Genomic DNA, 144,179 nt, shown 5'->3' on the forward strand with positions numbered 1-144,179 from the left:
CTCTTTCTCTGTTTTATTCATGAAAGCATTTGGAGATATAATATTTCCCCTAATAACTGCTTTGGCTGTATCCCATAAGTTTTGGTATGTTATTTCATTTTGACATTTCTTAGAAAAAAATCATTAATTCTTTCTATTATTTTTTGTTTGATCTACTCATTCTTTAAGATGAAGTTATGTAGTTTCCAGATAGTTTTACATCTATCTGTACATGATTTTTATTGCATTGTGGTCTGAAAAGGATATGTTTACTATTTCTGCCTTTTTGCATTTGATTATGAGGTTTTTATGCCCTAATACATGGTCAGTTTTTGTGTAGGTGCCATGCACTGCAGAAAAAAAGTATATTTCTTTCTCTCCCCATTTAATTTTCTACAAATGTCTTTCACGTCTAAGTTTTCTAACATTCTATTTACTTCCTTAACTTCCTTTTTTATTTTGTGGTTAGATTTATTTAATTCTGAGAGAGGGAAGTTGAGGTTTCCCATGAGGAGAGCTTTGCTGTCTATTCATTCCGCTGCTTCTCTAAGCATTTGGATGCTATACTGCTTGATGCATACATTTTTAGTATAGGAATTACTTCATTGTCTATGGTACCTTTTAGGGGAATGTAATTTCTTTCCTTATCTCTTTTAATGCTATCTTCCCTCCATTTATATTTTTCTACTTTTTTCACCTTATCCCTATTCCCCAATATTTTGCTTCTGAATACCACCTCCTTCAGTGTTTTTAATTCCTTCTATCTAATTCCCCTCCCCTTTCTTTCCCCATTGCCTTTATCCCTTCTTACTTCCCTTCCATCTGTTGTTTCCATCCCCTTTCCTCCTTCCCACCCCGTTTCCACTTTTAATACTTGAAAGGTAAGATAAATTTCTAAACTCAATTGAGTGTGTGTGTTAATCCCTCTTTGGCCCAAATCTGATGAGAGTAAGATTCAGGAAGTTCTCACCCCCCTTTCCCCTCTATTGCAAATGATCATTTACACCTCTTCATGTGATACAATTTACCCCATTCAATCTCCCCCTTCCTCCTGTCTCTTTACTATTCCCCCTTTTTAAGGAGATATTATTTTTAAACCATTCCTTCAGAGTCATGGACAAGTCATGAGTGTCCATAAGTTCTGGCTAAGTATGTTCTCTTTTATGGAATCATAATTCTCAAAAGTTATGAGAATCTTCCTGCCAAGTGGGCATAAAGTCAGTTTCATCTTACTGGATAACAGTTTTTTTTTCTTATCACATTTTCACTTTTCATGTACCTCTTGAGTCTTCTGTCTGAAGATCAAATTTTCTGTTTAGCTCTGTTCTATTCATCAGGAAAAATTGAAAGTCTCCTATTTCATTATTTGTCCATCTTTTCCCCTGGAAGAGAGAGCTCAGTTTTGCTGGATAGTGAATTCTTGACTGCAATCCAAGCTCCCTTGCTTTCTGGAATATCATATTCCAGGTCCTTTGAACCCTTAATGTTGATGCATCCAAGTCCTGCATAATCTTGTCTAATCCTGACTGTGGCTTCTTGTTAAGTTGATTCTTTCTGGTTACTTGTAGGATTTGCTCCTTGATCTGATAGTATAGAGTTTGGCCACAATATTCCTTGGCATCTTCATTTTGGGATCCCTTTCAGGTGGGGATAGATGTATTCTTTCAATGACTATTTTGCCCTCTATTTATTAGGGTAGTTCTCCCTCACTATATCCTGAAGTATGCAGTCCAGGCTCTTTTTTTCTTCAAGGTTTTCAGGAAGTCCTCTGATTCTATTGTCTATTGTCTGTCCTGGATCTATTTTCTAGGTCAGTTGTTTTGCTGATGAGGTATTTTACATTTTCTTCTAATTTCATTTTTAAAATTTTTGTTTAAGAGATTCTTGGTGTCTCATGAAGTCATTAGCTTCCACAGATTCTAAACTTTTTTTTAAAAGAGTTTTATTCATTTACCTTTTGTGTCTACTTTTCCAATTGGTCAATTCTATTTTTTTTTTAGGTTTTTGCAAGGCAAATAGGGTTAAGTGGCTTGCCCAACACTACACAGCTAGGTAATTATTAAGTGTCTGAGGTTGGGTTTGAACTCAGGTACTCCTGACTCCAGGGCTGATGCTCTATCCACTGCCTAGCCACCCCTGGTCAATGCCATTTTTGAAGGAGTTTTTACTCTTTTTTCCATTTTCCTACTTGTGTTTTCAAAGGATTTGTTTTCTTGTAAGATGTTAATTTTCTCTTGCTTAGTCTTCATTTACTTTTATTTTTTCCTCCATTTTTTTCCATTGGTTTTTAAACTCCTTTCTGATCTCTTCTAAGAAGTCTTTCTGAGTTGGAGACCAATTTATATACTCCACTGGTAACCTTATCTTCAAATTCACATTCAGTGGACCATGCTTTGAACTTACTTTTCTTCATTTTTGGGCCCTTCCCTAGGGTCTTATGTTGGGGAAGGGGTTGGTACACAGACCTTTGGTGTTAAGATCCCTAGAGGTCTTGTTTACTAGGGTTACTCAGAGAGCAAACCAGTAGGGAATGCTAGAAGCTTTCTCTGGATTGTCTGTTTTGCTGGTTAGTGGCCTACTCCCTAAATCTGGGGCAGGATCTGTATTGACCTTCTACAATCTGGGTTGGGCCCTCAGGCTAGAAAGTTAATCACCTCAATCAGCAATCAGCTTGAGGAGATCTGTCTCCCACACCCAGATCTTAAGGTGAAGTAGGAACAGCTGGCCTGTTTCTGTGTTTGTTCTGGAGAAAGGCTCTCCTGGGGAGGAGGGTGCAGGGGCTCAGCTGGAAACACTGGAAGGGGGTCTCATCCCCTCACCCAGCCCAGCTGATCAGACAGGTATCTGACTACCTTGCTCTCTCACTCACCACACCCATAGCAAATACTTCCTCCTCTGTTCTCAGATCTATCCATCACCCTCACCCTGCCACTCCTGAGCTTGGTCTGTCCCTGACATTGACAGACTTTGCTGTGAGATATTCCCTCAATTCTTCTCTGAGTTCTGTGGATTCAAAATCTGTTGAGAGACTTGGTTCATGTTAGCTCTGAGGGAATAGAGGAGAACTTAAAACCATGGCTGCTTCTGTCATCCATCTTGGCCAGAAGTCCCATGTAGAAGACTATTTATGGATGAAAGGCATTGGAGAATCTCAACTACTCTGTAGTGATGGTGACCCACTGACACATAATCCTAGAGAGATGGACTGAACACTTCTGTAATTTTTTTTTGCAAGGCAATGGGGTTAAGTGACTTGCCCAAGGTCACACAGCTAGGTAATTATTAAGTAACTGAGGCTGGATTTGAACTCAGGTTGTCCTGACTCCAGGGCTAGTTCTCTATCTACTGCATCATCTAGCCACCCCTTTCTGTAATGTTTTTAACAGACCATCATCAATAAATGCAGAAGGCATTGACCATTTACCTCAAGTTGAAGTCAATTAATTCTGAGTTGAAATTCCAACTTAGGAAGAGGTTTTGAATGCCATTAGACTCCTTTCAAGTGGCAAAGCACCTAGTGATGATTCTATTCCAGCAGAGATTTACAAGGTAGGTGATCCATTAGTCATCTAAAACCTGACTCAAATTTTCCAGGTTATATGGCATGAAAAGGTTATCCCTCTGGAATTCAAGGATGCCTCTTTGTTTCCATAAAGGTAATGGAAACAGGTTTTCCTGTGATAGTCACAGGATTCTTTTTCTTTTAGTCATTGCTGGTAAGATTGTTGTCAGAGTCCTCTTTAATCGGCTGAATCTTTACCAGGAAGGTGGTCATTTGCCTGAGAATCAGTGTAGCTTCAGAAAGGATTGAGGAATAGTCAATATGGTGTTTGCTGCTCAACAACTCCAAGGGAAAGGCCATGAGAAAAACAAAGGTTCTATAGACAATGTTTGTAGATCTGACCAAGGTCTTTGATACTATCAGTCATGAGGACTTGTGCAAAATTCTGTCAAAATTTGGTTGTTTGGAGAAGTTCATCAGTACTGTGCTCTCAAGATTTCCCAGTCACCAATGGAGTGAAACAAGATTGTATCCTTGCTCCCAGGCTTTTTAGCATGATATTTTCAGCTTCACTGAGGATGAACACAGTATCAAGATCAGCTCCCACACTGATGGTAAATTCTTCAACTTGAAAAGGCTACCAGTCAAGACCCAAGTGGAGGGAGTATTGGTACATGATCTTCTGTTTGATGACTGTACAATCAACACAGCCTCTGAAGTGAGATGCAACAAAGTATGGATTGATTCTCTGCTGCTTGTGCTAATTTTGGCCTAACAACACCAAAAAAATACAAGTGCCCCATCATCTCTTTCCTTGTGTAGAATCACTGATTAACAGCAAATGGAGAGGTTTTGATTACTGTGGACAAATTCACTAACCTTGGCAGCATCCTTTCCAGGAAGGTATACATTGATAGTGAAGTTGACATACACATTACCTGAAATAACTCAGTATTTGGGAGACTCCAAGTGTGGGAAAAAAGAGGTATTAGACTGATTACTAAACTGAAGGTCTACAGAGATGTTGTGCTGACTTCATTGTTATATGCCTGTGAAACATGTACAGTCTACTAGTGCTGGGAAATTGAATTGATACCGTTTAAATTGTCTTAGGAGGATTCTGAGATCACCTACCAAGAGAACATGGCAGGCACTGAGGTCCTTTCTCTAGCTAAATTGCCAAACATTCAAACATTACTACAGATAAATAAGTCACCTTGCTAGACTTGCCAAAAAGACTTCTATGAAGACCTCACACAGAGCAAGCACTCACAGGGAGGATTGGAAGAAATGATATAGGGACACCCTGAAGGTCTCTCTTAATAACTTAAGAATTGATTGTGCAGTATGAGAGATATTGGCACAAGACCACCCAGCCCTCATCAGAGAGGGTGCTATGCTCTTTGACCAAGACAATTGAAGCTGTTCAAAGGAAACATGATAACTAAGTTTAGTGTAGACAACACGGTGTTCATATGAACCATTTGTGTCCAAACAGTGGTTAGGCATTCTCAACTTGTATTGGTCTGATCAGCCTCAGTTGAACAACCTGTAATTTGCTTCTAACATAAGGATATCATTTTGGTCTTCTTCAATAAGAAAGGACAAAAATCAACCAAACAACACAGAATATTCATATACACTACTGCAAAGTGACAAATACACATACAACTACAAACATGTTCACAAATATACGTGTGTATAACAGCTCTACAATACATACAATATATATGAATATTCACTTACACATGATACAGATATAAGCAGACATTCAAATGTACACACACACACATTCATGATTTTGTTTCCACAGGTGTAACTTTATATAGAGACAGCTCTGGCGTATTGGATGGAGAACTGACTTCAGAGTCAGAACAAGGCAAGTTTTAGGCCTGTCTCACATCCCTAGTGGCTGTGTAATTCTGGCCAAGTCACTTGACCTCTCAGTGACTTTGAGGAGATGTGAAGTTTTAGAGGAAAAGTTGATCTGGCACTAAATAAATAATTATTCACTTCCCCTTCCCAGCCCAACTCCCTATTTTAAAGAGGCATGTGTTTTTGGACAAGATATCTGTGATTTCATTGGTGTAGAGAACATCTGGCTAGGAAAGTTTCTTCAGCAAAACAGATCAGCTTCTCATTTGATCCTCACAATCCTGGTAGGTGGGTGCTTTTATTACCCCCTTTTTACAGTTGAAGAAACTGAGACATTTGGAGATTAAGTGACTGATCCAGGATCACACAGCTAATGTCTGAGGTCAGTTTTGACCTTAGTTCTTCCCATATCCAAGCTCATCTCTCTATTGTTACATTTTCCTATATTAGCACAGATATTGTTATTGGCTAGAGATTCCAGGAAAAACTGAGTTTAAATCTCAGCTCTTCTCCTTAGTAAGAATGTGATTTGCACTTGTTATGTCATCTCTTTGGATATCAGTTTTTTCATCTGTAAAATGTAGAGAACTAAAGTCCCTTTTCTTCTCTAAACTCATAAAATCTATAGCAAGACTGGAACAGGATCCTAGGTCTTCCGCCTTTAAATAGGTCCTATATTCTTCTACCACTCAACCCCCACCTCCACCCCTGCTCCTCACCCTCAACTCTATCATTTGGTATATATACGTTGCCTCTCAGTCAGTACTGTGCTCTTTACCCATGTCTTCATCTTTAGATCATGGCAATGAAGGATTGTACCTAATTGTACTGACTTTATAGGAGAATGTCCATTAGCAAAAGCTATATTTGCCTATGTTTATTTTTGCTTTATATAAAGATGATGCATGAAGTTATTTCCTTGTACTGTTAGGCATATTTGCAAAAAATAAAATGAAAAATTAAATTAAATGAAAAGTGAAATAACTTGCCTAAGGCAGTGAAGTCAGTGGCAGATCTCAAGAGATAACTCTGGTCTCTTGACTCCCAGTCTATTTTCCATAATCACTTAACAGGTCTGAAAAGTCTTGTGTATGTCTGCATGTGAGAAGGGTAGATGTTTTGGGGGAGGGGGCATGTGCCAAGATCAAAATGAAGAAGAATAGACCTCTTTCCCAAGCTGTTAACACCTGGAAATGTGGTGTTTCTGCTCAAATTATGGAGATGCATTCATTTCTAGGGCTTTAGTTTTGTTTTTTTCAGAGTTAAATACAAGTAGGCACTTGAGTTCATCTCTTTGCCTTCTATTTTCTGCAGGTGGCAAGTGTTTGCTTAATTATTCATGCCACTTAAAAATGCAAATAACTCTCCATCAAGAGAGCAACACTGATCCTTCAAGAAGTGCCCCTCCATTCACTTCTGCATGCCCCATTTTCAGGAGATTATTCTCTTTATTAGGAGGAAGAGCATGAATCAGTAAATGTCACTTTATTATGAATAGATCTACTGGCATTGTGTGACCAATGTGAATGGACAGCCTGTTAAAGTGAGAAATTTTGCAATTACTTAGAGTTCTATTGACATATACTTTTTTTTTTTTTTTGCAAAGTCAGAGCTTTACATAGGGAAGGCAATGTGGAGCAGTGGAAAGAGCATTGGATTTAGAGTCAGAGTTTAAATCCTAACTTTGCCTTGGCAAGTTACTTAACATTCTTGAGTATCAGCTCTAAATCTATGATTTCATACTTTGTTTTGCTTAATTTGATCTTATTTTAAAGCTATCATATTGGTAAAGTTAAAAATTGGAATAGGACTCATAAAAGAAGATTCTCTTTATACACATGGTAAAAAAATTAACACTGCAGAATTGATCAGTGTCTTACAAAGCCCTCCTCACTTTTGGTTGTTTCATTGGAAGGTCATAGTGGTTGGTGGTCACAACCCAACTTTCACATATTCTCTGTGAAAAGAAGTGATATGGAAGCTGATCAGTAAGATCTACATTTCTTCCTTTTGGAAGAAAACTTGCTCTCCATATTTTGATGATTTGCTAACTTCATTAATTGTGGATGGCAAATAGCAAGTTGTCCAAACTATGAAAGGAGTGAGCTTTTCAGACATAGAATTAAAGAAGAAAAGCACTCAAATAAATGAATTAGCACTCTAGTATGGCATCATTTTGGATAGAGAATGAGTTTTGGAGTCAGAAAAGCTTGGGTTCAAGTTCTGCCTTTGATGCATTTTAGCTATGAAGGATGAGTGATATCATCTTTTATTATTTCAGGCAATTTTCTTAGACTGTAAGTTATACATGAGTTGCTAATTTGCCTTAGAAAAAATCTATGCCCAGAATTCCCTGACCAGTGAAATCACTAATCAAGAATAATACTTTTCTTTTCTTTTTTTTTTAATAAAGGTCAAATTTTTACCATAACTGTAGTTGGGGGCTTTTTTCTCTCTCTTTCCCCTCCACCAATTTAGAAGAATGGTGTAGTAACTTGAGGGCCTAAATGAATCATTAAATATTATTTAATTTAAATTTAAATGTATTTTAATATCAAATTTTAAGTTAATTTATTAAAATATCAGTTAAATATTATTTTAATTAATTTAAATTTTAATATTGGAAGGAATCACAGAGTTCATCCAATTCACTTTATGTCTGATCAAGAATCCATACTACAATCTACTTTTGTTTACATGAACTGGATAGCTATGCTGTAGAAACGATGAGAGCAAGGAGGAATGACAAGAAAATGGAGGGAGGGACTAAAAATCCATTGGCCTCCTTTGATGGGCAGAGGCAAGCCAAGAGAGGACTTGAGAAGAGCAGACATCGGAGAAGTCCTCAAAATCAGATCTTTAGCTCAGGGAATTATAGATAAATTATATATAAACCTTGGAAGCAATGGTTACTTATTAAGAGCATCTTTTTCATATTCCTCTTTCTTTGAATATCACATTGGTCTTTAATGTTGTGACCTGGGTGCCTAACAGAGGCAAATTGATCTCATTGTACTAGAGGGAACCAAAGAATTCCCCTCATTTCTGAGTCAGGAATAAATAAGTCTAGAGAAGTGATAAAATTCTCCAAAGTGTACCTGGACCTTTCAGCCCATGAAAATATCTTGTGCAAAGATCATATAAGGTACAGATGGAAACCAGATCATTTATTATAGTTGAATTTTGCTATCTGAATTCAGAATGAGGGAGAGATTATGTGTGTGTGTGTGTGTGTGTGTGTGTGTGTGTGTGTGTGTGTGTGTGTGTGGGGAGAGAGAGAGAGAGAGAGAGAGAAGAAATGACTTTGTAAAACAGATCATCTATCTAAAACAGAATCATAGAATGTTAAAGCTGAAAGGGACTTTTGAGATCATCTAGGGTAAGGATTCTTAATCTTGAGACTACATACCTTTAAGGGCTCTACATTTCAGGGAGTTTGTGAACTTGATTGGGGAAATGAAATTTTACTGTTAATTGTATTAACCTTTGGTTTCTTTTGTAGATTTTTATGTTTTATGCATATATATATATATATATATATATATATATAATTTCTTATTTTAATCCCCCCAGCTCTATGCAAAAACAAGTTTCAACATTTTTTTCTAAAACCTTGAGTTCCAAATTCTCTCCCTTTCTCCCACCCTATTCCTTCTCAGTGAGAAAGCAAGTTACTTGGTATAGGTTAAAAATGTGCAGCCATGAAAAACATTACTAAATAGTAATGTTCTAAAAGTAAACATTACATTGCTGCCCCCAAAAAGAGAAATCTCAAGAAAAAGAAAGTAGAAGAAAAGTATGCTTCAGTCTGGATTCTGACACCATTGGCTCTGTTTTTGGGAATGGATAGCATTCTTTATCATAAGTACTCTAGAATTCTCTTGGAACACAGTATTGCTGAGAAAAGGTAAGTTATTCACAGATCATCATCCTGGAACATTGCATCTTCTCATGTAAGTTTTTTTTTTAATTAACTGAGAGCTTCCTGTTCATTCTTCTCCCAAAACATTTCATCTAAATTACATATCACAATTTGTTCAACCATTCCCCAACCACTGGGCATCCCCTAAATCTCAAGCTCCACACCTCCAGAAGAGAACTGCTGTAAATACCCCTATACAAATAGATTCTTTTCTTCCCATATTTCATCTCTTCTGGAATATAGACCCAGCAGTGATTCTGCTAGACCAAATGGTAGATGCAATTTTATGGTTCTTTAGTCATAGTTCCAAATTGCTCTACAGAATTGTTGAATCTTTTCATGACTCCTTCAACAGTGCATCAATGTCATCAATGTCTTAAGTTTCCCAATATCCATTTCAACATTTGTTATTTTCTCCTTCTGTTCTATTAGCCAACCCAATAGATATGATAGTATCTCAGATTTGTTCCAACTCACTTTTCTCCTATCAATAGTGAGGTAGGACATTTAAAAAATATATAGATTGCATTGATAACCTCATCTGAAAGTTGTTCATATCTCTTGATCATTTATCAATTGGGGAATGACTCTTATTTTTTATAAATTTGATTCAGTTCGCTATGTTTGAGGTCTTTATCAGAGAAACTTGTTTCAATATCTCCCCCCCCAACAATTGCTATTGCTAGTTGTATTTCCCTCCATCCTATTCCTCCCCACCTTCATTTACTCTATACTCTCCTTTCTCTCTGTTCTTCCTCAAAAGTGTGCTGCATCTGACTACCCTCTCCCAAGATCTTCTGTTCTTTCTATAACCTACACCCCCTTCCCTCCCCTATCCCCTTTTCTATTTTCCTCTAGGGTAAGAGAGATTTCTATTTTCAATTGAATGTCTTTGTTGTTCTCTCTCTGAGCCAATTTCAATGATAGTGAGATTCACTCACTCCCCCTCACCTTCCTCCTCTTCCACTCCAATAATCTTGCCTCTTTCATGTGAAATAACTTACTCTAGGCTACCTCTCCTTTCCCTTTCTCCCAGTTCCTTCCTTTCTCCCCCATTAACTCTATCTTTTTAATTTATCATCTAGTCATATTCAACTTCCACCTGTATATTGTCTATATATCCTCCTTCTAATTGCTCCAATGAATGAGAAGGTTCATATGAGGTATTGGTATCATCTTCCCATACAGGAATATAAGCAGTTCAACATCATTAAGTCCTTCATAATTTACCCTTCTTGTCCACCCTCTCTATACTTCATCTAAGTCTAGTACTTGAAGATCAAGCTTTCTGTTCAGTTCTGACCTTTTCATCAGGAAAGTTAGAAGTCCCGTATTTCATTGAAAATTCATATTTTCTCCTGAAAAAGTATGTTCAGTTTTGCTGGGTAGTTGATCTTTGGGTAGCAGAATCTTTGAGTTTGTTATCTTTTGAGTGTGTATTTTCATCCTCCATGGAACCAAAGTAATTGTCTATGGTTGGATTCTTTTCTTTTGTTGTTTGCTCATTTCCCCAGTCTGTGACTTGATTTTAACTCCTTATTAAGATGGAGCTCTGCTTCTAGGGTAGAGGACACACACCCAAGCTTTTGAGGGTTTTTGTGGCTATTTTCATGTATCTCCCCAGGGACCTGCAAGTTCTCAGTTCCTCTAAGATCTTCTGAGAGGCTCTGCTGATCTCCTGGCCTGTGCTCTGGTTTGTGGATGACCACAAGAGTCCTTTCAGCCTGGAACTGTGAGAGGGGTCCCTTCTCTGCTGCAGGCAGTAAGCTCTGCTGTGGTTTTTGCTCCTTTTTTGAGCCTGGGACCCCAGACTGCATCTGGGATCTGAGTATGTGAAGCAACAGAGTCCTGCATCAGGGACAGCAAAGTCTGCAGTCTCCACCCATTGCCTTACTCTACATGGGCTGAGCTCTCTAGAAGTAGCAGCAGGGTGACTCCCTGCTCGGTGGTTCCTCAGACCTGCTCCTGGTTCCCAAGGCTGGGTCTGTGCTGGACTGCTTTCCATTCTCATCTTGGTGTGGCACAGTTTTCCTGCTGACCTTCCCAATTGTCCTTGGCAATTCCTGGACTGAGAGGTCTGTAAACCACCACTGCTGCCACGAAATATATATTTCAAATGAATTATTACATTTTCTAGCATTATTCTGAGTTGAGGACTATTTGGCTTTACCAGATTGCCAAAGAAGCCATGATACAAAAGAGGCTAAGAATCCCTGATGCAGTCCAACTCTGTTTTCCAGAAGAGCAAGATGAAACCTAGAAATGTAGAGAGACTTGCTCAGGAGAGGAGAGCTATTAAATGGAGAGGTTGGTACTTGAACTCTGCACTTCTGACTCTAATCCTTCTCAAAATAAGATTTTCTATGATGGGAAATTACCTGGAGAGAAGCAAAATACCTTGGAAGTTTATATATAACTCCACAGCCTCAGGTGGGCACAGTAGACAAAGGGGTCCTGTAAAATAGGCTCAAGGTGACTGTATTTGAGCTCTGTATATGTTTGTGCACGTGCTCTTAAGTTATAAAATAAAAGATCCAGTTTGTACTTCTTACCCTCAATAGATATGGGAACATACCCCTGGTATGGAGAAAAAAAGTTTTTGTCACAGGTTTGGAAGGAAAAACAAGGAATTCAATTTCATTCTACTTACCCTTACCTATTGCTCCATTACCCTACAGTCTGATCTTTTATTTTTAAATATCCTTTAGTTGTGAGTTGTAAAGCTATGATTTCCCAAAATTCTTAGTGAAATTTTTAGATATTAAAACAAAATAGATATCAACTTTTGGGACATACTGCCCTTTAACATGTCTCATAAGCCTGCAGGAGCAGGACAGGTTGTCTAAAGGGGAGAGTAGGTTCAACACTTCTCTTGCTCCAGATTAGCCATCCTGCTCTCTGACTAAGAAAATATCTATACCAGAGGGGCCTGTCTGACATTATTAAAACCACCTCATATATTTAAAAAGAAAGATTACTCCGTTCTGGTACACCCACGGTGTCATCTTTTTGGACCTTAATAACTCCTCCCTTCCTATGCATCACAATGTATAGTTCAGGAAGCAGGAATTCCATCCAAGGGACCTCTCTACTTGGTTTTGTTGGAAATTTGCACAGAAACAAAAGTCACCCATTACGTATAACCTAGAGAAAGTGCTTTGAGACCTCATCTATGATTCTCCCCTCACTCTGTTCCCCTCCCCCCCATTTTTTAATGGTTTGTCTGGAAGCTGACAGAGCATAAAAGCTACCAGAAGTGAACAATCTTTGCTGCTTAATGCAGCTCTCGGAGAGAACTTTATTTCAGTTTACTGCGTGGATAACAGCTCTTTTCTGTTGCTGCTGCATTTACTGCCTGTGATTCCTCAGGTTTAATGAACCTGCCAGTTTTCATTCTTCAGGAAGGGGAAAAATAATGCAAAAAGGAAAAATAAAAAGTGTTCAATGTTTAGATAGCAAAACATTTTTCTCCTATTCAACATTTAGATATATTGGAGTTTCACTCCCACAAAATGTATATGTTTATTTCAGATTTTGAGAAAGAGACTTGTTCAGCTTACCACAGGGAAGGTAAACATCTAGGGAACTGGAAACTAAAAAAAATCAAAATCTATTCACATGAATCTTCCATAGACTACTGAAAACTGGTAAGTATGTAATACTGAATAAAGTGGTTCTGGGACAATACCTGGTGATATTACAATTCTTCAACTCCTTTCCCTACTCATAGTTTAGTCTTAAACCTGGAAAATCTCATTCAGATATGCCAAAGATGAGATAAAGCAATTATATTTGCATATTAAAAAGTAAAAAAATACATAAATGACATATAAAATAGTATGCAAAATGCAAATATAAATATATATTTATATAGGTTTATATATTTAAATGCAAATATATGTAACATTGACAGTATTTCATATTCTTATGCTAAAATAATAATATTTTGACAAACTGAGTGATGGAGTGCCGAGGGAGCTGGCCTCTGAGTCAGGGAGATAGGTGCTCAGGTTCTAAATCCGGCACTATGTGACTTGGGCAACTAACTCTCTCTCTGTGCCCCAGACAATTCTCTAAGGCTGCAAGTTGGAGATCTGGTGCTGATCTGCATTGGACTAAGTAGTTTTCTCACCTGAAGTTCCCTATGTGGATGAAATCACAGGTAGATTCAATCCAAAATAATATCAGCAAGGGGGTATATATGTGGATTAGGAAAAATATAATGGACGTATATATGCATATAGCTATGCATATACATATAATCTATGTATACATATGCACAGACATACATGTGGGTAATATTTATAAATGTTAATATATTAGTAAAATGTATAGGCACATATTAAAAATATAGGCATATAAATGATATAGTATACATCTGCATCTGCATATCTATCTGTATATGCACATATACATGGAATTTCACTCATCTCACTCATCTCTGGAATCACACAACTATTTGGTTTTAATGTGGTGGCTCATATTCCTTTTGCATTTTCTCTAATTCATTTTCTACCAACAGGCCAGATAAGAATCAGAAATAAAATGATATATTTAATTGGGATTAGGTAAAAAAGGAAGCAAGAAAATATTAAACAGCAGAATTATTCCCAGTCCTATTCCCCTCTTTCTCTCTCCCACTATAAACAAATATTCTATACTCTTGACCATTAAGAGACAGATTTGCAAATACCGTGTTATTGTCATTTTTTGTCAGAAAATCATATTTTGGAATTTTTCCCAGTGTTACTAGAATGCCATGGTGCCTCATTGATATGGAAGGGTCCCATTTTATAAGGCCAAGGACTCCCATAGTCATTACCAGAAGTCCTGTTTCCTATTAAATCAGTTCATGGAGTGATAATGATTCTGATAAAGGTATTGAGAAGAATGTCTTTGTATAACATCCCTCTCTCTAAAAACAACATAATGTGGGTGTAATTCCATCATTCATTTGATGTCATGGTCTTCTTCTGTTACCAAGGTCAACAACAACAATTGTACACAAATGACTGCCATCTCCCATAGACTCACATACTGATGGGGATAAAGGAATAACTTTTTGTGAGCTCAGACTCTCACATGGACAATGGTTTTGGCCTTAGGGTAATTTACCTTACAATGCAGCTTGCACACCTTTTCAGTTCTATATCTTTGCTTTCTGCACCTTGATTGGAATTCTACCATGTTGGTATGCTTTGATTTTGCCCTGTATCTGCTCTTGTCAAGGATGAGAGTTTCTCCATTTAACTACTCTCTTGTCATTGCTATCTTCTTCTCACTGGGGAAATGTTATTGCTCTTTTAGAGTTGAACTAGTCAGCACATCTTCAATTCTGTCAATAATTCACAGTCCTACCCACAGACTGACCAGGAGAGCTAGCATGTGTGAACTCCATTAACCACTTCCCAGCCTTTATTAAGGTTCAGGCAGGTTGTCCCTTTCTGAGGGCAAGGATAAACACTCCTAGCCTTTTCTTATGTTCATCCAACTACTAATATATTTTCCACTTTAGGTGAGTGGACTGACTGATCCAGTGCTCAGGCTGAAATTACAAGGTGCTGGACATGACCATGTGAGAGAGACTTTCAAACCTAGAGAGGGTTTTTTTAACATTATATAGGATTGGGTGGAAACCAGGAATACTGAGATCTTTCTGGGTGCTTTTATGTAGTTCTATTATTCAGCTTAACCAATCCAGAATATCATTTTTTTTTGCTCTATAAGGTGTATGATAAGCATACTGATATCAAATGTGATAGGAGATAGGTAGAGTAATAGTATAAAATATTGAACTGAACCACTCATGTTTCCTTTAAATTTCATTTATTTTCTCATTGGAGGAAGAAGTGTATACAAAGACAATGCCAGCTACAATAGAAACATCACGTGTTGTGATGGTGGTTCAGGGTCTGAGAAGTTCCTATTCCAAGGTGATTATCCCTGATAATGACTCCATAGTAGTTATTTGTCCAGAACTTGTAATAGTTAGCTCATGTCCTTTGTTATTGAAGAAGACTAAAATGACATCACTATGTTTGAGATAAATTATGGTGTGTACCACTGTGGCTGATCAGACCAATATGAGCATGGAATGTTCTACCTCAGGCTGGGTCCATGTGCACACCTAGGGTGGGTACTCTAAACTTACTGAACCTAGAATAATGCATCTCTCTAAGCTTCATTTATACTTTACTTTTGATGGAATTAAATCCTGCCTTCTTAGAAATAGATGGAATATCCTGCTGGTAAACCCTGTGAAGTTCTTGTTTTTCATTTAGCAGCTTCTGTATTTCCACATCATTTTCATCAAACCAGTCTTGGTATTTGTGAGTGTTCTGGCCCAGATAAGCAAATACAGTGCTGTACATCAAATTTCTGATAGCTGCCCATTCTTTTTCTATTCCACTGTTGCCAACTGTGTGTTGGCTCAGTTTTTCCTCCAAGTTAGGAACAAATTGTTCCTACTCAGATATACCGATCTCTTGACATTAATTCTTCTAGTATTCATTGTACCTTGGGGCTACTCCTTTGATTGAATGTGACTATTTAGCTTAGAAAGGATGAGTGAGATCAATCTAGCACATTGCCTTTGTCACTCTCCCATCCTGTCTGTCTGTCTTCCTTTCAATCACATAGTCTAATAGATGCCAATGTTTGCTATGAGGGTACATCCGGGAAGTTTTATTGTGTTTAGGTAAACAGGAGACAGTGTTTGTGATCGGTTCAGGAGATGTGGGAGTCTTCAGTAGTACGTGATCAATGCTGTTGCTATTTTCAACTTCATTCCTCCCAAGGACTCCCTACCATGTCTGATAATCTGAGCCTACTCTAGCATTAAAGTCACACTGAATTATAAGCTTGTATTCTTTTGGAACATTGATAAAAGTCTCTAGCATAAAATTTTTCTTTAACTTCATCATTGCTTATCATGGTGGGAGCATTGGCACTGATGATGGTGACTTGGTGTTTTTTTTGGAAGTAGCAATCTCATTGTCATGAACTTGTCTTTTATTCCTGCTGGTAGACATTCAAAAATGTTGACTAGATTAGTTTTGATCTCAAAACCGATCCCAGCTTCACAGCATTCCTTCACTGTGGCCTCTACAGTGAACCTAGCTCCAACTTCAGTAAGTTGGCCTTCATTTGCCAACCTTGTTTCATTCAGGGCTGCTATTTCAGTATGATATCTTCTGAGTTCTCTTGAAACAAGAGCTATTCTTCTTTCAGGTCTATTGAAGCTTGCATTATAGATTATTTTGTGTGTGTCTTAATCACACTGTGGGCTCCCCACCTGCTGCAGTAATCAGATCAGGGTTGGGTAAGCAGACAATTTTTAGGGCACCTTTTCTAGACCCTTCCTCACATCAGGGAGTGAGCAGTGTGCTCTTTAAAAGGTCTGTTCAGTCACCCAGGGTCCTGCTTAATCTCACTGCTACTTTCAGTGGGAAAACCACTCTATAGCTAGGGTCACCCGTGCAAGGTTGTTACTACAGCTCCCAGTATATCTATATCTGCTGCTTTGTCATTTGCCTATTACCACAGGACTTTGAAGAATGATGATGAGTGATGTCTTTTGTTGCTTGAGTATTTTGGATTTACATGAGGTAGAATTATATGATGTCATCCATCTCACTCTCATCCAAAGTCATCATGATCCAGCATAGCAAGACAGAGTCAAAACAACTGATGATGACTCTAGAAGCAGTGGATAACCTTAGCATCTTTGATGATAACTAAATTCTAAGCGCTCCACAGTACCTGCTTCAGTTGGCTTCATGGCCATTGGAACCAATTGTTCTCTTTCACCCATTCCACCAGTGGAAGACTTCACATACTCAGGGTAGTTAACCCTCCACTACACACCGATGAACTTGAGGCTCCCTCATTCACCCTCAACCTCGTTTAGCCCACTTGCTGAAATGGTTTACAAGGGATGTAGCTGCTGGGCATGATACAGCTTCATGGAGCCACAGGTGAGAGTTGGGTGGCATTTAAGGCAGGACATCAAAGGTAGAAAACAGCCCTCACATAAGGTATTAGTCTTCTTTGAACACCTCTACATTCCAGCACTTGTAATAATCCTTAGAGCAATAAGGAGAGGTGGGTTACTTTCCCAACTTATTCTTGATAGCAGAAGTGTATATAAATTGACAAATATTTCTATTACTAATTGACAGGATGAAGGCTCTATTCAAGAAAGTAGAAATCATTTATATCACACCATCTATCATCCCAAAAAGAATTGAGCTGGACATGAGTGCCAACAAATTTATTGTCGGACTGTGTACATGATATATCTTTCTTGAGGTAGCCTGTACCAAAAAGAAAATTCAGGGTGAAAGCAGGAGCTAGGGCAAGTTAAGTAGGGGTTTTATCTTTATGGAGGGAGGGAAGGGAATGCAAGCTAGTTTATGAAAAGGTGGAAATAAAGCAAAACTGAAAGCAATAGTATGTGATTATTTTGTGGGTTCCCAGAGCAATTAATCATAACCTTTATTCTCTATTGCCCAAGGAATAAGTGATTGGTCTTGTAAATGACCCTGAAGTATTACTTAGGCTCCATTAAGCAATGGCATCTTTTTTCCAGACATTTTTGATGCTAAGAGCAAGATTTCTCTTCTTTTTCCCCTTTCCTCTTCTCATTTGTGAATGAGAGTGCTTGTATTATCATTCTTATTATGAAAGTGTTAAGAGATCAAATTAAGAAAGTTTGTCTTGGCATGTATTACTATGGGAAAAATGAGATAATGGGATAAAGGTCATCAGCCTTTCAGAACCCTCTAACTAGTTTAACCTTGCTAATTTGCTTAGTGGAAATGTGGTTCTGGAATTTTTTTTTCCCCTTAATTTTTTTCCCATAATTTTTCTCAATCCCCTTTTTTATTGTTAAAGTAGAGCTTGGGAGATTGACTTCAGTGGGAGGGTATAATAAGACCTCAGAATTATGTCTACAGTAGGTTTCTGGTTATCAACTAGGTGACAGTTGAATTGAGAAACCCAGTTCATTGGTTCAGAGAAGCAGTTAACAGAAGAGTTCTAAGAAGAATCCAAAGGGTAGATCTCTCCTCACCTTGGCCTCTATGCCCACCCAAGGAAAATAAAAGTTTCTTAGTTATGAACTGAGAGATGACTGGGGAAACTGGAGGTATTCATAATTGTTGGTGGAGAAATTTGACAGAGAACTGAAGCAAGATTCATAGCAATTGGTGGAAAGAATTGATTAAATAAAATATTAAAAAAAACTTTGCATCTTTTAGTTGGCACTTCTGAGAGTTGGATCCAAGTTTCATGGCAATCAGCTAATGATGCTGAAGATAGCTTTGTTTTCTTTACAGGGCAAAGGATAGCCCCTGAGCAAAGAACTTCGTGGGCTATTGAAGAAAGGAAACTGATGTTTAAACTGATGTCAAATGATTTGTCAAAGAACTTATGGCCAGAAGGTGGAAGGACTCAAATTGAGGTTTCTAGGATCAGTATTTTTGCCATTGCAAATTTTTCCTGGACATCATCTTTCTCCAGTGGATTTATTTTCCTACCAAGTTCATGTTTTTACCTGTAGAAGGAATTAAAATTTGTCATTTAAGAAAACTGGGGAAAAAGTGATTTGCCTAGGTAATTTGGGGATAGCTTGAAATGAGTTCATATGTTGCCAATCTGTAAACTGTAGAGTAGGAACTCTGAATTCATTAGAGCAGACTTTGTATAAAGTTATGATCTCTTACAATACATTACTTTTTGGTGTCTTCCACTGAATATTTAAAAATCTCATCATTTAAGCTGGTACTGAGATGACAATTATTGAATCATAGCAGCAAGACCATGATTTTCTCATAGAATATCTTCCTTCCCATGCAAGAATTCAAGGGACTAATATATTCCTGTCCATAATATTTAATTATTAAGATCTGCCCAAGTACTACAAATAATGTAATACTGAGGAAAAACAGACTACAGGTGCTGCATAATCTTTCTTCTTCATATACCAGGAAGCAAAATTCAAGGTGCAGACTGTCTATTTTCCTTTGCTCTTGAATTGTGGTCTTTAACACAAATGTTTTTATTCATATTATTGTAAGACATGCAAAAGATGTCCTTTTTTTTCAGATCTATTTCAATGGCATCACTATCACTTCTCTGAACTTAAGATTCCTCATCTATTAAATGTAGTGTGTGCATGTATGTATAGTGTGTGTGTGTGTGTGTGTGTGTGTGTGTGTGTGTGTGTGTGCATATCTTGGACAAGTCCTTTCTTCATCCTAGGTGGAAATTGTTTCCTCACTCTGTAAAATGAGGGGTTTGGATGAGATGATTTCCCCAAGAACCCTTTCCAGATGATCTCCAAAGCTCCTCCTATTTTCCATTCTGTTTTTATGTTGTATGACTAGTTGCCACAGAGTGGCAATGCCTTAACCATTTATGTAGTCACTAGGACCACTTCCATCCTTATCAAGAGGAGTGCTAACTTCTCCTTTCATATATTACAATTGTGGGTATAGGAGGGGAAGAGAATACGAATTTCAATTATTTACTAAGCAACAATTCTAGACATAATGCTATTTTACTATTTCCTTATTTCATCTTCGAAATAACCCTGGGATCTAGGTGTTGTTATGACCCCCATTTTACAATGTAAGAAGATAAGTGACAGATAAGTGACTTGTCCAGGGTCAGACAGTTAATAAAGTCAAATTAGAACTCAGCTCTTCCTTACTATAGGCTATTCACACTCTATCACCTGAATCACCTCATAGTCAAGAAATCATGGAGGAACATTTTGAAAAAGATACAATTAAAAAAAAAAGAAAAAGATACAATTATACACATGTGAAACACAATACAAACACACATGTGTATACATACACATTCACACATAGAAATACATCTGTACATACATGTATATATGTACAAATTATATATATATATATGTATATAAAACTTGCCTTTGTACCCCCCCATTGTCTAACAGAATACCTCAAACATAGGAGTTTTTGAATTGGATTATAATAGTAGTTCACATTTGAATTTTGGTGCATGTGATTTTGAAATTAAGGAATATTTTTCTAATTTATTCACTGACAGAGAATCTTGGTCAATCCATCCTTTCCATTCTTCATTCCCCTATCAGTAATGTGAAGGGGTAGGCACAGCAGATATCTTGCTACTCACTATATCTTTTGTGAGATGAATGAGAATTTATTCAAGGAAGAAATAGATGACATGGTAGAAGCATACAGTTGAATTGGAGGACTTGTCCATCTATTTTTAACTCTGTTAGAAAAGGGAAGAAAAAGGTTTTCAGTTTAATTACCAATGAAGAGTCAAGGGAGAAACCACTGATGTAGTAGTGCCCATTTACTCTCCATGATTTCATTCATGGTTTTAGGTTTGTGCCACCTCCCCTATTTCTGCTTTTAAATTCACTGATGATTAATACATCATGTATACATCTACATCAGTCTGTGATTCTGGCTGAATCATTTTGTGTCTGTGCACATTCACATGCACTCAACACACATTTATATCATACACATGAACAGACCTATACACATCTACATACATACATACATACATACATACATACACACACACATACATACCTTTGATGAAAAGAAACCCAGGCAGTCTGGAGAGCAAGTTCATCTTTGATTCCAATATACTCTTAACAACTTATTATTTGCTATTATAATAAAAAGTGTTATTTTTCAACTGTGAATTTTTAGTGTGACTTTCAGTTTGTTTTTCCTTTTACTTAGCCAGAGTTCTAAAGCCTGAAGATCTTTGTTTAAAGGCTGTTTGAGAGGTAACAACAGTGCAGATCCTGTGGGTATTGTGACTCTGCCCTCTCCATACTGCCAGTGTCTTAGGACATACTCAAATGAGAATTTCAGTAACTGTGAGTAGTTGCCTCTGACTTATTTCTAATCCCCTATCTTTTTGTCCAGTGCTCTTGTGCCTAATTAACCAAAGGTGATGGACTTCTTTGAGCTTCACTTCTGGAGTCAGATTCATGCACTCCATCCTTTTTTCACACAACTTGCAAAAAAAGAGCCTCAGGATCAACTCTTGCATAATGTTTAAAGTACAAGAGAAAATTACGGTCTCAGAAGGAAGGGCCCATGTGGTCTTGCTATATAAAATTAATATATATGTAATATATATCTATATATTGTTTCTATATATACACACATAAATAATTTCATTCTCTCCCATGTGAGATTTTAATGATCCAGTACCAGCTGACTTTTTTTTTTTTAGATTTTTCAAGGCGATGGGGTTAAGTGGCTTGCCCAAGGCCACATGGCTAGGTAATTATTAAGTGTCTGAGACCAGATTTGAACCCAGGTACTCCTGACTCCAAGGCTGGTGCTCTATCCACTGTGCAACCTAGCCACCCCAGCTGACATCTTTCTTAATATATTCTATTATGAATTTATTCCCTTCTTTTAAAAATATTAATTTGTACCATCTACATTATCTGCATTTCCTATTATATCCCTCAATACCTTTCTAGGGAATCATCCCTTATAATTTAAAAAAAAGGAAAAAAGAAAAAGAAAAAAAGGAGAAAAGAGAGAATAACCGTTTTGCAAAACTCAGCACACATGAAAAATGCCTGATGGTATAAGCTGTGAACCATTTCCATGCTTCTCTACCTTTGAAAAGAATTGGGGAAAATTGTCTTCTCATATATTGTTTTGTTTGAGAGGAGCAGGCTTGATCAATAGAATGCATTGTTTTGATTATTTTGTTATTTTTCCTTCAATTTATAATGCTTTAATCATTGTCCATGTTGATATATTGGTATTTCATTTTACATCAGTTCTTGTAAGTCTTTCATTGCTTCTCTAAATTTGTAGTATTTATTACTACTTGTATCATAATGATTTTCTATTACATTCATGTATTGCAGTTTGTTTATAGAGCAGGGAATGGCAAACTACTCTAGTATTTTTGCAAAGAAAACCTTAATTGAGTCATAAAGAGTTGGACATGACTGAAAAAAGACTGAACAACAAAATCACAATTTATTTACCTATCCCTAAGTCAATGGCATCCCCTTTATTTCCAGTTTTTTACTATATGGATTAATTTTCTAACTAGTTTCAACTTACAGTTTATTATAGTGGTCATGTCTTCATTACTTTCTAGGTTTTATTTTGCCTCATCCCTGCAATTTTTTTCCCTTTGGACTGCATGATATAGCCTTTGGTTTTTATTCTTAGTGTTAAGAACAAAATACACTTAAGTTTAATTGAAAGAGAGTCCACTATAATTCTACCATCTGTCTGTATTACTTGGTCACTAGCCATAGCAAAAAGAGGTACTAAATCTTGATCTAAAATAGCAACCAAGCATTGCTTATATGTTATCCCAACTGCAAAACTAGTCTGGCAAAATCTGTATGTATCTGAAGATCTGTACAATTTTTGCAGATTTCATAGCTGAACTAACTAAAAGTATAACTTAAGAGGACAGTTCCCATCTGTTAATTATGAAAGTTGCTTATACCTGCACTCTTCACTAGTCATTATTACTGCTACTAATTAAAATAATAACATTGAGTTGCAAGGAACCTTAGAAACTATCTAATTAACCCCCCCATTTTACAGAAAAGGAAATTCAGTACTAGAGAAGTCATTTTTTTGAGGAGTGGTATATGACCTTATTTTTATTTTATTTTTTCAATTACATTTAAAAATAATTTTCAACATTCATCCTTTTGCAAGTTTTTGAGTGCTGCCTTTTTCTACCACCCCTCTCTTCCCTCCCATCTCTCCCCATATTTACACCAGATCTAAGTTATATATGCATAATTGTGTTTTACATATTTCCATATTAGTTATGTTGTGAGAGGAGAATTAAAATTAAGGAGGAAAAACATGATAAAGAAAAAAACAAAGGAGTTTTTTTTTAAAGCAAACATCATGTACTTTCCTCTGCATGCAGACTCCATGTTTTTTTTTTTCCCTTATGGATGTGGGTTACATTTTCCACTACAGATATCTCAGGATTCTTCTTGATCACTGAACTGCTGAGATAAGCTAGGTCCATTATCTCCCAATGTTGCTTTTAATGTATACAATATTCTTCTGGTTCTGTGCACTTCACTGAGCATCAGTTCAGAAAAGTCTTTGCAGAATTTTCTAAAGTCCAACCATTTATGTTTTCTTATAAAACAAAAGTACTCTATAACATTCATATAATATAACTTGTTCAGTCATTTCCCAGTTATTGGGCATCCCCTCAATTTTAGGGAAGTCAATTTAATTAAATTCAATAAGCATCTATTAAGCACTTATTATGGGTTCTATACTATCTCATTTTGTGACCTCATTAGCTCACATGAGTTCAATTATTTCTCTATGCACAACAGCCCCAATTTCTCTCTAGATCTTACTTTACATCTCATTCTTGGACATTTTAAACTCGATGTTCTGTAGACATCTTAAATAAAACATATCCAAAGCATAACTATTCTAACTATCCTACCTTACCTCCCAATATTTCTGTTTTATGAATTTCTTGGTTGAGAGCACCACCATTCTCCCAGTTACCCATATTTGCAGTCTTAATGTCATCCTTAATTATTCACTTCACTTAATATTCACCCATGTCTCTAATCTATTGCTTTCTACCACTCCTCTACATCTTCCCACACATGACATAAAATTTTTTGACTTTATATAGTTTTATTGACTGTCCTCCATGCCTTTAATGCTCCTCACTTCTGCCTCTTGGCTTCCCTTGCTTCCTTTAAAACTCAACTCAAATCCCATCTTTTCATGTTGGGTAATGTCCAACATGGAGATACCCTATTTGTCTATGTTCCCCTATCATGTGGGTGGGAGCAACAAACATTAAAAGCATAGCTAGAAAAGGCACCATCTTCAAAAATGTCAGACTGAAAGTCTCCCTTTTTTTCTAAACATTGTGTGCAAATTATAATTCACTTCCAACTTTCTTTCCCATTCTCACTTTGGCTCTGAGAAATGGACTTGGGCTTTCAATTTTTGCTATTTCACGTGTCCCTCTTAATTTCAGGAAATAATATCCACCAGATCTGGAGCCATGCTATACTGAATATGGAGCCAGAGTTCAGGTGGGATATTATAGTCAATCAGTCCAGCCAGAAGGTGTGAGAAATTAAGATACTTGGGATTGGAGTCTGAGGGCATTTGGGAATTTAGGGTAATGTTCTAAAGGAACTAAGGTAAACTATGAATATTATTCTCTTCTCCTCCTTTTCCTCAGACTGAGGTAGTATAATGGGAAAAAATTGTTCCTCTTATATATTGTGAAATGCGTTGTTATATTCATTATTACACCTTTTGGGTAAATAATCCTTTGTGATAGCTAAACTGACCATTACTGGAAAAATGGAACTGGATACAAAGAACCCTCTCCTCCCCTTCCACATATACTTGAGGGAACATCATCATTGGAGATCTAAGCTATTAGCAGAAAGCCTAGACTAAGCTCAAGCACTCTTAAGAGGACCAGATAATTCTTGAAGAGGGGTAAAATGTAACATTTCTGGCCTTCAGGCAGTGGGGACAGGGTACTCAGTATTACATGTGTGCAATGATTTTTTTCCTATTCTATCTTCTATTAGAAAGAGCTCCCTTTTTTTAACCTTTCCTTGCATCCCCAAATGTCTGATACCTACTTGTTATTGTTTGCCTTTTATTTTTTAAGAGGATCAATGACATCCTGGCTAAAATCTCGATTTGCATGTAAATTGGATTCTAGTGAGCTAGAATTCCATAAAGTCTGCCTCTCTCCCTGATTCCAGTGGCAAAAGTCAGAACAACTGGCAGTGGAAGTCCTTGGCATCTTCTATAGTCAGTGAAATTCTTAAGCATTCCACAGACATCATGGTAGTTGGAGCAAATTGCTCTCATTTGCTCATTCTGTTGGAGAAAGAATTCACAAGCTTGAGTTAGACATCCCTCTAACTCACCAATGGATTCATAACCCTTTGGGTCACCCTCAATCTGGTTTCTAAGATGTATTGGGGTGAGAATGCTAAGAACTCAACAGTTTCTTAGGGTCACAGGTAAGATTTGGGTGAACTGGGTGGACACAAAGGGAAGTAACCCTGAAAAGGAACCAAAGTGCTAGTCCTCCTGAATACCAGACACCTTACTAGCATCTATCTAGTAAATGCTTAATGAACTGACTGTGTTAATCTCTTTTCTAGGCCCTGGGAATACAAAGATAAAAATTAAATAGTCCTTGCCTTGATGGCCAGTAGTTTACATTCTATAGGATTAGATGATTGTACCCTTAGTTATAAGGGAAGGATGAAAGGAAAAAGAAAAAAGAGTGAACTTTGTTAATGGTTTTGCCAAAGATATGTGAAAAGTTATGATTATACTAGCTAATTATGAGGACAATGAAACATTTCATAGAATGGTGTCAGAGACTGGCAGTAATGCCAGAAGAATAAATCATATTGAGTTTCTGTGACACTCATGAGTCACATGACTATAGTGGTTATTTTATTTGCAAAGGTACATTCTCTTACAGGCAGACCTGCTTTTATCAATGAGTATTATAGACTCTGTATGATTTGAACTAAGGAACAACCAAAGATTGATCAAAATTAACTCCTCCATTGATCCTGCATAGATTTGTTGCATTAGTAGCTCTTTTGGATTAAGGCACTGAAGGCTATTAAATATGAAATATCAGGATGGAGGATGTAACTTACTCTTGCATCTCCCTCCCTCCCTCCTTTCTTTCTCTTTCTTTATCTCCTCTTCCCTCTCTCCTCCTTCCCTTCTCTCTCTCTCTCTCTCTCTCTCTCTCTCTCTCTCTCTCTCTCTCTCTCTCCTCCTTTCCTCCTTTCCTAGAAACCAATAGAGAGTCAATATCTACAGAGAGAGTCAATCTCAGGATCATAAATAATGAATATAAGAACTACCTCTGTTACATACTGGACCTGTGACCATGGATAATTCATTTAACCTCTTGGTATTCTAGACAACTCTTTAAGTTGTATGTTGTAGGAAAGAATCTGACATACCAGGATAAAGGTAGTTAGTTCCCTCATACAGGAGTTTCCTATATCAATGGATTTTTAGATCCAGTTCCTATCCTTTCTTCCTTATAAAAGAGCTAAATTGAATTTTATACTTTTTGTTTTGCATCACTGTAATTTGCTTTTTTATTGATCCTTACCCCTAATCTTTGGAATTAAATACTCCATTAAAACAAAGAAAAGTAGTTAGCAAAAACAACTGTTCAAAAGGTCCATTGGCAATGTGTAATTGTTCTGCCACTGTAGCATTATCCTTTACACAGAAGGAGAGAAACACTAAGCAATTATCAAATTCTTTGTTTGTAGGTACCTACTCTATTTCAACATCTACTCTCCAGGTTAAGATTGGCTTTTAGAATCATTTAGAGCTCACTTTAATTGTACTCTTCTTTTTATATCTATTAATGTCATATATTAGTTCATTTTCAATCAAGCAGTTCACAAGTGTTTCTTCATTACTGCATATGTAGTGAGCTCTGTGCTAAGTGCTGAACAGGATACAATGACCTTGAAAAGCACTGAAGAGATGATGTTTCATAGACCTTGAGTAGCTTTCCTATTTTTATTCTTCTGCCCTCCTCATAACCCACAATTTCTCTCTGTTCTTCTTATATTTATTACAACACTTTAAGTCCCTATTATCATTAAGCTGGGACAGGACTCAACTTCAATTGTTGAAATGAACCTCCAACATTTTTGAGACTCATTCCAGGACCTAAGCCTCAAATACTAGTCTTTATGTCACCATTTCACTTACTGTGTGACCCTGGGTAAGTCACTTAGCCCTGTTTGCCTTAGTTTCCTCATCTGTAAAATGAGAAAGAGAAGGAAATGGTAAACCATTCCAATATCTTTGCATAGACAATCTCAAATAGGATCACAAAGAGTTGGACAGACTGAAACAATAGAACAACAATGGAGGAATATGCAAAAACCTTGCATTTACAGCACACACACACACACACAGGCACACACAGGCATACCATGTAGCATAAGAGGAAGAGGCAGAAAAGACTTCCTGTGGAAGATGGAATTTTCTACTCTTTTATTTTTTCTCAAGAATAAAAAGACCCTCTTTTCTTTCAGCAAAGTGTATTCTATACTTAGAACAGGAAGCTTTCAGATGAAGAAATATAAGCTATAAATTTTGTCATTCAGTTGTTTTCAGTCTTGTCGAACTCTTTGTGACCTCATTTGGTGTTTTCTTGGAAAAGATGTTGGAGTGGTTTGCCATTTCCTTTTCTAGCTTATTTTACAGATGAGGGAACTCAAGCAAATAGAGTTAAGGACCTTGTCTGGGTCACATATTTAGCATTTGTCTGAGGTCAGATTTGGACTCTGGTCCTGACACTTTATTGATTGTGGCAACTAGTGGCTCCAATCTATCAGTACTACTATAAAGGATCAAAAATATCTAAATAATAGAGAAATGAAGACTAAAACAATTCTAAAGTCCCATATTCTATCTATCAGGTTATAAAGTTGACAAAAAGAATGACAAATGCTGGAGGGTCTGTGAGAAAGCAAATATATTAACAAAATGCTGATAAAATTATGGACTGATTCCAGTCACTGGACATCATTTGGTACTTAGATCCAAAAAGTTAATCAATTGTGTATATCCTTTGACTCAACAAAACCAATACAAGGTCGATATCCCCAAAAAGACCAAAGAAAGGGGGAAATTATTTATATAAAAATACTCATAGTAGCTTTTATTTGTGGTAGCAAAGAATAGGGAACTGAGGGAATGCCTATCAACTGAAGAATGACTGGACAAATTAAAGCATGTGAGTATGATGGAATACTGTTGTGTTGTAAGAAATGATGAAAAAACTGGTTTCAGAGAAACATGAGAACTCTTGTATAAACTGATGAAGAGTAAAGTGAGAAGAACCAGAACAATTTATACAATAACAATAATATTGTAAAGTTAAAACAATATGAACAGCTTGGGAACTCTGATCAATACAATGAACAATGACAATTCCAGAGGATTCATGATGAAAAATGTTCATCTCTTGGCAGAGAAGTGATAGCCTGATTGCAGAATAGACAAAAATATTTTTGTGTAATATGTGGAATTTAGGAAGTTGTTTTGTTTGACTGAACATTTTTGTAACAGATTTTGTTTTTCTTGTTTTCTTGAGAAAGTAAGAATATGGGGAATATTTGGGATAATTTAATAGTGAATTTAGTTTTAGATATGTTTTCTTTAAGATACCTATAGGACATAGAGTTGGAAATGATAAATATAAAATTGGGATTGGAATTCACAAAAAAAGAAAACCAACAAGGGCTAAATATTTAGATTTGGAAGCAACCTCCAGAGAGTTGATAGGGATCTGGTAATAGCACCACAATAGAAAAAGGTCCAGGACAGAACCTTAGGGTATATCATACATAGGAATGGAAAAGAGAGGGGAAGAAGAGGAAATGCAATTTCATTAAGAAAGAAAATAGAGGGCATTCATTGTTAACTATCTCTCATCTGGTGTTTCAAAGTCACTTGACATCAGTCATCCTTTCTTCCTCTATTGACTCTGTCTCTAATGAAATGTAATATATTTCCTAAGAGAGGAAGCTTATAATATTAGAAACCTTCCTGCCCTCACTGAATTTGAATTAGTCACCTAGTAGCTGTGAGACATTGTTCAAATCATAACCCTTCTGAGACTTAACTTTCTCATTGATAAAACTCCTTGCAACCCTATATCATCATTTCCAACTTCTCTACTTGCACCATTGATCCCATCCTCTATGATGTCCTTTGAGAACTTGCCTATCAATCATTTTCTCCTTTCTTCCTAATTTTCAGTCTCTCTACTAGCTCTTTCACTGCTACCTACACACATACCCGTGTTCCCTATGCTTAAAAATCCTTCACTTGACCCTACCATCTGCTCAACTTATCTTCCTTTAACTCTCTTCCTCTGCATAGCCAAAATCCTAGAAAAAGCTGCCTACGCTCCTTGCTTCCACCCCTCTCACTTCCCAACCCCTTGCAATCTGGTTTCTAATCTCATCAAATTTAAACTGCAGTCTCCAAGGCTACCAAAAACTGATGGCTTTTTTTTAATACTCATTTTTATTTACCTCTCTGTATGTAGTACTTAACACCACTGAACACCTCCTTATTCTCAATAATTCTCTCTTCCCTGGGTTCTTATGACAGCCTTCGTGTCCTGGCTCTCTTCTATTCAACTTGGCAGTCTCCTCTGCTGGATCATCATTCATGTCCTACCCTCATGGGTGATATACCCTAAGACTCTGTGTGTTTTCCTCAACTAGAGATATCATTAGATCCTTATCCTCTTAAGGTAGACAACTTCCAGATCTATACATTGTCTTAATTTTTCTCTTGAATTACATTCTCATCTCTCATTTGATCACAACATGTCCAAATTAAATTCACTACATATACATTTTTTCCCCAAATATTTCCCCTTAACGTCTTTATTTTAGTTAATATCATCAACCTCATTTTAGGTGCTCAGGTTTACCACCTAGGAGACTTCTGTGATGCTTTATTCTCCTTTACTCCAGCTCTCCTACTAGTTGCCAGATCTCAATTTTTCAATTTCTAACATCATTTATTTTTTTTAAACCACTTATTTGACCCAGCTTGGGTCATTATCACTTCTTGCTTGGTTTGATTTAATAAATATCCTCAATCATCTTCTGTCTCTATTCTCTCCTATCTCTAATCTCTCCCCTGCAAAAGTTGCCAATTCACATTCACGAAGTATATTTCTGATCATGTTACTCATCTGTTCAAGAAGTTTGAATAGATCTCAAATGGACAGAATTCACTGACTGGCATTTAAAGCTTTTTCATAATTTGACTCCAACCTACTTTTCCAAGATTATTTAATACAATTTTCCTTTATGCCTTTTCTGTTTCATCCAAACTGGTCTGTTTGCTGTTTCCTATATAGGACATTCCAATTTGTTACTGTATTTCTGCTCCTTTGCACTTCCAATTCCTCCTCCCATGACTAGAACATATTCCCTTTTCAGCTTTCCCTCATAGAATCTCTTTAAGATTCAGTTAGAATGCTACTTTCTTTGGGAGGCTTTTCCTAATCCTTTCAGTTTCTGGTATCATTCTTGGTAATTAGTTGGTATTTTCTCTTAAGTATTTTGTATTTGCTTATCTATGTTTCCTGTTGTTTCCACTCCAGTGGAATGTAAGGAGGGACTGTTTCATTTTTGACTTTGTATCTCTAGCACCCAGCATAGCACTTATTACACTATAGGATAGGAAGGAAGGAAATAAGCATTTATTAATAATATTAATAAGCATCTAATATGTGAAAAACACTGTGCTAAGCATGTTATAAAATATCTTTCTTGATTCTCACAAACTACCCTGGAAGTATATTATTAGTATTATCCCTCTTTTGCAGTCAAGGAAACTGAATTTCACTGAGGTTGGTGACTTGCCTAGGGTCACACAGTAAGTATTGGAACCAGACTGGACTCAGGTCTTCCTGACTCCAGACCCAATGCTCCCTGTGTCACCTACCTACCTATTGTATGCACTTAAATAATGTTGAATGAATAGTTGCAAGAAATGTACAGTCTGGTCATCCTGCTATATTGAATAAAGCAAAAAATATAGAGAAGTTAAGTGCTGCAGTTCAGAGTTTAAAGTGACCAAGTGATGGAACAAAGAAAGCAAGAAACTTAAGAGTCAAAGGAGATGGATTCAAAAGCTAATTCTGCTAATAACTACTTCCATAATTCATAGTTCCTTCACTGGAAAAATGACATTGGGTAGATAATTTCTAAGGTCTCTACTAACTCCAGATCTTCCAATACTTTAGGAATCACTGATATGTAGAATCATTGCAAGGTAGGATCAATCAATCTGTCAACAAGCATCTTTTAAGTGTCTATTATGCGCCTACACAGAGAATACAAAGACAAAATACCTAAAACATACCCTGCCTTCAAGGAGCTTAAGTATCATTGAAAAGATAATGTTAATCTTAAAATTTAATATCTAAAGCATCTTCAAGATTATTTTGTTATTCATGCATGTAAATTGGTCTGCAAGAGACTTTTGTTAATTCTTTTTGTGGACAAAAGAAGTTTATAAGAAGACTCCAAATTCTTTTTGTATTTTCTGAAAGTAGCTTGTTCTAGTTGTTGTATCTGTTCATTTGTCTTCAAATATATTATTTGTCATCAAAAGAACACTTTAACTAATGACTCACTATTAAACAAAATGCTTACAATTCTTTGAAAATTTATTTATCATCAGTTTGTATCTTTATATTGTTGTTATAAAATATATTTTTGAGAAATGCAAAATGAACATAAATAAGTATATATATATGTATAGGTATATGTATATACATATTTATCATATGTAACTATAATACTTTAAACTTTATCTCATTTTATCCTTATAACTATCCTGCATTATAAATGTTGTAATTTTCCCCATTTTACAGATGAGGAGACTGAGCCTGAAAAAATTGTGATTTTTCCATTTCCATTTCCAAACTAGTATATATTTGGGGCTGAACTTGAACTCAGATCTTCCCAAACTACATGGTTTTACACACACACACACACACACACACACACACACACACACACACACACACATTGCATTTTGATTTTGGCTGGGAAAAAAAAGCAGTCATCTCACAAAATGGGAGAGAAAACAGGAAAGTTTTTGTTTGTATGTTTTCAATCTGGGAAGGTTTGGGAGATGGCAGTGAGGCTCAGTGGACTGATTGCCCAATCTGTGACAAGGAGACAGGGTCACATCATTTTCCTCAAAGGAATGTGAAGAGGACAGTTAGCATTCAATAAAATCTGATAAAACTGAAGTCTCAGGTTATAATATGATTTAGGCCCAATTAAAGCAATGTGATTAGCTTCCACTGTAATTAATCTATTCCATGGATGGTCACTCTCTGAATATTTTGAGACTAAAGTCTGTTGCTATGTTTATGTTTCAATCCTATGTGAAAATGTGTTCATTAGGAAGCTTAGAAATAATGAAATTGAAAGAGGCTTGTTGTGATTACCTAAGTTGCTTAAGTCTCAGCTGAAATAATCAATCAGTATACTACTTAGCTCATGTTATAGCAGTGAAGGGCACTGGATTTGAGGTTAGAAAGTCAACTTCAAGGGTCATGTTCAATCTTCCCAGATGTTAGTACCTCCCTTCCCTTGTCACCTTGTCTCTACTTTATTTTTACATACATGTTTCTATGTTATATACATATAAATATTTGGTTTGCCTGGAGAAGTTCATCAGAATTGTACATCAGTTCCATGATGGCATGCTTGTCTGGGTTCTGGATAGGGGATGATGCTCTCGAGATTTCCCAGTCACCCAGGCTCCTATGCTTTTTAGCATGTTGTTTTCAACCATATTATAAGGCACCTTCACTGAGGATGAACATGACATCAAGGACAGCTACTGTATTGATGGCAAATTTTACAACTTGGAAAGGCTATAAGCCAAGACCAAAGAGGAGGAAGTGTTGTTGCATGAACGTCTGTTTGTAGAGCATGCACTTGATATAGTCTCTGAAGCTGAGATACAACAAATTATGGATCTATTTTCTGTTAGCTTGTGCTAATTTTGGCCTAACAATACCAAGAAAACACAGGTACTCCATCAGCCAGCATCATACCATCCACATGTGAAACTATCAATTATAGGAAATGGAGAAGTTTTGAATACTGTAGATAAGTTTACTTACCTTGGCAGTGTCCTTTTCAGAGAGACACACATTGACAATGATGTTATATTTAGGAGACTCCAAAAGAAAGTGTGGGAGAGTATTAGACTGATTACCAAACTGAAGGTCTACAGAGGCATTGTGTTGACCTTATTGCTGCATATCTTTGAAACCCGGACAGTCTACCTATGCCATGCCAGGAATTGCTTCCATTTAAATTGTCTTAGGAAGATTCTGAAGATCAACTGGCTGGAGAAGATACCAGTCACTGGGGTTGTTTCTTGAGCTAAGCTGCCAAGAATTCCAAGATTTCACAGAGGTGGCAACTATAATTGGCTGTTCATGTTGTTAGAATGCCAAAAGAAGAAAACTGGGGGGGGGGGCAGAGCCAAGATGGCGAGATGAAGGGATCCAGTCTTAGGAGCACTCTGATAAAAACTCATAAACTAAGGACTCTAACTAAACTTTCAAGAGACAGAACTCACAAAGGGACCCAGTGAGGCAGTTCTCCTACTCAAGATAACCTGGAAAAGAGCAGAAAGGCTCTGCTTCCCAGGGTCGGAGGGGTGGCCCGCCAGAGGGGTGGCCCACCAGAGCAAAAGAACTTCAGCCTCCTGGAGGCAGCCCCAGGGTGCTGGGAGCCGTGGCTCACAGCAGCGGGGGAGTCTCCTGAGCTGCACCCCGGGGAGCACCGGGAAAATAGTGGGGGAACAGCGGGGGACCTCTGCCAGAGGGAGCTTGTGGAGCCCAGCCCCCAGGGCACACAGTGAGCAGCTTGGTCTTTCAGCAGCCTAGACCTGGAAACAGAAGCAGGCGGAGCTGGTAAGCAGGAGCCCCCAGGGCATGAGCCCATTGAGCTGAGGGAGGGGCGTGAAGAGAGAGAGACTGCTGAGCTCTGTCCTCTGCCCCTGGAACAGGACTCTGGGGCTCTGACCACATTCAGATCCTGATCCTAATCTAGGCCCCCCCATAGAACAACAGGGCCTCCCCCCCACCTCGGCCCCGTGGCAGAGGGGGGTACTTAAGGTTATTCACAGACCAGGAGGGAGGACAGAACCTCACACACTGAGACCCTTGTGGGAGTGTCCCAAAAGCTCAGGAAGCACCCCCAAAACAGGCTTAGGCTGGGAAAATGAACAAGCAAAGAAACAAGAGGAAGACCATTGAGAAATATTTTGCAAATGAGTCCAAGAAGGATCAAAATACTCAGTCTAAAGATGAGAAAGCACAAGCTCCTGCATCTAAAGACTCCAAGAAAAACAAAAATTGGGCTCAGGCTGTTATAGAGCTCAAAAAAGACTTTGAAAATCAAATGAGGGAGTTGGAAGAAAAACTGGGAAAAGAAAGGAAAGAGATGCAGGAAAAACATGAAAAATGAAGTCAGCAGCTTAGTCAAGGAAATCCAAAAAAAATGCTGAAGAAAATAGCATGCTAAAAACCAGCTTAGGTCAAATGGATAAAACAGTTCAAAAAGTTATTGAGGAGAAGAATGCTTTAAAAAGCAAAATTGGCCAGATGGAAAAAGAGATAAGAAAACTCTGAGGAGAACAAATCCTTCAGACAAAGAATAGAATTCAGGGAGATTGATGAATTTACCAGAAATCAGGAATCAATACTTCAAAACCAAAAAAATGAAAAATTAGAAGAAAATGTGAAATATCTCATTGAAAAAACAACTGATATGGAAAACAGACTTAGGAAAGATAATTTGAAAATTATTGGAATACCTGAAAGTCATGATCAGGAAAAGAGCCTTGACATCATTTTCAAAGAATTACTACAGGAAAATTGCCCTGATATTCTAGAAGCAATTCTAGAGGGCAAAATAGAGATGGAGAGAATCCACTGATCCCCCCCGAGAAAGAGATCCCAAAAAACCAACCCCCAGGAATATTATAGCCAAGTTCCAGAACTCCCAAGTCAAAGAGAAAATATTACAAGCAGCCAAAAGGACACAGTTCAAATATCGTGGAGCTGCAGTCAGGATCACACAGGACTTAGCAGCAACTACATTGGAAGCTCATAGGACTTGGAATACAATATACAGGAAGGCAAAAGAGCTTAGAATGCAGCCAAGAATGAACTACCCAGCAAGGCTGAATGTCCTCTTCCAGGGAAAAAGATGGACTTTCAATGAACCAGGGGAATTTCAAAGGTTCCTTTTGGAAAGGCCAGAGCTGAACAGAAGGTTTGATCTTCAGATACAGGACTCAGGGGAAACACGGAGATTGGAGGAGAGGGGGCAAATATGAAGGACTTAATGAGGATGAACTGCATGTATAGAAAAATGATACTGATAATATTCATATGAACCATCTCAGTTAATAGAGCAGGTAGAGGGAGCTTTTATAGTTGAAGCACAGGAGAAAGCTGAATTTGAAGATAAAATATGGTGTAAAAATGGAGTCAATAGGGAAAAAAGGGATATAGAATGGGAGAAAGAAAAAGGAGAGGGGGAATAGTCCAAGATATTTCACATAATAAGATTTTTTTTTTATTACAATGAGCTATTGCAATGATATGGAAGGGGGGAGGCAAGGGGGAATGAGGGAAACTTTGGTCTCATCAGAGATGGCTAGGAGAGGAAACAGCAAATATACTCAATGGGCTATAGGCATCTGGAGTAAGAAGGAGCGGGGAGCAGAGGGGAAGGGGTGGGTATATGAATAAAGGAGGAGAGGATGGACCATGGGGGGACAGTGGTCAGATATAACACATTTTCTTTTTTACTTCTTGCAAGGGGCTGGGATTGGATGGCCTGCCCAGGACCATAGGGCCAGGTGGATTCTGGGCCTAAGGGGTGGTATGGGGGCTCAGGGCTTCTTGGCCCCAGGACCAGGGATCTGTCTGCTGCGCCACTCAGCGACCCTACAGCAGAGTCAGAGTGAAAGGAGAGAGAAAATAGAGTACATAGTAGTGGAGAAATAAGAAAAGAGGGAATTGCGATCAGCAATGGCAACGTTGGAAAAATATGGAAGTAACTTTAGTGATGGACTTATCATAAAGAATGTGATCTACCCACGACAGAGTTGATGGTGTTGGAACAAAGACTGAAGCACATTTTTTGTTATTATTATTTGGAGGAGGGTGCAGGTCAAGTGAGGTTGGGTGGCCTGCCTGGGGCAGGGTGATCTTTGGGTGTCTGGGGCCAGATTCAGAACCAGGTGCTCCTGGCTCAAAGGCCAATGCTCTGGCTGCCACCCAGCCACCCCTACTATTATTACTATTTTATTTTATTTTGGGTCTTTTTTTTTCTTCTTTTTGGTTTTTGCAGGGCAGTGGGGATCGGGTGGCTTGCATGTCACATGGCTGGGTGATTATTGGGTTTACGAGGCTGGATATGGACTCGGGTGCTTGTGGCTTCAGGGCTGGTGCTTCGTCCATTGAACCACCTGGCCATACCTACAATTATTACTATTATTTTTTTAATTTTAATTTTTTTTCTCTCCCCTTTACTTTTTTTGCCCAAGCAAGTCTATCTATATTCATGGGGGGGGGTTATTTTGTTTACTTGTAAACAAATATATTTTATTAATATAAAAAAATGTTTGTACAAAATGAGAATAAAAAAATAAATTTAAAAAAAAGAATGTCAAAAGAAGTCACACAGGACAAAACACTTAGAAGGGGATCAGAAGAAACAATACTGAATGCCTTGAAGGTCTCTCTTAAGAACTTTAGAATTCACTGTGCTAAGCAATACCATTGCAACCAAAATTAAAAGGAATGTGATAAGTTGGAAAACAATTTTTACAACTAGTGTTTCTGACAAAGGACTCATTTCTAAAATTATATAGAGACCTGAGTCAAATTTATTAAAAAGAATCATTTCCCAATTGATAAATAGTTAAAGGAAATGCAATTCTCAGAGGAATAAATCAAAGTTATCTATAATCATATGAAAAATTGCTTTAAATTACTATTGATTAGAAAACTCAAATTCCTCTAAGGTACCATCTCACACTTATCAGACCAATATAACTAGAAAGGAAAATGATCAATGTTGAAGGGGATGTGGGAAAACTGGGACACTAATGCATTGTTGGTGAAGTTGTGAACTGATCCAGCCTTTCTGGAGAGAAATTTGGAACTAAGCTCAAAGTAAAAAAAAACTGTGCATACCTTTGATCCAACAATACCAGTACTGGTTTTATGTTTTGAAAAGATCATGAAAAAGAATAAAAATTCCACTTGTACAAAAATATTCATAGTAGTTCTTTTTGTAGAGGCAAAGAATTTGAATTTGAATTGAATTTTGAATTGAATGTGATGGGACTCTATTGTCCTGTAAGAAATCATGAATGATGAGATTTCAGAAAAGCCTGGAAAGATTTGCATGAATTGATATGGAGTGAAATGAGCAGATCCAGAAGAACATTATACATACTAACAACAACATGGGATAATGATATACTATGATGGACTTGTTCATTTCAGCAGTATAATAAAGACAATTTTTAGAAGACTTGTGATAGAAAATACCATCCACTTCCAGAGAAAGAACTGTGTAGTTTAGATAAAGAAGAAAGCTTATTATCTTCGATTTTTAAAAGCTGCATATTTTAAGTCACTTCCCTCCTTCCATTTGTATTTGATTCTTTTCTCACAACACGATCAATATAGATCTATGTTTAGCATAGCTATAAATGTAGAAAGTATATCAGATTGCTTTCTGTTGAGGGAGAATAATGTAAAACTCAAAACCTTGCAAAAAAAAGATTGGTAAAAGCTACTATTGCAACGTAGTTGGAAAAGCAAATTAAATATTAAAAAGGAAAAAAGAATTGATTGTACAGCATGTGTTCAGTATCACCAAGCATGGGATGCCCTCATCAGAGAGGGTGCTATGCTCTCTGGGTAAGGCAGAATTAAAATAGCTGAAAGGAAACATGAGATAAATGTTTAGAGTAAGCACTGTAGGTGTTCACATAAACTATTTGTGCCTGACTGTTGTAGAGCATTCTGAACTCCTATTGGTCTGATAAGCCACAGACAAATGTAATTTGTCTCAAACATAATAATATCATTTTGGTCTTCTTTGATAATGAAGGGCAAGAACCACACATAAATGTATAAAACATATAGAAACATGTAAGCATCAATACATGCATACATATACACATATACATCCCCACTCACATGTTTCCCCAATAGAATGGAATGGATGCTTCTTGAGATCAGAGACTATTTAATTTTTGTCTTCCTATCTTCAACACCTGACAGATAGTAGCTTAATGAAACTTTGCTGATTGATTGGCTTGGTGGAAAGAACAATCAATTGATCAATCAATTAACTAATCAATCAATAAACATTGACTTTGGACTAAAAGGTTCTAAGTTCAAGTACTGGCTCAGTCTATATGAACTTGAGCAAATTTCTTAACCTCTCTGGGTCTTATTTCCTTCATCAAAGAATGAAGGAGTAGGTGTCTTCTGAGATCTCTTCCAGTTTCAATGTTTCTATGAGCTGTTTAGGTTTCAGTATCTTTGTCAAATAAGGAACTTTGGACTTAATAGACTCTAGAAGCTCCATTTTGGAACTAAATTGATCCTCCTATAATTTATTTCTGGATTGCTATACTGTAAGGAGGGTGAGCCTGAGTCAACAAAAGTCAGTGATTATTTCTGGTCACCAGGGGGAGATAAGAATGAATGAATAAATGATGAATAATGAAAAAAATGAATAATGAAAAAATAACATTTATTAAGTGATACTATGTGCAAAGTACTGAGAAAAAAAATAGAAAAGTAAGGCAATCCTTACTCTATAGAAGTTCACGTTCTAATGGGAAAGATAACATATTTTGAAAGTTTCAGCTACAAGTCATATGAAAATGTTTCATAGTCCATATGGTCCAGCTGCAAGGTAGACAATAATGTCTCTTCTTTAATGTCATTTTTTGAGATAAAAATCATAGCAGTTTCTCATACTAATTAATTTGACTGTGCCAAGGATTTTTGTTGGCAAGAACTTTCTTTTCTGGGTCTTCAATAGCTGTGGCTATAATAGCTAGCCTGTAACTACACAAGATGCATCATTCTTGCTGGGATAATGCCTGAAGACAGTAAATTCAAAGCTCATAATTCCCAAGATTTTTGCTTCAGGGTCTTGTGCTATCCCTATCAGGGTCTGAGAGGAGATGATGGTCAAGGTGGTAATGGTGGTTTGGCCAGCCTCACACCTACTTCGTTTTCTGTTGCAGCTTCAGTTAGGATGGCCTGTCTGTCCTATGTGTAGCAGGTTGTAGGAGTGGTTGGCCCCCTTTCCACTGGAATTTTTTTCCTCAGATGATGTTGATGAAGGCTGAACTAGAAGCAGGACTAGTGGTATACAGTGTTTGCCTATCTTGGACTCCTATATCTATTTGCCTTTTGGTAGATGTAATTGGTGCTGACAAAGATGGGGGCCACCCCCTCCAAAACAATTTCTCCCTTCAATGAAAGGAGGACTAGGCTATAAGAAGTTCTACTGTTTTGGGAGCCCTGTTGTCCATAAAATTCTCAGATTCAGTCCTAGGCTGTACCTATTTGGGTCTGAAGAGAGCTGCTGATCAAGGTCATGATAGTGATTTGACTTGAGTGGGACCATGCAAACTTCTGTCTCCTGCATAAGGTACCATAAGGTACCTTGTTGCTGAGAAGAATATGTCTTTAAGATTTATATTATAAAATTTTTGTCCCTTTGTAATTAGAGATAATTGATAGTGATGGTAGGAGGAGGGAGGGGCACTGGGGAGTTTTTAAACTCCCATGCTTAGACAATGTCTTATTCAGCAAATAAAATCCAAAGGCAAAGATGTAGTTCCCGATTTGTCATGAACAAAGTTTCTGGTAAATAACCTTTTATCCTGGTCACAGGTAATTTTCCAGTTGCCTTGTTACTAACTGGTACACCCAGCATAGATGCAAGGGCCATTAAATGAGTCACCCATGAAATGCATCATTAATTTGTCTTTTTTTTTTTCTTAAAGAGGTCATTAATTGAGATGCCTGCATTTCTCTGTGCCTGTGCTTGGGAACTATGGGCTTGTTATCATTCTTCTCTTAAAGGAGAAGAGCAAGAAGGATTTTAGATTTTAAGCCAGAGACATAGGTTTCTTTCTTCCCCCTGTCACTTCCACTTAAATATATAGTGTTAGTCAAGTCATCTCCACTCTGGGACTAGACTTCCTCATTTATAAAATGAAGGGGTTGGAAAAGTTGCCCATGATGTTCCTTCTAGCTCTGGTGGTGATCTTTTTATTTGTAAAAGAAGATTGGGCAACAGTTGTTAGACTTTTGGTCTAACACAGAGGGGAACTTTCAGGCTGAAGATTGTATTAGGCCTGCGAAATCATTAGGTCTGGAGTTGGCAAGGCAACAGCAGGAAGGACTCAAAATTCAGTAAATCTAGGAGCTTTTAAAGGGTGAATTAATGAAATGTTTGACCAGGGAGAGACGAGAAGGTTAATTTTTAGTTTTGGCAGAAAAAAAAAAGATTCCTTGCCCCTGTCCTAAGGCAATTTATTTTTGTTGTTTAGCTGTTTCAATCCTGTCTTTGATCCCCGTCCTGCCCCACCACTTTTTTTTTTTGGCAAAGATACTGGATTGATTTGCCTTTTCCTTCTCCAGCTCATTTTACAGATGAAGCAAGTGTGACTAAAAGGATCAAGAGACTTGACCTCACAATTAGGAGGTGTCTGAGGCCATATTTAAACTCAAGAAAATGAGTCTTCTTGACCACAGGCTCAGCACTCTTACCAACTAGTTGCTTGGTACAATTAAGTCTTATGTGGTTGTTGAGAGCAGTGGTGTCTGTTCAGATAGAAACAGAGACCACTAAATAATGCATAAGAATTTCTGTGACTATATATTACAAAACTACATATTAAAATTATTTATGACCTATTGTATTTTTGTTTATTTTGTTAAGTATTTGCCAATTACATTTTAATCTAATCCAGTCTCCACTGGGACTATTTTAGGCTTTCAGAGTGATACTTCTGTCCTTTCTCACACTAGATCCATGAACTCTTTTTTTTTTTTGTTTCACAGACAGATATAAAATGTGAGTATTAAGTATGTGGCACTGCCCCAGAAAGTCACTAGGAGAATCTAGATAATGAATGTCAAGTGCTTAGAAAAATACTGATTAAACATGAAATAAGTGTGAAGCATTATTGTTGTTATTTATTCTTGCCTCTATGGTACTCTCTCATTCCTGAGGGCTAGGCCTTCCCTTAATACAGCTGCAGAAATGTATTTTGTAATTACGAAAATTAATCAAGCTTGAAAATGGATTATGGGGATGGCAGACATCCTTAATTACAGGCATGGAAAGGGAAGGTCAATGTTGCTTTGAATCCAGTCTCGGTCAGCACAGAGAGAAAACCATTAGCAGATGAGCATCTGTTCAGTGGTCTGGACAGAATGAATGACTGGTCTCAGCCCAGTTCCTCAGTAAACAGGTGCCCTACATCCAAACTAACCATCACAATTAGCACCAACTGACCTCTTACCTGGTAGCCTTTACAGGAATGTGTAGCCAGAAGCACCCTCTTTATTCCCTAAAAGGAAGTTAGTGTAGTAATGATATGATCAAGAATGATTATAATATATAATAAACATATTATGTTCATTTATATAGTCAATCAAGGTCATTATAACACTTTGTTCTCAATCTTGTATAGTAGATAATATATTATTAAACTGATTTTGCAGATGAGGAAGCTGAGGCATAGTGACTTACTTAAGGTCATACGCTCAGCAGAATGTCAGAGCAGACTTTACCAGCTTCTCTAGTTCCAAGGCTAGTATGCTTTCCACTATGCCATAGGGCTTCTCCAATATAATATGAATGTATTAGAAAAACTAGCAGAAGTGTTACTTTCACTGATGCCTGCTTAAGGATGACTGTCCTGTGGACAAACAGAATTCAATTTATAGTGATAACAGCTTTGAGGAGCACTAAATTACTCTGAAAATGATATGCAGTCCCACCCTGAACCAACACTTTGGCATTTCTGATGGCTTATTCAGCCTCTAGACACACAGGCATTTGAGGACCTTAAAAGTTTTCTAAGGTGTCTATATCCATACCCATCTATCATCTTGATTACTTATTATTTGGATTACTGCCCTAGGTTATAAAAAGAATTGCAAAACACTAACTTTATATGAGAAAGTGGAAGAACAGCTTCACTTTTTTCTTCAACATCCTTTTCAAGAGGGATGTCTGCCTTCCTTCCACTTATTCACTTCCATTGGTTTCAAAACAATTCTGATTTGTGTATACCACAAAGGGTCTTGGGAAGGAGGTCACATATCTATTAAGATCACTTTAGGCATTAAAGTCGGTCTGTGAGTTTTATAACCCCCTCCCAAGTCTTACTAAATTAATAGTGACTTCTCTCTCCAGTTTGCCAATAATATTACTATTTTTTTACTTAGTCACCAGATAGACTGCTAATAACAAAAGATAGAGAGACAAATGGCTGTCATGATAGGAAACCTGGATTGGTGTCAGAATCCCTATTTTTGAATTCCAGTAGTTTATTAATAGGATAGTCTGATAGAGTTTTGGGCTTGGAGTTAGGAAGACCCATTTCCCTGAGTTTAAATCTGGTTTCAGATGCTTACTAGTTTTGTGACCCTGGGCAAGTCACCTAATTCTGTGTACTTCAGTTTCCTTACCTATAAAATGAACTGGAGAGAAAAATAGCAAATAATTCTAGGGTCTTTGCCAAGAAAATCCCAATTGGAAGCACAAAGTATCAGATACAACTGAACAACAATCTATTACCACCACTACCACCACCATTGCCATTGCCTCTACTGTTATCACTACCACTACTACTACCACCACCACTACTACTCCTTAGGGTGGTACAGTGACTTAGAGTGCTAGATTTGGGATTGGGGCCATCACCAGTCATCTTGACTTATGTCTTTGCTACTAGACTTCAGTTACTCTAGAGGAGAGAGTGAGGCTGATGACTTGCACAGTCCTGCCTCACTTAAGTCCAAGTTACTTGCAAGTCAAGTCATCACCTTCTTGATGTCTTTGCATCCTCTTTGATAATGAAGGATGAACAACAATAACAGGGTTTGAATCAGGAAGATCTTAATTCAAATCTGATTTCTAATATTAGTATTGGCTATAATGTAAGATCCTGGCAAATCAATTGGGCTCTGTTTATTTTCATTTCCCTTACTTTAAAATGGGAATAATAATACCTACTTGCCATGATTGTTGTATTAAATGAGTGTAATTGGCACACTGGTAGAATGCCAGACCTTGAGTCAGGAAGATCTGTCTTTATGGGTTCAAGTATGATCTCAGACACTTTTTTTTTACTGACCCAGGTTGTGAAAAGCATTGCAAAGTAGTAACTTAAATGAAAAAAAAAAAATGAAAGAATAGCTACATCTCTTCCTTCTTCAGTTTTTTTTCCTCTTTTTTTTTTGCAAGACAAGTGGGGTTAAGTGGCTTGGCCAAGGCCACACAGCTAGGTAATTATTAAGTGTCTGAGACTGGATTTGAACCCAGGTACTTCTGACTCCAGGGCTGGTGCTTTATCCACTGTGCCACCTAGTCGCCCCTTCTTCTTCAGTTTTCAAGAGGGATGACTGCAATCCTTCTACTTGATTACTTCCATTGGTTCTAAAACAATTCTGATTTGTGAATAGCAATTGAACTTGGTCAGTTGGTCATGAGAGATAGGTGAGTGCCCTTCTGAAGGGACAAACTATGGCCTCCTTTATCCTTGTAGGATCCAGAGTGGCAGAGGACAAGTGCCACAAGGTGTTCAATGTGATAATGAGATGGATTCTAAAAAAGGTGGAAGGAGTTCTGGGAAAAGTTCTCTTTTCATTGTGAAGGATGGGGCTGCCCTGTAATAAGTTCACCCAGAGAGAGGAAAAAGTATCTTGGAAAATATCTTGGTACCACCAGTGTCTTGAGAACTTGAGCCCAGGGGATTGTATCAACAGAGTAAATCAACACAAATCTATGAGTGACAGGTTGGCTTTGTCCTACTGTTGCAAGCTTGTTACCAATTGTACCAAATTGTTGAGTAGTCCATTGTGAAACATGTTAGCTTTACCATATTGGTGAAAGACTATCACCATAAAAATTACTTTATTGAGATTAGACCAGAGAGAGAGAAACAGGTTTGGATTTATTGTGTTGTCACCAATTTGTTGAAAGAAAATCATACACTGGCACTTTGCCCAGTGTTGTTGTTGGAGTGCTTTGCTTATATGGGAAGGACCCACATCCATAAAACCAAGGACTTCTATAACATTCAGGTCATCTCCAGAAGTCCTGTATCTTATTAAATCAGTTCACAGAGTGATAATGGTTCTGAAAAAGGTAGTGAGAAAGGATGTCTCTGCACAACATTCCCTTTACTATAATAAACATATTGTTCAAATCTCACTATCATGTACATGGTGATATGGGCCTCTTTGATTGTTAAGGACAACTCACACAGACAATAGTCATGTGTTCCTAGGGCAAGTCACTTAAAATGAGTTGGAGAAGGAAATGGCAAACCACTCCAGTCTCTTTGCCAAGAAACCCTAAAAAGAGTCACTAAGAGTCAAACATGAGTGAAATGATTGAACAATAACAACAAAATAGTCCGGTGTCTGGAACAGAGTAGATAGTTAAAAAATGCTTCTTTTATTATTATCTTATGATTGAGACTCAGTTTACTCATTTGTAAAGTAAGGGGTTTGAACCAGATCATTTCCAAGATCTCCACCAGTGTTAACATTCTGTGATTCTGTGATTTCTCTTTTTCTAAAATAATCTCTGTGAACATTCTAATTGTGTATAGTGCTACAACTTAAAGTTCCATTGATTTGTCAAACATTGAGGCAAATTGTTTTTAGGTAGAGACTTTAGAAATTCTACAATTTAGTTTTCTCACTTTAGGACTGAGGAAATATAGGTCAATGAGAGAAATTACTTATAACCAATTATAGGGAAGATCCATGCTTTCCCCCTGTACTATTTCCTTGATTGAAGTCCAACCTTGAAGGACTTTACTGATTTCCGCCAAAAAGTTACCTCACCTAGGCCATTTTACCTAGATGAATTCCTGCCCATTGTATTCTATTCAGATTTGGGTGAGTGGGGATAATCTCTTTGATTAAATTGGCTAAGACTAGGGGTGATTTGGAAGTCTATGGTTTAAACAAAGACACATCCCCCAATATCTCATTAGAATAGGTTTGCCTTTTATTATAATCTTCATTTCCTATTATTACTTGTCACTCCCAGGAATACCCACCCCATATGACTGGGTTCCATGAAGGGTCTTTGGCATTAGAGAGTCTCACAGGCTCTTTTTATTAATTATTGCTCCTCTGCATAATAAAATGTTTGATTGCTCTGAAATTTTGTCTCTTGATCCATGAGAGGGTTAACCAGTCTGCTTTGGTCATTTAAGCCCTATTAATAGAGGTGGAGGGTCAACTTATGTCCTTGGACACCAAATATTGTTCTCTTTGTACTAGGTCATGTTGCTGGCAACCAGGTTAAATGCGGGAGAGAGTGAGGGTCAAGAGAAAAAGTCAAAGGTTATATTTTACTGTGGATACTTAACATCTCTGTGATGGACTTGAACAAGTTCTCAGGTTCAAGATTTTTCATCTTCCAAACAGTGGGAGAGCTTGTGTTGGCCTATTTAATAATAATAGGCAACATATATAAGTGCCTAGGCACTGTGCTAGGTGTCTTATAATTATTATCTCATTTGATCCTGACAACAGCCCTGGGAAATAGCTACTATTACTAGTTTCATTTTATAAATGAGTAAATTAGTTTCATTTTATAAATGAAGCAAACAACACGTTGACTTGGCTAATAAGTGTCTGAGACTTGGGCAGCTAGGTGGCACAGTGGAAAGAGAACTGGTTTTGGAATCAGAAGGATGGGAGTTTGAATCCAGCCTCAGATACTTACTAGTTGTTTGATCTTGAGCAAGTCACTTAACCCTGATTGCCCTGCATCCAGGGCCATCTCCTGTCATCCTGATTATATCTGACCATTGGACCCAGATAGCTCTGGAGGAGAAAGTGAGGCTGGTGACTTAGCACAGTCCCCCCTCACTCAAATCCAATTCATGTGCTTGGCATGGCATCACCTCCCTGATGTCATGATCTTCTTGAAGAATGAAGGACAAACATCATCATCAAGTGTCTGAGGCTGACTTTGAACTCAGATTTTCCTGATTCCAGGTTCTACTGCACCATCTAGCCAGTTTTAGCCCTATATTCCTATTTCACTGGGAAAAGAAAAAAATTATTAAGGTCAAAAAGAATCCTGATTTTTATGTTGAACGTTAGGTAATTTTAGAAAAATATATGTCATCTTCATTATTTTACCAATGAGGAAACTGAAGGTTTCCATCCAGGTTTTCATTCATGTATTTGCTGATCACTTAGCAGGGACAGCATGAACTAGTAGATAGAGCACTGGACTTACAATGACAAAGCAGACAAGACTGGAAGCCTGCTGTCCTCTCACACAGTGCTCTTTGAGGGTTCTTTCTCAGACCAGTTACTTGGCCAGGAGACAAAAATATATCATCCTTATTTCCAACTGTGTAACAGGCATCTCTCATTGACACAGGGGTAAAAATTGAGGTGCTGATCATGAGAGTAAAAGAATATAGTTTCATAAAAGAATATAATTGGGGGCAACTAGGTAGTGCATGGATAAGAGCACCTGGCCCTGGAGTCAGCAGGACCTGAGTTCAAATCTAGCCTCAGATACTTAATAATTACCTAGCTGGGTGACCTTGGGCAAGTCACTTAAGCCCATTGCCTTAAAATAACAAAAGAACACTAAAAGAATATGATTATATGCTCAAAGTTACTTATAAAGTAGCAGAATGGAATTTTACCAAACAAGCCTCAAGAATCTATTTCTTGACAAAGCCCTCCCAAACATCTTGCTTTACCTTTGTAGGATATAAACTTTCTGCAGACAGGAAGTGTTTCATTTTGGTCTTTATATTCCTAATTGTTTATGCAATGTTTGGTTCATAGTAAACTATTAATAAATACATATTAATTGACTAATAAATACAAATTCTAGTTTATGATTATATTAAATTATTTATTGCCTTTCCTCTGTCTTTGCCTTCATCCATTTCTTTCAAATACTTTGATCTAAAAGTGCAGGTCTTATGGAAATTCAACAACAAATCAATCATATTTGAAGCTGATAATCATTCTGTGAAATTTCAACACAAAATGTTCATTTGAGCAGAGTTTATAAGCAGCTGGAAAAATATACTTTGAATGGAAGTAGATATTGCCATTACTATTAAGGTCATTACTTTAGTTTTTTAAAACTAGAGGGAAGACACTTAGAAAAAACAAACATACAAAAACCCCCTAAAAACCAAAAACTGAAAATCAAAAAACCCCTTTCAATATGATTTGCTTCTAATGGCCCCTTTTTTGCTTTAGTCATTTAGTTTAATAGTACTCTGAGATATAAAGAAATATTAAAAGGGCATCAGAATAATGGAGGGAGGGGAAAGGCAAGTATTTTAGTAATCTCTTTATCTGAATATATTAGGATAGAAACAACTTGTCTCTTCTAGCAATTCTATTTTCCTTGCACTTTTCTTGTTGATCATTATATCAAATTACTGCAATCACACTTATTTCCCCATGTTACAACTGATGGTTTGTTCTCAAAGAAGTTACTCAGTACAGGAGCTCCTAGAGTGGCTAGCTCAGTTGGATGACTGATGGGAACCTTCCTGATGAAAATTCTACATTTCCTTTTTAGCACTAATGGGGCAGTAAGAGATTTAAAAAAAAAACAAAAGGTGTTAGAATTTATCTTTAGAGGGACAACTTTGTCTTGTGAATGACAAGAGAGATAACAAAATTTACCCACATGTTTAATGTCATAAAGTACCATTTTTGTTACCCAAAGAACTGCATTTCTATTGAGCATAGTATAATTTATTCATTCATTCCTTAAATATTTATTAAGAGTATAAGAAGTAAAAGAAAAGGGACAGCATGGACTAGTAGATAGAGCATTGGACTTACAGTCAGGGAGTCCTGGTTCAAGTATTATCTCTGTGATTTCTATCTTTCCTATCCTGTGAATGTCCTTCTGCTTTCCTGTTGCTTTCCTTCCTTCCTTCCATCTCTTTTTTTCTTTCTATTCATTAATTTTCTTTTGGTATTAATTTAATAATCACCAAACACAAATCTTTCAATAATGAAAGATCAGGGGGAAAGGACTCTATAAAAATTAAGAATTTTTATTACATAGTTTTCTTTTTAAGTAACTTCACATATTTTTTCTTTTTTCTTTTTAAATCCCCCCAGCTACATGCAAAAACAAGTTGTAACATTTACTTTTAAAACCCTGAGTTCCAACTTCACTCCATTCCTCTCACCTCATTCCTCCTCATTGAGAGAGCTAGTTACTTGGTATAGGTAAAAAAGGTGGAGCCATGAAAAATATTACAATAGTCATATTGTAAAAGTAAGCATAACCTCCCCTTGAGAAACTTCAAAAAATATAAAATAAAAAAAGCATGTATTCAGACATCATTAACTCTGTATTTGGGATAAATAGTATTCTTTATCATAATTCCTTCAGAGTTCTCTTGAATCACAACACTGCAGAAAAAAGGTAGGTCATTCACAGCTGATCATCCTGCAATATTGCTGTTACTTTGTATAAGGTACATTGCCTGTTGTATTTGCTCACTTTTTTTTAATAGAGAACATCCTGTTTATCATTTTCCATAAAAGAAAAGCATTTCATCTCAATCACATACCACAATTTTGTTCAACCATTCCTCAATCATTTGTCATCCTCAATCTCCAGCTCCAGAAGAGAGCTACTATACATATTCCTATTGATATAGATTCTTTTCGTCCTGTATTTCATCTAGATGTAGCAGTGACATTGCTAGACCAAAGGATAGGCATGGTTTTATAGCCCTTTGGCATAGCTCCAAATTATTCTACAGAATTGTTGAAGCATTTCATACCTCCAACACTGCATCAATGACTATTTCCCTATATCCCTTTCAACATTTGTCATTTTCTCCTTTTGTCCTATATATCCAAGAGGTATAAGGTAGTACCTCAGAATTGTTCCAAAATACATTTCTCCCATCAATAGTGAGGTAGGAAATTTAAAAAAATAATATTTAAATAGATTGCTTTGATAACTTCTTCTGAAAACTTCATATCTCTGATTCATCTATCATTTCCTGAATCATTCTTATTTTTTTATGTTTAACTCAATTTTCTATGTTTGAGAAATGAGGTCTTTATCAGAGAAACTTGCTTCAATATTTTTCCCCCACAGTCATCAGTTGTATTTCCCTCCTTCTCATTCCCCCCATCCCTATTTATTCTATTCTCTCTCTCCTTTCACCCTGAAAAGTGTATTGCATCTGATTAGCCTCTCCTACAATCTTCCTTCCCTTTTATCACCTATACCCCCTTACTCCCCCCTCCCCACCATTCTCCAATTCCTTTCCCCTCCTACTTTTTTGTAGGCTAAGATAGATTTCTATACCCAATTGAGTATGTTATTCCCTCTCTGAGACAATTCCAATGAGAGTTAGGCTTATTCATTCCTCCCTTGCTTTCCCCTTCTTCAACTCCACTGCAAATGCTTTGTCTTGTCTCTTTTATATGAATTAGCTTACCTCATTCCTCTACTTTTCCTTTCTCCCACTACATTCCTTTCTCTACCCCCCCATTTACTTCTACTAAAAAGTATATATTATACCTTCAAATTCAACTCTCTCCTGTGGCTTCTCTATATATGCTGCTTCTAACTGCCCAAATAAATGAGAGGGTTCATATGAGGTCTTAGTATCATCTTCTCATGTAGGAATATAAGCAATTCAGCATCATTAAGTCTCTCATGACTTGCCCTTTCTGTCCACCCTCTTTATGCTTCACTTGAGTCCTGTACTTGAAGATCAAGCTTTCTGTTCAGCTCTAGTCTTTTTTTTTATCAGGAAAGTTTGAAAGTCCCCTATTTCATTGAATGTCCATCTTTTCCCCTGAAAGAGTATGTTCAGTTTTACTGGGTAATTGATTCTTTTGTATCTCCCTTTCCATTTAGTCAATTCTAATTTTTAAGGCATTCTTCTCATCAATGGCCTTTTGGACTGCTTTTTTCCATTTTGACCCAAACTGGTTTTTAGGATGTTATTTTCTTCAGTATTTTTTGGTATCTCTTTCAACAAGTTACTGAATCAGTTTTCCTAAATTTCCCTCATCACTCTCATTTCTCTTTCCAATTTTTCCTCTCCCTCATCTACCATTACTTCTTTTTGAAAATCTTTTTTGAGTTCTTTCATAGCCTCAGACCAATTCATATTTTTCTTGGAGGCTTTGGATGCAGAGGCTTTAACTTTATCTTCTGAGTGTGTATTTTGATCCTTCATAGGACCAAAATACTTGTCTATGGCTTATTTTTTTTCTTCTGTTGTTTGCTTATTTCCCCAGCCTATAACCTGATTTTAACTCTGTTAAGTTGGAGTTCTGCTTCCAGGGTTGAGGACATGCTGTTCCAAGCCTTTGAGGATTTTTGCATCTGTTTTTAGGAATTTGCCCCAGGAACTTTCAAGTTCTTAATTCCTCCAAGGTCTTATGAGAGCCTATGACTTCTCTGTCCTGGACCTGTGAGGAGGTACCCTGCTCTACTGCAGGCAATAAGCTCTTTTGTGCTTCTGCTCCTTTTCCTGAGACTGGGGCCCAAGGCTATGACCTTGAGTTGAGTATGGGCAAAGCCACAGAGTCTTGCCTCAGAAACAGTAAAGAAATATTTGCAATCTCCCCTGACCCCTTTATTATAGTGGGCTAGGCACTCTGGATTCAGCAGCTCGATGGCTCCTTGTTGGTTGGCTCCCTGAGGTTCCTCAGGCCTCTTTCTGGTTCCATGGGGCCAGGTCCACACTGATGTCTGCCCTCAACTGAACAATACTCTCATTCTGGTGTAGCAGAGTTTTTCTGTTGACCTTCCGAATTGTTTTGGCATTGAGAGGTCTGGAAACCACCACTGTAATCTGTTCCTGGATGGCTGGAGACAATTTACTCTTTCTAAACCCAGTATAACAGACCTTCCAAGTTATCTTGGGTTGGAAATCTTTTGCCAGTCTTTTTTGTGGGTTCTGCCACTCTAGAATTTGGTTAAAATCATTATTTAAAGATTTGGAGTGGTTTGGGGAGAGCTCCAAGAATCCCTGCCTTTACTGTGCCATCTTTGCTCTGCCCTCAGCAACTTCATACAATTTATCTCCTAAATTTTAGGGTTTATTCTAATCTGGGGAGATAGTTTTTCTCACTTGAAGTTCCTTGCACTTATAAAATCAAAGATCCTTTGAGTGCTGAGGTGATTATAAAACATTAAACTTAGTCCTAGACAAAAAGCTAAAAAACACAAATGAGGAAGAATTACTGGAAATCTCTAGTTGTCTCCAGGTTATCTGATTTCTAAATTAAAATAAAACAAAGCACATGGTTTTGTGTTCATGAATATTTCTATATTTATATTCAACTGGGATTTTGGTTTTCTACTCAAATTAAGGAAGAAGGCAGTTTTTTAGGTTTTATGACCTTGACCAGGGATGAAATGTGCATTAAATTTGAAACATTTCAATGCCAACCCTTTTGATTATAATTCAAATGACCACAGTGCTACATAAGACATTTTACTGTTCAATCTTGCTTTAACATCTGCTGTAATAAATTTGGATCAGATGCCAACTACCCAAATGGGGACTTAAGCTACAACAAAAAGATTCAAACTTTGACATTATTCTTAAAAAAAGGTTTTCTGATTCACCAAGAACTTCTCTCTTATAGCATATAAGGCTGAATTTGAACTCAGGTGCTCCTGACTCTAGGGCCGGTACTCTATCCACTGTGCCATTTAGTCACCCCTACATGATGCTCAGATATAACTGACTACCAAATGTATTTGTAGTATTATAAGTTCTTGAATCTACTTACATAAATTTTAAATTTAACAATTTTCTTGAGCACAAATGTACTAGAATTTCTAGTTTACTATTTCTAGAATATCTAGTTTACTATTTCTATGATATCTAGTCTACTATTTTTAGAATACTACCTAGTCTAATAAATAATTTAGTTCACAATGGGTTCCTCTTGAGCCTGTTATTATGCAGTTTAAGTGTTACATTATCCCTTTGTCATTCAATTTTTGGTTAGAACAAGGAGCTATTTCCTTTCATATTTCATATTTAGGCACAGCTGGGTCAGGCTCCCTTCTGACTACTTTCTATTGGACTGGGGCTCATTTTTATAGGAATTATTTTCTTAGTTCATCTTCTGGAGGAAAGGAAGGAAGGAAGGAAGAACTGCTGAAATATTTTCCTGTTTCTCTAAACCATTAATAATTTCATCATTTATTTTTATCTCCTATTTGCTAGGTACCCTTCTAAGAGATTTACGAATATTTCATTGCTCTTCACTGTAACTTTGTTTGTATATATATATATATATATATATATATATATATATATATATGTTCATACATGCATACATGCACACACATCTATATGCACACAGATGTATATGTACATGTTTATATGTATGCAGAGCTTATATGTATATATTTGTGAATATGTATACATGTGTATATATACACACAAAAATGATTTTTAAAATGACATATAGGAGAAGAAAGGCTTAGATATACAAGTAATTTTTTAATGCATCAAAAAATTTATTTTTTAAAGAGCTTTCATTTTTAAAAATCCTTTTTGCTGATTTTATGACTCTAAAGTGAAATCTCAAAGCTATCTTAATTCACTCTTAGTGTTAATGACTTAGAACAATTTTTCATAAGGGTTATCTGAAAACCAATCAGATCATTTGAACAATTAGGAATGCCTCTTGGTTTTATATGTTTGTTTCAATTTTGCACACCTTATATTTCAGAAATTAATCAAATATATTTTATGCAATGATTTATTTTTCTATTGGATAATTTCTCTTTATCTTCCAGCCACCAAAAAACTTGAAAAAGTTACATAAGCAAAATTTCCTTTTGGTTCTTATTTCTTAAAATATTGTGTTGACTTAAAAAAACCTATTTTTCTCCTCAGTTCTAGATGAGTCCTCTTACTTCATCTTCTCCCTTCTTGGTTTACTAACCTCTACCAACTAGACTATCTCCCTTGGATGGTATAGGCCAGTGATGGAATAGGTAAATGAAAAAAATTGATATGTTACTTTTGCCTAATATTCTTTGGGTAGAGAGTCATTTGTTTTTTAAGTTTTAGTGTAATAATCCAAGTTGCACATGGCAAGAGCTTTGACTATGTTGTGACAGTAAGAATGTAAAGAAGGAGTCATTATGAAAGACAATTCTTCCTAATATGGAACCAGATATTGGATATCTAGGGTTGTGAACTCGAGTGGTTAGGATAATTATAGCACTGATCTTTCTAATCTGATGGTCTTTAATTTGAAATAAATTCTTTTGATCTCTACATTTCTGGTTTAAAATTAGTCTCTTAAACTTTAAATAATTGTTGTAAATTTCAGTATTTAAAGAAATGTAAGGCCTGTCTCCTATATTCCTATATTGGTCTGTGTCAATACTACTTAATCATCTCAATGATAGTGTCAGTTGATTCCTTTTACCTGATCAACAAATCTCAAGAGAAGAGACATCTTGGATTTGAGAGAGAAATCCTATTATTATGGTAAACATTTACTCTCCAGACTGTGGGATTCTTGTCAATAGGAATTTTAAGCAAATATTATAAGTTTTGAGAGGATATTGTAGAAACCATGTCATCTATGTAAAATCTCATCTATTACTTAACTCAGTTTTTATTATTCTTTGTCCTTTCTATACAAAATGCCCCCAGGATTTTGTGTTGGCACTGGCATTCTTAAGTATGCCATCCACCCAGGAGTTTTGATAAGATTCTAGAGAATAAAACTTCATTTATGAAACTAACTTTGTTATTTCATTTTTTTAGCCTAAGAAAATTAGTTTAACAGACCAAAGAGCTGGTTTTCAAGTAAAGATGATGAGTAATATTGAAATGGAGGTAACAGATATGGTCAGAGTTGGTGATTTGAGATTGAAATTTCAGAGTTAGAGATTTAAAAAATCATCTGAACAAAGACAATAATTTAAAATATTGGAATGGTTGAGAAACATCTCTTGAGAAGAGAAGAATAGAGGAGAACGATATACGTTGTGATATCAATCTAATCCTATATATTCCATTTCAGCAAAGGAATTAAAGTCAATGAAGGAGAAAGAGAAGAAAAGGCTTGAAAGATATAAAAGCAATAACAAATCAAAGGAGGAGGAGACTTTCAAAAAAAGGAAGGGAAAAACATCAAATACTATAGAGGCATCAAGGTGAATGAAGACTAATAAGTGTCTGATAGAGCCTGGTATCCATGGCAAATCTAGTTGAAAAGAACACTTGAGATATTTAGATTAGGTCTTTATATTTGTAGAGTGGTTCTCAAGACCTCAACAAACAAATCTTTGCATAGAAAGAGTGAATAATTGAGAATTTCTCCCCTTTGGCAGTTGGTTAACTGCTGAGGAACAAGGAAATGAAAAACATTCATCAATGCATCATTGAAAAAAATGAATCAGTAAACTCTTACTCATGTGCATAGAAACCATATGACCTAACTCACAGATGTCCACTCACCCACCAGACTTTCCTCTAACTCTCCAACTCTGCCTGCCTTGCCCTTTACACATGGCCCCTGGAGACCACAGCTGTGCACAGTGAATGAAAATTGAAGGGGAAAAAAGCTGATTTACAAACCCTAGTCATTTGAATAATAAGACTTCATGGTACCTTCATTTGTCGTCTGTTTTTATGCCCCATCATCTGGCTTAGTTTAGCTTATATTTTAAAATCCAAAGAACTGAAAGTGGAATTTGAAGTCTGAATTTTCTTTGTTTAGGGTGACCAGATTGTGTTAAATATGGGACAATGACCTTGAAAATTATGGTCTGGGGAAAAGACTGGGAAATAATGAATGTTCAGGAATTTCTTGTAGAAGTTACTATTAAAAAATCTTTTTGGCACTTCAACAATTAGATTCCCATTGAGGGCATCCAACATAATACTATTTTTTTGAAGCCTGTCCTGCAGAGGCTAATTATAGCAAATCTCTAATGCATTTTTTTATTTTATTTTATTTTTTTAGGTTTTTGCAAGGCAAATAGGGTTAAGTGGCTTGCCCAAGGCCACATAGCTAGGTAATTATTAAGTGTCTGAGACTGGATTTGAACCCAGGTACTCCTGACTCCAGGGCTGGTGCTTTATCCGCTAGGCCACCTAGCTGCCCTTATAATGCATTTATTTAAAAAGATTGGTGAAAAAACAATTTCTACAAGATATGAATAAAAGGTTATGAATAAGCAGTTTTCAAAGGGGGAAAAAAAGCTAAGATGTGAACAATCATACCGAAAAATGCTCTAAAGAACTAATAATTAGAAAACAGTAAATTAAAGTAATTCTGAGGTTTTATTTCATCTCTCTCAGAATGGCAAAGATGATAAAAGAGGAAAATGGAAATGTTGGAGGGATTGTGGTAAAACAGATAAGTGAATGTAGAGCTAAAGCTTCAAATTGATTTAATCATTCCGAAAAGCAATTTGGAACTAGGCCTAGAAAGTTATCAAATTTTGGTCCTTTGACTAATCTATGCCAATACAAATAAAAAAAGAATATATAAAAAATAAATTTTGCTTTATAACTTTATTATATATTTAAAAGGTGTATTTAGTAGAGTTGTAGTTTCTTGTGCACTTTTTAAAAATTATACCACGTTATGGAATTGTTTGTTTTATAAAAAATAAAATAAATTTAAAAATAAAATTAACAAAGGAAATCGGAGAGGAAAATGAATTATATATACAAAAATATTTATAGCAGCCATATTAATAATAAACAAAAAGTGTAAACTAAGTGAGTATTCTATTAAGTAATGATTAAAAACTGTGGTATATAAATATAATAGAATATTACTATGTAATAAGAAAGGATGAAATGGACAATTTCAGAGGAATCAGAAAAACATTTATGAACTGATGCAGAGTGAAATGAGCAGAATTAAGAAAATAATTTAATGATAACATTATCAAGAAAAAATAACTTGGAAAGATTATAGAAAACTTATCACTGTAAAGAAATATCATGAACTTTTGACTAAGAAAAATACCATAGCTATTAAGCATATGAGGTCAAATTTGAACTTATTTTTCCCCTGACTCTGTGTCTAGAACTTCCCCATCTCTGATTTTTAATTTTGTTGGGCAAACCCATAAATGAAACAGCTGTGCAATAAAAGAAGCTAGTATATAATGAACTTGTATTTTGGAAAGCATATGCTGTGAACTGTTTCCTATCAATGAAATCTCAGGTCTATTTGCCTCACTTTCCCACATATAATCATTACAGATACTATTATCAGAAGTCAAAGCCAGGCAAGATCATTATAGGACAGAATAATTAGGAAAGATCTTAACATGGAAGACTGGGCTTTAATAGAGGCAATATGGTACAATCTGCAGATCGATGAGCATAGAATTTGATGAGGAAAAAACATTCCAGTTTGGGGTAACATCTTGAAAAAAGACATGAAGACAGGAATGAATACAACCTTTTTGGAAAATAGTGAGGAAATTGCTTTGGCTGAGTAAAATTTATGTTGTTGGCAATTGGAATTGTACCAAGGAACAGTGGAATGTTCTCCCCAAAGCAAGATTTCACTGTGCATATTTTTAATAAAAGAACTGTGGATAAACTTACTTTGATAAACTGACCATGTCACTTTTGTTTATGTCAGAGATTTTTTTTTCCATTTTTGTGAGTTTTACATATGAAACCCCTTTGAAGGTTGGTAGGAAATTTCTACCATTAGGAAAGTATGCTATTGCAAACTTTTAGTCAAAAGAAAAATAATTACTGGAAATTTGGGGATGTTTTATAATCATACCATTTTTACCTCTTTTGAATGTCATAAGATATAGGAAGGAGGAAGGTACCTTCCATGGTAGAAGCATGCCAAACAGCAAACCCTGTGGCTTCCTAGGTGGCCATGTTTTGTACCATCTGTGATATTTAACTAATGCTTATAAAGTTATTAGTAGAGGTACCCTGATAGTACCTGGACCCTGAAGAAATATAATTTTGAAAGTGCTATTTACTGAAACTATCATTTCCTGTATGGAAAAAATAATTAATCTGTGTGTGTGTGTGTGTGTGTGTGTGTGTGTGTGTGTGTGTGTATGATGCTATTTAATACTTGCTTTGTCCAGTATTTTTTTTTTTAGTTTTTTTTTTTTTTTGGCAAGGCAATGGGGTTAAGTGGCTTGCCCAAGGCCACACAGCTAGGTAATTAGAAGTAATTATTATGTGTCTGAGGCTGGATTTGAACTCAGGTACTCCTGACTCCAGGGCCGGTGCTCTATCCCCTGTCCAGTATTTCTTGACTCTTTCTGCAAAAATTATATTCACTGTATGTAGATGTAAGTCATTCACATAGTCTTAATGTAGCTGCTGGCAACTTGAGTTCAGTTCTGTCTACGAGGAATCATTTATTCAGACTTGGGAAAGCAAGGGTGGAAAGAAAATAAAAAATTATTAAAGAAGTTACAACACATAAGAAAATGGTAGGTAAAGAAAAACAGAGACAAAAGAGCAGTCAAGCTGGGCTTGACTGGGCCAGCAAGTCAGAGAAGACCAGGTTTTTATGTCTTTGCCCCTTATCCAGAGGGCAAAAGGTGATCTCCCTTCCCATTCTTATGGGCTGGAGTTAGGTAGAGGGTGAAGGAAGATCAGTATACAAATTTTACATTAAACAATGAAACAATGGTAGTCTACATTTCAAGAGAAGGGTGCCCTTGGAGACCTCTACCCAATTTAACAAGATTTAACAGCCCTTTGAGATTACAGATTTAGTTTCTGTTACATTCATAATTCTCTACACCTTTTCTCTGAATAATCCCCCCCCTCAATATTATTCAGGATCCAGATTCTTCTGGGCTTTTCAGAGTTCTTTTGGTGAAGATTTCATTGAGGCAGGGTCCAGAAAATGATTGGCTGGCATAGCTGGCTAGCATCCTGCAGAGGCTTGTCTTAGAGATATACAGCTAGAGAAACAAAATCCAAGGAAAAAAAAATTGAGCAAAAACTAGAGATATTGTAACAGAGAAGACTATTTAACAGAGGTATAATACTTAGGAAAAAAACTATAAGGTCTATAGAAGGTAAGAATTATGCTTTATGATCCTAAGCCAATATCAAAATACCTTTTTATAAGAACATGGGTTCCAATATAACACAGATTCATTGATGGATACTACATAAGTTGTAAATAAAAGTTCAAAAATAGTATAAACAAATGTGCTGAAAAAGCATTTTTATTTTTTAAGATAACTTTTAAAATTTTCTTTAATTTATTTACACATTACTAAAATATTCTTGTTTAAGAGTAAACATAATACTCCCTCCCCCCAAAAAATATAAAACCTCATGAGAAATGAAGTAATAGAGAAAAAATGTGTTTCAGTCTGTGTTCTGACAGCATCATATTTGCCTTGGGTGTTTCACATTCCTTATCATAAGTCCATCATAGAAGTTGCTTCCATATTTTACTACAGTTGCTGTTGCTGATTGTAATTCCCTCCCTCCATTCCTCCCCACTACCATGTATTATATTTTCTCTCCCTTTTCACTCTGTCCCTCTTCAAAAATGTGTTGTGGGGCAGCACGGGCCCTGGGGCCAAGAGGCTCCAAGCCTACATTCCCACCTCAGAGACCCAGCAACCACCTAGCCCCATGGTCCCAGACAGGTTACCTAATCCCACCACCTTGCAACAAGTGAGGAAGAAAATGTGTGATATCTGACTATCCTCTCCTATGATCTACCCTCTCCTCTATCACCCACATACACCTCCCCTCCCCCATCCCCTTTCTCTCCTTTTTCATCTAGATGTCTATACCCCATTGAGTGCATATGCTGTTTCCTCTCTGAGCCATTTCAATAAAAATGAAGGCTTCCTTATTCTTCTTCGCCTTCCCCCATTCCATATCACTGTAAAAGCTACATGAAATATCTTAGCTTATTCTACCTCTCCTTTCTCTTATTCTCAGTACATTTGCCTTTCACTCATTGACTCCATTTTTACAATATATTTTCAAATTCAGCTCTCTCCTGTGCCTCATCTATAAAAGCTCTTTCTACCTGCTCTATTAAATGAGGTTTATATGATTATTATCAGTATCATCTTTCCATGCAGAAACACACGCAGTAATACACACAGTTCATCATCATTAAATCCCTCAAAATTTACCCTTCTCATCCATGCTCTATGCTTCACCTGAGTCCTGTACTTGAAGATCAAACTTTCTGTTCAGTTCTGATCATTTCAACAGGAACATTTGAAATTCCTTTTCCCTTGGAAGAGGATGTTCAGTTTTGCTGGGTAGTTGATTCTCAGTTGCATTCCAAACTCTTTTGTCTTCCAGAATATTATATTCCAAACCCTGCCAGGATTTAATGTGGATGCTGCTAAATCCTGGGTAATCCTGACTGTAGCTCCATGATATTTGAATTGTGTCCTTCTGGCTGCTTGTAATATTTTCTCTTTGACTTGGGAATTCTGGAACTTGGATATAATATTTCTGGGGGTTGGTTTTTCTTTTTTTTTTTTTTTTGATCTCTTTCAGTAGGAGATCAGTGGATTCTCTCCATTTCTATTTACCCCCTGCTTCTAGGATATCAGGACAGTTTTCCTTTAGAAATTTTTTTAAAAATGAGGTCAAGGCTCTTTTCCTGGTAATGATTTTCAGGTAGCCCAATAATTTTTAAATTATATTTCTTGGATCAGTAGTTTTTTCAATGAGATATTTCACATTTTCTTCAAATTTTTCATTCTTTTGGTGTTGAAGTATTGTGTCTTGATTTCTCATAAAGCCACCAGCTTCCTTTAGCTACATTCTACATCTGAAAGATTTGTTTTCCTCAGAGAGCTCTCTTATCTCCTTTTCCATCTAGCCAATTCTGCTTTTTAAAGCATTCTTCTCCTCGTTAACTTTTTGAACGGTTTTATCCATTTGACCTAGGCTGGTTTTTAACATGTTATTTTCTTCAGCATTTTTTGGGATATCCTTGACTAAGTTGCTGACTTCATTTTTATGTTTTTCCTGCATCTCTCTTATTTCTTTTCCCAAATTTTTCTTCTATCTCCCTTACTTGATTTGCAAAATCTTTTTTGAGCCCTGTTATAGCCTGAGTCCAACTTCTATATTTCTTGGAGTCTTTAGATGCAGAATCTTGGAGTTTCTCAAAATCAGAGTGTATCTTTCAGTCCTTCACAGAACCTGTTTATGGTCAGATTCCTTTTTTTCCCCATTTATTCATTTCCCTAGCCTGTGCCTGGTTTTGGGGCGCTTCTTGAGTTTTTGAGTATTATTGGGACACTCCCACAAGGACCTCAGTATGTGAGGCTCTGACTGCTCTTCTGGTCTGTTAAATGGCCACAAGCATACTCCTTTGCCTCAGGGCTGTGAGGAAGGTCCCTGCTCTGTGGGGGTCCTAGACTTCCATCAGGGTCTGAATCTCATTAAATCTTCTGAGTCATGTCCTAGGGACAGAGGACAGACCTTGGCAGTCTCCCTCCACTCCCTTACCTTCTGTGGACTGAATGCTCAGGGAGAAACTTCCAAGTGGCTCCTGTTCTACAGGCCTGCTTCTATTTCCTGGGATCTGGGTTGTGCTGAGAGTTACACCATGCTGGCCTGGGTTTCGCTGGCAGAGGTCTCCCTTCTGATCTTCCAAGTTATGATTGGTGATCCCTGGGATGGTAAGTCAGGAAATTGCTTCTGTTGCCAGAAACTGGGGCTCCCAGGTCTCCTGGGGCTGTTCTCGGGAGACTGAAGTTTCTTCCCTCCAAGTGATGCCACCTCTCCAACCCCATGGACTAGAGCCTTCCCACTATTTTCCAGGTTACCTTGGGCTGAAGAATTGCCTCACTGGATTTTTCTTTGGGTTCTCTCCCTTGAAAATTTAGTTAGATAATTTTAAGGTTTTTGAAATATTTTGGAGAGAGCACCTAAGAGATGCTGTTCATCTGCCACCATCCTGGCTCTGCCCCACCTGAAAAAGTATTGTAAAAATAACTGCACATGTCCAAAAAGCAATTTGCAACAAAATTTTTTATTTTGCTTTTGCCATATTTAGAATGAACAAAAATTCTAGCTGAGGAATTTTAAAGCAGTCAAAAATAGACTAAAAGGCATTATCCTGATATAAGCAGTCATACTGATATTTCTTTTCCTTAAGGGAAATTGTTGTGATAAAAAGTCACATCCTATGTTAAAAGGCCAAGACAAAAATACTTGCCAGTTATTTAAAATTTAGAAGATAGAGTTCCAGTGGCTCACTCTCATATTTAATTATGATTCACTTGAATGATCATTGAAATTTGCTATTACAGATCACAGAAGGACACAAGGACATGGTCTCTTTGAAGTCATACAGACCATCCTTTTCAATGAGCCAGGTGAGGGATTCCTTTAAGAGAATCCTACCCCATCTGAGGCTAGGCCATTCTTTCAAAGATCACTTATTTCATCTGCAGCAATTAAATCAAATCCCTATATGGCTAAATGACTTTATTGACATATTGTCTTTCTATTTTAACATATCTGATGTCAGGCAGATCAATTACCTATATGTTATAACATAACAATTGCCCATAATCAGAGCTTCAGGTGGCTTGAGCACTAAGGAGAATCAAGAGTGTGCCAGGCTGTAATTTGGAATAAGAGATCCAGGGAAAAATTATAATTCAATTGTTGCTCATGTATCTAAGGACAGTGCTATAAATGAAATGCAATAAGCAGCCTGAGAGGTAAAAATACAATAATCCTAATTTATATTTTTAATGAAATCAACCTTTTGTAATGAACCCATTTAGTTATTAACTATGTTTAAAATAACTAAACATCTTCTGGCTGAGTTTGTCCATCTACTCCCTACTTCTCATATAACAGTTGGCTAGATATTGCCACAGAGAAATCTCAAGTCCTCACCATTATTTCATCTACCTCATGTTACATAGGTGCTTTTCCTTCAAAGTCCAGTTTACATATATCACTAGAAACTTCTATACATAAACTTTACTTTCAGAATTCTTTAAAAACCATTAGAACATCTTAAGTAACTTTAAATTTCTAACATGTGTTATCGATTCTAGTGCAATTAGACAATAGTTAAAGACAACCAGTCATTCAAGTCAATTAACAACATGAATGATTATGCATGAATCCACAGATTTATCCCATAAGGGGTCATAATTTAATATATTTCCCTTACTACTCCTTTAAAGAAATCACATGTTAATTCCAGGCTTTTAACATTACAGTATTCAAATAGTTTACATGTTCAAAAAAGATAGCCAAACACTGTAAATATGATTTCTTTGAAGTTACAAAAGAATATTACATAACTGATAACTACATCCTATTCATCAATAAGTTACCTTACAGAGGAACCATATAATTGCTATGTTCAGTCAGTCAGAGCTGCCTGCAGTTACCATGAGAAACTCCATATTCTTGACTTCTTTAAAATTAAGCATACATTATTAATTTTACATTGAACATAAGATTCTTATTTAAACATCTCATTCCCCTCATAACAAAAGCAAAACCCTATAAATTGTAGACAATGTTAATATATTTTCTTATTTTCAAATGACAGATGTTAAGTAAATTTTACTTTTATATATATAATATATATATATATATATTCCCTTCCATAAACATGTGATAAGAAACAAAAGACTTTATGAAATTGTTGACAATTATCAATATTAACTTAAGATCAATACAAATCAGATTACAAAATTTAGTACAATATTTCTCTTTCCCAAAAGAAATCAGTAAATATATTATATATGATTCAATATTCCCAAATTCCTTGACATGTGATTTGTCCCAATTATATTTTCCATCTTAATAACACACACAAATTCTCATTTAGCTCTCAGATAGTTTCTTTTTAAACACAAGATGGTGATCTTTTCCTATCAAAGGCCTTCCCTCCCTTTTCAAAGCCTCTTGAGGGCAGGAAGTCTACTCACAAACTTTGCAACTTAAAAACTTTCAAATGGTATAAGGGGATGGGCTCAGATCTCAATTTTATTAATTGCTTAAAATTAGACGTTTTTAAACAATTAAATTCAAAACCCAAACTAAAAGGCATAACATTTAACTCAGGTAACTATAGCTATTTCAGATCTGAATTAGACACACACACACATACAGACACAGGCACAAACACACAAAAATAACTTGTTTGTATCCTGGTTTCAAATTTATCAAACTGAGATTGTTGGATACCCTGGCCAGTACCAAATCTCAGAATATAGAAACATTTTCCCACCTCTCCAGGCTATTGGAGAGATGTGAAAACATCCCATTTATGTTTAAATATACATATACACATATACTTCCACATATTTTTATATTATATATTTTTTGAATGTACAAATTGAGACCAGTCAAAAATAATTTTCAGAATTAGAACTTCTTGAGGAAGCTCATATATATATATATATATATATATATAATATATATGTATATATATATATTCATTAAGGTTTTGAAATAGTCAATCAATAGTTGAAATTTAATGCATTCTTAAGTAACTTTATAAAGTTCAAATCCAGTTACTCTATTACAGAGGTATAAGCTTTTAGCATAAGCTTAATTCAAAGATGAAATCTGAATTTCCAGTCCTAGAAAAAAGTTATTTCCCCTCCCCTTTTTTTCCTTAACTAATTGACCACAAGTTTTCTCAATCAATCTGCCCATTTCCCCTTCCCTCTTCCCCCTCCCAAGGTTGAGGTTTTCTCAGCCCAGCTAATGTCTTTATGGAATGGGACTTAGAATTGATAAAACACATGTAGACTAAGAAAAATGTGGTCATTTTCCTCTCTCCTCCCCAAAGCAGGAAGAAGGCATGGGAATCCCCTATCCTAACCAATTGGAACAAAACACGTTTTGGGGGGATCTTACCCTTCCTTCAGTGAAGCATGCATTATAGCTGAGACATAGGTTTGAGTTTCAAAGTTCTAAAAAAGAAAGATTTTCCTTCTCCCCCCACTCCCAGAAGAGGGTGGGGGCAACAGAGAATAATAGTTCCACCCAAAGATAATTTCCAGGAACTCAGGTATTTTGCTTCTGTCAAATCTAATTCCTTCCAAGGAACAAGCACACAGCTGGGGAGTGAGAATCTTTGGTAACAAATTTTCCCCATGTTTTAATTCTCCTAAACCTCTAAATAGGCAGCACATTAATTGGACATACATCAAATGTCCTTCCTTAACAATCCTCACTCCACAGTAGGGTATAAACAAACACCTCAGGACTGCTGTCAACAGTGGTCAGCATGAACAGAACACAAGGCAGACCCACACAAGGGCTGCTGTGAAATGCAACATGGGATCAGTGTATGGTCCATGTCTGATGCCACACCTTAGCTCAATCCCTACAAAACTTAACCTTTTTTTCTGTTTTCTAGAAAAAGGGAAACATAGGCTTAGTGGTCCAATAATTTTCCTACTTTTCCAAAAATCTAGGATTGAAAAAAGGGATATACTTCTTATCTATGGAGCTTGATCCAGTTTCCCAAGTCTGGGCAGAGATTTCATCCTGACTGGCTCACCATTACGTAGCTGCTGGCAACTTGAGTTTGTTTTTGTCTATGAGGAATCATTACTCAGACTCAAGAAAGTGAGGGTGAAAAGAAAATAAAAATTTAATGAAGAAGTTGCAACACATAAGGAAATGGTAGGTAAAGAAAGAGACAAAAGAGCAGTCATTCTGGGCTAGACTGAGGCAGCAAGTCAAAGAAGACCTGAGGCCTTGAATGAGTTTAACCTAGATTTTTTACAGCTTTGCCTCTCATTCAGAGGGCAAAAAGGTAAACTCCCTTCCCATTCTTATCAGACCTGGAATTAGGTAGAGGGTGAAGCCTAAGGAGATCAGAATATAAATTTTACATTAAACAATGAACCAATGGTAGTCAACCTACATTTCAAGAGTAGGGAGACCTGGGAGACCTCCACCCAATTTAAGATTACATATTTAGTTTCTGCTATATTCATGGTTCTCAATATCTTTTCCATGGTAGTCAATTTACATCTCAGGGGTAGGTGGTAGTCAATTTATATCTCTACCCAATTTCTACATTCATAATACTCTACTTTTCTCTGCATCATTTAAGACTTTGACTTCTCTCATTTTTTTCTCTGGAACTATATCTTGTCTTTTTTTATTCTCTTTCCCCTTTACATTAGAGAGAATGGGCCTGAAAGCATTTTTGAATTAATTAAGATGGTCATATTGAATACTTGGGAGTCTGCTTTCTTATCTTGGTGACAATAAGATGCATTAAATAAGACTTCTACAAAGAAATAGTAGAGATAACTTTGTACATTGGTCTTATCACCTCCTAATGCTGGACATGGTGCTTCCTTAACATGATCTAAGATAATATTAGCTCTTTTGACTGCTTTTTCACACATTTGACTCATACTGAGCATGTGTTCACTTAAAAAAAAAAAAAACCTTGATTTTTTTCCAGATAAAGCATTGTCTGGCAATGATTGTCCAAGCTTGTGCATGTGAAATTGATGACAGACATGAAGTTATACCAGTAGGTCTGGCTGGCTGTCTTACAAGAGGGCATGATCATGAGGATGAACAATAGATAGGAGAGACAGAATCCTGAAGGGAGAGTGGAGTCAAATTTTATTTACTAAGCAGTCTTGCCTAAGAGCCTCTGTGACCAGTGGTTCTCTATAAAGCAAGAAAGTCAGGTGCTGTTCTTGTCTTTTGGGAATCTGTCAAGAATTTAGCTAGGAAATGTTGTGGTTTGACAAGACTGTCGCTTAAATATTTCAATTTGGGCTATGAATTCTTTTGAATCATTGGGTCATGCCATGAGTGTGAGTGTGGTAGTGTTGGAGGGGATCTGGCAAAATGTAGCTCTAAATGGGTGAAACAAACCAAAAAAAGTCCCCTTAGAGTGTGTGTATGTGTGTGTGTGTGTGTGTGTGTGTGTGTGTATTTGTGTATATTGACAAAAACAGCTGGAAGACTGTTCTGTCTGTTTACATCCCTTGTGTGCAAGTGATGCATGAAGACACTAAAACAAGCACCATTTTTCAGCTGTGAGCTGAGCTGTCTCAGGCGCGGTCAAGTGTTAGAAAACTTCTGAAATGTTGACAGCATGTGCTGAAGCTGGATGTTTATGAGGTGTTAATCTGAATGCAAAATGAGCTGAAATGTATATGGATGCCTGACGCAGTCAGAGACAATCTTCTTGGGGGTTGCTTTCCTAAGATGTGCTCTAAAATTTGCAGTCTCTCAGCTAAACCACTATTAAAGTGACAAACTCTTGTTTTTACAAAAAGAGAAACAGGAATTTTTTTCCATTACATTTATGTTCAAGGGTTAGCTTCAACCTATGCCTGTCCATTCAGATTGAATTATAATAAAACACTATGGACTACACTTTTGTCTCATTCTTAGACTATAATAAAATTCAACACTTTTAGGAGGAGGGATAACTTAGGTTGTATTCCTCAGTATTCACAGAAAATCTGGGTTTTATGAAGTACAAAATCAATTAGGGCAAGCTGTCGAAATTACACTAGCTCCATCATCAACACCTCACTGTGGCATGAATTGGCTTTGAGTTCTCTGCTATCATTCCTAAGATTTGGGTATAACGGGAATGCTTCAGGACACAAGAAGGAAAAAACCTTTGGGAAACAAAGTCATATAGGGCTATCCTATCTTTGATCTTCAAAGGTTTTTGTAGATTTAATATTCTTCTTCCCAAGTCTATACTCTTATCAGAATTATGCAAACTTGTACCTTTTCCAGTCAATGAAGTCCTAGGTGTCTGAAGATCCTGAGTGTTTAATTAGGCATGCAGGCAAACTCCTGGAGGCAGAGATTGTCTTACTTTTATATTTGCATTACAAGAAACTGTGTTGTAGGAGGCACTTAAATACATGTTGATTCATTGATTGATATGTCCTCAGAGCAAAGTTCTAAAAAATTCTATGATTCTAGAAAGGCTTTGATTATGATCCTATTGACAATGGCTGTTTTCAAGCTTAAGACTTATCACCACTCTGATATGATGAATCTTTTGGCCTTGGCAATCCTTGAAACAAAGGGAAAAACAAAATAACTTTCAGGTCTCCAAGGTGTCTTCAGTAATAATGGCAGAGTTTGGAGAAAGGGAAGATGGAATGAATGATCCTAAATGCACATTTTTTAAAGAAACTCTATTATTAATTTAAATGTTAATTAAGTATTAGTAACTGTTAGTTAACTGAGGATTAATTTAATTCTCAATGCTCTAAAAGTGAAATCTTTGTGAGGGTAGCTCAGTGGTACTTTGACCAAAATACTAGACTTGTCAGTAAGAAAAGCTTTTAAATCTTATCATAAATTCTTAGTAGCTGTGTGATCTTGGACCAGATACATAACTTCTATCAGTCCTAGTTTCCTTATCTGCAAAACAGTGATACTAATAGCATCTATCTCAGTAGGCTGCTGTGAATATCAAATAATCCTGTGATATGATATTATATATCTATATCCATATCTTTATCAATATTTCTATCATCTATCTTTCTATATAAAGAATTTTGAAAAAGTAAAAGCATCTTATGAATATTAGTTATTATTTATCAATGAGTTAAAAACCTTCTAAAAGAACTGAATCATTTCAATTTTAACTTTTTCATTTTAAACAAAGTCACAAGACAAAAAGATGGAACCAAATGTAAGGATGGCTTACACTTCTCATTGGACAAACAAAGGAATTGACAGATGAAGGGTTAAATTGAGATCTTCTCTATCAGCTGTCTCATTGAAGCATGGTGACCAAAGCATGTTCTGGGAGTGCTTGGGAACATTTCTAGTAAACGTGTTTTGGGGTCCACACCTAGGGTCAAGACACTGGAGGAAGTTATTATACTCAGGATCTGAGAGTGTTTTGGCTGAAACTCCCTCATTACTGAGTTCAGTCTTGTAAACTCTTGGTCATGTGCCATTTTTGTGTGAGCATTATAAAGGTATTACTTGGGAAGTCATCTCTTTTAGAGCAGACACTCTGGCAAAAGGACTTTCCCAATCAAGACCCTGGAGGCTGTGTTGTGACTTGAGTCCCCCAGTTAGTTAGATTTCCAAGTGTTGGAGACTACTTGGTTGGATAATTCTTTTCTATTTTTTGTCTCTTATCTTTCCTTTCCTTTATCTTTTCTAACGTTTTTCTTCATCTATGCATGTATATAATTGCATATTTTTTGGGTTATAAATATATTAATTTTGGCTTATAAGTATATTAATAATTAAATTCTCATTTAAAGAATTGAGAGAGAGAGAGAGAGAGAGAGAGAGAGAGAGAGAGAGAGAGAGAGTCATTTTGGGACAGATTGGAGTTGACCAGATTAATAATCTCTGCAGCACATAACCTTTTCAGTTACAATAGGATAGGACCAAAGGCAAATACATAATTCCATTGGATACTTGGTCATCTTGTATTATTACAATACTTATGTTAAGCATTTGCTAAAAGGCCAGCATGAAAATAAATATAGCTCAAATGCCAATGTTCAAAAAGACTCTTTAAGTTAAATAAACATACACTGTAATTCTCAATTTTTTTAAAATCATAAGTGGACAAAGCAGAATTTGGTAAAAAAAAATACATTGGGAAACTTGCTTCAGGATTAAGCAAAAGTACAAGAAGGGAATGAGTTCTCATCTACATTAAAAGAGAAAGAGCTTCCAGCAACACTTGTTTCAGTGTTTGTTGGTGCAATTATTCTTAACATTCATTTTACTAGGAGAAATCTTCACATAGTTAGGGTAGACAGCCCCCTATTCACCAATAGATTTATGATCTATCAATTACCCTTAACCTGATTAAGGTCCTGTACCAAAATTGTTTACCAGGATTTGATTGCTGCTCATGCTATAGCTTCTTTGGAGTTGATTGACAGGAGAACACTTGGCCTTTCATGACTTTGCTTAGGCTGTCCCTAATGACTGAACTTTTGTCCCTTCTAACTTAGAATGTTTCAAGTGCCCACTTGGCTCAACTCAGGTGTTGCCACCTATTGAGAATATTTTTTAGATTTTCCTAAATATTAGTGTACTTTCCTTTCTCAAATTATCTTTTATTTTTTATGTTCAAGTCTTATCTTCTAGTAGAAAAGAAACTTCTCAAGAGTTGAGACAGTGTTCCTGAGTTGTGTGGGAGTGTGTGTATGACTTTAATTTACAGATTTTTGTTTTTATTTTTTGGTCATTGCATATTCAATATTGAGCACAGTACTGAGGAATAACAGTGACACCTAATAAGTACGTGAATTGAATTCTTTAGACTGGAAGGGTAGGGAGCTGAGAAGGGTTTCCCCTTCAAATTACTTTCTGGTCAGTTTAAGCATGCAAGCATTTTCTTTTTTAACTTTTCCTAGTAAGTGACAGGGCCACAGATACCCAAGAAATAAGAAGTTAGTAGATCCCAGAATAGTAATTTTTTGGCAGAATGTTGGTGGAAAGTTCAACTCATTTAGGAAAATATAAGCTAAAGTTAAAATACGTTTAATACTATAGGATTGTGGTTCAAGTCATTATCCATCTTCTTTTTTTGAAGATTTGAGGGCCCCCTGAAAGGCAAGTTAATTTCTCAGGTGACTTTGTTTCCCTTGAATCAATACAGTCATTTTTCTAGGACAAATGTCCTGGAAAGCAAGGTGTTAGGTTAATCACTATTATCTAATTATCCGTCTTTGTCTATGCATATGTTGTTCCCCAAGTCATAATATAATCCCTCCCTCCTAACCTTTGCCTGTATTTTATTATACATTATTACCTGGCAATCTACTCCATAGAGATAGCTGTTGGCTAACTATTACCAATAGACAGATGAGTACAAGGACCCTGGGAGTGGCAGCACCCCCATCTAGACCAATGTTCCTGCTGCTAAACAAGCTTCATAGCTGTCATCCTGGGCAGCAACAACTCTTGTGAAGAAGAGGCTGACCACCTCCATCAACTGCCAACCAACCATCAAATCCAGGACAGGCAAGCTGGACTAACCAAAGCAATAAAGTGTCCTGAGAGACAGGTACCAGGAAAGTCAAGTCAGAACTACTCTCTTGTCCATCTTTTCCCCTTAGGTCCTAATGGAGATAGTCTGGGACCCTGAACTGAAGAGCCTTGAGAAGCACAATGTTTCCATTTCTGACCCTCAGTTATCAATCTGGGAAGCAATCCCTATAGAGATGTTGCTTGGAATGTACTCCTTCATATGTCATAGGCATAGGAAAGAAAGTTCTTGCCATCAAGATCTCTGGTACTGGCAAATGATTCAAAAAAAGAAACTGATATGATTTTATTAGTGGAAGTGACATTAAAATGAAGTATTAACTTCATTTGCCACTGTACCCTAAGGACTTTGGAACCCTTTCATCTGACTTGTAAGTGAAATTTTCCATAGGTATTATCCCCCCTTAGATTGTGAACTTATTGAGAGCTAAGATTTATTTTTCTATTTGTGTCTCCAGAATTGAACTTAATGCTTTATACATAGTTAGATCTTAATCAATGCTATTCATTTTGATTCATTTTCATTCATTCCTGCCTCTTAAATTCCTTAGTTTCCTTAAAGTCTTATCTCAAGTAATATTTCTTATGAGAAAACTTTCACATAATGATTCCCCTAGTTATCAAGGTTTTCTCTTTCAAGTAGGTTTTGTATTTACAAAATTGCTTACAAGCTTGTCCTCCTGCCTTATCCACAGAAATTATTTAATATACCTCATCTGGCAGTAATTTAACTAAACTAACATCTTCCCCCATATTCAACAATAAATTGAAAATAGTACATGACAAGAATATTAAAGAAATCTCTATATCTACTGCTACTTTTCACAACTATGGATAGGAGATCTATTCTTAACTAAACAAGAGAGAGAAGTTATTAAAAAAGATAAAATAGGTAATTTTGATTATCTGAAATTGAAAATCTTCTGTAAAAACAAAATTAATACATCTAGGATAAAAAATATAGTGGTAAAGTAGGGAAGAGGGGAAATCTGTGTCATATATAGATAAGGATTTTGTATCCAAGATATACATATAACTAAAAGAAATGTCCAAGATGGAAAGGCATTTTCCAGTTGTTGTTATTCATTCTTCATCTAACTGGTCCATTGATACAAACAAAGAATTCTCAATTAAATTGGAAAGTATTAAAAAAAGTATGAAAAATTTTCCAAATCACTCCAATAAGAGAAATGAGCTTTAAAATTATTCACACCCAACAAATTGGCAAAGATGACAAAAGATGGGAATAGGTAGTGCTGTTTTAGGTTGAATGTTTTTGTTAAATGCATTAAAAATAGCTCCCCTAATTTAAATACTGCACTTTCCAGCCAAAGTTTCAGATAGAGCCTCCATTCCCTCTCTCATTTGTAAAATTAATAGTTCTTTGTGGATGGTACTCATGCTGATTGTTCAGAGAATGTCAGGGAAGTGTTTAGAATTATAGGATCTTAGACATAGAGTTGGAAGGGACCTCAGTGGCAAGGTAGTCCATTTCCTTCATTTTACAAATGAAGTAACTGAGGCTCAGGAAGTCAAAAAGACTTGCCTAAGTACACCCAAGAAGTGAACATCAGAGGGTGGATTTAAATACAGGTCAACACAGCTGTGTCACATGCTATCCTCTCCATCTTCTCTCTCTCTCTCTCTCTCTCTCTCTCTCTCTCTCTCTCTCTCTCTCTCTCTCTCTCTCTCTCTCTCTTATTTTTTGGATTTTTTGCAAGGCAATGGGGTAAGTAATGATTTGCCCAAAATCACACAGTTAAGTAAATGTTAAGTGTCTGAGGTTGGATTTGCTCTCAGGTCCTCCTGACTCTAGGGTCTAATCACCATGACACTTAGGTACTCTCTAATGTCCTCAGTGAAACAAAACTCTCTGTCATCTCATCTCTACTTGCATTGAATTCTGAAAAAAAAAGCGCCAAGGGTCATAAATAGAATTGAGGACTCAAGGACTTTGCAGCTCTGAGAATAAAACTTGGTAACCCAACAGCTGTATGTATTTTATGAATGGTTTCTTGGAAATGGTCTATATGAAGATGTCAATCTATAGATGAGCTCAGTTTCAAGCAGCTATTCTAAGCATTCCTGGGTGATTCAGCAGATGGGTCCTTTTTGGAACCAATTTTTCATAAAGTGTCTCTTGTCTCAGAGTAGCCACCTGCAAGCCCCTCCCTTTCTTACCCAAGACAAAACAAAAATGAAGTAAGACAACGCTATTCTGGCACATAAACTTTGTGAAAAGGTTTAGCATTATTTCATGATTATATAATCACCTCAAAAATGCACATCTGGAGGAGGAATTAGAGGAAATAATTAAGAAGAAAACTAAGGTTCTATTCGCATAGAATCTGTCCACATAGAATCAGAGGATGTTAGTGCTGGAAGAGACCTTAGATATCAAACAATGATGAAATTTCAGGATTTGAAGGGTCCTTAGAATTCCATTTTTCCATTTTTCATGAAATTTATTTATTTTAAATTTAATTAAATTTGGTTTTCCCTGGTTACATGTAAAACCAAGTTAATATTTAATATTAGAACTTTGAGTTCTGTGACTTGTATGAATTGATGCCGAGTGAGTTGAGCAGAGCCAGAACATTATACACACTATGGGATGATAATCAACCTTGATAGACTTGCTCACCTTATCAGTGTAATAATCAGGGTCAAATTTAGGGAATCTGTGATGGAGAATACTATCTGTATCCAGAGGGGGACATGGAGTTTAAACAAAGACCAAAACTTATTATCTTCAATTTTTAGAAGTTACATATATATTATATAATTTTGCTATCCCTAATGTTTTCTTTCTTCCTTTTGGATCTGTTTCTTCTTTCACAACACATTCAATTTTTATCTATGCATGTCACAGATGCAAATGTAAAGACTATATCAGATTGCCTTTTGATGGAGGGAGGAGGAAAGGAAAAATTAAATTAAATTAAACTCAAAATCTTGCAAAAAATGATTGGCAAAACTTCCATATTATGTAATTGGAAAACAAATAAAACATTTATATAATGGGGAAAAAAAACTTTGAGTTTTGAATCCCCCCCCCCCCACTTTCCCTCATTGAGAAAGCAAGTTATTTCATATGGGTTAAAAGTGTGTGGTCGTGCAAAACATTTCTATAATAGTTATGTTAATGTCCCCCCAAAACAAAATAAAACTCAAGAAAAATAAAGGCAAAGAAAAACTATGCTTCAATTTATATAAAGATACTACCAGCTCTGTCTTTAGCAAGGGTTATATTATCATAAGTGCTTCAGAGTTGTCCTGATTGAGAAAAGGTAAGTCATTTACAGTTGATAATCCTACAATATTGTTGTTTCCTTGTATATAAAATATTTTCTATTTCATCTGCTCATGTAAGTCTTTCTAGGTTTTACTGGAGAGCATCCTGTTCATCATTCCTTATAACAGAATAATAATCCATAATAATCAAAAATCACAATTTGTTCAACTATTCCCCAACACACACACACACACACACATATATATATATATATATATATATATATATATATGTATATATTTCCTTCCTATTTTTCATCTTTTATGGAATATAGACCTGGTAGTGGTACTGTTAGGTAAAAGGGTAGGTATGTTTATATAGCCCTTTGGGCATAGTTCCAAATTGCTTTACAAAATTGTTAAATCACTTCACACTCCTCCCAGAGTTCATTAATGTCTCATTTTCCCTATATCCTCCCCACATTTTCTCTTTCTGTCCTTTTAGCCAATGCAATGGGTATACGGTAGTACCTCATAATTGTTCTAATTTGCATTTTTCCAGTCAATAGTGAATTAGGATATTTTTTCTAATATGGTCATAGATAACAATAATAACTTCATCTCAAAACTGTCCATACTTTTTGACCATTTATCAATTGGGGAATAGATTGTATATTTTTTTTTATAAATTTGATTTAGTACTCTTTGAGAAATGAGGTCTTTATCAGAGAAATTTGTTTCAATATATTTTCCCACAGTTACTATTTTTGATTGTAATTGCTTCCATCCTATTTCTTCCATCCCCAGTTATTCTATTCTTTTTCCTTTTAACTCCATCTGACTATCCCCTCCCATAATCTTCCCTCTCTTCTATCACCCTCCCCCACTTCTTCCCATTCTCTTCCCCTCCTACTTTCCTCTAGGGTAAGATAGATTTCTATACCCATTTGAGTGTATATGTTATTCCCTCTCTGAACCAGTTTCAATGAGATTAAAACTCACTCACTTCCCCTCACATCCCCTTCTCCTACTCCACTGCAAAAGCTTTTTCTTGCCTCTTTTATGTGAAACAACTTAGCCTATTCTACTTTCCCTTTCCCTCCGTGTATTCCTTTCTTATCCCTTAACTCTATCTTTTTAATTTATCATCCATTCACATATATATGTATATATATATATATATATATATATATACATATATATGTGCTCCTTGTAACTGCCCTAGTAAATGATAAAGTTCATATCGGTTATCAGTATCATCTTCCCATGCAGAAACATAAGAAGTTCAACATTATTAAATCCCTTATGATTTACCATTCCTCTTTACTACTTTGTGCTTCACTTAAGTCTCATATTTGAAAATCAAATTTTTGGTTCAGCTCTGTCCTTTTCATCAGGAAAGTTTGAAAGTTCCAAGTTTCATTGAACATCTATATTTTCACCTGTAAGAGTATTTTTTAGTTTTGCTGGTTAGTTGATTCATGGTTATAATCCAAACTCTATTGCCTTCCAGGATATCATATTCCAAGCCCTATAACCACTTAAGGTAAAAGTTGCTAAATCTTGTTTTATTCTTTGGATTCATGATATTTGAATTGTTTCTTCCTGGCTGCTTGCAGTATTTTCTCCTTGACCTGGGAGCTCTGAAATTTGGCTATAATATTCCTGGCAGTTTTCATTTTTATATCTTTTCAAGAGATGATCTATGGATTCTTTCAGTTTTTTTTAACCCTCTGCTTCTAGAATATCAGGACAGTTTTCCTTGATAATTTCTTGAAAAATGATATTTAGATTTTTTTTGAGCATAATTTTCAGACAATCCAATAATTTTTAAATTATTTCTTCTGGATCTATTTTTCAGGTCAACTGTTTTTCAAATGAGATATTTCACATTGGTTTAGTTTTTCATTCTTTTGGTTTTGCTTTATTGTTGTAAGTACAGATGCTAGCGTTATTCCTTGAGGAGGGCATTTTCTGATTTGGACAGGGAAAAATAACTGTGCCAAAAGTAAGTGGGACCTCAACAACAATCATAGAAACATAAATGGAAGGGATCTGGGACAAAAGTGGTAATAGGAAGGAGGTGAGTTCAACATTTTGGGATCACTGGAGCCAAGGAGTCACATCCAAAGAATAAACTACACTGGATGAGACACTTTGCAACCTAAAATCAAGTCTGTTTTCTGCTACATAGTCCCAAAGTGGCAAATTTCCAGGTCTCAATTTTAGACTTTAGGGGCAGAGTCAAAATGGCAGAGAAACCCTCCAAAACTTCCAGTACTTTCCTCAGAAACAATGTTAATCAAGCCTCTAGATGGATTCTGAAGTGACAGTACCCACAAAAAGAGTAGAACATTTTCCAGTTTAGGATATCTTGGAAGGACTTCAGGAAAGGTGTAGGTGCAGGGGAAATGTGGCCCTGTGCAAGTCACATTGGGGAAGGCAGTGGAAGGCTCTCAGCTACAGCACAGGTCATGGTTCAGCAGACCAGTAACGTAGAAGACCAACTGAAAGGCCTCCAGGTCCAGTCTAGAATATAAATTATGAGTCCCAGATACACAGTGCAAGGGCTCAACCAGATCAGGTAAATTAGTATAGTTGATGAACTGCTAAGAGCTTAGCAGAGGCCCCAGTGCATGAAAGGACAACGAATAGACCTTCCAATCAAGGCACAAGTTTTGGACAGTGACCTTTTGTGACCCATTTAGTCTCTGAGACTAAATGACCAGGAGTTTCCTTTCAGTTCTAGATTCTTAGATCATAGATAAATAGAAAGAAATTCAAACCTTGAGAGAATAGTGATTCATACAAATCACTCAGCTAATCCTTAAATAAGTAAATTCAAGAATGGGTCTCTGAACTGCAAATTTAGTTTTCTTTAAGTTAACTCATACTATGATATTGTTGCTGTTGTTCAGTCATTTTTCAGTGACCTATTTGGGATATCCTTGGCAGAGATACTGAAGTGGTTTTCCATTTCCTTCTCAGCTCATTTTATGGATGAGGAAACTGAGGGAAAAAAGGTTCAATAATTTGTCCAGGATCACACAACTAGTAAGTGTGGGATTGGATTTGAAATCAATTCTTCCTGACTCCAGACTTAGTTCTCTATTCACTGTGCCACCTAGTTGCTCTTATGATATTATCTCACATTTTATAATCAAAATAATGGTCAAATCTTCCCTCTTCTTCTGATTTGTTCTGAAATATGAATCCAGAAGAAGGAAAAGAGATAATATTGGAACCATTTGATGTAGACAGAGGTCTAAAATAATTCTCTTTTATTTGTACCCCTTTTTTCCATCCCTTAAAAAATCTGGAACCAAAGGTAGCAGCCTTGACTATATAATACATCAATTGTTACTCAATAAAGCCTTTAATTGGGAAATAATGACTAGTGGTTCTGTTTGACATTTTAAATATTTTATGCTTCATGTACCCAGAGCAAAAATAATCTTGATAAAGGTAATAATTCAATTAAATAAACTTGTATTAACTGCCTGCTCAATGGCCTAAAGGAAATACAATGATGAGTATACTTTATCCCTGTCCTTACACAATATAAATATAATGCAAAACAAATAATGATAAAAGCAAACAAAAGGCAGGAGGCTATATTGAAGAGTCTTGAACTAGGGTTCAAATTTTTGATACTAATATGTAAATCTCTACAATTTTAAGTTGCACAGAGGATATCAGTCTGCACTGGTAGAAGAAATTCTTCTCTAGGATCTATTTACCCTAATGAGATCACAGAGTTAATTTTAATAAAACAAACAAACAATTTCTATACCACCTTAATTACAATTAAATTTATACTCCACATTTTATGTTTGGAAAGTACCCAAAATCTTGGTTTAGCTCCACAATAACTCTATGAGTTAGGTACTACAGTTAAAATGGTCTCCATTTTCTGATGAGAAAACTCAAGTGCAGATATTATTTGAATTGTCCATGGTCCTATAGTTAGCAGGTAATAGAGCTGGGGGTTGTCTGTAAGACTACTGGATTTCAGATTCATCATTGTTTCCACTATTCCATTTATCAGGGAGATGATAGACAAACAAGACACTTGACCTGCTTGAGGTCTAATTAGCTCCTCTGTGAAATAAACACAAACTTTACTATTTACCATATAGAATTGTTATGGAAAAAAGTATTTTGTAAAACATAACACACTATTGAAATATGAGTTGTCATTGTTCATTTAATAAGCACAATAATACCTGTCCTATCTCACCTGTTCTGTTAATTATTCATTACTCTTTACATCTTTTTATAGTATTATGTGAGGTTTTTTTTTTTTCTGCTTATAGGATCTACTACAATGCTAGGAAAGTCCTGATATAATCATAGTCATATTATGAGTATGTCATATAATCCATCCATTTTATTTTACTTAATTAGGAAATGGAAGCAGAGAGGGTATTTACTCATAATAATGTAGAAAATAAATGGCACAGTTAGGATTCAAACTTAGATTCTATGATTTCAAATTCAGCTTTTTTCCCCCTTTATATCAAGCTACCTTTATACAGACAGATGAAATTCTTGTGGTGGATAAAGTTTGGATTACCTTAAAAAAAGATTCAATCTGTTCTCAGTTTGCTGAATGATAAAGTCAGCATGTAAATAGAAATGGATGCCTTGGGGTTCAAATTACAGATTGTATCAAAAGTGGCAGTGATCTTCTAAAAGCTTCATAAAATTCATTTTGATGAATAGCCCAGTTTTCCCAAATGGAACCAGAATGCAAGAAACAGTGGATCATCCATTAATTCTCGGACAACTGATAAACCAGAAGCAGTTGTAGAGGGAACAGTAAAGGCATGATAACATCAACCCAGCTAAATATCTATAAAAGACTAGAATATTTGCAGAATGCATCTGATGGTGTCTCTTCACATCCAAATAAACATTATTTTATAAAAACTAATTGGTGTTAAGTACTTATTGCAAATGAGAAACTAATAACTACTACCTCAGCCAATAGTGGAGAGCACAGATGATGGCTGGAGCCATTAGTATTTTTTTTTTTTAGGTTTTTGCAAAGCAAATGGGGTTAAGTGGCTTGCCCAAGGCCACACAGCTAGGTAATTATTAAGTGTCTGAGACCGGATTTGAACACAGGTACTCCTGACTCCAAGGCCGGTGCTTTATCCACTACACCACCTAGCTGCCCCAAGCCATTAGTATTAGAGAAGAAATGACCACCAAGCCCTCTTGACTTTCTCTAGAACTATGAGGGGGAGATATAGTTGTCCTGGCTCCAGGAGAGAGGACCAGAGCATCCTTGCTGCTGTTTTTTTCTGATATTTTCTTTTCCCATCATGTGTCATTTGAAATCAAACTGTTAAAAGGCATTTGAAGCTGAGATTAGAGGCATTAATACCAACCTGAGTAAAAGAAGAAAAATAGGGTGGGAATTGCATGATGCTTGAAGGTGGTATTAGGGACTACCTTCATGGAAGACAAATAGTAATGAAAAAATTTCAGAACAGGTGAGACAGGACAGATATTATTGAGGAATCACCTCATAGGAATCATCTGAAAGGGAGCAGTTTTGTAGAGGCTAAATGCTAATGAATTAAAAGTAATAATGGACAAAAAAATCTGTTGTTGACATTTGGAATTATAAAATGAGTATTCTGTGTTCCAGAGAAGATCACTGAATTTGAAATTAGTGACATGGAATCAGGATCCCTGTCCTGGTATTTATTATCTATGTGACTATTTGAGCATATTAGTTCACCTTTTTTTCTTCATCACCTATAAAATGAGAAGGTTAACAGATATTATTTTTTAGCTCTAAATCATAGGATTTGACATTTCACATATATATCTTTACCTCTCATTGTTTGTTTGGGAAGTAATAATAAGGTTAGGACACATTAAGTCTTCTATAGTTTCATTATGGCTTTGATAAATTAGAAGTAATCCTTGCCCATTCATTTTTACATAGTGGAATAAAATGAATGTTAATATTAATGTCACCCTTGAAGGAAAAAAAAGAATTTCCCAAAGGGAATGCTGAGAAGTTTGTTGTTGCTTTTCAGTCATTTTTAGTCATAGTTCAACTCTTTGTGACCCCATCTAGATTTTTCTTTCTTTTTTTCTTTTTAGGTTTTTTCGCAAGGCAAATGGGGTTAAGTGTCTTGCCCAAGGCCACACAGCTGGGTAATTATTAAGTGTCTGAGGCCGAATTTGAACCCAGGTACTTCTGACTCCAGGGCCAGTGCTCTATCCACTGCACCATCTAGCTGCCCCTAGATTTTTCTTGACAAAGACACTGGAGTGGTTTGATATTTATATCTCTTATAGATGAGGAAACTAGGAAGCAGGGTTAAGTGACTTGATCAGCATCATACAGCCTAGTAAGTGTCTGAGGCTGGATTTGAAGTCCTGAAGATAAGTCTTCCTGACTCCAGGACCCATACTCTATCTGCTGTTCCACCTAGCTGCCTCTAACTCTGAAAGGTTGGGCAGTCATACGAACTTTCCCTTGGTAACTGCCTGAACAGTACCATGAAATAAACTTCCAAGAGACAGTTGATGATACATGACTGAAGTTTCAGAGAGAGTTTGGGTTGGATGTATTAATATGAGAAATATCTTCTGAGAGATTATAGTTGAACCCATAGGGGCTGATGAGATTCCTAAATGACATTATATCAATGGAAAAGAGATGAGTACCCAGTACAGAACCTTAGGGTACAACATGATTACTGGGGATGATCTGGGAGAAGTTCTAACAAAGGGAACTGAGAAGTTGGGGGGAAGGAAAAGTAGAGATAACAGTGTCATGAAAACCTATAGAGAGTAATAAGGAAAAAAACAGATGATTGTATCAAAGGTTACAGAGAAGTCAAGAAGGATAAAAATTTAAAAAAGCACCATCATATTTGGCAACTAAGCAATAATTTATCATTTTGGGGGGGCATATTTCAGTTGAATGTTGTATTTGGGAGCAAGACTGAATTTAGAAAAAACAATTAAATTTAGAATTAATTTAGAGCAAAATTTGATTCAGAAATAAGTGTAGGAATAGGAAATGGAAGCACTTTAGATAGGTTTTTCTTTTAGAATTTGTCTCAGAAGGGGAAAAGAGACACAAGTGAAGGGACAGTTGAATCAAATAATTAGGTTGGTTTTTTTTTTAAGATTGGGGGATGTAGGAATGTAGACAGCAAAGTAGGAGACAGTACATAGGAAAAAGAATATGGGAAAGATGGTGGAGATAATAGTTGAAGCAATCTGCTGGGAAAGAGAAAGGGAATAGAAAAATGTGCATATGGAAGAGTTTGTCTTATCAGGCAGGAAGAGCACCTGTACATCTGAAAACAGGATGAGAGAAGAGCCAGAGGGGAAGATGTCTGAGTGATGTGAGGAGAAGAAGAGGAGTGGAACAGAGGAGCAGAGAAGAGGGAGTTCTTGGCTTCTGGTTGTGTGTGTGTGTGTGTTTATCATTTGGTCACTATACTGAGGTTACACTAAAGTCTATTTCAGTGCACAATAGTACATTTGAATTATGGAGTCTGGAAATTTAGGTACCATATCTACATTATCCTGTATAAACTGGTAACTTTGGGCAATTTGCTCTCTATGAATTTTTTTCATTTATTTATATGCTTAAAACATTTGTTTCTTTAATATATGGACTAGATGGTCTTAAAGGTGACTTTCAATTTTAATAGTCTTTTCTAAGTAAGTGTTGCTGAGTATGTAGGCTATAACTTTCTTAGATACATCTGTGGTGCCTAAATACTTTCAGCATAATTTAAATTCCCCAAATGAACAGTTTCACAAAAGTGTTTACAGGAATATTTGCTCTCTCTGCCATATTAGCATTTATATTTCTTCAAATACAGAAGTCTGAATTTTGGATGCATTTCAGTCATGTCTGAGTATCTGATCAGCTTTTATAATCATTATTCTGTGTCACAGAACTGAAACAACATTAGTATCATCATCATCAATGACAAAAACAAAATCAGCAACCTCACAATGGGCTTGTACAGAAATAGTAGACAGCTGTGGAAACGGGCACCAAATGAAAAATAAGCTTATGTATTTGATGCTCTATGTATTGACATTTATCTTAGGACTAAGTGGGGAACCAGGCTGTTTCATATGCTGGTGCAAATGAGTTGTGGTTGTTCCAATTCAGTTCATCCGGCATTTATTTCCTCCTGACTAACCCAGCAATTTAGTGTATTAGGACACTCATTCAGTGCTAGAAGGGAAGCTTTCAGTCCAATCTGTCTTTGTGAATTCCTCAACAATGTACCAGCCAAATGATCTTTGGGTCTAGCCATTCAATAATGTCCAATCTCCATAGTTATTAGCCTTTAGGCAACATGGCTCCATTTTTCTGCAAGAATAGACTGAGGAAATCTGACAAATATTTTTGGTAAAATCAAGATATGCATGGCATTCCCCTGATATAGCATTCTAACAATTCTGTTAGAAAGAAAAAAAATTACTCAAGTATATGGAATATCCAGGCTTTCTTTCTGAACACCACTTCCTTTTCTAGATGTTAACTATCTTTTTAATAAAACATTTTAGAATATTGTTAGGAATAAAAACAAATAACACTAATAAATAAAATAAATAAAAATAAATCACAGTCCCACAGATTCAGATTCACTCTCTTCTCTTTTTTGAAAATTAGGTTATTTGCCTTTCTTTCTTCTTTAGTAACCAGGAGTATGGTTAACTTTAGTAACTGACTTTCTGAAAATTCACAACACGTTTTAAAGTTCAATCTACAATGCTAATAATATACCATTTTTTAAAATGTCTAGACAATCAATAAAACAACAAACCATGCCTTGATCTGTAGCATTTGCTGATTTCTTTGCTCATATTGCAAACTGAACATTTAGGTTTGGCAAAGCAGTGAACAGACTTCAGTACACACCTGGAGGTAGCTCTCACATTTCCTATTATCTTTTAAAAAGAAAGAATAAAGTATAATCTCAATGACAAATTACCATGTTACTAAAATTTATATTTCAATGAATGAACATTTGAAAATATTTTTTTCCTTTAACTTTAAGAGAAATCATAAAGAAATCTTCCAGATTTAAGCCACAAACAGAAAAAAAAGTTATATTCAAAAAAGTTATATTCAAAAGAAATATAAAGATAAACATAAATTCAGTTTGCAATCTTAAGATATTTTGTCCCTTCTAAATAAGGTTCTTTTTTCCATACAAAACACATCAGATTTAAGGTCACAATCAGTTGTAATTGAGGAATACTAACTATGGTCTTAGAAAATCATTGATTATATCTCAAAAATCATTTTCAAATTTTTTTAAAAAACCGGAATGTAGGTCACCTCAACACAATGACTTAAACTCAATGAAGGAAATTAGGTAATTTTTTTTTACAAACTCACTACTTTACATGGTTTTCAACTATTACTTAATTACTTTTGTTCAATCATTTCAGTTCCAAAGATTATTCCCCCAGCAAGAGAAAAGGTAAGTAGTTCGGTCTTTACTGTCTTCTTCCTTATTATTGTCCTATCAAAGCAGTGAACCATCCCTTTCTTGATTCTCCTTCTCTAGCCAATAAAACTAAAACAGATTGCTTTGTTGGATTAATGATCATTTTAGCTTTAAAAGCTAAATTTTGTTGTTTTATTGAAACTATTATTTAAAGACCATCCATTTGTTTTATATTCATCATTATATTTTTTTATATTCATTATTTTATTACTTGTCCTTGCCTGATGTGTCATTTAAGCAACCATGCTTGGTTCTTTAGACACTTCTCTCTCTTTTTTTTAAGGTTTTTGCAAGGCAATGGGGTTAAGTGGCTTGCCCAAGGCCACACAGCTAGGTAATTGTTAAGTGTCTGAGATCAGATTTGAACCCAGGTGCTCCTGACTCCAGGGCCCGTGCTTTATACACTGCGCCACCTAGCTGCCCTCTCACTCTTTTATCTTTCAGAATTTTTTTTCCTTTGTGTATCCAGAAAAGTCATCCATCCTGGGATTGATAGGATTGGGGAGTTATTTCCTTTTTTAAAATTGAAATCATGTACATTTTTTGAAATCTGTTCTCACAAACTCCACAGATTTATCAACTTCCCATTCTTGATCACACATTAAAAGACAGTTTGTTTACTTTTCATCAAGACTGTTTTCATTTCTCATTCTGCAAATAATTTTTCCTTTTAGGTAAAGATAAGGTTTATAATAGTGATCACCCCTCATTTTCCCCTCAACTTTTTGAAAGCTAAAATGATCATTAATACCTGTCAGTAAATTATTAGTTGCTTTGACTTCGTGAGAAAGCATTCCAACAGACATCTATATAACTGAAGTCCCCAATCACTATGTTTTGCCAACTTTTTTGACCTTTTCTCCAAATTCCTTATCAATTTCCTCTTTATGTCTAATAGTCTAATTATTATGTCTAATATTGGCAATATAATTTCTTTCCCTCTCTGTTGAATTTTACCCAAATGTTTCCCTGTGGACTCTGAATTTTCCCATGAGTATATATTTTTAAAAATATATAAGGCTACTCCACTTACACTTTTTCTTTTCCTTATATTTTTGAATAAGATGTACCATTATACTTCAGCTAAAATTCAAGATATGCATGACGTATGCATGGAGTCCTATGCCACTAAGTCTGACGTATTAACTTGTGAGTTCAAATTTATCTCTTTGAATTTTCATCTCTAATTAATCTTGGTTATGACACAAACTTTGTGTATTTTCATGTAATATCTGAAGTGACAGATTTTAATTTTAGATCAATTCTTCCCTGAATCTTGTCTGCTGTGAATTTGAATACATTTCTCCTGCTAATATATCTCATATACTAAAGCTCTTTTTTGTTTTTGTATAACTGACTTTGCAGAACATAGGTAGCATAAATGTAAAGCCAGAAGATAACTGAGGTCATCTAATTCAATCCCTTAATTTTGTAAATAGGGAAACTGAGGCTAAGGGGGATGAAAGATTTGTCCAAAGTCACATAGGATGAGAGTGTCAGAAGCAGCATGTGAATTCATGTATTCTGAATCTTGAATTGGTCCTTTCTCTTCTAAATCTCACTGAATTCCCTATCTCTCTTCCTTTTCAGCTCAAGACCTTTTTTATTAGACTTGAAGGATTTCATGTAATTATACTTTTATTAGTTCTTCAAGGATATGTTCAATTCTTTCCAGGAGACCAACATTACTATAATATACCCCTGGCAGAAATTAGACTTTCAAAAATCACTTGGTAATGCCCAACAAAAAGTGGGCACATTACAAAAGCCTGTGGTGTTATATGCAATGATACTTTTATTTTGTCTTTTATGGTAAAGGTTGATTTGTGTAGAAATGCACAAAAATTCTTCTGATGCTTCCACATATTCATAATATAGTAATAATTGGTAGTCCTAATGATGACTCTAAACCACTAAAAAAGTTTAAAGTACTTTTGGATCAAAGAAAGATTATAATATATTCAGTAAATATCTAGTTTTAGTACCAGTTTTCTTTTTCTTTGATCATTTGAACATTGCTCATGCTTGTGGTATATAATTAATAATAATAAACTAGTATATATATTATAATTTCCTTCTATACTATGAATTTATAAGGATAGAGATAATGTGTTTTCTTATATTTGGATCTACTATAGTACCTTAAACAATATTTTGCACCAAATAGATACTTGGAATCTGAGGATATGAGTTCAAATCTCTGTTTCAGTATTTACAATCTCAGTTAGTTTAGGTGAGCCACCTAAATATTCTAGGTCCTAGTTTCTCTGGATTCCATAAAACAGAGACTTAGATTAGATAATTTCTAAGACCCTTTCTACCTCTAAATCCTATGAAACCTATTATTTGATAAGACACACTGTTACTTGACTACACCAGAAAAGTGTTCATGAATATATTAACAAGAGACAAATAGGAAATTATTATAATTTTTAAAGCACATTTCAATAGAGGTTAGATATTTTCTAAAACAGAGGCCACAAAGAGAGCAAACATCATTGTCATCTGTAAAAGAAAGTCATCCAATTTAATTTTATTTGAACTTTGAGCAAGTTCTTTGTCTTTCTTTACCTTCGTTTCTCCCTTTTCTCCTTTTTTCCTTCTTTCCTGTTTCCTTTTTCTCTTCTCTTCATTCATTCCTCCATGCTTCCTTTCTTTGCTTTCACTGTTTCTACTACTCTCTGTGGATCAGTGCTTCTGACTGTGTTTGTATAACCATGTGTCTCCAAAAGAAGTTTCAAACTTAAATTAGAGCTACCACCATCTGTTCTTGAAGTCAAAGCTTCTTTTTTAATTGATATTTTATTTTTCCAAATACATGTTATGAAGCTTCCAATATTTTTCAACAAATATCTCTGTGTAAATTTTTGAAGCTACAAAATTTCCATCCACCCTTCCCTCCCCTCAGCGGTGAACAGTCAGGTTAATATTGTACATATACATTTATGTTAAACATGTTTACAGATGAGTCATTTTCAGAATGAGGAATTAGGATTAAAGGAAAGAAATACATAAGAGATAATTTTTACAAAATGAATGTAATCTTTGTCAGATTCTGAAGGATTTCATTTTGTTTTCTTTTTCTCCCTCTGGATAGAGTTAGCATCGTTCATAGTTGGTCTAATCAATAGGGTTGTCCTAGCTCTCTGAACTGCTGAGAGGAGCTGCTTCCAATCAAGGCTGTTCATCCCAAAATATTTTTATTAATATGTACATTGTTCTCTTGGTTCTGCTCTTACAGTCAAAGTTTCAAAATACATCTCCCACAAACAACATTGTGGCCATGGTATTTTCAAAGCTTTAATGTAAATAGAGGAAAGTATTAGGAAATATCTTTGAATTGTCCTCTATTAGAAGTGATGATGTCTGTTGGTGATGGGGATAAGGGAAAAAGGTGGCCAAGAATAGGTCAGAAGTGGATTGTCCCTTCTCCCGTTCTTTCTTACATAAGACCTGATACAGGAAAATAATGTAGAACTAAAATGTTTTCATTCTATGACTAGAAGATATAAACCAGAGTAATGATATATCCCTATAGGTTATATGTCTTTAAAAGAAAAACAACTAATTGATTTTATTCTTGGCATCTGTGACTGTTTGCCCCATAGGAAAAGGAGAAATCTGGCACTGTGTGGGTCAGTGTTGAGTGATCACTAAACTCAATTCATTTGGGTAAAGGCCAGGAAGGAAATTGGAAATATCTCAGGAGATAAAACAGAGAGAAAGAAATGTTGCAGAATTGCTAAAATGAATGACTTGGGAATTCTTAACATAGGGCAAAAACACTTGGCACAATATTTTGAACACAGATATTACTCAAATTTTTTCCTGTTTATTAGTCAAGCTGCAGAACCATTCTATTAAAATATACATTAGAAAGAAAAGGTTTGAAAGGCATAGAGAAGTGACCTGGGAATCAAAAGGCATGAATTGAAGACCTGGCACTATCATTTACTTGACCTGTTACCCTGGACAAGTCACTTTGAGGTTCAGTTTCCCTAACTGTAAAATTAGATTATGCAAATTCTGCTTCTGTTGCAAGAACTATATGACAACTGGCATATGACCTTGGATCTTCACTTTCTGGACTTTGATTCCTAATTAACAACGAAAATATCAACAACAACAATACCTAATTTAACTTATTGCTATTGTTCAGCGAATGTGCAGATATTTCCTGATTCTGCATGAATCAACTCTTGAACCTTTTGGAGAAGACAAACTTCCTGGTTGCCTCTGGACATATTTTGGCTGGATACTGAAGGATATGGGTACTTTGAAATTCCAAAGTGATGCCTTTATTTGCTGCTGAGCCAAAGGAGTGAATGACTTAGAGGAAGTTTTTTTTAAAATTAGACATTTCCTGGTTCAGACTCTTAGCTTTCACTCTCCCTTGTGACAAGTATTGCTCTCTGTCTGTAGACTTCCCGTGAGGCAGATGAAGGGATGGGCTGTGGGCTCTTTACCCCTATTCTCCTACTGCTCTCATATCGAATATAGACTCAAACAGATGGATTTGTGCCTGGGACCCCAAATTTCCTTTTCTACTTTGTGTTCCTTTCCTGAGTAGGTTTAGAGCTATTCTTGCACACTGGATAGAACCAGAAATCCTGGGATCTATTCTTGTTTGTCATTTTCCAAAGAAGACCAGTGTCATCTTGACTTTTTTTTCCAAATTAGTTTTGAGTGAGGTAGAATTGCATAAAGCATCTACTTCACTCTTTCTTCAAGAGCCATCAAGGTCTTGTATCAAGATAAAACTCAAGACAACTGTTAATGGTCTAGGATGCATTGGATGACCTTGATATCTTTAATGTATGAACAAATTCTAAACCCTCCACAATCTCTGCTTAAGCTGCCTTCATGACCATAGGAACAAGTTGTTTTCATCTACCCATCCTGCTGTAGGAAGTCTTCACATGCTTGTTATAGACAGGACCCCGACACCCCCCCCCCCCAAAAAAAAAATCTGTTGGAGACCTTTTGATTACTTTTAACCTAGTTTAACCCATTTGCCAAGATAGTTTACCAGGATGTGGTCATTGTGCATGTTATAGCTTCTGGGTCCCACTAAGTCAGAAGTGACTGATGACAAGGGGAACAATTCTTCATGAAATTCCCCCATATTCTTATAGAAGGCAACCACCACCAAGAGGATTGATTCAAAAATCAACAGTTGTTTGGAGAGTACAGAATATAGGTGAATTGTAAAATGCCTACTTAGAAATCCCATGTGCTGGTTATATTTTGACACTTACATATCTACTTCTCAAGATATTATAATAGCAGTTTTAAGTTAAATTATTGAATCGTGTTTTAAGCTGTTCTGTCAGCATGCACATGTTGAGTCTTGTATCTGTTAGTCATTTATTTTGTGTGTCGATAATAAATATCTGTCCCCACACTTGATTCATATTGTACATTGAGCATCTTTTTACCCACTTATTTGGGAATAAAAATAAACTGTAACTTAAACTTTACAATATGTTCCCAGGATGTTGGGAGAGGGCTTTAATGAAAAGAATATGAGAAGGGAGATCCAAGTTTACCTCTCATTGGAAGCAAGTCTTTCTCTCCCCCCACCCCCATTGTGCCCCACCCTACCCCCCACTTTCAGGACTGAACCAGGTCTGGGTTATAGCATTTGGACTCTTTATTGGAAAGAGAGTCTCAGCTCTTTGAACCAAATGTGGTTTTTAATGTGGACTGTTAATATATATTTTTAATATTAGGTAAGAACACTAGAAATAAAAGGAAAAAAATGAGGCTTAAATAGTAAATAATAATAATTCAAATAGTAAAAAGATAGAGAGATACAATAGTCATATGCAACCTCTATCAATAGACAGCTGTGGAATAACATTTTCCAGGTCACTGGTAGGTCACCCAAAAAAGCATTGTATGACTGGCCAGGTCTTTCTTCCTCCCAAAGGCCTCATTCTCCCTTCTGGGACTGGATCTTTCTTCTAACCATGGTAATTGGGAATCAGCTCACACAGCTGTGAGCAAAAGAAACAGACAGAGTGCATTGGAGATGATCATTTCTGCTTTCAGGGGATGACGAGTAATTTTAGCTTAAGAACCACTCTTCCCAGGTGACCCTTAGAGCCACATCTCAAGATAACTGAACTGGTATTCACCATCCCCAAAGAAGAAGTGGTTTAATGCTTAGAGGTCTGTTCGATCAGGATAGTTAAGGGACCTCAATTCATTTCCCAGTTCTTTGAGTCCCCCTAATCATTGTTTCAGTAACAAGGTCAGATTTCTTCTCTTCTCTCCCAGTGCTGGCAGCCTAGATTCCAGCCAGGTCAGTAGAGGAGAAGAATACATAAATAATTCACAGAGCAATAACCTAGACTTTAATAGTTGCTTGTGTTTAAAAAGTAGGATTTTAGGTTTGGAAGAACAGGGAATGAAAGAACATAGGAAGAGATTCTGGGAAAAAAAAGAATCATGGACACAAACCAAATACATTAGGACTAGGACATGGGATTTGAGTAAGAACCTCATGTTAACTGAATCAATAAGAGATCTTGATTTTGAACCAATCCTCTTCTGAAGTAGGCAAGTTCACCTGATTTGTTCCTTTGTAGAAAAGGAGCCAGAGCATGGACAGAATCGAGTTCATAAGCAATCAATCACATTATTTTATATCTCTTACACTGGGCCATTTCTCTCTTTTCATATATGTAGCACCTTAGTTTCCACTTATGGAAATTCTTGCAATGACATCCTAACTATTCTCCCTCCTTCAAGTCCATACTCTAGTCAATAAACATTTATTAAGTACTTACTAAGCTCTGGCAAAAAAAGATTAAAAAAAATCCTAAACCTTAGCTCTCAAAGCATATTCTCCCAGAGTTCAGTCTAATATCAGGGGGAAAAATACCTGGAATGTATTCTCTCCTCATTTCTGCCTCAGAGAATATATTTTCTTTTTTATTTTTGAGATACAGCTCATTTGTCACATAATATATACATATATAATATACATATATATGTATACAGGATAAATTTGAAATAATCAATAGAACAAAGGTACTAGAATAAAGAGGGACTAAGAAGTTTCCTAGGTCCCTTCCCCTCTTCTTCCAAACTTGAAATCCTATTCTCTAAACACGGGTAACTGTTAAAATCTAGGTGAATTATTTATGTATGTTTCTCCTCTATTTGCCTTGTTGGGATCTAGGCTGCCAACACTAAGAGAGGAGAGAGGGAATCTGAACTGGGTGAGTGTGACTGAATCAGTGACAATGATTATGGGTCCCAAAGAACTGGGTAATTAATTGAAATTTATTGACTATCTCGGTAGAGAAGACCTCTAAGCACTAAACCTCTGCCTTTTTTGGGTTGATGAATGCCAACTCAGTCTTCCTCAGATGTGACCCAGAGCTAAATATCCCCTGGGAAGTATCTTAAGATATAATTGTTCTATTTCCTTTGCCATAGGGCATCCCATTCTTTTTTTGAGATGTAGGTCTATGTACTGCATGAAACCATTCAACAGCTAGTACTAACTCTTCCAAATTACCTTTTTTAATTACTTAATATTTATTTGTCTTTATTTATATATATAATATATATTAATTTAAATATTTATTTGTTTTTCCAAATACATGCAATTTTATTTTGAAAAGTCTTCAGTTTTACAAATTTTCTCCCTCCCTCCCTCCTTTCCCTTCCCCCTACAGAAAGCAATCTGATATAAGCTCTATATTTATAACGATACTAAACATAGATTGATATTAAACATGTTGAGAGAGAAGAATCAGATTTAAATGGAAGAAAGAAAATGTTAGAGAGAAAAAAGTGACAATATATATAAAGTTTTAATGATTGAAGATAATAAGCTTTGGTCTTCATTTTAACCCTTCTCTGAATATGGTTGGTATTTTCTGTCACAAGTCTTTCAAAATTGTCTTTGATTGTTGTACCACTGAAATGAACATGCCCATCATGACTTTTGTTATTGTGTATAATGTTCTAGTTTTGCTCATTTCATTCAGCATCAATTCATGCAAGTCTTTCCAGGCTTCTCTGAATTCCTGTCCCTCATGTTTTCTTATAGAGCATTAGTGTTCCATCTCATACATACACAACTTGTTCAGCCATTCCCCAATTTGATGAGCATCTCTTCAATTTCCAATTCTTTGCCACTACAAATAGAGCCTCTATGACTATTTTTGTACATGTGGGATTTTTCATGAACTCTTCAGGATATATACCCAGTAGTGGTATTGCTGGATCAAAGGGTGAATACATTTTTATTGCCCTTTGGGCATAATTCCAAATTGCTCTTCAGAAAGGTTAGATCATTTCTCAACTCCAGCAACAATGCATTCATGTCCCAATTTTCCACATCACCTCCAACAATGATCATTTTCCTTTCTGATCATATTGGATAATGTGAGAGGTATGAGGGGGTACCACAGAGCTGTTTTAATTTGCATTTCTCTAATCAGTTATGATTGGGAGAAATTTTTCATATGCCTATTGATAACTTTGATTTCTTTGTTTAGGAATTATCTTTCCATGTCCTTTGTGTCCATTGCTTAATTTGGAATTGACTTGTTTTTTTCTTTATAAATTTGACTCAGTTCTCTCTATATATTTTAGAAATGAGTACTTTGTCAGAAACATTAGTTGTAAGAATGGTTTCCCAAATTACTACATTTCTTTTCATCTTAGTTGTAGTGGTTCTGTTTGTGCAAAAATTTTTTAATTTAATGTAATCATAATTGTTCACTTTGTTTTTTATAATGTTCTCTATCTCTTCTTTGGTCACAGACTGCTCCCCTTTCCATAGATCTGACAAGTAAATTATTCCTTGTTCTCCTAATTGATTTATAACATTACCTTTTATATATAAATCCTGTACCCATTTTGACCTTATCTTGGTATAAGGTGTGAGATGTTGGTCTATGACTAGTTTCTGACATACTATCATCCAATTTTTCTTTGATTTATCCAACAGTAAATTGCTAAAGTCATTTAACTGCTGTCTTTTCCACCTAATCTATTCCATTGATCCACCAGTAGCAAACAGTTTTGATGATTGGTACTTTATAACATAATTTTAGATCTGATATAGCTAGGCCACCTTCTTTTGCATTTTTTTCATTAATTCTCTTGATATTCTTGACCTTTTGTCCCTCCATATAAATTTATTTATTATTTTTTCTAGCTCACTAAAGTAATTTTTTGGAAATTTGATTGGTATTGCACCAAATAATGTGGGATTTTTACGTAGAATTGTCATTTTTTTTAAATTTTAGCTTAGCCTACCCATGAGCAATTGATATTTGTTCAGCTCTTTAGATCTGAATTTATTTGTGTGCAAAGTATTTTATGGTTGTTTTCCTAAAGTTTCTGAGTCTGACTTGGCAAGTAGACTCCCTGAAGTTATTTTCATTAGGATTTTTCTTTCTACCTCTTGCTGCTGTATCTTTTTTAGCAAAATCTAGAAATGCCAAGGATTTACGTGGCTTCATTTTTATATCCTGCAACTTTGCTACAGTTACTAATTGTTTTAAGTAGTTTGTTAGATGATTTTTCTAGGTTCTTTAGGTTTGCCATCATATCTTCTGCAAAGAGTGAGAGTTTTGTTTCTTCATTACCAGAATCTTTCAATTTCTTTTTCTTCTCTTATTGCTAAAGCTAACATTTTTTTTTAAACTTTTAAAAAGTTTATTTATTCTTATTTTGTACAAATAATTTTTTATACATTACTAAAATATTCTTGTTTGAAAGTACACATAATACCCCCTCCCCCAAAAATATAGACCTGCATGAGTGATAAAGGGGAGAGAAAAAAATTAAAATAATAATAATAATAATATAATAATAATAATAATTGTATGCCAGGTGGCACAGTGGATGGAGCACCAGCCCTGGAGCCAGGTGCACCGGAGCCCAAATCCAGCCCCAGAAACCCAACAATCACCCAGCTGTATGACCCCATGCAAGCCACCCCAACCCCATTGCCCTGCAACCCCTCCCCCCAAAAAGGACCCAAAATAAAATAAATAGTAATAATATTAGTAGTGGTGGCCAGGTGGCAGACAGAGCACTGGCCCCTGAGTCAGGAGCACCCAGGTCCAAATTTGGCCTCAGACACCCAACAATCATCCAGTTGTGTGGCCCCAGGCAGGCCACCCAGCCCCATTTGCCCTGCAACCCACCCCAAAATAATGATAATAAAAAATGTGCTTCAGTCTGTGTTCCAATACCACCAGCTCTGTTGTGGGTGGATCACATTCTTTATGATAAGTCCATCACAAAAGTTACTTCCATATTTTTCCACTATTGCCATTGCTGATTGCAACTCCCTCCATTTGTACTTCTCTACTACCATGTACTATATTTTCTCTCTCCTTTCACTCTGTTTCTGCTGTAGGGTAGCTGAGTGGTGCAGTAGACAGATCCCTGGCCCTGGGGCAAAGAGACCCTGAGCCCACATACCACCCTTAGTCCCAGCATCCACCTGGTCCTATATTCCCAGACAGGCCATCCAATCCCAGCTGCTTGCAAGAAGTAAAAAAAAAGTGTTATATCTGACCATTCTCCCCCCATTGTCCATCCTCTCCTCCATCACTCACATCCCTCCCTTCCCCCTGTCACCCATTTCTCCTTCTTACTCCAGATGTCTATACCCCATTGAGTATATATGCTGTTTCTTCTCCTAGCCACCTCTGATGAGAGCAAAGCTTCCCTCATTCCCCCTTGCCTTTCCTCTTCCATATCATTGCAATAGCTCATTGTAATAAAGAAAAATCTTATTATATGAAATAGCTTAGCCTATTCCTCTTCTCCTTTTTCTTTCTCTCATTACATTTCCCTTTTTTCTATTGACTCCATTTTTTCACCACAATATATCTTCAAATTCAGTTTTCTCCTATGCTTCATCTATAAAAGCTCCTTCTACCTGCTCTATTAAATGAAAAGGTTCATATGAGTATTATCAGTAACAGTTTTCTATACAAGAATACATGTAGTTCATCATCATTAAGTTCCTAATATTTTCTCCTTCTCCTCCACTCTCTATGCTTCAACTGAGTCCTGTGTTTGAAGATCAAACCTTCTGTTCAGTTTTGTCCATTCCAACAGGAACATTTGAAATTCCCCTGGTTCATTGAAAGTCCATCATTTTCCCCTGGAAGAGGATGTTCAGTTTTGCTGGGTAGTTGATTCTTGGTTGCATTCTAAACTCTTTTGCCATCTGGGATATTATATTCCAAGACTTCCGAGCTTTTAATGTAGTTGCTGCTAATTCCTGGGTGATCCTGACTGCAGCTCTATGATATTTGAATTGTGTCTTTCTGGCTGCTTGTAATATTTTCTCTTTGACTTTGGAGTTCTGGAACTTGGCTATAATATTCCTGGGGGTTGTTCATTTTGGATCACTTTCTTGGAGAGATTGGTGGATTCTCTCCATTTCTATTTTGCCCTCTGCTTCTAGGATATCAGGGCAATTTTCCTGTAGTAATTCTTTGAAAATAATGTCAAGGCTCTTTTCTGGGTCATGACTTTCAGGTATTCCAATAATTTTTAAATTATCTTTCCTCAATCTGTTTTCCATATCAGTTGTTTTTTTCAATGAGGTCTTTCACATTTTCTTCTAATTTTTCATTCTTTTGGTTTTGAAGTATTGTGTCCTGATTTCTTGTAAAATCAGCAGCCTCCCTCATTTCCATTCTTTGTCTGAAGGATTTGTTTTCCTCAGAGAACTTTCTTATCTCTTTTTCCATCTTGCTGATTCTGCTTTTTAAAGCATTCTTCTCCTCAATAACTTTTTGAACTGTTTTACCCATTTGACCTATGCTGGTTTTTAACATGTTATTTTCTTCAGCATTTTTTTGGAACTCCTTGACTAAGCTGCTGACTTCTTTTTCGTGTTTTTCCTACATCTCTCTCATTTCTTTCCCAATTTTTCTTCTATCCCCCCTCACTTGATTTTCAAAGTCTTTTTTGAGCTCTCTTCTAGCCTGAGCCCAATTTCTGTTTTTTCTTGGAGTCTTTAGATGCAGGAACTTGTGCTTCCTCATCTTCAGATTGAGTGTTTTGATCCTTCTTGGGCTCACAGGCAAAGTATTTCTCAATAGTGTTCCTCTTTTTTCTCTGCTTACTCATTTCTCCAGTCTTTTCCTGGTTTGGGGGTGCTTCTTGAGCTTTTTAGTATTACTGGGACATCCCCACAAGGATCTTTGTCTGTGAGGCTCTGTCTTCCCTCCTAGTCTGTGAATGACCACAAGTGTACCCCTCTGCCATGGGGCTGAGGTGGGGGGCCCTGCTGTTCTATGGGAGGCCTAGACAGTGATCAGGTTCTGAATGTGGTTAGAACCCCAGAGTCCTGTTCCAGGGACAGAGGACTCATGCCTTGGGTGCTCCTGCTTGCTGGCTTCTGCTTCCAGTTTCTGGGTCTGGGCTGCCCTGGCCATGCTGCTCACTGTGTGCCCTGAGGGCTGGGCTTCATGTGCTTGCTTTGGCAGAGGTCACCGGGCTGATCCCCCAAGTTGTACCTGTTGCTCCCCAGGGTGTAGATCAAGAAACTGCCCTTGCTGCTGTGAGCTGGGGCTCCCAGTGCCCTGGGGCTGCCTCCAGGAGGCTGAAGTTCCTTTGCTCTGGCGGGCTGCCCCTCCAACACCGTGGAGCAAAGTCTTTCCGCTCTTTTCCAGGTTACCTTTGGTTTGAGAACTGCCTCACTGGGTCCCTCTGTGGATTCTGTCTCTTGAAAATTTAGTTAGAGTCCTTAGTTTATAAGTTTTGATCGAGAGCACCTAAGAGATGGTCCTCTCCCGTGGCCATCTTGTCTCCTCCCCCTAAAGCTAACATTTCTAATACAATATTGAATAATAGTGCTGAACTTATTGGAAATATTTCTAACTTATCCCCATTTCATATATTGCTTTTTGGTGGATTCAGATAGATACTGCTTATCATTTTAAGGAACATTCCATTTATTCCTATGCTTTCTAGTGTTTTTAGTAGGAATGGGTGCTACATTTTGAAAAAAAGCTCTTTCAGCTTCTATTGAGAAAGTCATATGGTTTCTGTTAGGTTTGTTATTAACATGGTTAATTATAATGATACTTTCCCCAATATTGAACCCACCCTGCATTCCTGGTATAAATCCTGCTTGATCGTAATGTATTATCCTAGTTATAACTTGCTGAAATCACTTTGCTAATATTTTATTTAAAATTTTTGCATCCGTATTAATTAGGGGAATTGGTCTATAATTTTCTTTCTCTGTTTTGACTCTTCCTGGTATAGGTATCAGCACCATATTGGTGTCATAGAAGAAATTTAGCAGACTTCCTTCTTCACCTATTTTTTCAAATACTTTTAATTGAATTGGAAACAATTGTTCCTTGAATGTTGGGTAGAATTCACTTGTGAATCCATTTGATCTTGCAGAATTTTTCTAAGGGAATTCATTGATAGCTTGTTGAATTTCTGTTTTTTTGAGTGTATATTTATTTTGTACATGTTTTATATATATATATACATATATATATATGTATTTTTTGCCATTTCTTCTTTTGACATATAAGTTTCTTGTGAGAAAGCATTATTTCATTCACTGTATTTGCATCCCCATGTCTTCTAGGTATATGATAGGAGCTTAAAAATGCTTGTTGATTACTTGGAATTCAGATTATTATGGAAAAAATTAAAAAACCAAAAAACTCAACTTGTTACTATTCTGATATGTGTTCAAATAAAGTGGATGAAAATTTAGTCATCTAGCAGATTACAACCCAGTTATTTTTTATTTTTTTCAATTGATGGTACCTAATAGCTGATAAACTCTTTAAAGGCAGAGAGAGACCATCTGCATCTTCTACTATAACTAATTTACTTGACTAAATAGCTTGAAAGGAATATGTCTTTTCCATTCAAAATATTGACAATACAGGTACTTTGTATCTAGATCTAATTTAATCGGTGAAGAACATAGAAAAGGATCATAAATCCAGAGTAGGCAATAACTTTAGTGATCACTAATTCAACCTTTACATTTTATTAATAATAATACCTTATATAATTTTAAAAGTGGTCCTCAAGGACCTTACCTCAAAGGGTCTAGGAATAGAACAGTGATACTCATATCTATACAGCACTTCACAAAATATTTTATTTTCTGACAGTATCAGAAATGTTATTATCTCCATTTTCTAAATTATAATAGCAAATGGATGCTCCTTAAAGGGTGTGACTCTGGGAAAATCATTTAGCTTTGTTTGCCTTAGTTTTCTCATTGTAAAAATGAGCTGGAGAAGGAAATGGCAAACTATTCCAGTGTCATTATTATCAAGTCACAAAGAGTTGAACATGACTGGAAAACAGCAAAAAAATATTAAATGTCTGAAGCCAGATTTGATCTCAGGTCTTCCTGACTTCAGGTTGGATATTCTATCCTATGCACCACATAGCTACCCCCATGTCAGGAGAAATCAAAAGTCTTCATCATATTGAATGAATTCCTTTGGGCCAAAGTTTGGGGAAGACATTAACAAAAGTCACACAGCATGAGAGGGTATGGATGAACTGTTTCTGCATCATTAGAGTGAACTAATTAATTAAGGGTACCCTGCTTAATTAAGGGTACCAGTGGAACAATCTGTTCATCATTTGTTATCTCTTACTCTTGCCATGTGACCGAACTCATTTGCTTTTCTTGTCATATGATTCTTCCATGATGTTCTTCTGTTCTTCAGAATACCTTTCCATTGCCTGTGGGATTGATACTCATCTTCAGGTCTTCGAAGATAGTGATGTTCTGGATATGTCACAAAGCAATATCACTAAAATGTTTTGAAAAGATGGATCTTTGCTTTCACAGGAGCTTGAGGTCAGTGAAAGAGTTCTGACATTTGTACAATCTATAAAAGACAAATGTATTGCTGAAAAACTCTATAGGGTGTTCATTCAAATGAATCTCAAAAAATACTTCAAGTCGTTAATTTTTTCTTACTGTTGTAGGATAGAGCAGCAGGGAGAAATGCTATTTTAGCAGACTCCTAAAATAATATTAGAGATGAATATTATTTTTTCCTCTCATAACACATAAATAGCATCAGATTTTACAGAAGTTATTTGATTACATATTCCTTTATAAAAACTTTAGTTTGTCGATTGGAACAGGGAAGGGTTTCCATTCTGTTTCCATTGGATAGCAAAAATAAATTGTGGTATAGCTGAAAGGGAAGGAAAAGAGGAAAAGGGAAAGAAAAGGAAAGGAATGAATATTTCTTAAGTACCTGCATATACCCTGCATTTTTGCTAATAGATGTGCAAATTTTATATTATTGAGTAGTAGATTTGGAGAAATTTGGATTTACTACTCACTAGGTTTTGATTAGCAAGTTACAGGCCTCAGTTTCCTTATTGACTGTAAATAAAATCTTTTGTAAAATGATATATAGCTGTGAATATTATTACTCATTTGTAAGACCTTTAGAAGGTAAGCTCCTTGAGGGTAGGGATAAGTTTCATTTTAAAAATTGTATCTTGAGCATCTAAAACAGTGACTGTCATTCAGTAAATGCATAATGAATACTGTGTGAATTGAATTCGATTTTCAAAATATCTCAGGGATTTTTCTGCATGTGCCAAAGGTTAATTCAGTTAATATTTAAGAAAATCTTGACAGTAAGTACCTGAACCAAGGTATAAAATAAAGGAAACATTCCAGATTCAATTTAAGAAAGATTGATTTAAAGGATAAAATTCTCATGGACCAAAGTAATGATGCTGAACAGAAATAAAAAAAATTCAGATTTGCTTGTCCTCATGAGTTAAATAGAACATATATAAATTCTCCAAACTTCCATGTATCTAATTGAAAACTGATGGAAGATATCTATACATTCTTTGCAGAATCCACTAGGAAGCACAAATACAAGCATCCTTCATATCCCTATTATCACACTATAATGTAGTCCTTGGACATTAAGCTCAATTGATTAGAGTCTGATACAAATGAGATTAATTTTTCTGCCATGGTTCTATCATGTATGAACCAGCTAGCTTCATTCTTTTCTTTAGCAGACTTCTTCATGGTATTTAGATATTTTGTAAATGTAAGATAAAACCATAGGATCAGATATAAAAAACACATCTACTAAAATAAAGCAAATATGTCCTAAATAAGACATTATTAATCTTTATTTTTTTAAAAAAAAACCACTTAGTGTCATGAGAGTGAAGTCATTCTCATGTCTATGAGTATTGATTGTCTGCAAAAGAATAGCATTTTCCCCTATGAATTACAGTTCTGATTTTATTAAAATTAATCCTTAGTCACAGGTTGATGTTTTTTTTCTAGGTCTGATCTTGTGCTTTATTCATCTATAGACAAAAGTAGTTGATCTAAGTAATATCATTAGAGTTGGTAGAGGCCTTAAAAATTATTTAGTCCAACAGCTAAGATGAGAAAAGTGAATACAAGAGTAATCAATTTGCTCATGTTTACACAGGTAGGAGCTTTAATTGAAAGTAGACAGCATAAAATGGAAGTAGATCTATTTCATTTTCATATAGCATTAACTATGTGCCAGACATGTACTAAGCACTTTACAGTTATTATATCATTTGATCCTAACAACAATCTTGGGAGATAGAAACTATCATTATCCCCATTTTACTTGAGGGTAAAAAACTGGTAAACAGAGGTTACCTGCCTTGCCCAAGGTTGCATACCTAGTGTCTGAGCCTGGATTTGAACTCTGGTCTTCCTGATTCCAAATACATGTACTCTACTGGGACTGGAGACTACAATGGAGTCCACTGGACAGCCCACTTTTTGATCTAAATGCCCCTAATAGAAGTAGATAAAATGTATAGAAGAATAATGGAGATAACCCATTGTTAGAGTTATTTTAAAAATTATAATTGGTGACAGGACTTTAAAGAAGCAAGAGATTTCGAGTGGTATAGATAGCATATTGTTGGAATGATCAATTACAATGTTAATATTCAAGAGACAAAAGAGACAACTTGTATACACAATGAATTTGTCATTTACACTTTTTATGACCTGCAATTATGACTTTCTTGAGATTGTGGTACAATTATATAGCATTATTGGGAGAATATTGTGTTTCAGAGAGTGGACTTTTGTAGCAGTAAGCATCCAAGGATTCTTGAAAGCACTACATAATTTCCTAAATGCAATCTAATTAAAGAACAAGAAAACCGTATTCTGGGTATGCTATTTAAGAATTATTTGTAGGGGTAAAAACCCACTTACAATGGGATTGGATACAACTCTGGGTTTGTTAGAATTTAAAATCTGACTTTCAAAAAATAAAACACAAAGATTGGAGAGAAGGCAATAAATCTCATAACTGGATGTCCAAACTCCCATAGAATTTCTCAGGTTGAGAGCCTGACCTATTAAAATTGAAGTTTAGCATGAGATAGAATAGAAATATCAACACAAGAAGAATAAGGTATATCCATCACTCTTGCCTGAATCTTTTTAAAGCAAAGAAAAATTTTCTCCAGAAATGTGGTTCTGTTCAGCTGAATGATAAAATAAAACAAAGCATTCGACATGGTTTCTCACAGACTTGTAAATATAAATCAAATTGACCTGGATAATAACACAGCCACTTGAGCTGAAAACAAGCTTGGAAAATGCCAATAAAAATAGAGATGTAATATAAATGGACCTAAGGAGGTATCTGATCAGAAAAGATAGAACAGAGGAAACTCAAAGAATAACAATAGAAGTGGTTAAGGAAATGAAACAATAGATTTACAAAGCTATTCCTTTGTCAGTATATCAGACATGCTAAGCAAACCAAAGGAATAATAGGCTTAAAAAGTGTGGAAATTCTAGATTTACTTTAGCAGTATAAAATAAATATTTTCAGAAGAAAAACGAAGGAGCAGATATCAAGATCCTGTGATTTCATTAGGGTTAATCTCCACCCAGACAAATCATATCCTGCCTATAATTTAGTTTTTTAGTGAAATAAAAAGATCATTGAATTTCAAGGCATGGAAACTGGGTTTGATCTGCTTTGCTACTTACAAAAGCAATATCATGAAATAAAAAGAATAATTGTCTATTTAATGTTGTACCATCTATACATATAAATGCCTGCTTCTCCTCTTCCCTGCACCTTATTCTCCACTTCTCTTCTGCTATTGTTTCCTGAGAGAGCTGAGACCTAGTTCTCATCCCCTCTCTCTCTTAGAAATTCTGTATTTCAGTTGCTAGAACTTTAATCCCTCATCAGAACCAGAAAATCTAGCTTGTGATTAAGAACATTTAATGATGGGCAACTCACTATTGCCCAAGATGAAAGACAATTCTTTTTTTGGTGACCAAAAAAGGTTGGAGATGGTGAAGGAATGGTTATCTAGGAACTCTTCTTAGATATCCACACCATTTAAGATGAACCTCTGATCTTCTATCATTTAAGGGAATTCTACTTACTTTTCCTCATTTGTTATTTTCTTGAATTTCATCATCTTCAGAAACTTATTCTTTATTTCAACTCTCAAACTCTCACTTTAATCATTTCCTAGTCATCTACAGTATTTCTTCATACTACCTCCTGCTTTTCAACTTCTTTTTACTGTTGCCCCCCACTCCCCATTAGATTACGAGCTTCTTGAGGTCAGGGAATATCTTGTCTGTCTTTTTTATCCTCAGCATTTAGGATGGGGATTGGCACACAATAGGTTCTTGACAAGTATTTATTGACTTTTGAGTCTAACTCTGACCACAGACTTCAAGATAATTTTGTTAGACCAGGTTGAACTTTGCCTCACTTCATCTCTCTTCGCTTGTTCCTTGTTCTGTCATTTGCAATCAAGTATTCCTTCTTACAGGTGTCAGTCCAGATATTTAAAGATATCTATCCTGTATGTATTTCTGAATGCTTCATTTTTCCAATTATTTCTCCATTATTTAGTCACAAGGAAAAGCTCTATTAATTTTCTCTGGATGCATTATAGAATACCAATGCTCTGCCTAAAACATTCTGAACATAATATTCTAGATGTGACCAGGATGCAGGATAGCAGGACTATATAATTTCTTACATTCTGAGCATTTTTTTAATGCAATCCAAGGTATTGTTTAGGAAACTTGGTAGTTCAATGAATAGAATTCAGCCTATCTTTTCCTTAAGCCATTTGAGAAAGAAATGGCAACCAATCCAGTGTTTTTTTCCAAGAAAACCCAATGGACAGTAATGCCATATTATGGTCAATGGGGTCACAAAGAGTGGACACAACTGAAAGACTGAACAACAACTACAAAGATACAATTAAGTTTTGGGGTTTTGTTTTCCCTGATATGTCACTGTTAGTTCATATTAAGCTTATAATACCAGATCTTTTTTTATGTGCACACTAATCTAGCTATGTCTTGTGTAGATGATTTTCCTTCATATGAATTAAAATCCATCTTATTAAATTCTACATATTGTTTAATCCATCAAAATATTTTCTAGTCATCTATTATGTTAACTTTTTCTAATCTTCAAATTTTCAAATTGTTTCAACTGTCTATTCAAATACTTGATAAAAATGTTAAAAAGAGGAGGGTCATAGAATTCTCCACATGAATAGTCTTTCAAATTTGATATTAATTACATTAATCACCACCTAGGCTTGGCCATTTTTCCAGTGCCAAATCAACCTAATTATAGCATGCTTTAACCCAACCTTTCCAAGAGAAACTTTGTCATCTCTTTTCTGGAATTCAGTTATGTCGAATTTATAGAAATACTTTGATCTTCTAGTCCAGATAACCTATTCAAGAAGGGAATGAGGTCTGTCTGGTGTGGCTTGTTTTTGAAGCTCAGGTTTGCTTTTTAGTGATTACTATGTCTGTTTCTGAGCACTCACACAGCTTTTCCTTAGCACATTCTAGAATTTTGGAATTGATTCCAAGTTCACTAGCATAAGCTTTAAGGGATCTATATTCTTACTATTTATTTGTTGGGACCTTTGCTTGTTTCCAGTCCTTTAGCATCTCTCCTGTCCTCCATTGTTTTGCAAAGATCACTTATCAGAAGCTCAGTTTACCTCGGACTTCTGTGTCTTAACACTGTTCTAAAGGGACTATACTACTCTTTTGTGTTCATCTTTGGTTGTCTGCCTTTGCTTCCAATCTTCTGGGAATTCCTTTAAAAAGGATGAGCTAGTTGACGAGTTCCCTGTGTAGTTATATTATTTTCTCTATTTGGGACTTGGTTCATTATTTTACTGGATTTTGCACCACCTTTATTGAGTCTGATGTATCTATTCTCTGTTATGTGCTTCCGCTGGCCTCATGTCCCTGAGCTGTTCTCTGCCACCATCTATTAGTTTTTACATCTTTAAGACCCTTTAAGATCAAATACTACCATATATTACCATTTCTAGTATAAGACAGTTAGCATGTCTCTCCTTGGTAACTCATAAAACCCAGAAAAAAATCCTTCAACCTATGATTAGGATTATGCTTTTGGTTGCTTTATTCATAGTAATTGCTTGATGTCCTTCACCCCAGTCAAATATCTAACTTCAGGTTAAAAAAACCCCCTTTTTTAATACTATTAAATCCTTGATTGCCAGTTTGTATTATCCCTAACTTATTTTACAGATTCTTCCAATAAATCTGGGGAAAGGAATGTCAGGCTAGAATGATAAACCTTTCTTCATCTCTCATTATGCTCCTTGATTGCAAGAAAAATCAATCTAGGGCAAGAATAGAAAGCTAAGTGAAGCAGAGTTTATAACTTTGTTCCACACTCCTGATTCTATTATGAATATCTGCCAGCAACCAAATGACTGACTTTTGTGCTTAATTATAATCAACATAAAACTTGCTGTTCTCTTTCCATTCATTAAAAGTGTTTGTTTTTGAATTATCAAAATTTCATTTTTGATCGTATTCTATTCCTTTTCAGTTAGTGTGTGCCAAATTTCAGACCAGAAAATCCTAGTCTTTTTTCTGAATGCTTTGAAACATCTCTCAAAATACAAGGTGTGATTATGCACAGTTTTTTTCTTATGTATCATAAACTCCAGGATAGTATGGCCAGTTATTTTCAAAAATTCCTTTCATTTTTTCTTCAGCAGATAGCTGATCTTTTGTGAAGTTGAAGTTAGTCACTTCTTTCATCATCTCCTCTGTCTTTTGAAAAAATTATCGACATAGCAAGTCAAGAGCAATGTTTCTTAGTTACATTACAGCAATCCTCTGGAAGCAGAGGTAGTAAAATATTTACTGTTTTATGTCTCATTGCCCAGGTTATCTTTCAATGTCCAGGAGATAGTTTTGGGTCTCCTGAACTCTTCCATTTCTGTGCAAGAGGTCTTGTATATTCTTATAACAGAAACACTTCTTTCCTCTTTTCACTGGTTCTCAGTCAAATTATCTTCACCATGTTTCTTTTCTTTTACTTTTAAATATCTTCCTGTGGGTATATCTCCTTTATGTCACAACATAACTACCAAGAATCCTGGGCATAAAATATGTGACTACTGCCAAGGCAAAGATAAGGATTAAATCTATAAATGCAAATTATTTCCACTGATGCAGATTGTTACCTTCCCTGAAACTTGGATTCTTAGAGAGTTGTCTAGAACATTGAGAGCTTAAATAATTTGCCCAAGTTGACATGACCAATGTGTATGAGAAGACAGACTTAAACTTTTAGATCTTTCTGGCTTCAATTCTAGTTGTCTATCCATTGTACTGTTTGACTTCTCCACTACTGTCAGTTCAATAAACATTTATTATCCATCTAATATGCACAAACACCCGTATGATCTAAATTTGAACTTTCTGTGCTGACTACAGCCAAAGTGGTTCAGGCAAATAGAATTATTATAAATTGATTATATCTTGAACAATGGAAATAGGTTTAGGAATGGACCTGTAATATCACTGATATGGAATTGTTATCAGAAACTACCAAGCGAAGAAGCTGCCTCTACTATTATAACTTTTCTCCAACTGTACTCTTTAAGAACTAACTAGAGAAGTCATATAATTATGTCTTCTTTACTCTGAGGCTAGCTGTCTATCTTCTTTGCCTTTCACTTATTTTGATATCATGCTTAAAAATGAGGAAGAATTCCATACCCTACTTTTATAACTATCTAATATCATAGTTTTCATGTTGATAAATGAAAGGATCATAAGATTTAGCCAGAGGTAATATCATTTTGTAGGTGAAGAATTTGGACTGCACCTTAAACATCATCTTATCTAGCAGGAGAATAATCAGAAACTTAGAGTAGTTGACTTGTTCAAGCATGAAGGCATCATGGTAGGTGGGATATTGAGAAGAAACATAAGTACTCAAAAGGTCATAAATCAAACAGTCTTATTACTCAGAGGCAGGCTACTGTATGTTTGACTCAAATTTGCAGATTTGTGGCCACATAAAATGATTTTGGTGGCTTGGGTATGCATTGGGCTTATTCTTTAATCAGATCTTCTGGGACTCTACTTTTATATCTGATTGTTCTTGCTGGATAGATTCATAGAAACTAGGTGGGAAAGCTCTTTTGTTGTTATTACTATTCAATCATTTTTTAGTTATGTCCAACTCTTTGGATCCCATTTGGTGTTTTCTTGGCAAAGATACTATTGTAGCTTGCCATTTCCTTCTCCAACTCATTTTACAGATGAGGAAACTGAGACAAACAGGGTTAAATGACTTGCCCAGGGTCACATAACTAGTAAATGTCTGAAATTAGATTTGAACTCAGGAAGGTGAGTCTTTCTGACTCCATATCTGGCACACTATCTATTGTGCTACTAGCTGTCCAATGAAAGGTATTTTGGGAATAGTCAATTGGAAGATGGTCTGAACTGTGCTCATCTCTTTTTCAACCACAAGGACTAGATAGAAGTTTTCCAATATTACTTGTCTAGATTAGATGAAGTTTACAAAATGATTAGTTTGCCAATATTATTGGGTACATAGGCTAGTTAACCTGTGGTCAAACATGGAGTCCCTCATGTCAGTTGTGGCTTATCCGTAGGTTAATCCTCACATCAAAGTCATATGTATCTTATGCAACAGAGCTCATCTAGGGCATCTGAATAAAAATTCAGTGTTTCTTCACGGCAACACATGACCTCCTATTTAAAACTAAATGTGAAAAGTAGCTCTGTCAATCACTTTTCCTTTTCAGTTTCAGTAGTGAATAGCAATAGAATAGTTTCTCTAGCAACAAAGAATACCACTATCCAGAATTGGGTTGATCACATTGAGCTCCTCATTTATGCATATTTTCAATTGTGGTGCTCATCTATAGTTACTTGTATGAGCAGATGCTCAATTAATTCCATGACTGCCCATGTATAAGTAAATAACCTTGAAATCAAAATGCTTAAATGTCTTGTCTGATCCCATTGCTATTAGTGCAAGTTTAATTTTCTTTTCTTTTTTTTTTAGGTTTTTTGCAAGGCAATGGGGTTAAATGACTTGCCCAAGGCCACATAGCTAGGCAATTTTTAAGTGTCTGAGGCTGAATTTGAACTCAGGTACTCCTGACTCCAGGGCCAGTACTCTATCTATTGCTCCACCTAGCCACACCCAAGTTTAATTTTCTAACTAATCTCTACTTCTTTATATTATGCTATTGAAGTATTATGTGTTTGTATGAATCCTTTGGGACTCACTTCAGTAGCAATTTACCCAAATACTAGATAATACTATAGATAGGGATTCTATTTTTGAATGTTCTAAAATAATATGAATGATGGAGAACATTCATGCTTCCTTCCTTTTGCCCTGTTTTCTCTATCTGCAACCAAGCTGACCTGAACTTTTGGCAGCACCTAGTTAAAACTTTCTTGATTCATAGGCTTTCTTGGAGTATTTCCTTTCTTTCCCCCCCCTGAAAGATTTTGCACACATACTTTCCCCATATGTTTCCCTTTACTCATTTGCATTGTTGCTGTTCAGTAATTTCAATCATATCCTTACTCTTTGTGATTACATTTGTTGGTGTTTTTTTTTTTTTGGCATAAATACTAGAATGATAGACTACTTCCTTCTGCAATGAATGAAAAGTTTGAGAAACATTGTTTCTTGGTTATTAATAATCAATTCATTAAATATGACTAGCAAACAATTAATAAAATGAGGTCAACAGTACTCTAGGAAAGCAAAAAGGCCGGGCCTGGAGAATATTGAATGTTTAAAAAGCCTTTGGGAAAGGGAATTACCTAAGGGTAGAAACCCATTTGATTGGTTAACATTTAAAGAGGGAGTAGACATATTAATGAGGAGGAGGACAAAATGTCTTCGTCTCCCCCTGCTGAGAACATGGCCTAATCATGAGACTCAGCCACTGCCAACAATCTGGACAAAATATCCATCTCTATCAAGACTACTCTGGCTTTTTTCCCCCCTTCATAAGTTGGGTCACCCCAAATTCTATAGGAAATTTTCCAAGTACAAGGGTTTGTATCCTAAGGGCCAAATCTTATCTTGTCTTTTTGTAAAATTTTCTGGTTGAGTGGATTTCCATCCAACATCAAAAAAATGTACCCAAGGATTTGGGCAATCTCTTCTATCTGCCATGACCTTCCGGGACTGACTGAATATTCCACAGGGATTGATTTTTGATGGAGGAAATAAGAAGGGTAAACTACTAACTAGTCTTAATTTCATAACTGGGTATGTAAAAGAGCATAATTGGTTATTAATGTAAAAGAGTAATGATATAGCAAAATAGTAATAATTTTACTTCCAATGATAACAATAATAATTTCCCTCACTTGTCTACAATTTACAGATGAGGAAACTGAGGCAAACAAGGTTAACTGATTTACCCATGGTCATAAAGCTAGTAAGTGTCTAAAGTGTCTAAGGCTGGATTTGAGCTCAACTCTTCCTGACTCCAAGCCTCTATTTACTGTGCCAACTAGCTGCCCTTTACTCATTCATAGGTTAGTGAAAACTTCAAAGAATTTGACTTTAATAAAAGATAGAGTGAGGTTTATGGTCATATGTTAATCATTCATTTAGGGAGGTTTTCTGGGGGAGCATAGTTATACTTTTGCACAATCAGAAGGTGGGGTCTTTAGTAAATGGAATTTTTGGTATCTATCTACCAAAGAAGTTTCCTCACAAAGCATGGAGTCCCCTTCCTAACAAGTCAGAAGATTTATCTCTATGGGATCTAGGGAGACAAGAAGGTTAGCCTTTTTTCTTAAGTTGATATTTTTACATTCAAATTTTTATCATTTTTAATGACAAGGTTTACCTTTTACAATTGAAGAGCCTTCCTTAAAACATGAATTTCACCTTTTACAATTGCTAATTAAATCTGATTAAAAGGAGGGTCTCTATGTGAAAGATAATTTTCTCAGACTTCTGTTCTTAGAGGAACAAAAAAATAAATCATATATATATGTATATATATATATACATATATATGAAAGGTAAAGCTCATTGTTCACACTACTTAATTTTAACAAATCATTTCTTTTTTTCTAATATGGTCTTAAAGCCCAGAAAACATGAAAGAAAACCCACATTATAACAAAGGTAAGGATTTTGAATAAAAGGTGGAAACAGAAGGAAGTGTTTAAGCATAGCACCAAATAACTTCTTCTGTGCCTTTTCACCTCTCTTCTTTTTTTGCAATCAATCTTGGAGACTGAAAGAAAAAAGCAAGACAAAAGACACTCTGCAATTCCTAAGATTTAGAAGGTAATTTGTTTGAAGGCAGGCTATTAAAAATGGTTTTGAAGAGTTGCTGGTTGCTAATCAAGTTATGATAGATATTAAGGAAGACTTTCTAACTCTAAATAAGAAATAGTCTTGGAACATCAATATTGCCATCTTATATTTCTATAGTTATTTCTTAACCTGACATTCTATGATTTTATCATTTCTCCTTTCTCTGTCTTATCTTGTTATAAAACAGAAGTCTTCTTTCTTTCTTTCTTTTTTTTGTAAGCCAAAAAACGAATGGGGATGAAAATAGTCACATACTTTATACTAAGTAAAAATAAATGAAACAACTAAAAATCAATAAAAACAATTAATTCTAATGCAGAACTATTTGTATTTGGTGAATGAATTTCCACATATAAAATGGCCAATTTGAACTTGTTAGTCATGCTTTCTGAATCTATCAATTAGTTTTCATGTTCACCCATTTCCATACAATTTTTTTTATAAAACCATGTTTTGAAGTTTAATTAGATATGAAACCCAATACAATGAACCTCTGAAGTCCCAGAAAGTTTTCCTCTTCTAGAACGTGCCTAAATGTCTCTAAATAGTCCTGATGAAAGCTGTTTTCCTTTAAAAACTAGCATTCAGTATAAATAGATTATTTTTAAAATTTGATGTTGTTTAGTCATTTCAATTGTATACAACTATTCATGATTTATTTATTTTTCTGGCAGAGATAGTAGAGTGGTTTGCTATTTCCTTCTCCAACTTATTAATAAATGAGGAAACTGAGGTAAACAGAGTTAAATGACTTGCCACAGCTAGTAAGTGTCTGAGATCAGACTGGATCTCAGTTCTTCCTGACTGTGTTATATTTCCTATGCTACCTTATAGAACACTTTAAAGTTTCCATAATGCATTCACTTTATGCACCATACAATCATATGCTTACAGTAGTATAATAGAACTACAGTAAGTGCAATACCTTATAAGGTAAAAGGGTAGAATTATTATGCACAATTTTCATATTTTACAGATAAAATAATTAAAGAACTGAGAACTTAAGTGATTTGCTCATTGTCATACAGATAATAAAATGGTAGAGCAAGAACTCAAATCCATGTCTTTTAATTTACAAGATCAGTGGTATTGGGGCCACTAGGTTGCACAATGGATAGAGTACTGGCCCTGGAGTCAGGAGTACCTGAATTCAAATCCGGCCTCAGACACTTAATAATTACCCTACTGTGTGGCCTTGGGCAAGCCACTTAACCCCATTGCCTTGCAAAAAACAAACAAACAACAAAAAAAGATCAGTGGTATTTACTCAAGTATTTCAATATTCTAGTTAGGCATTGCAGTTATGTTGTTTTATGCTGAATTTAATTACAAATCTATAGTATTCAATTATTATGGGTTACCTAAAGTTTTACTCATTGGACTTTTGTTGTAATTGAAAACTGATACCCCAATTTAATTTTATTATTTTTTAATCTAGAATTATATCTATTCACTGTAATCAGTACTCAGGATTAATTTAAAGGATAGTTTAACTACTTAAGTTTAAGGTCTATAAAATAATTTAACTTCTTAAAAATAGTTTAATTTTTCTGCTTTTTTTAGACTACAGCCTGAACTCTTGCTTCAGTTAGGAGGAGAAGAAGAATAAATCTCTGGAGTCATAAGATATTCTTCCTGGTCTGTCATAAGTCACAGGTTGCTTAACACTAGACTTTCCATAGAATGTTGATTAACTCCTGTCATAAGTCTTGGAAATAGCATCCAGTAAGTCAGGCTAAATGTAAGCCCATCCCACATTTTAACCAACTTTATAAAAGACCAGTCTGTCTACTCTAATGCATCTTTAGTCACTGAGGGACTTTGGGATCTCACTCAGTGGCAACTGCCAGCCTTGCTAATAAATGATCAGGCTTGATCTTTGTTTCTCAGTTTCTTTTCAAGACAGATTTTTATCATGACAACTTAGAACCTAATTATGATTTATAACATCATTTCTATAGCAAAATGGGTTTCAAGTTTCAGACTACCATATTAAAAAGAAACTTTTGGAATACAATGTCCTTCTCAATTGGGAATTTACTTTACTGGGAAAGAGTTGACATATAGTTCACATTTACCATTTCAAATTTTTACTGTTTAAAAATGCATATCACATACAATAAGCAGTTTACCTATTAAACAAAGTTTCATCAATATCTAGGATACAGTGAAAGTAGTTGAATTTCCTGTTTTTATTCCTTTAAAGTAATCTTCAGAAAGGTCTGTTTTTAAAACAAACTGGAATATTGGAAAACAAAAAAAAATTCAAGTCGGATAAGTAGTAGAGATATAATTTAGAACAATAATAGCAATATTGAAAACAAAAATATCCAAAAAATAAACCCTGAAATTTTGTATATTCTGCAAGGGATCCTTGCTGTAATTCTATATTCTTAGAGAATAGAATTTGTTCTATACTTTAGTGAGGTTCATTCTTCAATCCAATATTTCTTAAATCTTTACCCTGATGTCATATGTCTTATCATTCATTATTCTGGCCCTTCATGCATAAATTCACTGGATAGAATCTTAGAATATGATGTAGTGGAAAAAAGAACCTTGCCCAGAATCCTAGGTCAAGGAACCTTATTTAATCTCTGGTCTCAGTTTCCGTATCTATAAAATGAAAGTGTTAACTTCAGTGTTCTGGCATTTACTTCCTTGTTCTAAATCTATGATCTTAATAAATACTTACTCAATTCCTTTGTTTTATAGATGAGGAAAATGAGATTAATTGACATTAAAGTATGCCCAAGATGTTTAGATAAATGAGATAGCATGTGTAAAACATTTTGTAAACTTTAAAGTGTTATGCAAATACTAGGTATTAATTTTATTAAATATATTGTTAGCTTATTCTTACCATCTTGTGTGTGAAATAGATAATGAAATAGATAATTATCATTTATCCCCATTTTACAGATGAAGAAATCAAATCTCACAGAAGTTTCATGACTTTCCTAAAGCTCTGTAGCTAGTATTTGAAAGAGCAAGGTTTCAAAAAAAGAAGAATCAAACAGGTATTCCAGTATATCAAATTTATAATTTATTTGAGAAGATAAGACATATATAATGATTTTGTAGTGTTTTAGTCATCATGTCTCTTTGTCACCCTATTTGGGGTTTTCTTGGTAAGGATATTTGAATGGTTTGTTATTGCCTTCTCCAGCCCATTTTATAGATGAAGAAATAGGGTTAAGAGATTTACTTAGGGTCACATAGTTAATATCTGAGGCAAGATTTGAACTCAGAAAGATAAATCCTCTTGACTATCAGGCCCCACATACCCTTCTACCTAGCTGCCCTGATTATTGAACAAAACAAAAAATACTACATGAAACATCTTTCCTAAACATTTTTTTAATATCACATAGGTCTTACTCTATACTACATCTATAATGGAGGTGACTTTAGGGTCTTGAAGACTATGATGAAGTTAACCTGAAATAATAATGAGAAGCAATAAGTGCACAGTTCAAGTAATTATTTGTACCTAGTTGTTTGCATGCTATCTCATCCATTATATTGTGAGTTCCTCAAGGGCAGGGAACATCTTTTGCCCTTCTATGTATTTCAAGAACAAACATAGAAACTGGCATATATTAGAAGCTTAATAAATGTTTTTTGACTGATAAATCATTGGATTAAGGAGTAATAGCACTTAATATCAATATAAACGCTAATTCATTGGTATCTATAAAACACAGATCTGTTATCTGAATAAGATAATAAATTGGGAGTTTTAGTGGATTATAAACTCAATATGGTTTAATAAGTGATTTCACCTACCAAAAGTTAATGTGGCATTAGTCTGATTTTTTTTAAAGCATAGGTTATAATTTTAGGGCAATTATAGTCCCTTCATCTGGCCAGACCATATTTGGAATATGGTGTTCAGTAGAGGATGTCACAATAATAAGAAATATATTGATAAACTGAACGATGCCCAGTGAGGGGCATCAAGACTGGGAAAGGGCATTGAGATTATGTCACAGGAGAATGTGTATAAAAAGTCAATAATGCTTAACAGAAGAGAGGTATAATTATATCCAGCCTCTAACAATTGAATAACTATCATTTTAAAAAAGAATAAAAAATTATCCTGCTTGGTCTCTTTGAAGAGAAGTAGGAGAAGAGGATGTCCTAATGTACTAGGAATAAAAATGGCCTAAGAATTCAATCCTTCCAAAGTAGAATGGGCTGCTTTGAGAGAAATAGCTTCCACCTTCCTGTAGGTTTACAACAAAAGACTGGGTGAGAATTTGTTCATTTTGGGTTTCTTACAAAATTTGAAATCTCTTTCAACTTTCTGTGAAACCCTTTAATCACTATGGACATATGAGTTACTATGGTGACTTGGTAGTTGGTTCCTGCCTTAAACCCAAAGACCAGATGTACCACCTTAAGAAACATGTCCTTAAGCAATGAAACTTCAATGACTGAATTCAAATTACTGCTTAATCATGGCCAGCAGTTAAAAAAAGTTAAAATGTTAAAATATTTTTTCTTTTTATTTTTAAAAGACAATTTACCTGGCCTTAGAGAATTTTGAAGAGTTCACTCTTGGGCCAACAGTTGACATATAGCTGAGTTATAAGTTCCTCAAAGGAACAGAAGTGTAGGTACAAACTAATGCATTGCATGCAAATGATCTTATATCCAGGTTTATTACAGCTGAGGGGCTAGTCCAAGACCCAAGCACCTCAAGACAAAAAATGCCCATTCACAGTAGCATGTGATTAAACCAGCCAGTTCAGGATGTGAATTAATTCCTTTGGAAAGACACAACCTATATTCTTCCAGGTCAAAAGTATTCTCTCCTCATCTATTTATATATTTATGTATTCATTCATTCATTCATTTATTTATTCATCCATTCACCCATTATTTATTTATTTATTTCTTGCTGTTGTTTTAAATTCAACTGACAGATTATACAAAGGAAAAAAAAAAGTAAAGAGCCAGGGGAAAAAAGCTATTTCCAGCTGGGGAGAGGAACACCATTAGTAAACGAAACTAACTAAATGGAAATTCAACCTTTCAAGAAGAATAATTTGAGAAGCTGATCCTTTATTTTTCATTTTAAAAGGGCACTTCCCCTCCTTAACTCTCAGTGTGAGTCCCTAGAGGAGACTAGTCCAGGTTTAGGTTACCATATCATTCCACGGTCACTAAAATTATAAGCCTATAATAATGTGTTTGCCTTTAATAATCAGTCAGAGGATACAATTAGTTCAAAGCCAAAATTTTTAATGAAAAAGCATAAAAAGAAAAGTTCTAATAAAACTCATCTTGCATATATACTCCTTCAGTGAGTAGAGTGGGTCTTGATAGGAACCATACATACAAACTAGTGATGGGGATTACAAAATGTAATAGGGAAAATTAATGGTTACACAAAAAGGGAGCATATGCAGTAGTAGTAGTAGTATTAGTATTAGTATTAGTAGTAGTAGTAGTAGTAGTAGTAGTAGTAGTAGTTATTAATTTAATAAGTTATTAATTATATAGTACCTGTCTGATACTGTTCTAAGCATTCTATAAATATTTTTCATTTGATCCTCATAACAATTTTGTGACGTAGGGGTTATTATTATTTCTTTTTTACTGATGAGGAAGCTGAGGCAAACAAATTAAATGACTTGCCTAGTCACACACATAGCTAATAAAGTCTGAAGCCAGATTTGGACTTAGATCTTTCTCCTATCATTCCATCTAGTGCACCATCACTACTAACATCTCTTGCTATGAGGATCCTGTTGTCTTCTGGTGATTGCATCACACAATCTCACCCAGACTGCTCCATTCTGGTTTCCACAAGATGTTATTGGCTTTTGGTCAATCATTTTCAGTTTCATCCAACACATCATGACCCCATTTGAGATTTCTTTGGCAAAGACACTAGAGCAGTTTGCCATTTCCTTCTCTAGCTCATTTTACAGATGAGGAAAGTAAGGCAAACAGGATCAAGTAACTTGGCCAAGGTCACACAGCTATAGGTTTTTTGTTTGTTTTTTAGGTTTTTTTTTTTTTGCAAGGCAAATGGAGTTAAGTAGTTTGCCCAAGGCTACACAGCTAGGTAATTATTAAGTGTCTGAGACCGGATTTGAACCCAGGTACTCATGACTCCAGGGCCCGTGCTTTATTCACTGTGTCACCTAGCCACCCCGTTTTTGTTTTTTCTCAAGGAGTAACTCATTTTACTGTCTTCCATCTTGACTTCAGGAGTCTCATTCTCAGAAATAAAGATAACTTTCCTAGGATGCCAAACCTTTCAGAAGAAAGTTTAAAGACACATCTAGTTAAGGAGTTAATGCTGTATGACTCAGCTCTGTCTTTCAAAACAATTTCCTGGTTATTTGACTTGGATTTAACTTATTGACCTCATTTGGAGTAAAGGTGATCATTCTTTATAACTTCTAATTTTCATCTCTAAAGCCTGAACTCTACCTGGTTATCATACATATAAGAGCTACTCACCTGATTTGCTAGGGGCCTAAGGGCCTATGAATTACAGGCAGCAGTGGATAAACTGTTAAGTCTAGAATTATTAAGATCTAAGTTCAAATTCAACCTCAGACTATTATTAGTGTGATCTTGGCAAGGCACTTAACATTTTTCTATTAATTTCCTCATCCATGAAATAGAAATCATAACAGCACTTAACTCCCAGGGTCATTATAAAGTTAAAATAAAAAATACATAAAATGAAATAACGTTTGGAAAAAAGTGCTTATCATATTGCCCTGACAAATAGTAGGGACTATATAAATACTTATTCCCTTCCTGGAATCCCTCAATATAAATGAATGAATGTGGTAAAACCAAGCCCAGAGTTCAAAGTCATTGTTTCTCTTACTGCCTAGGTGCATTCCTGGCCTTTCATATACTTATGAACCTAGCCAAAATATGAAATTTGAAATAATTGAGATTACAGAGTGGAGCAATAGCCTTAGAAGGAGGAAGATCCATACCAATGAAACAGCAGGCATATGTCTGTGTAAGGATAGAATTTTTTCTTTTTTTTTATTATCATGGGATTTTTTTTCAAAGAGGTCAACAAAGTGAATATTTTTTAACTTATGAGAAGTCCGTTAAAAACTTTTTTAAATTATTCAACAATTAAGAGAAATGAGAGTTGTGGCCAATATATTTTAGCTTGCTAGCAAGAGATTTTTTTTTTGCAAGACAATGGGGTTAAGTGACTTGTCCAAGGTCACACAGTTAGGTAATTATTAAGTGTCTGAGGCCAAATTTGAACTGAGGTACTCTTGACTCCAGGGCCGGTGCTATTCACTGCACCACCTAGCTGCCCCTAGCAAGAGATTTTCAAAGGTTCTATACTCTGATCAGAAGGGAACAGAACTATTCATTCTCTGTGATGGAATCTAGTCCTTAGCAACTCCACAAGTTACATTTCCCTACTCCAAGGCAGTTTTTGAGGTAATATTATCTTTTAACTTCAAGATATTAATGTATTTTATGATTGCATATTCATTGCATCATAGATCTAGGGCTGGAAGGAATTTCAGATTATTTAGGTAAGGTTCTTAACCTAAGATTTGTGATATAAGTTTCTGGTTCCAAATATTTTGATAAATATTTCATCTGATTGGTTTTGTTTGTTTTCTTATATATTTTATTTTATCCATTTTTAAATTTTTTTTACTGTGTACATGCATTAGAAAACATATGTTGATTAAGATTTTGCCCTGTTATTTTATAAGTTCCTATAAAAAAAAAGTCTCAGTTCTCTGTTTGGAATCTTTGATCATTGAGATGTCATTGGCTCCATTTAATGGCAATTGCCAGCTTTGCTAATAAATTGATTGTGCTTGGTAAAAAATATTATTCTTTGAAAGTGTCCATAGCTTCATCAGAATTCCAAAGAGATTTCTAACATGAAAAAAGATGAAGAACTCTTGAGAAGTCATCCCCCTAATTTTATAGATGAGTAAACTGAGAGAAGTCAAGCAACATACCCAAGTAGGTATCAGAAGCTGAAATGAATGGAGCTCATCTGTCATTAGAGTCAGAGTTCTTTTTACTTGAATTTGATGAAAATCTTATTCATTACTTGGATAAATCTAAAAAATAAAGCAGGTCACAATCATCCATGCCTGCTGGTCCTCTCATAAATTCACCACAGTTGGTCCATGTTCAGTTTTTCTTGACATTTCAAATAAACTAGTGGAGTTTAGAGAATACTCAGACTGTTATACCTTAATCTTGCCCTATGCTAGGCCTATTTTTTACCTTACATTTCTTTATACTATTTCTTCTTATTAACTTTCTTGCTCGTGTTACATCTTACATTCTCTAGTATTGTTTTTGTTATTATTATTACTATTACTAAGTATTTTGCTCAGACTAATTATTTCTTTATTTATATGATTTTAAAATGTTGATGCATTTTTATTATGCTGCCTATCATCTATATCACCTGGGCATTTTTAAGAGCAAATTTTATCTCACCTTGACATTACAAATTTTCTTATGGTAGCAATTCTGCAATTTTATAAGCTAAGTAAATGGGAAAATATAGTTTTATTTATGAACAACCTTAGAGGGATATATTTGTTATATACAATTGTATGTTTGCAGAATGTTTTATGGGTCAGATTCACATTCTGATCTTGTCAAAGAATTTTCTATCACTATTACATAGCTGGAGAATTTGCTCTTATGCTAGCCTCTGTCATAATAATTGACTGGGTAATACAGGCCTCTATAATTCACTTTCTTCTGATAGACATCTAATTACTAGATAGAAGAGGAATTAATGGTCAAGAATCCATCAATTGGTGATAAGAACTGATTATTGTTCAGCAGTTTCTCAGAAATATCCCCAGGAGGTTCATAATATCATATTATACCCTTGGATCTGCATACAATGTTACTGATAGGGGTTTTCTTGCATTGTGTAATCTCACCAGTCTTCCCATAAATTGATGGGAAATCTTCGACTGGACAGATCATATAATTAATTTCCTCAGTGAACTGATGTCAGTGTAAGCATATGGATATACATGTTTGTATATGTGATTATACTTGTGCACATTTATATTTTTCTTTTTTTAAAAATTCTGGTCTTAAAAATCAAAAAAGAATATTTTTCAAGTCCTTAACTGAACAAAAAATGAAGATTGAGTTTCATATAGAATCCGATTTCATACTGCTTGATTTAAAATGCATAAATGCATGTTTTTAAATATATTATATCACATGTTTATACATGCATATACAGAGGTTACTTTCAAAATGATCCAGCTTTTTGTATTTCTTTCTGAATTTCTTTCTATTTTTCCATGTGCATTTTAAAAAGTTAGTATTTTATTTTTTTGCAATTACATGTAAATCATGATTTAACATTCATTTTTTTTGTTTTTGCGAGGCAATGGGGTTAAGGGGCTTGCCCAAGGCCACACAGCTAGGTAATTATTGTCTGAGGTCAGATTTGAACTCAGTTCTTCCTGACTTCAGGGATGATGCTCTTACCCTCTGTGGCACCTAACTGTCCCTTAATATTCATTTTTACAAATTTTGAGGTTTAAATTCTTTCCTCCCTCCCCCTTCCCATGAGAAGACAAGCTATTTGCTATTGGTTATAATGTGTATATATTTATAAATAAAAATACCAAACTATAAACCATAAATTCCATTTTCATTCCTCTCACCTTTGGGAGCTTCAATTTTATAATCTTTAAATGAACTTTTGAGGTCAGGTGGGCAGTCAGGGGATGATTACTGAATGCACCCATATAGTCTGCCTACAATAACTTACTAACTTCTGTTTCCTTTTGCCTGCAATTTATGGTAGGTGATAGGTTCTTGGGTTATTTCATTGTTTTTTTCTCTTTCTTTACAGCACCACTCCTCTTAGGCAAGATTAGAACAGCTGGAGCCTAACAGAAAGCAGATAGCTCATAAATGTCTCTAATAAAGTTGAGTTGAATTGAACAGTTTTGAACTTGAAATTTCCTTTGACTACCATAAGATTTTGAGGCAGTTTGTTGTAGTGGCAAGAATGCTGAATCTGGAATGAGGAACTGTGTTCAAATCCCGACTTTGCTGCCCATTATCTGTATGACTTGGACAAATAACGCTTTTTCTCAGGACTTCAGTTTACTTTAGGGGGTTTAAAGTGAGGGCTTCTAAGGTCCCTTCCAGATCTAAATCTCTGATCTGATGTTATTATGGCTCTATTGCTGTATGCCTAGCCAAGAGATATCACCTTCACTTAGTTTTCTTGTTTATAAAATAAATAGGGTTGGTTTAGGTCATTTCCAAGGTTCTAGCTCTAAAACTGTATTCCAGTAATCCTGTATCATTTTGAATCTGTAACTAATCAGTAATGTGACTGGACAATTCATTTGGATTCTCTGAGTCTCAGTTTCTTCATATGTAAAAGGAGACAATTGAAATAATTCAGTTCTAATGTCCCCCCAGGTAGGTCATTGTAGGTTTTTTAGGTTGATTTTTTATTTTTTGCAATAAAATGCATACAATAGTAGGCCCATAAATATTTATTGATTTGAATTGAATTTAGGTACTTTCTTGATTTGTAAAAACATCTAGGGGCCCAGACAACCAATGGATTTCTTATGTATTCTAAGCAACAACCAAACAGGAATACAAATTGTTCTTGCTACATGTTTGCTGCAGTGCTGAAAATACAGAATTTTACTTTCTGCCATTGGTTTTAGTAGGTGTTTAATTAAATTTGTAACCTTCCTGGCAGTCTCTTTGCTATTCTCTATCTCTATTTCATAAAAGGTATAAACTACTCCTTCAGAGAAAGCTTTTTTCCCTCTTTACTCCAGAAATGTAATAATTTTTAATCCAAAGGAACTCACACGAATTACAATTTAATCTGACAAGAAGATCAAAGAAGAATGTTTTTTTTAAAAATACTGTAATTTTTTCAGGTATTTTTTAATTGATTATTTTTGACAGTTAATTAAGTTAGCTATTCTATACAATCCTTTATGTTCTGTTCTGTACCTTTCCTAACAGTTTGGATAGATGTGAAATGAAAGTTGACTTGTAATGTTTTGGCATTAATCTTCTCATTTTATTTTTAAGTATTTTCTGATTTTTTTACATACTATCAGAAAAATTAAAAAAACAATTTTAAACAACACTAACAATGACATTTTAAAGGTTTTTCTTTTTTTAACCCCCCCCACCCCCAATTTCCTCTTATTACAAGAATACCTCCATCTTCCTAGTCATCTAGGTCCATGATCTCAATATTACCTTTAGCTTCTTCTTCTTCTTACCCCACAAGTCTAATTAATTGCTAAATCTTGCTGTTTTTACTTTCACAAGATTATCTATATGAATACATGTAAATGACATATGGATAGATAGATAATTATGAATATATTCATACTTATACATGTTCATATATACACAATATAGAATATTGGTGAATGTGTGTACACATATGCACAAATATGCACTTATGTATTTAATGGATATATAATACAGATATACATGTAATACATATGCATAATATGTGTGTTCATACATGTCTGTATATTACCTTTTCTCTTCATTCTCAGAGCCACTATCCTTGCATAGTTCCCTTATCACATTTCCACCTTTATTATTGCAATAGCCTTGTAATTTGTTCACCAACTGACATTTAAACCTCTTCAAAATCTGGTCCTTTCTTAGTTTTCTAGTCTTTTTTTCCCTCCCTTTCCACACATGCAATGCTTCATGATTAACTTGCCATTCCTATCATATGACCTTCCAACCCCTATCCTCATATCTTTGCCCAGGCTGTCTCTCATGGCTGAATGTCTCTCCTCACCTTTGCCTCTGAGATTCAACTCTCATCTCAAATTCCATCTCTTCCATTAGGTCTTTTCTGGACCCTGCAGCTGGGGAGATTATCTGCCATGTATTCTTTAGGTATCTTGTCTGTACCAGGCTATGTTCATGTTTTTCTCCATGTTAGAATGTGAGTTCCTTAAGGACATGAACTGTTTTTGTCTTTCTTTGAATGTCACCACTTAGGACTGAGCCAGCTCATAATAAGCACTTAATACTTGATGACAGTGATTTGTTTCTAAAATGAAGGGGTATGACCTCTAATGTCTTTTCTAACTTTTTAATCTATGATTTCATGAAAAGTAACTACCAATGCTACTTAATTTCTATTTTTGGTTATTGTTATGATTAATATTTGTCACTGAGGTTTTGGGGAGAACATTTTTAGCAGTCTAATTCATATTTCAAACCTTAAGTTGTTTGAAAGTCTGGAAATATCAAAAGATATTTTTTTTTTAGTTTGTATTGATGGTCATGTCTCTATTTCTTTCCTCCATGCTCAGCAAAAATCCATTTCATGGCAAAGCAGAGAACAAAAAAAATACTTACAAGGAAGAAAAGAAGAGTTCGGTAGCTTTGAAAATATTTAAGATGGAAATTTATTGTTATATATTGCACTCTCTTTTTGTTCTGCTATGTATGTAAGAATGTCTTTTTTTTCTTCTTTCATTTTATATTTAAATTTAAAATGAATAATTTTTTTTACAAGGCGATGGGGTTAAGTGGCTTGCCCAAGGGCCACAAAGCTAGGTAAATATTAGGTGTCTGAAGCTGGATTTGAACTCACGTATTCCTGACTCCAGGGCCGGTGCTCTATCCACTGCACCACCTAGCCTCCCCTAGTATTCATTTTTACGAAATTTTGAGTTCAAAAATTTTCTCCCTACTTTCCTCCACCTTACTAAAATAGAGAGAAATTTGATGTTATGTATATATGTGCAATCATGAAAAACAAATTTCTGTATTAAGCATAATTGTGAAAGAAGCAACTGAGCCTAGCATTCTTCAATCTACATTTAGAATTCACCAGTTCTTTCTTTGGGTGTTGATAGCCTTTTTCATCGTAAGTCCTTTGTAATTGTCTTGGTTCATTGTATTGCAAAGAAGAGCCATGTCATTCATCAAAACATGTTGCTGGTACTTTGTACAATGTCCTCCTAATTCTCATTTTACATCAATTCATTTAAGTCTTTCCATGTTTTTCTGAAGTATGTCTGCACATCATTTCTTATTACACAATAATATTCCATTGCATTAATGTACTATAGTATGTTTAGACATTCCCCAATTGATGGGCATCCCCTCAATTTCCAATTCTTTGCTACCACAAAGAGCTGCTATAAATACTTTTGTGTATATAGATCTTTCCTTTTTAATAATCTCAAGGTATTGCTGGATCAAAGAGTTTGTATAGTTTTGTAGCCCTTTGGACATGGCTCCAAATTACTCTCCAGAATGGTTGGATCAGTTCACAACTCCAACAGTGCATTAGTATCCCAATTTCCCCATCCTCTGTAACATTTGTAATTTTCATTTTGTCATATTAACCAAGGTACTTGTTTTTCCTCTAATCAAAAGTGATTTAGAGCATGTTTATATATGAATATAAATAATTTGGCTCCTTCATCTGAAAACTTTCTGTTCATATTCTTTGTCCATTGGGGAATGATTTGTGTTTTTATACATATTTGGTTCAATTTTCCAAGTATTTGAAAAATTAGGTCTTTTTCAGGGACTTTTATTGTTAAGATTGCTTCTCAGCTTCTGCTTTCCTTCTAAACTTGGTTGCATTGGTTTTGTTTGTGTAAAAAAACCCCACTTTTTAATTAGCTTGTAGAATCTTAACCATAACCTTGCTGGTGTGTACAATGAATTGCAATTGTCCAGTAATTTGAACATTCTTTGGCATTGTCCTTCTTGAGGATTGGAATGTAAATTGATTTTTTCCCAATTCAGAGTCAGCTGTTGAGTTTTCCAAATTTGTTGGCAGATTAAGTGTTTTTTAGAATTTTAAATAACTCATTTGGAATTACATCACTAGCCTTAATGTTAGCAATTTCCCAAGGCCCATTTGATTTCTTTCTCTGGGATGTTTGATTCTAGAACAGTAAACACACAATTATGGCTCTTGGTGATATTAGTATCTTTCTTGTATAGTTCTTCTGTGTATTCTTGCCATCTCTTTAATTTCTTCTACTTTCAAGGGTTTTTTTTTGGGAGGGTCTATTATCATGCTTATTTTTGCATGAAACATTCCCTTGAAATTTTTTAAGTTTCCTTAAGGGATTGCTTCTCTCCATTTGATTGTTTTCTTCTATTTCTTTGCATTGTTCATTTAAGAAGACCTTTTCTATCTTTACTATTCTCTTGAATTCTGCATGTCCTTGGGTATAGCTTTACTTTTCCCCTTTACTTTCTGCTTTCTTTCATTTTCTTCAGCTAAAGCAACTCCCTAAGGCTGTTCAGCTTCCTTACTCTCTGTTTTCTTTGGAATGTTTTCTGTTACTGTCTTTATATTAAAAATCTCTGTCCATAATTCTTTAGGCATTCTATCTTCCAGATTTAATTCCTCAAATCTATTCATCTATTTCACTCTTTATTCATATAGGATTTTATTTAGTTCATATGCATACAATTTGATGATTTTTCCCTACTTCTATTTGTCTGAATTTTTTCAATTAAAAAAAAAACTCATTCATCTTAGCCATAATCAGCTCCCGGTCTTGTTTTAATTGACTTTATAGAGCTCTCCATTTTTGACTGTAAAGGATATAATAAATCTGATATTAATTTTAGCCATCTTTATATATATATATATATATATATATTACTTTTGGGAAGAAGTTGAAAAAGAGTGTTTGCTATAACTATCAAGCTATCTTGACAAAACTCAATTAGACTTGGTCCTGCTTCATTTTGTACTTCAAGGGAAAACTTGCTTGTTTTTCCAATTATCTTTTGATTTCCTACTTTAACACTGCAATCTTCTATGATGAATGTGAAAATCCTTTGTGTATTATATGGTATTTTTAGTACTATTTCTAGATGACATTATAGGTCTTCACAGAAGTGAATAACTTTGACTCCTTTGGCATCAGTTGTTTGAACCAAACGTGTACAAATATAATGCTTAATGGTTTGCTTTAAATTTTTTTAGGTTTTTTTCAAGGCAAGGTTTTTTTTTAGGTTAAATGACTTATCCAAGGTCACACAGCTAGGTAATTATTAAGTGTCTGAGGCCAGATTTGAACTCATATCCTCCTGATTCCAGGGTGAGTACTCTATCCACTGTGCCACCTAGCTACCCCAACTTTAAATTCTAATAGATACTATTCTGTTATTTTTGAGATTATTCTTGATTACTGCTTTTCTTACCCCCCCCCCCCCCCATTTTTAGTCTGTGGGGGACCTCTGCATGTCTTCTAAGGGATTCTTGCCTATAGTACTATACGAAGTGATCAACTGAATTAAAATCTCCATTTATTCAAGTTCATTGACACCTAAGGTGTTGACGTTTAACCTTCCTATCTCTGATTTAGTGACATCTAACCTTGCTCCAAAGATCTGGCATTCTAAGTTCCTATGACAATGCTGATATTTCTAGAATTAGACTTTCCTTTCAGCACCAAACACATTTGCATTTGAACTTTCTTTCAATTTTGGCCCAGTTGCTTCATCAGTATAACAAAGCTATTTGTAGTTTTCTGCTTCTCTTCCATAGAAACTTTAATGATACCTTCTGATCTAATGCTTCATCTTCTGATGCCATCTCTTTTATTATTTTAACACTTTTCTTGGGTCTTGGAAAGGATACTTGGGTGATTTGTCATTTCTTCTCTAGGGGATTACCTTCAGTCAGAATTCTCTAATATGGCTTGTCCATCTTGGTTAACCCTTCATGATATACGTCACAGTTTCAATGAAATACTCAGCCTTATCTACCACAACAAAGAAGTGGTCAGAAATGGTGGGATTGGGGAGTGGGAATGGAGGCTTTGCATAGCCAGCATGATTACTTGTTTACTTGAAATATTAGCATTAACCTGATAACTCCTATCCCCTGTTAAGCACTCTTATGGAGCTAAAGCAAGGGGGATTCCAAGAAGGAGACATTAATTTTTCTACTTCTTTACCTTGATTTAAAATCAGCACAGATTTTGACAGAGCACTAGATGTGAATAACAGGCAAAATTTATAATGATGATTCATAGTGCACATAGTCCTTTAGATATTTTATCTCAATTGATCATAACTACAATATCCCGAGTAATACATCATGATAATGCAAGTGCCAATATTCCCATTTTAGAGTTGAGGAAATGAAGGTTCTCAGGGATTGTGATTTCCAAACTTACATTGCTTATAAAAGCCAGGACTGGAACTTTAACCCCAATTTTTTTGATGGGGGCATCTGATTATAGTAATGTTTTTATTATAATGCATCTACTTTGAGCATCTTCCCCTTTTCTCTTCATTAAGCATTTTTACTTATTAATTATTTATAAATTATTAATATTATTAATCATTAGTATGATTATTAATTGTCTAATATTCTGAGAAGAGTTTGTGGGGAAAATAAAATGTATATATTTTATGTGTATTTCTTTCCTCTCCAACTGTATTATGGAATGTGGTTTTGTGTATCCTCTTATCATACCCTATTATACATATCAAAATGTCAGGCTCTTCACAAGCATTTGATAAGTATTTGTTATTAAGACATAACCCTGTCCTCAAGAGCCTTATTATCTTATTGGATAGAAAAGAGTCATGCAGGGAAATAATTAAATTATAACCTCCAAAAGAGAAGAAATCATATCATATTGAATAAAATTTTTCATGAATCCTTGCATATTGTAGACACTTAAAAGTGTTGAGAGAATTAAGGAAAATATATATGAAAGAATATAATAATATACCAATGTGCGATATAAAATATAAGCCTAAACTCAGATATAACTAGATATTTTTGTATCTGGGGTAAAGAAAGACAGAGTAATAACTCATGCTTGAAGAAAAATGTGCCCTGGCTAAGATTTTCTTTTCTTAGGTCATGAAAATTTCAAGAAGAACTGAGTGTATGAGGACAGTCATTAGGGAGGGGAAATACATTCTGAAATGAGACTGTCATCATGAAGAATATGGGTAGGATAGAAGTTCATTTGAAATCTAACTGCAAGGGGCGGGGGGAAAGAAGTATGTCCTGGAATGCTACTATGAGCACTTTCTAAAATTTAGTGCCCTGAGCAGAGACCTATTGCCCTAACCCTAGTTATGGCTCTGTATATACTAGGAAAACAGGATAAATCACTGTGGGCTGATTGCTGAGGAAGGCTTTATACATGCAGCAGGAATTAAAGGAAGAATAAGCTTTGGGTATGTAGAAAGATACAGGGATAGCATTTTTTAGCTAAGTGAATAGCAATTTAATTCCCACTAATGACTCACTTAACCTTGAGCTCTGGTTTGTTCTTCTGTAACCAAATGGAGATGCTAATAATGTTGTGAAATTACTTTTTAAATTATCAGATAAAGGATACTGAAAATACTAAGTACTTTTCCCTAAAAATCATTAAAAACAAGCATTCCCATTTCAGACTAAGGTTGAAATCCTTTGTTAAGATGTTCTTGCAGAAGGGGAAACAAAGATTGAAAAATCTGGGAGTTTCTTCTATTCCCTAAAGAGCCTTTAGCTCAGGATGCATTAGCATTGTAAGCAACTGTATAACTTAATAAAAGGGTCAGGGTGAAAGTTATTTTCAGAAGGAAAAATTCCTTGCTGTTTTAAAACTTCAGGGAATGTGGGACTGATATGTCAATCAAGATGAGAGATGAGCTTTGTTCACTGAGAATGCACTTGGGGAGTTAGTTACCATGTATGTCTGACCACTAAATATATATTTTTCATCATCATCAACCATTCTGATGCTCATTCTAAGAGTGGAAAAGAAGGCTGAGAGAAAAAGAACAAAACAAATCTATTTTAAAAATTTGATGATTCTGGGAAACAACTGAATTTTCAGCCTGATAGGAAATGTTTGCAAACTATGTTTGCAGTCTGAGTTCAAATGGACATGCAATGGAACCCCTCTATCCATCTTCAAGTCTGAATTCAGAAGCAGACATCAATAATATGCTAATTTTTTCCCCCTTAGGAGAATGGCACCATGGACTTCTGAGTCTTCTTCCAAAAGAAGCTCTCACTTAAGGGAAAAAAAAATTACCTTTTTGAAAGAGAGTTATAGTCCATTTTTATGAGTGTTCCTTAGTTTAAAAAGACAGGACTCTGGTTCAGAATGAAATTACTTTGGAGATGTCATCCCATGAAATTTTTCTTAAGGTATATATTTTTAAAAATAAATGTCTTTTGTTTTTATGTTAATTTCTTTTCAGTAATTTTTTTTGCTCATATATTTTTATATCCCCTTCTTTAAAGAATACAGTTTTCTGTTTTTCTACCTAGTAAGTCCTGCCTCGTAGTAAAGAAGTAAATGAAAAATATGGCAAAAAAATCAGTTTGGCAAAATGAAGAAATATATACCAATGGACTATTATAGAATTATATAGTGTTCCATACCCTTAGTACTCTCCCTCTATAAACAAGGGATAATGGTAAATTTTTAATCTAGTTTGCATATTTACATTGGAATCAAGGGGAGGTGGGATGGCAAAGGTAATGGATGGAGCAATAATAGACATGAGGTAATGAAGACCTGAATTCAAAAATGTATTTATTTCCTAATCAATGGTATGATTCTACGTAAGTCTTTTAAACTCTATTGGCTTCAATTTCCTTATCTGTAAAGTGATCATAAATATTATCTACTTTCCAAGACAGTGGTGAGGATCCATTGAAATAATATTTGTAAAGCACTTTGCAAATTGTAAAGTGCTATATAAATACTAGCTATTATTATAAATTGTGCTATGATATTTCTACCATATTTATTAATTGTGAGTAAAAATCATATCTATTAACTTACACTTTGGAATTTCAGAAGATAAAAGTAATACAAATGCTTGTAATCCATATATCTCTTGGCCAAGAGATCATCTGAAAGAAGCCCACCAACTACCTATATGACTTCAGCTAAGGAGATTTTGATAGAAATAACAATATAATGATAATTGAATTTATTTTTAAGAACAAATTTTTTTGCTTTTGCTGAGAAACCTTGGTGTGTAGAGAGCACACAAATCTATAACGAGTATGCCAGACACAAAATAATGACTGATTAGAAAATAGCTCCAGAGATTGGTGGGGTCCTTAATAGGAACCTAAGGACATTAATTGAGTTTCCTGATGAGCATAAAGAAAGAAGACCTGGAAAATTAGCTAAATGCATTCTGAGAACAAGTGCTGGAATGATCAAGCTAAATTATAGATCAGAAAATGATATTCCAAATGAAGCACTGTATAGTGTAATCAAAATATATAACTGAGAGCTCCTGAGGCCCTTTCAAAAGGTTCATGAGGTCCAAACTATTTTTATGATAACACTAGGATTTCAATTTCTAATATGGTAAATATCAAGTTACAAACCATATAAGCAAAAGTTCTTTGTGGGTTTGGGTGCTTTCAATAACTTTTTAGAGTGGGGGCGGAGCCAAGATGGTGACAAGAAAGGATAGCTTCTTAGGCGCTCTCTCTGATAAAACTCATAAACTAAAGACTCTAACTAAATTTTCAAGAGACAGAACCCACAAAGGGACCCAATGAGGCAGTTCTCCTACTCAAGGTAACCTGGAAAAGAGCAGAAAGGCTCTGCTCCCCAGGGTCGGAGGGGCAGCCTGCCAGAGGGGTGGCCCACCAAAGCCAAAGAACTTCAGCCTCCCAGAGGCAGCCCCAGGGCACTGGGAGCCACGGCTCAAAGCAGCGGGGGAGTCTCTTGATTTACACCCTGGGGAGCACTGGGCACAAACTGGGGGAACAACTGGGGACCTCTGCCAGAGTGAGCACGTGGAGCACAGCCCTCAGGGCACACAGCAAGCAACCTGGCCTGCACAGCCCAGATCCAGGAAACAGAAGCAGGCAGAGCCAGTAAGCAGGAGCCCTCAAGGCATGAGCCCATTGAACATAGGGAGGGGAGAGAAGAGAGAGAGACTGCCGAGCTCTGTCCTCTGCCCCTGGAACAGGAATCTGGGGCTATGACCACATTCAGATCCTGATCTCAGTCTAGGCCCCCCATAGACCAGCAGGTCCCCCCCCCACCTCAGCCCTGTAGCAGAGGGGGGTGCATATGGTCATTCATAGACCAGGAGGGAGGACAGAGACTCATACACTGAGACCCTTGTGGGAGTGTCCAAAAAGCTCAGGAAGCACCCCAAAACCAGGCCCAGGCTGGGAAAATGAGCAAGCAGAGGAAAAAGAGGAACACCATTGAGAAATATTTTGCAAATGAGCCCAAGAAGGATCAATATACTCAGTCTGAAGATGAGGAAGCACAAGTTCCTGCATCTAAAGAATACAAAAAAACAGAAATTGGGATCAGGCTATGACAGAGCTCAAAAAAGACTTTGAAAATCAAATGAGGGAGTTAGAAGAAAAACTGGGAAAAGAAATGAGAGAGATGCAGGAAAAACATGAAAATGAAGTCAGCAGCCTAGTCAAGGAAATCCAAAAAAATGCTGAAGAAAACAGCATGCTAAAAACCAGCTTAGGTCAAATGGATAAAACAGTTCAAAAAGTTATTGAGAAGAATGTTTTAAAAAGCAAGATTGACCAGTTGGAAAAAGAGATAAGAAAACTCTCTGAGGAGAACAAATCCTTCAGACAAAAAATAGAATTCAGGGAGATTGATGAATTTACCAGAAATCAGGAATCAATACTTCAAAACCAAAAAAATGAAAAATTAGAAGAAAATGTGAAATTTATCATTGAAAAAACAACTGATATGGAAAACAGACTTAGGAAGGGTAATTTAAAAATTATTGGAATACCTGAAAGTCATGATCAGGAAAAAAGCCTTGACATCATTTTCAAAGAATTACTACAGGAAAATTGCCCTGATATTCTAGAAGCAGAGGGCAAAATAGAAATGGAGAGAATCCACCGATCCCCCCGAGAAAGAGATCCCAAAAAATCAACCCCTAGGAATATTATAGCCAAGTTCCAGAACTCCCAAGTCAAAGAGAAAATATTACAAGCAGCCAGAAGGACACAGTTCAAATATCATGGAACTTCAGTCAGGATCACACAGGACTTAGCAGCGACTACAATGGAAGCTCATAGGGCTTGGAATATAATATACCGGAAGGCAAAAGAGCTTAGAAGGCAGCTAAGAATCAACTACCCAGCAAGGCTGAATGTCCTCTTCCAGGAAAAAAGATGGACTTTCAATGAACCAGGGGAATTTCAAATGTTCCTGTTGGAATGGCCAGAGCTGAACAGAAGGTTTGATCTTCAGATAGAGGACTCAGGTGAAGCATAGAGATTGGAGGAGAGGGGGAAAATATGAGGGACTTAGTGATGATGAACTGCATGTATTCCTGTATAGAGGAATGACATTGATAATACTCGTGTGGGCCTTCTCAGTTAGTGGAGCAGGTGGAGGGAGCTTTTGTAGTTGAAGCACAGGAGAAAGCTGAATTCGAAGCTAAAATATGGTGTAAAAATGGAGTCAATGGGTAAAAAGGGAAATGTAATGAGAGAAAGAAAAAGGAGAGGGGGAATAAGCCAAGATATTTCATATAATAAGATTTTTCTTTATTACTATGAGCTATTGCAATGATATGGAAGGGGGGAAGGCAAGGGGAATGAGGGAATCTTTGCTTTCATCAGAGGTGGCTAGGAGAGGAAACAGCATATATACTCAATGGGGTATAGACATCTAGAGTAAGAAGGGGGGGTGGGGGGAAGGGGGGTGATGTGAGTGATGGGGGAGAGGATGGACCATGGGAGGAGAGTGGTCAGATATAGCACATTTTCTTTTTTGCTTCTTGTGGGGGTGGAGGGGGCGGCTGGGATTGGATGGCCTGTCCGGGACCATGGGGCCTGGTGGATGCTGGGCCTAAGGGGTGGTATGGGGGCTCAGGGACACTTAGCCCCAGAGCCAGGGATGTGTCTGCTGCGCGACTCAGCTGCCCTACAGCAGAGTCAGAGTGAAAGGAGAGAGAAAACATAGTACATGGTAGTGGAAAAATATGAAAGGAGGGAGTTGCGATCAGCAATGGCAACAGTGGAGAAATATGGAAGTAATTTTTGTGATGGACTTACCATGGCGAATGTGATCCACCCATGACAGAGTTGTTGGTGTTGGAACAAAGACTCAAGCACATTTTATATTGTTATTATTTTGGGGGGGGGGTGCAGGGCAAGTGGGGCTGGGTGGCCTGCCTGGGGCAGCATAGCAGGGCAACCGTTGGGTGTCTGGGGCCGGATTCGGACCCGGGTGCTCCTGGCTCAATGGCCAATGCTCTGTCTACTACCTAGACACCCCTACTATTAGTGCTATTTTATTTTTATTTTGGGTCTTTTTTTTTCCTTTATTTTGGTTTTTGCAGGGCAGTGGGGTTCGGGTGGCTTGCATGTCACACGGCTGGGTGTTTGTTTGGTGTACGAGCCGGATGTGGGCTCCGGTGCTCGTGGCTCCAGGACTGGTGCTCCATCCATTGCGCCACCTGGCCATACCTACAATTATTACTATTATTTTTTTTAATTTTAATTTTTTTCTCTGCCCTTTACTTTATCGCTCAAGCAAGTCTATATTTATAGGGGAGGGGTGTTTCATTTACTCTTAAACAAGAATGTTTTATTAATGTAAAAAAACATTTGTACAAAATGAGAATAAATATTAAATTAAAAAAACTTTAGAGTATAAAAGGGTCATAAGACCAAAAAATTTGAGAACCACTACAGTTAAACAACTTTAGTTCAGTCTGAAAAGGACTTCAATTTAGGTGGGGAAGAGGGTGGCTGGGCTGAACCTAGAAGAAGTAGATTTGCTTCCTTTAATTTCAAGTGTAGAGACCAAAAGAGTTCAGAGTTAGTCCATAGTACTTAGAAATGCTGGTAGCCATTCTGGACCTTTAATCAGTTCAGATGTGGTAAATGAAGCCTATAGGTCAACTGACATTGACTATATACCCATATAATCAATCGACCAGTTTAGGTACAGTTGTGGAAAGGGCAGCAGATTGGGGAAAAAACCCTACAAAAAAGATAGAACCATCTGATTTGTGATCAGTATAACATAATCATGTAGGAGAAATAGCTACATCTATACTCAAATGACTATTAAAAATCATTTATGTAATAGTATAGCTTACATATAGTTAGAAATGTTAATGTAGATTGATAAGTATTAGTTATTACATGATACTGGATTTTTTTATCATTTTACTATTTATGCTTGTTCATATGCTAAAGTCAATTAGCTACATACATAATGTAGTTTTCAACAATATTTTCATCAAAACTTTTGCAAAGTTTTGAGTTTTACATTTTTCTTCTGTCCTCCCTCCTGTCCCTCCTCCCCCTGACAGAAAGCCATCTAATATAAGTTATACATGTATAATCATGCTAAACATAAATACATATTAATCATATTGTGAAAGAAAAATCAAATCCAAATGAGAGAAATATGATATATAATAAAACTTTAAAAATTGAAAACATTAAGCTTTGGTTTACATTCAAACTCCATAGTTCCTTCTCTGGGATATACATATATATATATATATATATATATATATATATATATATATATATATATGCATGTGATTTTTCTATCACAAATTTTTTTTAGACTTGTCTTTATCATTCTGCTGAAATATGCAAGTTCATCATAGTTAATTATCACCCAGTGTTGCTATTAGTGTGTATAACAATCTGGTTCTGCTCATTTCACTCTGTAAAAGTCTTTCCAGGCAATTCTGAAGTCCCATCCCTTATGATTTTTAATAGGACTATAGTGTTCTATCAGATTCATATACAACAATTTGCCCAGCCATTTCCAAATTGATGGGCATCTCCTCAATTTCCAATTCTTTGCCATTATGAAAAGAATTGCTAAAATTAATTTTCTATATGTAGGTTTTTTACCCTTTCTTTCATTCTCTTTGAGATACAGATACAGTAGTAGTATTGCTATAACAAAGGAGTATCCACAGTTATATTGCCCTTTGGACATAGTTCCAAATTGCTTTCCAGAAATGTTGGATCATTTCATAACTTTAGCAACAGTACATTAATGTCCCAATTTTCTCATATCCTCTTCAACATTGATCATTTCCTTTTTTTAGTCATATTTACCAATCTCAGAATTGTTTCAATTTGCATTTCTCTATCAATGATTTATAGTATTCTTTGTATGACTTAGACAGTTTTAATTTCTTCATCTGAGAACAGCCTTTTCATATCCTTTGACCATTTATCAATTGAGGAATGACTTGTATTCTTATAAATTTGACTCAGTTCTCATATATTTAAAAACAAATTCTTTTTAATCTTGGTTTTATTGGTTTTATTTGTGCAAAAACTTTTCAATCAATGTAATCAAAATTATTCATTTTGCATTTTATAATGTTCTTAATTTCTTCTTTTGTCAAGAACTGTTCCCCTTTCCATAGATCTGATAGATGAACTATTCCTTGCCCTCCTAATTGACTTATGTTATTACTTTTACATCTAAATCCTGTACACATTTTGACCTTATCTTTGTATAGAGTGTAAGATGTTGGGCTATATCTAGTTTCTGTCATACTATGTTCCAGTTTTCCCAGCAGTTTTTTTAATCAAAGAGTGATTTCTTATCCTGGAAGCTACAATCTTTGGACTTATCAAATAGCAGATTACTATAGTCATTTACTACTGCTTCTTTTGTACCTCATCTATTCCACTCATCTGCTTTATTTTGTAACCAATACCAAACAGTTTTGATGACTGATGATTTAAAATATAATTTTAGGTCTGCTATTGGTAAGCTTTTGCATTTTTTCCTTAATTTCCTTTATATTTTTTGTTCTTCCATATGAATTTAGTTCCTATTTGTTCTAGCGCAATAAAGTAATTATTTGTAAGTATGATTGGTAGGTACTGAATAAGTAATGTAATTTAGTTAGAATTGTTGTTTTTAATTACATTAGCTTGCTCTAATCATGAGCAATTGATATTGAGTGGGTCACACAACAAATCATAGAAATAATTATTTCATCTAAAACAATGACAATAAGGAGACAATATACCAAAAATTGTGGAATATGACCAAAGCAGTTATTAGGGGAAATAGTATATCTCTAAATTCTTTTGAATAAAATAGAGAAAAAGGAGTTCAATGAATTGGGAATCCAACTCAAAAAGCTAGAGAATGAACAAATTTTAAATCCCCTATTAAATACTAAATTAGAAATTCTGAAAATTAAAGGAGAAATTAATAAAATATAAAGAAAAAACTATTAATAAATAAAACTAAGAGTTGGTTTTGTGAAAAAAACCCAATAAAATAGATAAACCTTGGGTTAATTGGATTTAGAAAAGAAAGAAGAAAACCAAATTACCAGTATCAAAAAATGAAAAAGCTGAATGTACCACCAATGAGTAAGAAAACATAAGAATAAACATAAACCCTCCTCCCCTCACCCCAAGAAGATGAGAAACCTCAAGAATTTGAAAGAGAAAAAAAATTGTACTTCAGTCTGTTCAGATTTCAATAACTCTGTCTCTGGGGTGAGTTGCTATCTTTATCATAAGTCCACCAGAGAAGTTGCTTCAATATTTTTCCTCAGTTGCTATTACTGGCTGTACCTCCACTCTATTTCTCTACACTCTCATTTATTCTATTCTCTCTCTCCTTTCATCCTGGCCCTGTCCCAAAGTGTGTTGAATCTGAGTACCTTCTCCCTCAATCTTCTCTCTCTCTTCTGTCACCTGTTTCCCCCTTCCCTCCCCCCATTCCCCCTCATCCCATCCCTTTCCTCCCATCCTTCTCCAGGGCAAGATAGATTTCCTCACCCTATTAAGTGTGTATGTTATTTCCTCCCTGAGCCATTTCTGAAGAGAATGAAGGCTCACTCATTCCCCCTTGCCTCCCCCCACCCCACTCCATTGAAAAAGCTTTTCCTTGATTCTTATGTGAAGTCTCTCAGCTTCTTCTTCATCTTCTTTTCCTTCCTCCCAGTACTTTCCCCCATCATCCATTGACTCCATCCCTTTACCACATCATACCATTATATTCCGCTCCTTCCTATGTCCTGTCTATATATACTCCTTCTAACAGCTCTTATAAATGAGAAAGTTCATATGAGTTATCGTTATCTTCTTCCCATTTAGGAATACAAACAGTTCAACATCATCAAGTTCCTCATAGTTAGTCCTTCTCTTCCACCCCCTCTATGCTTCACCTGAGTCTTGTACAAGGAGATCAAAGTTTCTGTTCAGCTCTGGTCATCTCAATAGGAAAGTTTGAAAGTCCCCTGTTTCATTGAAAGTCTTTTCCCCTGAAAGAGGATGTTCAGTTTTTCTGGGTAGTTGATTTTCAGTTGTAAACCAAGATCTTTTGCCTTCCAGAATATCATATTCCAATCACTATGAGCCCTTAATGTAGATGCTGCTAGATCCTGTGTAATCCTGACTATGGAGCCTTGGTAGTTGAATTGCTTGTTTCTGGCAGATTTTAGGATTTTCTCTTTGATTTGGAAGTTTTGAAATTTGGCTATAATATTCCTGGAAGTTTTTCTTTTGGGATCTCTTTTGGGGGGGGGTGTAATTAGTGAATTCTCTCAATTTCTATTTTACCCTCAGCTTCTGGGATCTCAGGGCAATTTTGCTGTATTATTTCTTGAAAAATGAAGTCTAGGCTCTTCTCCTGGTCATGGCTTTCAGATAGTCCAATAATTTTTAAATTATTTCTTCTGGATCTGTTTTCAAGGTTGTTTGTTTTTCCAATAAGATATTTCATATTTTCTTCTAAATTTTGACTTTTTTTGGCAGAGTTTTATTTCTTCCAGCTTCCTTTAGCTGCATTTAGCATTTGAAGGAGTTATTTTCTTCAGAGAGTTTTTGATCTCCCTTTCCAGCTGGCCAATTCTGCTCCTTCTGCATTCTTCTCCTCCCATTTTGTTTTGCTTTTTCCATTAGGCCTAAACTGGTTTTTAACATATTATTTTCTTCAGTATTTTTTGGTATATCTTTCACCAAGCTTTTGATTTGGTTTTTATGATTTTTCTTCATTGCTCTCATTTCTCCTCCTAATTTTTTCCTCCACCTCCCTCAATTGCTTTTCATGGTCTTTTTTGAGCTCATCCATAGTCTGAACCCATTTTCTATTTCTCTTGGAGGTTTTGGATACAGAAGCTTTGAGTTTTTTGTCTTCTGAGTATGTGTTTTGATCTTCCATGGGACTAAAGTAATTCTCTATGGTCAGATTCTTCTTTTTCTGTTGTTTACTCATTTCCTCAGCCCAACATTAATTTACAATACTCCCAAGGCTTTGGGTTTTTTTTTGGGGGGGGGATACCCCACTGGAACCTTTATTCCTCCAAGGTCTTATGCTCTCTAGCCTGTGCTTTGATATGTAGATGACCACAGCACTGCTCTCTGCCTTGGGGCTATAAGACAGAATCCAGCTATCTTAGTAAGGAAGCCCAAACTGCAATATGTGAGTGTAGGCAAACAGCAGGGTCCTGCCCCAGGGAGAGCAGAGCAATCTCTGCAGACTTCCCTTACCATCTTCCCTTACCATCTCTGGGGGTGCAGGCTGCTTTCTCTTGATTCTCGCTGCAGATTCTTTGGCCTTGCTCCTCACTCCACACTCACCCATGTGCAGCAGAGTTCTCTCCCTGCCCCTTCAAGCTGTTGCTGGTGATCTCTGGACTGGACTGAACTGGGCTGGGCTGGGCTGGGCTGGGCTGTGCCGTGGCTTTTTGTCCAAACCCTGGTCCTGGTGAAACACTCCTTTCCCATGGAACTTCTAAGTTGTCTTGGACTGGGAAAATGTATCACTCAGTCTTTCTGTGGGTTTTGCCCCTCTAAATTTTGGCTAGTCATCCTTTGTTTTTTGGAGGTTTGGGGGATCAGAGTTCCTGGGAAGTGCTGCCTTCACACCACCATCTTGGCTCCCTTCTGTTAAACAGATTCTTGTTGTCTCATGGAGTCATTAGCTTCCATTAGTCCCAGCCTAATTTTCAAGGAGGTATTTTCTTCAGCTAGCTTATGCATCTCCTTTTCCATTAGGTGCATTCGATCTTTAACAGAGCTGTCATCTTATTCCATTAGTTCCATTATATATTTGAAGGATTTAATTTCTTTTTGCATTTATCCAATTGTATTTTTAAAAAATTTGTTTTCTTCTGTCACTTTTTGTTGCAAGATGTTAATTTTCTCTTGCATTCCTTTTCTCTATTTTTCTGTTTGATTTTAAAAATCCTTTCTGAGCTCTTCTAAAGAAGTCTTTCTGGGCTGGAGATTAATTCATTTTATCCTCTGAACAACCTTCATATGTAGTATCCTTTCTGCCCTTCTTTTCAGAGTTAGTGTTTTGTCTATTCTTATCTCCAAGGTAATTTACAATAGATCCTGCTTTTCTCTGACCTTTCTTATTCATTTTGTGATTTTTTTCACCTATCCCTAGGGTCTTATGTTAGGGGAGGGGCTAGTAGAACATTGGTGCTGAGAGAGTACTAAAGGTTTGCTTACTGCCCTGGCACCAGTTGATCCAGGGTTTGCTCACTGTCCCAACCTGTAAGAATTGCCTGAGGTTCTTTCTCTGGATGTCTGCACTGGGATTGTCAGCTGTCCACTCTCTGGGCTGCCACTCTTTGAACTCTGGGAATGCCTGGAGCAATCCCTGGGCTGTCCATCAGGCAGACCAGTCACTGGACTAGGTGACTAGGCTGAAACACCAGAAGCTCTCTCTGGACCATCAGCACAGGGGAAGTAAGCACCTGGGTCATTGGGGAAGGTGGGAACACTGGGGTTTTTCTGTACTGTCTGAGTTGGACCACCAGGGTCTCCCTGTTGGGAACTCTAGGGCTTGCCCTCTGGGTCTGGCCTTCCAGAACAGTAATGCTGGCTGAATTGGGGTCTTGGGCACCTGTGTTGAAGCTTTCCCAGAACCCCAGAACTCTGTAAGCCTATTGCTACAAAATTGGAACTGCAAAATCTTTTGCTCCCATAGCCGAGGGTCTCAGGTTAGCCATCCAAGCCACCCTGTGCTGGGTCTCTGCTCTGAGCCTTGGGTACCTGCACAAACCCCCAATGATAGACCTTGCTGGCAGATGCATTACCCTGTTCTTTGGTGGGTTCTGTCTCTCCAAAATCTGTTAAGAGGTTTAATTCATGTCGGTTTTGGGGGAAAGCCAGGAGAGCTTAACAAAGTTCCTGACTTCTCTCTGCCAACTTGGTTGGAAGTTTCTATGTCTGATTCATTTACTTATTTTTTGTTTTTGTTTTTGTTTTGTTTTGAGTTTTTGCAAGGCAATGGGGTTTAGTGGCTTTCCCAAAGCCACACAGCTAGGTAATTATTAAGTCTCTGAGGATGGATTTGAACTCAGGTACTCCTGACTCCAAGGCCAGTGCTCTATCCACCCCTGTTTCATTTACTTTTAAGCCCTGCTCCTGGTTTTCTGGGGACTGGTCTTTGGGGGTCTGGCCTGGTATAGACATTTAATTCAGATATGGCATATCTTTTCTGATAAAATTTTAAGTTTTCTTGGACTGGAAAATTATTTCACCCTGTCTTTTTGAGGGTTCTGCCACTCCAGGATGTGAAGATCTTTGGAGAAGTTTGAGGCAGAGCTCAGGTGAGTTCTTGCCTCCTCCTGCCATTTTGGCCCCATCACATATTTTCAGGTTTTTATGTGTCTTCAAGTTAAGGCATCAAACATTTTTTTCAGACATTTTTCAATTGTGACTCTTTATGACCCTATTTGGGGTTTTTATGGCAGAGACACTGGAGTCATTTACCTTTGCCTTCTCCAGCTCATTCTGTAGATGAGAAAGCTGAGAAAGTGACTTGCCCAGGGTCACACAGATGCTGTGTCTGAGACTGGATTTGAGTTCAGGAAGAGGAATCTTCCTAATTCTAGTCCTGTCACTCAATCCACTGTTCCACCAATGTGCTCAATAAACATTTATAGAATTTACCATGTGTCAGGCACTGTTCTTGGAATACAAATGTAATCAGAAAAAGAGATAGCACTTCCCATGAAGCAACTGACATTCCATTGAGGGAAGATTGCACATAAAAGCAAGTTGAAGGACATGAAGAGCATTAGGGACAAGGTAGAGAAACTCCTATTGCAAATTAGAAGGACAGCAAGAGGGTAATGAAGGTCTGATTGACTTGAGTTACATCTTAAAATGGAAGTTCAGGAAATAACCAACCAATCAAAAGGAGAGAATGCAGGCTCTGAGAGTACTTCTAATGTCTGAAGTAGTGGAGAAAATTTCCAGGATAAAGAAGTTTCTATGGAAATGATTAGAAAAGAATGACTTTTCAGTCACTTTAAAACTTTTGATCTTAGAAAAGAGAGATTGAAGTTTGGCTTTTTTAAGAACTGCAAGGAGACTAGGATGAGACAAGATAATAATAGAGACCTATTTGCATATATGTAAAGTTGCATTTGGGGGTCATACTTTACCTAAATATGCTTGGAGTTATGGTAGGCAGATATTATTTGTTTGTCTCCACAGCCCTATTGCTTTGCATATTTATGCTTAATAAATACTTGTTGACTGACTAGTGATTTCATAATATGTGCTATCTTCCACTTTAGCTGATTAATGTTGACAGATTTTGTGACAGTTATATTACTGAATACACCTTTGAAAAAGGACCCAATCATAGATAATTACTATGGGAATAGAGAACTGGGGTTAATTTTCAGAGAATGATATTGAAGCCAAAAAACCTCTCCTGCATCAAAGGGTAATACGCAATGGTCACTTGCCTCAAAAGAATTTATAGAACTTTAAAAAAATACTTAAAAATAAAATGAGAGACAGAGGAACAATTAAAAAATAAGAATAAAGAAAAATATCATGAATATTATGAAAAGAAATTCAACTGACTAGAAAAGTAGATCTAGTCTTAAAAGTGGCTTTTTAAAAATTAAAATTGGGCAAGAAGAATTTATGAGACCAAGAAATAATGAAATAAAATTTAAAGAATGAAAACATGAAATGAAATATTTTATATAAAAGCAATCCATCCAGAGATCAGATGAAGAAGATAAAAATAAGAATAATTGTACTTTCTAAGAACTATGATAAAAAAGAATCTTGATACAGTAACACAAGAAATAAAGAACATTGTCCTGAAGTGTTAGAACAAGAGGGAAAAATAGAAAAAGAAAAAAATGTACTCTGATCCCCACCTCAAAGTGGAGAATGTTCAGGAATAACCTAGTCAAATTTTGAAACCCTTAGATTAAAGAAAGAAAAATATGAATAACAAGAAAAAAGACCAATTCAAATATAGTGGAGCCACAGTTAGAACTACACAATACCCAGCAGACACTAAGAGACCACAGGCTTTGGGACACTGTATACCAAAGTACAAAAGCATTGTGGTTAGGGCCAAAAATGTCATGCCTAGAAAAATTAAAATATAATTAATATATATATATATATATAATATATGATTAAATATAATCCTAAATAAAAAAAGAAAAGGACATTCAATGAACTGATAAGACTTTTGGGATTTTGTTGCAAAAAAGGCTAGAACTTAACTGAAAAATTTGACATATGAGATAAAAGACTGAACTAGAAAAAACTCAAGAAGGACAAATTTATTACTTTTTATACATGGAAATATAAACCATATGTCTAAGATTATCATTAATAATTGAATAGTTTGAAAGAAATATTCAAGTAGGGTTGAGTATGATGTGGTTCTAAAAAGCAAAAAGAAAAAAAGGTAAAAACAAAGTTAATATCTCATACAAATGAGATGTGAGAGGAAGAACTGATATAGAGGAATTAGATGGGGAGTACAGCTGATAGTTCTGGAAACCACTTTCACTGGGAATGGGTGAAAGAAGGATAAGACATATATAGCTATGAGGGTACAAGAGTCTTCTAAATTGAGAAAGAAATGAGGGGAAGGGAATAGGTAGGGAACCCTACTCCCACTAGATCCAAATTAGAGAGAGAATAACATATACATTTATAAAGGCATAAAAAGACTTCTAAATTCATAAAGAATTGAGATTACAAAGGAATAGGATAAAGATTGGGGTATAAAAGTGCATGTAAGTTAATGGGAATGGGTTAAAGAAGGATATATATTTGGAAAGGTATATGAGTTTTCTAAATTCAGTTAGAAATAAAATAGCAAGGGGATAGGGTGGGGGGGGAACATAGGGGAAGGATTCTTGGAAAGGAGTAGATTAAGGAATAGGAGGTCAAGGTAGTAGGCAGAACAAAACTGAGGAGTGAGTAGAGATAGGAATAGGGTGTGAAAGATAGAGAGGAAAATAGAAAAGAGAAAAACCCAAACAATAATTTAGACTATAATGTGAATGGTATGAATTTACCCATAAAATGGAAACAGATAGCAGATTAAAATTTGAATTGAACAATGTGTTATTTTCAGGAAATGCTATAAAAATGAGATACACAAAACATAAAATAAAAGTCAGAATTAGAATTTATTATGAAAAAAGCAGCTGTAGTAAAGATGATCTTAGAAAAAAGTTAAAGTTAAAATAGATTTAATCAAAAGAGAAAAATAGGGAAACTATACTATTTGTCAGCCAAATTAATTGCTTTAGAATTTTTTTTAGGTTTTTGCAAGGCAAATGGGGTTAAGTGGCTTGCCCAAGGCCACACAGCTAGGTAATTATCAAATGTCTGAGACCAGATTTGAACCCAGGTACTCCTGACTCCAGGGCCGGTGCTTTATCCACTGCACCACCTAGCCACTCTTGCTTTAGAATTTTTAAAAGAACTGGACAGTATAAGATTGGAATAACAGTCTGACACAGGAAATGATGATCTGGTGGATTTAGAAAAATATGGAAAACCTTGGAATTAGGAAGGAAGATGTTATTGACCTTCAAAGAAACAGAGAACAAATGGAAATAAGCATAGCACAGTTTTGCATGTACGTGCTTGGATGTTTACGTGCATGACTTTGAATATCTATATATGTCTATGTTTTTGTATGTATGTATTTGTATGTATATGTGTATATGTATACATATGTAATATATACTGTGCTTAATTTTACCTTCTTGGGTGGGCAAGGGAAAGGAAAATAAAGTAAAAAATTACACAGCAAAGAATAAAAGAAAGCCTATGAGGAACGAAAGAAAAGAGAGTTTTTGAACACAATGTGTATTATTTATGATATAGCTTTCTTGAAATGGGAATTTATTGCTTTATATTTAATCTTCTACTATAGTCTGTCAGGTACATAACAATTTTTTTCTCTTTCCTTATTTTTTATCTATTTAAAATAAATTTAAAAACAGGCAAACAGATAAAGACAGCTTTTAAGTTTAGCAGTTACCATTTAACCATTAATACTAGGAATACTTACTAAGAAATGGTAGAAGCTACCAACATGAATCAAAAAGAAGAACCATGGAGAGGAACATTAATATGATACAACAAATTCCAACCATATAGATGATAGAGTCCTGTCCAATGCATTATTATGAGCCATGGAGGTTAATTATGTTTTCAGGTAATGGTTTCCCTCTATTTTTTCTATGAGTTTTTCAACTATAAATCTGAATTCATAGAATTATTAATTACTATTAAGATTGTGTGACATCCAATACATATTTATTTATTACATATTTGTTCATATTAATCCATTTTTCCAAATTTCAAATTCTCAAATACTATTGTCACTCTTTCACCTAGCTTTTCTTGTATTGAGGTGGTAGAGTTCAAGTGTCAGCTCAATTGTTATTGCCAATGAAACTAGATCACTATTGAAATATCAGTAGTTCTGTTTTAATTTTTGAGTCTGTTAACTGTTCAAATGTTTTTAGAAATGACATGGCAAGATCTCATGCCAAGTTTTCTGAAGGATTGTGCTTTTCCTAATAACTTTTCCCTTTCTTCTGAGATGAGAATCCTCACATTCTTTCAACCTTTCCATGGCAAGAGAAAAAGAAAGGAATATGAATTTATGTCACATCTACTATAAGTCAGGAACTGTATTAAGCACTTTTTATAAGGATTATCTCATTTGATCCTCAAAAACCCCTTCCAGATAGGTGCTATACAAATAATGTAGATAAGTAAACTGAACTGAACCTTTATTAATGACTTTCCCAGGTTCACTTAGCTAGTAAGTGTCTGACTATGAATTAGAACTCAGATCTTTGTGACTTCGTGGGGAAGCTAGATGGTTCAGCAGATAAAGTGCTGGATCTGGAGTAACAAAGACTCATCTTCCTGAGTTCAAATTTGGCTTTAGATACTTATTAACCCATGTGATCCTAGGCAAGTCACTTACTCCTTTTGCCTAAGTTTTCTCCTCTATAAAATGAGATAGAAAAGAAAATAGCAAACCACTCCAATATCTTGGCCAAGAAATCCCCAAATGGGGTCATGGAAATTGAACACGACTGAAGATGACTGAACTTGGACTTCCTGACTAGGTCCAACACTTTCTACTGAATTACCAGATGCCTTTGGAAATGAGATTTGCTTGTTGTCTGAAGTATTTGTGAAGTCCCTTTGACCTCTTAATTGTTATCATGGAATCATACTTTAGATTTGGGAGGAACTTGAAAGGTTATATAATTCCTATTACAAAATGTCAAACAACTTGTTCAGGGTCAGAGAGGATAAAAGTAGTAGAGTTAGAATTTGAATTCAGACCTCTAGAACATTGAGTCTCTGGGTAAATGACTATATTACATATATTAAATTTTACTAAGAAAAGTTGATAGACAATTATAGTTTTTGGTCTATTTTCCAATTAGAAAGGTCAATAATTTAAAGGGTTGGTTTAGAGATGTTGCAATCCTACTTAATGCTTTCTCATTTTTTTTCTTTTATTTTGAAACTTAGTTTGACCTTTTGTTCTAACTTTAATTGGAACCAGATATTTGATTCTAAAATGACATATTTATGGTGGTTCATTTCTCATTTTAAAAGATATTCAGTTTCCGTTTGTGTGCTTGCTTTTGTGTTTGTGTGTGTGCATGTGTGTGTGTGTGTGTGTGTGTGTGTGTGTATGCAGGTGTGCACACATGGGAATATTTCCCTATGGGATAATCCAGTATTGTTTGATTCATCTTGGAGAAAGGATTCAGAGTATTAAAAAAGTCATCTATAAACCTTAGGTTTCCATAATTTATTGATTTTGAAAAAATATTTAAAACAAGAATTTCCTATCCTCCTCTATATCTACCTTTTATATTGATGTCTCCAAGTATCCAGGCAGGTGTTGACTTGGTATAAAGTGCTTTGGCTACTTTTTCAGATAATGCTTCCATTTCTATATCCTTTACAAAATTGATGGTACCGGATCATGGTATATGAAAAGTAGTAGAATGAAATAAGGATTGAAAGGGATGCTGGAGCTATATTGGAGAAAAAAAGACAAATTCTAGACTTAAAGAGTTTACACTTTAATTTATTGACTTTAATTAGTTATCAAAGATTTTTCATGATGAAAAAGACATAATGAGACAATT

At 35.7% G+C, this 144,179-nt stretch overlaps 1 long non-coding RNA gene and 1 pseudogene across 1 annotated transcript; one reads left to right on the forward strand and one right to left on the reverse strand.

The window, feature by feature from the left end:
* Nucleotides 1-19,650: 19,650 nt before the first annotated feature.
* LOC141510761 (U6atac minor spliceosomal RNA) lies at nucleotides 19,651-19,763 on the reverse strand (annotated as a pseudogene).
* Nucleotides 19,764-21,076: 1,313 nt separating this feature from the next.
* On the forward strand, nucleotides 21,077-110,474 carry LOC141521371 (uncharacterized). Its single transcript, XR_012477909.1, has 3 exons — nucleotides 21,077-21,174; nucleotides 97,734-97,867; nucleotides 110,298-110,474. It is a non-coding gene; the product is annotated as an uncharacterized LOC141521371 (long non-coding RNA).
* The last annotated feature ends 33,705 nt before the right edge of the window (nucleotides 110,475-144,179 follow it).

Source organism: Macrotis lagotis, chromosome 1, assembly GCF_037893015.1.
Source record: "Macrotis lagotis isolate mMagLag1 chromosome 1, bilby.v1.9.chrom.fasta, whole genome shotgun sequence".
In the NCBI taxonomy this organism is placed as follows: domain Eukaryota; kingdom Metazoa; phylum Chordata; class Mammalia; order Peramelemorphia; family Peramelidae; genus Macrotis; species Macrotis lagotis.